Below are 143,777 nucleotides of genomic sequence, written 5' to 3' on the forward strand. Positions count from 1 at the left end.
GGGGGGAAAGCTTGTTTTCAAAGTGAAAACAGAACTTTTATAACTTAAAGGGAAGCAGAACAGCAGGGGTACCTTTTCTCTGTCTGTATGGTTTGAAAATCCACCCCCAGATGTTAGGATTCATTGCCTCTCTCTCTCTCTCTCTCTCTTTCTGTCTCTCCTCTCTCTGTCTGTCTCTCTCTGTCTCTCCTCTCTCTGTTTCTCTCTCCTCTCTCTCTCCTCTCTCTCTCTCTGTCTCTCCTGTCTCTGTCTGTCTGTCTGTCTCCTCTCCCTTTCTCTGTCTCTCCTCTCTCTTTCCCCTCTCCCTCTCTGTCTCTGTCTCTCTCTCCTCTCTCTCTCTGTCTCTCTCTCTCTCTCTCTCCCTCTCACTCTCTCCTCTCTCTTTCTCTGTCTTCCTCATCTTCACCTAACAGAACAGAATAACAGAGTTGGAAGGGACCTTGGAGGTCCTCTAGTCCAACCCCCTGCACAAGCAGGAGATCCTAATCCATTCCAGAGAAAAGACTGTCCAGTCTCTTCTTATAAACCTCCAGTGGTGGAGCCCCAACCTTCCACTGATTATCTGTTCACAGTGTCAAGAACATTTCTCCTTAGTTCTAGGTTGCTTCTCTCTTGCTATGTTTCCATCCATTGCTTCTTTTCTTTCTTTCTTTCTTTCTTTCTTTCTTTCTTTCTTTCTTTCTTTCTTTCTTTCTTTCCTTTCTTTCTTCCTCTTTATGTTTACCTTCACTTACATACCATAAGTTCCATGTCTGGAGAAAATGTGCTTTATTTGTTTTCTCCTCCCTTCCAATCACACTAACACAAATGAGGAGCCTTTTAACTGATCAGAAACCAGTTAGAAAAATGCATTTATTGTTCCTGTTTAATCCATTTATGCAAAATCTCTCTCTTTCTCTCTTTCTATTATCTATCTATCTATCTATCTATCTATCTATCTATCTATCTATTATCTTTCTATCTACAGTATTTATCAATCTCTCTATCTCTCTATCTATGGTATCTCTCTCTCTCATTTCTCTCTCTTTCTCTCTCTCTCTACCTACTTACCTACCTATGTACCTACCTACCTATAGTATCTATCTATATCTATATCTATCTTTCTATCTATCTATCTATCTATCTATCTATCTATCTATCTATCTATTTATTCTCTCTATTATCTATTATCTATCTATCATCTATATCTATCATTCTATTATCTATCATTCTATTATCTATCTAATATCTATCTATCTACAGTATCTATCTATCATTCTCTCTCTCATATCTCTTTCTCTCTCTATTATCTATCTATGTACAGTCTCTCTCCCTCTGTCTCTCTCTCTCTCTTCCTTGATTTGTTTAGTGACCGAAGTTACAACAGTACTGAAATAAATGACATATGACTGGTTTCCCACTTATGACCATTGCAGCGTCCGTATTGGCAACTGGCATGTACAGGTGAAACTCGAAAAATTAGAATATTGTGCAAAAGTTCATTTATTTCAGTAATGCAACTTAAAAGGTGAAACTAATATATGAGATAGACTCATTACATGCAAAGCGAGATAGTTCAAGCCTTGATTTGTCATAATTTTGATGATTATGGCTTACAGCTCATGAAAACCCCAAATTCACAATCTCAGAAAATTAGAATATTGTGAAAAGGTTCAATATTCTAGGCTCAAAGTGTCCCCACTCTAATCAGCTAATTAAGCCATAACACCTGCAAAGGGTTCCTGAGCCTTTAAATGGTCTCTCAGTCTGGTTCAGTAGGAATCACAATCATGGGAAAGCTTGCTGACCTGACAGTTGTGCAGAAAACCATCACTGACACCCTCCATAAGGAGGGAAAGCCTCAAAAGGTAATTGCAAAAGAAGTTGGATGTTCCCAAAGTACTGTATCAAAGCACATTAATAGAAAGTTATGTGGAAGGGAAAAGTGTGGAAGAAAAAGGTGCATAAGCTGCAGGGATGACCGCAGCCTGGAGAGGATTGTCAGGAAAAGGCCATTCAAAAGTGTTGGGGACTTGCACAAGGAGTGGACTGAGGCTGGTGTCAGTGCATCAAGAGCCACCACACAGAGACAGATCCGGGACATGGGCTTCAAATGTCGTATTCCTCTTGTCAAGCCGCTCCTGAACAACAACCGCATCAGAAGCGTCTTACCTGGGCTAAAGACAAAAAGAACTGGTCTGTTGCTCAGTGGTCCAAAGTCCTCTTTTCTGATGAGAGCAACTTTTGCATCTCATTTGGAAACCAAGGACCCAGAGTCTGGAGGAAGAATGGAGAGGCACACACTGCAAGATGCTTGAAGTCCAGTGTGAAGTTTCCACAGTCTGTGTTGATTTGGGGGAGCCGTGTCATCTGCTGGTGTTGGTCCACTGTGCTTCATTAAGTCCAAGGTCAACGCAGGAGATTTTGGAGCACCTCAGGCTTCCTTCCGCAGATGAGCTTTATGGGGATTTCATTTTCCAGCAGGACTTGGCACCTGCCCACACTGCCAAAAGTCCCAAAACCTGGTTCAATGACCATGGGATTACTGTGCTTGATTGGCCAGCAAACTCGCCTGACCTGAACCCCATAGAGAATCTGTGGGGCATTGCCAAGAGAAAGATGAGAGACATGAGACCGAACAATGAAGAAGAGCTGAAGGCCGCTATTGAAGCATCCTGGTCTTCCATAACACCTCAGCAGTGCCACAGGCTAATAGCATCCATGCCACGCCGCATTGAGGCAGTAATTGATGCAAAAGGGGCCCAAACCAAGTACTGAGTACATATGCATACTTATACTTTTCAGAGGTCCGATATTGTTCTATGTACAATCCTTGTTTTATTGATTTCATGTAATATTCTAATTTTCTGAGATTGTGAATTTGGGGTTTTCATGAGCTGTAAGCCATAATCACCAAAGTTATGACAAATCAAGGCTTGAACTATCTCACTTTACATGTAATGAGTCTATCTCATATATTAGTTTCATCTTTTAAGTTGCATTACTGAAATAAATGAACTTTTGCACGATATTCTAATTTTTTGAGTTTCACCTGTATTTATGATGCTTGCAGTGTCCTGGGGTGTCACATGATCCCCATCCGTAACCTTCCCGGCCAGCTTCCGCTGAGCCAAGTTAATGGGGAAAGCTGGATTTGCTTAACAACTGTGGCAAAAAAAAAAAAAAAAGACTGTACAATGAGGCACAAATCGCTTAATAACAACTTTGTTTAGCAACAGAAATGTTGGGCTCGGTTGTGGCCATATGTCGAGGACTACGTCCATGGGAAGGCAATGCAAGGGGGTTTGAAAAGAACATTTTTTTCCGAGCATCCCAGTCTAAAATAGGTTACGTTGCAGGGCTGAAGGTCTGGCAAGACATAAAAAACATTTTCATCGAACAAAATTCTACAGACAGAAAAATTATACCAAACCCTGGCAATCCACTTCATCTCTATTTCCTTTGGGAGAAAACTCTAAGGATATCTTTTTAGAACTGTCAAAACTCACAAGTCCGTAATAAATTATTCTTTTTCATTACCCAATTTATTAAGTAGGCTGTTTGGGATAATGGCAGGAAAAAAAATCCCGTTTTAATTTCCGCTGTATTTTGCACAAGCTGGTTAGCCAGCATCTCTTTTTGTACAATGGTGGGCAGCCTTCGGGTCCCCCCCAAATTCCAAAGTTAATGACAGCTGGTCCTCGACGTAGAACCAAAATTTCCGTTGCAAAGCGAAACAGTCGCCAAGTGAGTTTTGCCCCGTTTCGTGACTTTTCTTGCCACCTTTGTTAAGCGAACCACTGCAGTTGTTACGTTAGGAACTCGGTTATTAAGTGAATCTGGCTTTTCACACTGATGATTGTTGCAGCATCTCCTATGGCCGTGATGGCAAACTGATGGCATGCGTGCCACAGGTCAGGGGTGAAATCCAGCAGGTTCTGACAGGTTCTGGAGAACTGGTAGCGGAAATTTTGAGTAATTCGGAGAACCGACAAATACCACCTGTGGCTGGCCCCAGATTGGGGTGGGAATGGAGATTTTGCAGTCTCCTTCCCCTGCCATGCTCACCACGGCCACCAAGCCACGCCCACAGAAGCGGTAGTAAAAAAATTTGGATTTCACCACTGCCACAGGTGGCACACAGAGCCATATCTGTGGGCACACGAGCTGTTGCCTTAGCTCAGCTCCAGTGCACATGCGTGCGCCAGCCGGCTGATTTTTGGCTATCTCTGCCCACGCCGCCCCTTCCCTCCCAGGGGTCTCCACACAGCCCATTTTGGATGTCAGGTAAGTATAGGGTTCGCGTGGAGGCTCTGGGAAGCAGTTTTCACCCTCTGGAAAGCCTCTGGAGCCTGGGGAGGGTGAAAAACGGGCCTACCAAAAGTCTGGAAATGGGCCGTTTCTGGCCTCCGGAGGCTTCAGGGAGGCCTGCTAGGCCCAAAATGGGGGAGGATGCGCGCATACGCAGGGTGCGTAAGGGGGGGCATTGAACCGTCAGTGTGGGCACGCGCTATCGCTTTTGGCACCTGAGGGAAAAAAGGTTCGCCAACAGTGTCCTATGGTCACGTGATCGAAATTCAGATGCTTGGCAAGTGACTTGCATTTATGATGGTTGCCATGTCCTGGGGTCATGTGATCCTCTTTTGCGACCTTCCGACAAGCAAAGTCAACGGGGAAGCCAGATTCACTTAACAAGCATGTTATTAACTTATTTATTTATTTATTTATTATTTATTATTCATATTTCTATGCCGCCCACTCTCTGAGGACTCTGGGCGGATTACACCAAAGATAGTATACTAAATAGCCTATTGCCCCCAACAATCTGGGTCCTCATTTTACCCACCTCGGAAGGATGGAAGGCTGAGTCAACCTTGAGCCGGTGAGATTTGATCCGCTAATCTGCTGAACTAGCTGCAGTACTGCACTCTAACTACTGCGCCACCTCGGCTCATTTCACAACTGCAGTGACTTCACAACCGCTGGGTGTCACTTAACAACAGTGGCAAGGAAGGTCGTAAAAATGGGGCAAAACCCGCTTAACGAATGTCGTTCTTAAGTGGTCATAAAACAGGGACCACCTGTAGTGAGCTCCAAGTCAACATCCAACTATCTTTGCAGGTGAAACCAGAGCAGGTTCTACCTTTCATCCACCTGGTAGGAACCTCACCCAAGATCACCCCAAAGGTGCTTTTTCAAGAGGCTACTTGCTTTTTCTTTGAAGACGTTTCGCTTCTCATCCAAGAAGCTTCCTCAGCTCTGACTTAGATGGTGAGGAATGGAAGGATTTATATTCCTTGCAGACAGCTGGTCATTTGCATCCTTTTAGAGGGTCGTTGAGGCCACTTGGAGGTTTATCTGTGTCCTCAGGGTCACCTGAGTGGTGCAAATGGGCATGGAGCCCTCTTGGGACTGCTGAAAAGTCTGTGTTGTAGACTAGAGATAGATGATGTCATATCCCTCCCCCTCTGTTGAGAGGGGGCTGTTCAATTTTGACATCGATGGCCTCTTTGACCCCTCTTTCAAACGGTCAAAATGTGGACTCTGCAGTCTTCAAAAGAGTGGCCTTTGTCTTTTAAATGCAGATGGAAGTCTTGAATCTATTCCTGATGGGTTTGTTCTCCTAGGTTGCGCCATGCGTTTATGAAGTGGTTGTTTTGTTTCCCCAATGTACATATCTGCCCATGGCTCACTGCATTGCACTGCATATACCATACCATTTCTTGGATGAGAGGCGAAACGTCTTCAAAGGAACAACCAGAAAGTCTAGTTGCCTCTTGAAAAAGCACCTTTGGGACAACCATGACCTGGATGACTGAGAATCTCCCTAGATCCAAGATGGCGAATCTATGACACATGTGCCACCTGTGGCACGCGGAGCCATATTGGTGGGCATGCGAGCTCAGCTCCAGCCAGCTGATTTTCGGGTCTTCCGGGCCCACCAGAATTTGGGAAACAGGCTGTGGAGTCTGGGAAGAGTGAGAAATGGGCCTACCAAGCTCACCGTGCCATTGCATGTCAAAAGCGGGGGGAGCATGTGGGGGGGTCGCGTGCGCATGCACAGTGGATGGGGCGCATAGAATTATGGGTGTGGGCACGGATGCGCGCGACCTCCCTGTGCTCCCCCCACCCCCCCGCTTTTGGCACACGATGGCAAAAAGGTTAGCCATCACTGCCCTAGATGCTAAGCCTAGATCAATATTTTCTTGAGAGAAAGCCAGGAGTTAACCACCTTTCGCTTCACTCTCCAATCCAGCGATGCTAAAGGGAGTTGATGAATAACAGGCTGGCAAACTACTATTATGTAAAAATTAGCGAGCCGGCGGCCCATGCCATCATCCGGATAAGGGAGACGATGGTTTGATGATGGAGTGCCGAAAAAAGCCTCCCCTCTTGAAAAGAAAATAAAGCGGACCCAGGAAAATAACAAGGTAATTAATCTTTCATTAAGCTAAGGGGATGAAAAAGAATCACTTAAAATCTCTCTTTCTTTCTCGGCTCCACAAGCAGGGAACCCCCTGCTAACATCAAAGGCTCTCCAAGAAATTAGTTAATATGTTGGTGCGGGAACCAGATTGTGGTTTACATAAGGGGTTTCTTCGCCTTCTATTCCTCCTCCTCCTCCTCCTCCTCCTCCTCCTCCTCCTCCTCCTCCTCCTCCTCCTCCTCGTATGAATTTCTTGTCCTCTTGAACAAAGCAACCTCGGGGGAAGAGAGAGAGAGAGAGAGAGAGAGGGAAAAAAAGACAGAACGGAATTGGGACAGGCGAGATGGCAAGAGTAGGAACGGCGGGTTCAGAAGTCAAGGAAGGTTTGACTGGGGTTGTTGGAGGCTGGCTGTCAGAGAAATTTAACAGATTACAGATTAACAGAGTTGGAAGGGATCTGTGGTGGGTTTCAAAATTTTTTACTACCGGTTCTGTGGGCGTGGCTTAGTGGGGCGTGGCTTAGTGGGCGTGGCAGGGGAAGGATACTGTAAAATCTCCATTCCCTCCCCACTCCAGGGGAAGGATACTGTAAAATCTCCATTCCCTCCCCACTCCAGGGGAAGGATACTGTAAAATCTCCATTCCCTCCCCACTCCAGGGGAAGGATACTGTAAAATCTCCATTCCCTCCCCACTCCAGGGGAAGGATACTTTAAAATCTCCATTCCCACCCCACTCCAGGGGAAGAATACTGTAAAATCTCCATTCCCTCCCTACTCCAAGGGACGGATACTGTAAAATCTCCATTCCCTCCCCACTTCAGGAGAAGGATACTGTAAAATCTCCATTCCCTCCCCACTCCAAGGGACGGACACTGTAAAATCTCCATTCCCTCCCCACTCCAGGGGAAGGATACTGTAAAATCTCCATTCCCTCCCCACTCCAGGGGAAGGATACTGTAAAATCTCCATTCCCTCCCCACTCCAGGGGAAGGTTACTGCAAAATCCCCATTTCCTCCCGATCAGCTGGGACTTGGGAGGCAGAGGATAGATGGGGGCGGGGCCAGTCAGAATTTTTACTACCAGTTCTCCAAACTACTCAAAATTTCTGCTAACGGTTCTCCAGAACTGGTCAGAACCTGCTGAAACCCACTGCTGGAAGAGACCTTGGAGGTCATCTAGTCTAACCCCCCTACTCAAGCAGGAGACCCTATACCATTTCTGACAAATGGCAGTCCAATCTTTTCTTGAAAGTCTCAAGTGATGATGCTCCCACAACTTGGATGTTTGGAAAGCCTGCTTGGTGTCAGAATTCAAAACCGGACAGGGTTTCTTTGACCTGGTTATAACAGGTAGTCCTCGACTTAAGAGTCATTCGTTTAGTGACTGTTCGAAGTTACGATGGCACTGAAAAAAAATATGTGACTTAGGACCATTTCTTACCTGTATGTCCCTTGCACCATCCCCAGGATCATGGGATCAAAATTTGGACGCTTGGCAATTGACTCGTATTTATGACGGTTGCAGTTCTCAGGGTCATCCCCGTGGACACATGATCAAAATTTGGAATGGGAGGGGGAGGGGAGAGAGTAAATGGATGGGAAAGAGAATAAATGGATGAGGAAGAGGAAGGGGAAGAAAGGAAAGAGGAAAGGAGAAAGGGAAGGAAAAAGGAAAGGAAAAAAGAAGGGAAGGAGAAGGGGGAGGGGAGAGGAGAGAAGGGGAGGGGAAAGGGAAGGGGGAAGGGAGAGGGGGGAGGGGAGAGCGGAGGGGGAGGGAGGGAGGGAAGGGGAGAGGAAAGGGGAGTGGAAGGGAGGGGAGGGGAGAGTGGAGGAAAGGAAAGGAAAAAAGAAGGGAAGGGGAAGAGGGGAGGGGAGGAGAGGAGAGAGGAGAGGAAAGGGGAGGGGGAGGGGAGAGAGGGAGGAAAGGAGAGGAGAGGAAAGGAGAGGAGAAAGGAAAGGAAAGGAAAGGAAAGGAAAGGAAAGGAAAGGAAAGGAAAGGAAAGGAAAGGAAAGGAAAGGAAAGGAAAGGAAAGGAAAGGAAAGGAAAGGAAAGGAAAGGAAAGGAAAGGAAGGCATTGGGAACCAAGCCACTTCCGTTTATTTAGAAATTTAACTTTCCCTTTCATGAATTGATCATCTTGGGGTAGGCTGGCTTCCTAGCAAGCCAGGATAAAAGTCACACACATCCCCCACCTTCCCTGCCCCCTTTTGCTAATGAGATGATAAAACAGCAGGCATCAAAATCTTAATTACTAGAGGCGACTCACAGCGGGGAGAGAGACAGAGAGAGACCAACATTTCTCCCCCCCCCCCTTTTTTTTTTAAAGCTTGCATGCCTAAATTATAACTTCAGGCTTACGACAGTCCTGCTGAGCTGTCTTCCTTTGATGCTCTTTCTTTTGTCTCCGGGGAAGATCCCGAAAGGGGGAGGGGAAACCAGAGGTGGGGAGACGGACTGGATTTTCAGGTGCAAATTAAAAGCTCACCAAAAGCCCCCCCACTTCAGAAGGGGGGGACTGTCCTGCATTTATCTTGATGCTTTGAATCGCAAAGCAAGCCAATCCTAGTTTAGCCTAGCATCTTATATCATCCTGGTTTGTAGAGTTAGCATCAGAGTCTCCTGAAAAAAAGATGCAGAAAGGCCCTAGAAAAATGTAATCCAATCCCTCGATTAAAAACCACAATCTCTCTTTATTGATGGCCCAAGACCAATGACAGTAAAAGACCAGCATAGAGTCCAAAATCTGCAAAAAGAATGTTTTTTTAAAAAAAAAATGGCAAGAAAACCCTCAAAACCCCTGAAATCTTTCTTAATTTTAATCCTAACTCTTTCATCTTCACTTTCAATTGTTTCAGTGTTGCCTTTTTGATCCTTTAAGAAGCCACCCAGAGTCGCTGTAAGAATGAGACAGGCGGCATATCAATTAAACAAATGCAGAAATAAAACAAACTTTTTGGCAGCGAACAGTTATTAAAGAGTATTGAAAAGTGTAGACACTTTTATACAATGAAATAAAAGTAATAATAAGAGAAGACATGGAATGATTGAATAATGTCAGATCGCAACAGATTGTAATTGTCTATCATTATTAGAAATATATCAGTTGATTGAATGTAATAACTATGATTAATTTTACTAGTTTTATTTCTATTAGTCTGTATAACTGTCTGGTTTGGTTCTGCAACCCAACAAGAGAGACAGAGACTTCAGAGGTTCATTAGAACTGCAGAAAAAACCATGGCTACCAACCTGCCTTCCATGGAGGACCTGTCTACTACACGAGTCAAAAAGAGGGCTGGGAAAATATCTACAGACCCCTCGCATCCTGGACAGAAATTGTTTCAACTCCTACCCTCAAAACGACACTGTAGAGCACTGCACACCAGAACAACTAGACACAAGGACAGTTTTTTCCCGAACGCTAAACAAATAATTCCCTCAACACTGTCAAACTATTCACTAAGTCTGCACTACTATTAATCTTCTCATCGTTCCCATTACCCATCTCCTCCCACTTATGACTGTATAACTGTAACTGTTGCTGGTATCCTTACAATTTATATTGACTGTTTCCCTATGACTATCATTAAGTGTTGTACCTTATGATTCTTGACGAATGTATCTTTTCTTTTTATGTACACTGAAAGCATATGCACCAAAGACAAATTCCTGGTGTGTCCAATCACACTTGGCCAATAAAAAATTCTATTCTATTCTATTCTATTCTATTCTATTCTATTCTATTCTATTCTATTCTATTCTATTCTATTCTATTCTGACACTCAGGTACCATAATGTTCATGCATTTATTTGAAATGTTTGTAAACAAATAAAAAATAAAAAACTTTTTAAAGGATATTGAAGAGGAAGCAGATAGTTTTTAAAAGGTATTGATTAAAAAAAAGGTGATAAAACCAGAAGAAAAAAAAATGGACTGAAACCAGATTTAAAATTCTCTTAAACCTAACAAGGGCTGCTGTTCAGATCCAGCCTTGTGCCTTTGACTCTTCAAAATAAAGATACCAAAAAGTAAGGTTTTGTTTTCAAAGTTGTTTAAACAAAAGCCTTTGTGTTTTACACAACTGTTTTGACAAACGCCCTTCATCGCCCATTATCTCACCCACCGGTTCTAGGCTTAAAAATTCTTGAACATGGGCATAGAAACCAGAGCAAGCAAAGCATCCTCTGCAAAAATTAATTATAGTAATAAAATGATCACAATTTATTCTAGGATTAGATCCGGGGCTAATCTACGAATCCAGCCCTCAAAGTGAAGGACTTGGCAGAAATCCAGCATGATGGATAAATTTATCTCATGTATCCTGTGGGGGGAAAAAAACCCCAGCTGTTTTTTTTTTTTTTTTTTGCACACTCAACCCCTCAAATGTCGCTTCCAGAAAACTGGGTATAATTTTGTAAGCTACCCAGAGCAGTGGTGAAATCCATTTTTTTTTTACTACCAGTTCTGTGGGCGTGGCTTGGTGGGCATGGTGTGGCTTGATGGGTGTGGCAGGGGAAGGATTCTGCAAAATCTCTGTTCCCTCCCCACTCCTGGGGGAAGGATACTGCAAAATCTCCATTCCCACCCCACTTTGGTGCCAGCCAGAGGTGATATTTGCCAGTTCTCCGAACTGCTCAAAATTTCCACTACCGGTTCTCCAGAACCTGTCAGAACCTGCTGGATTTCACCCATGGCCCAGAGTGGCTGCAGCGGTGAGATGGAAAGCATATAAATTTAATAAATAAACATATCAATAAAACTTTTGGCAGCTTAACAGTTTAAGAGGATTGAGGGGCATCCAGATGGCTTTGAAGAGCCATTGATCAAAAGGTTGTGAAAACCAGGACTTTAAAAAATGAGCCTCTGGGGAGCAAATCACCAGAAGCCAGTTTTACAAATCTGACTTCTCCTCAGCTTCTCCCTTGGAGGTTCATTTTTAAACGTGGGTTTTACAACCTTTTCTTCAAGAGAAGCCTGAAGAGAAGGAGAGGGGAAAAAAAGGGGGGAACAGGAAGGAAAGGAAAACAAAGCAAAAGGGAACGTTAAGGAAACCGGAAATGCTGAAAATAAATAAATCAATAAAGCCAAGCTTTGAAAAGTTTATATAAACAGGATAAACCAACACCTGGGAATTGCAAAAATCAGAAAATTGTGCTGTCCAAGAGGGACTACCATCTTATGTTTTTGTAGCTCTCGGCCTGACCCACCTCACAGGGTTGTCGTTGCGGTGGGGGGGAGGAAATAGCAGGAGGAAAAGAGTGTGGAATACATTTGCGTCTTAATTATTTCTAAAAATAATAAAGGTGGGATGCAAATAAACAAACAAACATCCTGAGCTTTTGGAAGGAAAAGCTGTTTCTTTCCTGTCGCCCCCTAAAAACTGCCCCTAAATCTATTCCAAAGAATTTTGGACCGTTACAAGGAATTTTGGAAAAAAAGCAACAAGGGACCAGCCCTTATTTGAAGTGATGGGTGCAGAAAAGCTGACCCTTCCCTTGCAGGGCCCGGCTGCTGTTTCTTAAAAATTAAACATTTAATTTTAAAACTGGAAAAGGAAACAGCAAAGGGACCGGCTGAAGAGAAACCCCTTGAAATAAGCTTCCGGCTAGTTCTGAAGGCAGCAACTGGCTAACAATTGGAAAGCAGATTTGGGGCAGGGGTGAAATCCAGCAGGTTTTGACAGGTTCTGGAGAACAGGTAGCGGAAATGTTGAGCAGTTCGGAGAACTAGCAAATACCACCTCTGGCTGGCCCCAGAGTGGGGTAGGAATGGAGATTTTGCAATATCCTTCCCCCTGGAGTGGTGAGGGAATGGAGATTTTGCAATATCCTTCCCCCTGGAGTGGTGAGGGAATGGAGATTTTGCAATATCCTTCCCCCAGGAGTAGGGAGGGACTGAGGATTTTGCACTATCCTTCCCCTGCCATGCGCACCCAGCCATGCGCATCAATCCACACCAAACCCACCAAGCCATGTCCACATAACCGGTAGTAAAAAAAATTTGGATTTTACCACTGATTTAGGGGACCCAAACTTTCTGCAAAATCCAGGAACAGCAAAGACCAGTATCTGAGTTTCCAAGGTTTCCAGCTTGCAAGAAAGATTTCTGGAGATTTTCTGCCCTCTGCTGGGAGACCCATGGAACTGTCTGGCTGGACAGAAGTGACTTTATGCGTGACTTTATGGCGGTCGTTAAACAGCACAACAGAACTGAGATTATTCAACTATTCAAAATATCCAAAACTAAATTGACAAGGTCAGAAAACCCAGCAAATTATCATAATGGCATTTACCCACCTAGTTATCCTAATTTATGTTGCTTTACCCAGATAATTATAGCATATGGAATAACAGGAGTTGGAAGGGCCTTCGGAGGTCTTCTAGTCCAACCCTCAAGCAGGAGAGATCTTCTACCATTCCAATATATTTTACAGACATTCACAGATCTTTCCCGAGGCTCTTGGGAGAAGGCTGCTTGTGTGCTTGTGGTATGTTTGTGGGGATGAGAAAGCAAGCAGAGTTGGCATTTCAGACTTCTTAAAAGTCTCAAATGATGGAGCATCCACGATTTATCATGATTTATCATATTAACCTATCCCGCTAATTATACTTTATTAATTGTCCAGCTAATTATTATAATTCTATCATTTGACCAACTAGTGCCATTTATCATAATCGGGAGTTATCTACTTAAGTCAATAAAAAAGATAAGACATTTGGGTTTTACAGTTCCCAAACTGTTGGAAATGTAAACAAATACCTGGCACATACCCTGTTTCCCTGAAAATAAGACATCCCTTGATAATAAGCCCAATCGGGCTTTTGAGCGCATGCGCTAAAATAAGCCTCCCTCCGAAAATAAGCCCTGCCTGAAAATATTTAAATGCAGATCTGGAAATCAGGTAAGATGGCAAGAGGAGCCCCATCTTGCTCCATGTGCCCCAAAATAATAAGACCTCCCCGAAAATAAGTGCTTATTTCGGGGTTCAAAAAAATATAAGACAGGGTCTTATTTTTGGGGAAACACGGTATTACCACGTGGTAGACTTGTGTAAAGGAAAGGAAATTTTGGATACAAATGCATATGTCGTTAGAAAAACTGACCAGACAACATATAGAGTTTAAGCCAGAATTATTTTTACTAGGTATTATATCAAATGGTTATATTAAAGGGACAATATACTTAATTTTACACATCTTGACCGTAGCAAGAATTGTGTATGCTCAGTGGAAGAGCGAAAACACCCCTTCGGAGGAGGAGACGATAAGAAAGATAGTAGTCTGTGCGGAAATGGACAGACTAACACTGAGAATAAAAGATAAAGGAGATACAGAATACTATGCTACCTGGAATAGATTCTATCAATGGTTAGAAACACGAGGTAGAAGTTGGAATGCGAAAGAATCAGGTTAGGTGGATATGGAAAGAGACATTATGTAGGTATTAGAATGATAAATTAGCTGACATACTAGAATCATGATGGCGAACCTATGGCACGCGTGTCACAGGTGGCACACGGAGCCATGTCTGTGGGCACGCAAGCCTTGCCCTAGCTCAGCTCCAGCGTGTATGTGCGCACCAGCCACCTGATTTTTGGGCCTTCCGGGCCCACCAGAAGTCAGGAAACAGGCTGTTTCCGGCCCCCAGAGGGCCTCCGGGGCCCTGGGGAAGGCTGTTTTTGCCCTCCCCAGGCTCCTAGAAAGACTCTGGAGCCTAGGGAGGGCGAAAAATGGGCCTTCTGGTCCCACCAGAAGTTGGGAAATGGGCTGTTTCTGGCCTCTGGAGGGCCTCTGGGGGTGGTAGGGAAGGCTGTTTTTGCCCTCTCCAGGCCCAAGAAAGCTTCTGGAGCCTGGGGAGGGCAAAAAACGGGCCCACTGAGCCATCACGTGCCAAAAGCGCGTGGAGCATGTGGGGGTAGGGCGCATTGAATTATGGGTGTGGGCATGCGCACGCGTGACCTCTCCACACTCCCCCCACTTTTGGCACGTGAGGGCAAAAAGGTTAGTCATCACTGTACTAGAGTATGATGGTCAGAAATTACTGTACAGAACAAGCACTGTTTAAAATAGTATATATGTTAGTTTGTTTTTACCTTTGTTTCATGGCAAGTGGAACGCCAGGACAATTGCACTGTATTATTCAATATATTTATCTGTAAACAATAAAAAAAATTAAAAAAATTCTAATTGATACATTAAGGCATGTAAATTGTTTTGTCTTCCCCGGATTATAATGTAGAGATACAGTACCGAATATTTGTGTATTAAGGTACTGCAAAGAAGCAAGGAAGTATGTATGTTTATTGTTGTTTTGTTTTTTGTGTGTTATCTTTTTATGATGTGTTGTTTCTGTTTTTTAACGAAAAATGTAAATAAAAATTATTTAAAAAAAAAATTAAAAAAAAAGACATTTGGGTTTTACAGAAGACTTGATGTAGAACTACCATAACATCAGAACTTGAAATACGAACTTAAGAAAAAAGAACTTAAACCAATTCAAGTGCAGAAAAAAACTACACCAAACAAAAATGACCTCTGGCTTTTGTAACAATGTCACAACACTCTCTAAACAACGCCACTCACTAAATTTACAAAAATAACACCACAAAGGCCAAAATTTGAAGGCAAAATAACACTAAAATAAGCCTAAAACACTCATACAGGTAGCCCTGGACCACTTCGTTTAGTGACCGTTCCAAGTCACAACGGCGCTGGAAAAAAAGGGACTTTTTTCCTCACACTTACGACGTGGTCACGTGAACAAAATTCAGACGCTTGGAAACTGGCATGTACTTATGACGGTTTTCAGCATCCTGGGGTCACGTGACCCCATTTTTGCGACCTTCCGACAAGCAAAGTCAACGGGGAAGCCAAATTCGCTTAACAACGTGTGACTCACTTAACAACCGCAATGATTTGCTTTTTTTTTTTTAATAAAAAGTTTTTTTTTATTTTTTTAGACAAACACACATACAAAAACATACAATGTATTTTCTTTGAACAGAGTATTTGGCAGGTTCACAAATTTAAACAATGTTTAGTCATTTCAATTGAGTTTCATCTATTTTTTTTAAAAAAAAGTCCATTTCAATTAAGTTTAGAGTTTCTATATTACCTTTTTGCCATATTCATTTCTCATCTATGATTCGCTTAACAACTGTGGCAAGATAGGTCATAAAACGGGGCAAAACTCACTTTAAAAGGTCTCACATAGCAAGAAAAAAATATATTTGGGCTCCATTGTGTGAGGGGGTAAGTCGAGGTGTACCTGCAATTAACCTAATAATACAAGCCAAACATCCCTGAAGTATTTTCCACTTAATTCTATCAGTCAGTCAGAATTGAGCTGGAAGGGGCCTTAGAGGTCTTCTAGTCCAACCCCCTGTTCAAGCAGGAACCTGTGCAATTTCTGCACAAAAACCTTCCCTGGAATCCAATGCAGTTTCTTCCTCCTCGCATCCCAAAATTATTAAAAAAAAAAAAAAAAAAGCAACAATTTGTGTAAGCCAAAATGTTACCTACCTTGGTTTATGCAGAAGCCTTCGGGAGTTTTCGGGCTTCTTCGGAAGCTTCCGAGTCTCCGTCCGGAGGGGAGGGGAAAGAGGAGGAGGGAGGAGGAGGAAGCGCGCGAGATGCCGCTCCGCCAATGGGAGCCCAGCGCACTCTTCGAAGCAACGGTCACGAGGGATGCATCGCGCCGTCTCCCTCCGAGAGCGGTGGTGAGAAAAAATAGTTCCCCGCGGGGCCTCCGCTTTAAGAAACCAAGTCGTGTGATGTGGTCCAGAGCGCGGAGTGATCCTTTCGGGTGAGGTGGTTCTTTTTACCGTTGGAGGGAAAAGCCAGCGCCGTTTGAAAATTGTGCTTATTATTCGTTCTTTTTTTTCCTTTTTTTAAATTATTCGAAGCTTTCTTTGGTTAGTGCTTTATTTTCATTGATTTTTATTTTATTAAAAGCCTCCTACGGTATCGCTCTGGTTATTCCTTGGCTGTTTCCTGTTTTTTTTTTTTATTTCCCAATTTTAACTTATTTTATTCTTTATAATATATATATATATATATATATATATATATATATATATATATATATATATATATATATATATATATATATATATATATATATATATATATATATATATATATTTTATAGTAATATAATATATAATATAATATACAATATATATAATATAATATAATATATATATTATATATAATATAATATATAATATAAGTAACATATTCCAGAAAAATATATTTTTCTAATGCTTTTCTCTTATATTTATTTATTTGTCAAGCATGTATAAAATAACAGCTATAAGTATAAACATGATTATGGATATATTTATGAATAATAAATATAATGAAAAGGTTGCTAGACGGTTTTCCCATAAAATAGCGTCAATTAAGCTCGACTTAATTTTTTTAAAAAAGCAAAAATGATGCGTGTTTGCAACCTCTGTGTACAAAAAAAGGGGAAAAAAGGAAAACTTGCAAATGAATAATAATATAGTGTTTTCAAGACTATGTTTCTATTTGTTAAAATAGTCTCATAACAGAAAAAAGTTGGGGGGAGGAACCCTACTATTCAATGAGCAAAGACTTTACAACTCTCCTAAAATATAAAATTCTTGTTTGTTAGTTACTAGTTAGTTACTAACAAGCAAACATACTAACACTGATTGTTATTCTGGTTTACTAACTCATTGGGGTTAACATTGTTAATTGTTTAACAAATTAGTTAATGGGTCATGAATGAGTGAGTTTAATACCTTAGTAATTCTAGTATTTTTAAGACTGTTATTAGTGAACAATAGCCTTTATTTAAAAAAAAAAATGAGCAAACTTTTTTACAATGATGCCTAAAATCTAAAATTCATTAGTTTGTTAGTTACTAACAAACAAACAAACAAACACTTATTGTTATTCTGGTTTACTAACTCATTGGGTTGGTTAACATTGTTAATTATTTAACAATTTAGTTAATGGGTCATGAATGAGTGAGTTTAATACCTTAGTAATTCTAGTTTTTTTAAGACTACTATTGGTGAACAATAGTACAAGCCTTTATTTTTAAAATAAATAAATGAGCAAACTTTTTTACAATGATGCTAAAATCTAAAATTCATTAGTTCGTTAGTTACTAACAAACATACTAACACTGTTATTCTGGTTTACTAACACTTGTTCTCATTGGGGTGGGTTAACTTTAACAATTTAGTTAATGGGTCACGAATCAGTGAGTTTAATAGCTTAGTAATTCTAGTATTTGTAAGACTCTGCTATTGGTGAACAATAGCTTTATTTTTAAATAAATAAATAAATGAGCAAACTTTTTTTACAATGATGCCTAAAATCTAAAATTCATTAGTTCATTGTTTAATTCAACGGGTCACTAATGACTGAGTTAATATTTTAATTATCCTAGTATTTTCTATAGTCTTTATCATGTCATTAATGGCTTAAATGAATCAAACTAGGTTTATTAAATGTATCAAACTAGGTTCATTCAGGATAATCTTAAATTGGGTGTGTATCTGTAAAAAAGAGATGAGAAAAGTGAGAAACTGCCCCTCCAACACACACAAATTATGAATTATTGGGAGGAATGCTGTAAGTGGTAGTTGTTCCCACTTACTGTTGTTGTTCTCTTTGGGGAAGTTAACATTGTTAATTATTTTGTGTATATTTTTGAAAACGGGCTTTGTTTACCTGGACAGTGCAGTGAAGAATGTATTTAAAGTATCTTTGTAAAGATAGGTCTTTCTCCTACTGAGATAATAAGGCTTAACCAAGGGATATATTGTAAGACAAATGAAAAGTATTGTTTAAAAAATAATGAGCTATCCTAGTTGTTTGGGAATGTTGTAGTCCAAAAGGGAAGAATGTTAGTTGGGCGTGGTCCAGTATTTTGCTTTTGTGTGTCTCTGTGTGATCCACATTAGAATTGCAGTATCTGGAATGCAAAAGTCCATGTCGCCATTCAAATACGTCTGTTGCATATTTATTTACTACCCTTTATGGGTGTCTGGATTGATGCCTCCAGATTGGCTCGTACCAAATCGAACATTTGATACAAGTTTAAATATATGCTGTAGATTAAATCCAGTTTGAACAATTGGGAGTCCCTCCTAGCTTCAAAAATCAAGCTTGGAATTTTAGCTTTGCGTAAAACCTACTTTGGATCTTGCTGGCTCAATTCTGAAATCCTGTGGATTAGTTGGGGCTTGCAATTAATAAGGGAACCGTAAGCCAGGATGTGCCTCAAATCCTGGTTTATACAGTACTTCTATGCTAAGAAGGACATCTTTGAGGTCATCTTAGCCTTTTCTAAACATTGGGAAGGTTCCCCTGACATATTGATTAATCTCATTGCTGGGAAAGATGTACTGGAATTGGGTTCAATTTAAAACAGGCTGTATTTTTTTACCCCTGGAAATGTGAAAAAAGAATGAAAACAACACATTTGTCTGCCTTTACAGCTTGTTTAGTGAGACAATGACTGGGAGAGCAAGAGCAAGGTCTCGGGCGAGGGGGCGAGCTCGTGGTCAAGAAGCAACCCTCTCTACAGTGGGGCCAACTCCTGTAAGTTTAAAAAATGAGAAAATTTTAAAAAGGAATGGGGCTACTGGTGCTCCTCTGATCACCGATATCCAAGAAGGCCCAGCTAGCCTGTTCAGTGAAACGATGAGAATTATAATTCTCGTTTTCCGTGACCTCTTCGGTCTGTGATGTTTACCATAATGTTTGTCTTTCCATATTGAGCAGCCCCCTTTTAAATTTACGTTGCCTCCTCTAGGTTACTGCGCCTGGATACAGCCAAATAACTCCCCAGCTGCCTCCAGCGCGGCAAGCTGAAGCAGGAAATGGAGCTCAGGTTGGGCATGGCCAACAAAAAGGACCCCCGGCTGCGAAATCGGAAGGTAGGATTGGTGTAGCTCAAAGACAAGTATCCTCTCCATGTTCCTGGAATCAAACCAAAATTGAATTTGCATTGCTGAAATAGAAATAAGATGGTGGTTCAGCTGTTTATTTGGTCTGCTGCCTTTATGTGGGTTAGATTCCTAGGGCGCTGTATATATTCATCTAGGAGTCTAAACCATCATGCACTGCCTGCTTTGGTAATAAAACAGGAAAGCAGCCAGGCTCAGCACCAAGGATCCCAAATCGTCCTCCTCCTCCTTCCCCCCCCTCCTTCCCCCCCCCTCCCTTCTATCACTGATGACGTTACCAAGTTGGGTAATGAAATCTGCAAGTAGGACACCCGAGACATGGCACAGTCGTCATCCTTCTTAAATCCCACTCCCTTCTAGCACTGATGATGTTACCAAGTTGGGTAATGAAATCTGCAAGTAGGACACCCGAGACATGGCACAGTCGTCATCCTTCTTAAATCCCACTCCCTTCTAGCACTGATGATGTTACCAAGTTGGGTAATGAAATCTGCAAGTAGGACACTCGAGACATGGCACAGTCGTCATCCTTCTTAAATCCCACTCCCTTCTAGCACTGATGATGTTACCAAGTTGGGTAATGAAACATCTGGAAGAAAACCACCAAGCTAAGAGAGTACCAAGGACCCCACAGTTCAGCCCTGAGCTACAAATATTCTCCTCTATCAATCTTAGCACACTTAAAAAAAAACCCCAATCTGATAGGAGTCCCATACCTCTCCTTTCAGTGATGGTAATCTTAGAAATGATTTGTTGATCTCTTTATTAATGCCTCCCTATAAGAAGCAGCGGTAGGAGCTGACCTAACACCATGAAATTGATATGGTGCTTCCTCTCTGGGTTGCTAAGAGGCAAGTCTTGTGATCCAGTTGATCAGGGTTTCTTACTTCTATGTCATCCCCAGTGGGTCATTTTAGATCATCTTTAGCAACAGCAGTCCACTTGTCTGATAGAGTTAGGAGGCAAGTTGTCCAAGAATTAACCACAGATGCAGATTATGACTGATATTTTTTTTCTCCTCTACTTTACAGAATTTAAGATTTCAGCAGGCTTTCAAGAAATGAGCTTGGGAGAACGAGGTGGACGCCGCAGAGACTACCATGACCTTGGTGTAAACACCCGTCACTTAATGGAACATGTCAGAGAATCCAAAACAGGTACTGTACGGGGTTCTTAGGAAAGGTTCCCATGTTTCTCTTGAGTGCCTTTTCTGTCACCCTCGAGGCATTTTATTTCGGGAGAAACACCGTTCCAGCCCCTTCCAGTTGTAGCAACAACCAACAATATGTTAATTCCCCATGAAGAAACACAGGCGTCCCACACTTGGCAGTTGATGTGCTCTTACTGTTGTTGGATTGAACGTATGCCCGTCAGTGGCAGAGCTGTTGAAAATGCTTGTTAAAGAATTGTTGATGGAATTGGGTCTGTGTAGTGGCATGAAAGAAGGACTAGGGATGACATAGCAGGGGGGATGTTTCAACAAATTTTCCAGAGCACCTGAAGCAATACAAGAAGTAACGGATGGAAACTAATCAAGGAGAAGCAGCCCGGAATTAAGGAGAAACTTCTTAACAGTGAGGATAATTAGCAGTGGAACAGCTTGCCTCCAGAAGTTGTGGGTACTCCAACACTGGAGGCTTTTAAGAAGAGCACGGACAGCTATTCGTCTGAAATGGCAGAGGGTGTCCTGCTTGAGCAGAGCTGTGATGACTTGGGGCATGGCACGAAAGCAACACAACCAGAGAACAGTTCTAACTCCCCTTTATTGCTCCAACAGTGCCCCCAAACATTCCCACGTTCACTACAAATCCTGGAGCGAAGCTCTCACATGCACTTTCAGGAGCCTCTGGCTGCAAGAAGTCCAGTAAGCCAGGTTAACCAAGCATTAACCAGGGCCAGCAGTCCAATAAGCCAGGTTAGCTAAACAAACCAGAGCAAGAAGTTCAGCGAAGCAGGCAAACTGGCAAGCCCCACAAGACAGAGTACAGCAATGTCCAGGCGTTGGCAAGCGCACACAAGGCTTCACACATTCAACGCTTGTTCCCTACAAATGCCCCTCCCACTGGCACCTCCTTACATCTCAGTTTCCAGGTGTGCCTTGTGAAAGGGAGGGGGCACTTCTGAGCTCTCCCTGTCTGCAGACCTTGCCTGGACTGACTCTGCCCCTCCCCAGTTTCCTCCAAGGCCAACGGAGCCATCCAGTCAATTGCTGTCAGTTCTTGTTCCAGCTCATCTTCCCCTGCAGATTCAGACTCCGACTTGGGGGGGGGGGTGACAAGGGGTTGGACTAAGAGACCTCCAAGGTCCCTTCCAACTCTGTTATTCTATTCTGTTCTGATAATAACTGGCTGACAGATGGACACCTTTCCACAGGTGTGTCAGGGAATTTAATCCGATTAAGCGCCAACCACTTCCGGCTGACGTCTCGCCCGCAATGGGCTTTGTACCAGTACCACATTGACTACAACCCACAGATGGAAGCCCGGCGTCTTCGGGCAGCCTTGCTATTCCAACATGAGAACTTGATTGGCAAGACCCATGCTTTCGATGGGTCCATTTTGTTCTTACCGAAGAAGTTGGAAAATAAGGTACTGGCGATATTCTGTCATAGTCTGAATAGTTCAGATACAGCCTTGGTTAGAATTATGGAAATTGAGGTTGAGCAATAGAAATAGCCCTTAGACTTATATACTGCTTCACAGTGCTTTCCAGCCCTCTCTAAGCGGGTTTACAGAGTCAGCCTCTGGCCCCCAACAATCTGGGTCCTCATTTTACCCACCTCGGAAGGACGGAAGGCTTCAGCCCTGTCAGGATTGAACTCTTGGCAGTGGGCAGAGTTATGGAAGGAAGGAAGGAAGCGAGGGAGGGAGGACAATAGCAATAGCCCTTAGACTTATATACCGCTTTACAGTGCTTTACAGCCCTCTCTAAGCAGTTTTAAAGAGTCAGCCTCTTGCCCCCAACAATCTGGGTCTCCTCATTTTACCGACCTCAGAAAAATGGAAGGCCGAGTCAACCTTGAGCTGGTCAGGATCGAGCTGCTGGCAGTTGGCAGAGTCAGCCTGCAATACTGCATTTTAGCCACCGTGCATATGGTGGCATTGAGGATGGGCCTTGCAGATAAAATGAGAAGCATTTAGAAATTACGGAGTCTTCTTGTCCATGTCTTGATTCCAGTCAGTTTTCCTAAGGCTTCTGGGGGTTAAAATTATCCCATCCTAAAAATAAACTATTGGAGATTCTCTTAGGTTACAGAGGTGTTAAGCCAGACACGGCAGGGAGAGGTTGTGAAGATCACCATCACTTTAACCAACGAGCTTCCATCGACTTCGCCAACATGCCTACAGTTCTACAACATTATTTTTAGAAGGTTAGCCTTTACTACATAAGCATTTGATGGTGGGTTTTTCTCCTTTTTTCTTTTTTTGGAGAGCTGGGATTACTAGGATCTCTGGATAAGAGAGCCAGGACATATTTTTTTAAAAGGAGTGCATGAGAAGTCAGTTACATTTCTACTAGGCAATTCGTAGAATTCATTTCATGTGGGGAAGGGTCTGCAAACATTTTGGTTTTCACTTTTTTTGAGGGGGAAGAGGCAAGAGCTCAATTTGAGTTGTCTCTGTTGGTTCAAGACAAGCTTTCCTAGTTTTGACCCATTTTCTCTGCTGCTCTCGTTCAGCATCCTGGTTAATTGGAGGGTCTTCGTGATGGGCATGGAGTTTGTTGATCAATCACCTGTAACAGGTAGTTTAGCTCAAATTTGGGCCTGATTTCTCACCCAGCAGGTGAATGATTGCCTCTCATTGTTCAGGAAGTCAGAAATTGTAATTACGGTGATTTCTTAAGAAAAGCCTTGTGGGAGAAGAGAAGAAAATAAAACCATCCAGTGCCCAAAATCAGACTTACTTTTTTCTGCTAAGATCCCTGTGTATAATCTTACTTCTCCATTTCTGCTCTTTCTCAGATTGTTGAAAATAATGAACTTACAGCAGATTGGGCGAAATTACTACAACCCAAGTGACCCGATCAGTATTCCTAAACACAGGTAACAAAACTGGAAATGCCTTTATAGTCACAACTGGGATCAGAATCAATCCATTATTTCTTTTGGAAGCTTCTAGATACATTCTGCCTCTCCTAGCAAAGATTAGCGTTTAGTTCTGCCTTAGTTGTTTATTCTGATGCCTGCAGCATTTTCATATTTAAAAGTCTGGGATTACAAACCCGAGCAAGCTTATTTTCCTTAGTGTGACTTGAAATAATCAATTTTAAGGGCATCAGCCTGATCCGTGGACCTTGGTTTCAAAAGCCAAGCGACCGCCCACATAAAACGGGTTTCTGTATTGGAGTTGCAGATGGGTTGCCTTTACAAAACTTGCTTGCGATGTGAGAGTCGGTTTAAAAGCGAGCAGGCGAATGTCGAGAGTGAACTGTTATTTTTTATTTATTTATTTATTTTTTTTGTGTCTGACAGGCTGATGATTTGGCCCGGCTTCACCACTTCCATTCTGCAGTACGAGACCAGCATCATGCTTTGCACAGACGTGAGCCACAAAGTTCTCCGAAGCGAGACCGTCCTGGATTTTATGTACACCTTGTACGATCAAGTCGGAGAACAGCGGTTCCGAGAAATTTGCACAAAGGAACTCATCGGTGTGATTGTCCTTACCCGGTAAACTCGATTAATTTTGATTTTAATGGTTCAGATCAAAACCTTTTGCTTTCCCAGTTAGTCCCCGATCTATGATCACAATGGGGGGCGGGGGAGGGGGAGATCAACAGTTCCACTACTATGCGAGGTGGTCATTAGGTTTCAGGCAGCAACTGTAGCTGTTAAGTAAATCACACGGTCTTTAAGCAAACCCAGCTTCCCCCGTTGACTCGGCTCATCGGAAGCCAGTTGAGAAGATTATAAATGGCGATTCCCCCCAATCCTGGGAGTCTGCAAGCAGAGTCGCCTAGAAATTAAGATTGAGATTTAAGGTGATTTAAATCTTAAATCCCATCTTTGCCCAGGTATAACAACAAAACGTACCGGGTAGACGATATCGATTGGGAATCAAGTCCTAAAAATTCATTCAAAAAAGCAGACGGGACCGAGATCAGCTTTGTGGATTACTACAAGATGGTACGGAATACCTGAAGTTTTGGTGGGAATGAAAAGTTGGTTGTGTTCATCCCCATCCCCCCCCCCCCCTTTTAAGCCAGCCAGATCCATAATGTAATGCTAAGGCTAGATTTTGATCAGTAAAAGGCATTGATTAGCACATTGATACTTGTAATTCCAAATGGCCTCTGGGGAATTCAATTTGTTCTGCAAGCTTCTTTTTTGATTACCTGTTGCTTGTATAATTGTTGAAATTTAATTGCAAGGCTAAGCCTCCAGCCACCAAAAAAGCACTTTATAAACTATCGGTAGTTGCTCCTCCCCTCTCCAAAAATAATAATCTTGCCATGTGACTTAATTGCAAAGGGGTCCTAGAAAGAGAAAGGGATCTTGATCAATTGGGTATGGATGAAACATAAGAGTCAACTTTGCCAAAGCAGTTTTTCTTTGCAATTTACAAAACATTGCTTTCCCGAAGATATTGCTGTCTCACGAAGCTGCTTCTGCCTAAATAGTTTTAAGACTTGCAAAAGGGAGCCTCTTTCTGCATTCTGCATGTCAGACTTTTTCTGCTTTTTAAAACAGCAATACACCCAAGAAATCACCGACTTGAACCAACCTGTTTTGATTAGCCAGCCAAAGAGGACGAGAGGCCCATCGGGTACCTTGGCAGGACCAGTGATACTCATCCCTGAACTCTGCTATCTTACAGGTCTGATCGTTCGAAAATAGCCTTTCTTCATTTAATCAAAGGAAGGGCTTGCCCTGCTGGAGTTGTGGTTCTCCATTGCTGGAGGTTTTTCAAGAAGAGATATTGAACAATGTCCGGGATGCCATTAAGTGAGCAGGGGGTTGGACTAGAAAACCTCTAAGGTCCCTTCAAGCCCCAGAATTCTATGATTCACCACCTGATTTGGAAACGAGGCCATGTAACATTGAGAATTATCTAAGGCAAATGATCATTATATCTCCAACGACTGGTAGCCTCGACAGTTATAAGAAGGGAGATGTTTTAATTTTTAGATTAATTTGTTTCGGGGGAATATTAAACGAGTTGGGTCTGAGTGTTGGCTTTTATTGATTATATTGTATGGTCTTGCCCCCCCCCCCCCCCCTTGGCTTTGTACTTTTTCCTCTTTGTAGGCCTGACTAATAAGATGCGAAGCGATTTTAACGTAATGAAAGATCTGTCTGTTCACACAAGGCTTGCGCCAGAACAAAGAATGCGTGAAGTTGGACGGCTTATCAATTACATTAATAAGTAGGTTGCCGGAATCTTTTCTTTTTTTTACCCCACCCCCACTCCAAAAAAAAAAAATCTGAAAGGAAGGAATCGGATGGGAAAAGGTGGCATAAACAAGAGCCTGTAACGAATAACTTCCATAAACCGAAAACCGAATCTCGCGCAGAAGAGTTGAACGAGGGCTATGTTTAAGATTTTGGGTCTTCAATTCTGGGAGTTGAAGTCCCCAGGCCGACCATATCCGACACCCCCGATCTACCAGCTCCATTTTTATTATTTTTATTTTTGCAGAGATGACAACGTTCAGAAAGAGCTACGTGATTGGGGGCTAAGCTTTGAATCTAAACTGCTTTCCTTTTCGGGGCGAGTGGTCCAATCTGAAAAAATTCGTCAGGGAGGGAAAATGGTAGGTAACGTTTCCTTCCTCAAGTGGGTTAAATCCTCCCTTTCCCCCCCCCCAAAAAAAATCCAAGCAGGTTAAATTTGCCCGATTAAAAAAAAAAGACGAGAAAAGAGAGACTTGGCCTATTTGTTAAGCGCTGAACTCCAAATGCTTCCTTTCAGTTTGACTACAACCCGCACCTTGCTGACTGGTCCAGGGAAACGAGGGGTGCTCCCCTCACCAGCGTAAAACCCCTGGAAAACTGGCTACTGATCTACACCCACCGGAATTACGACGCCGCTAATATTCTGGTCCAAAACCTTTTCAAAGTCACACCTGCGATGGGCATAAGAATGAACAAAGCCATCATGTAAGTACCATTGTCAAATCCCGGGTTCTTTGCCAGAAGCGGCGGAGGGGCTTCTGAATTTAAAGTTGCCCATTTAAGCCGCGACTCAGTTTCCCCTCTGGGAATTCCCAGCTGAAGCTAGTTCTCAAAAAGGAATGCAGTATTTTGAAGGTGAGGTTTGTAACATTGTCTAGAACAGCCAGGTTAGCAGATAACAAAAGAAAGAAAGAAAAAGATAGATAGATAGATAGATAGATAGATAGATAGATAGATAGATAGATAGATAGATAGATGATAGATAGATAGATTAGAGAGAGAGATTGGATGGATGGATGGCATATAGACAGACATATATGCATACAGGTGGTCCTCAACCTACAATCATTCATTTAATGACCATTTGAAGTTACAGCTGTATTCAAAAAAGCATCTTACAACCAGTCCTTGCACTTACGACCAATGCAGCATCCCCGCAATTACAATCAAAATTCAGGTGCTTGGCAGCTGGCAAGCATTTATGTTGCAGTGTCCCAGGGTTACCTGAGCTCCATTTGAAACCTTTGCAGCTAATATGGAGGGGGGGGAGAGCCGGATTCATTTAGTGACCACAGCAATGGTCATTAAACCATAGCAATGCTGTAAAACAGGGCTTGTCTCCTCACTTAAATGACCACATCACTTAATGACAAGATGTTCTAGTCTCAATTGAGGTCAAAAGTCGAGGATTTACCTGTCTGGCATCCGTTGGCACCAAGCACAGTATTTCTACCGGTGTTACTCAACCCGGACAACTTTTAAGATTTGTGGACTTTCAGCTCCCAGAACTCCCCCGCCAGTCCTCACATCTTCAAGTTATCCAGATTGAGAAATATCAGTTTATACCAGGGGTTATAGCTTTGCTGGTTGAGGAATTCTGGGAGTTGAAGTCCACAAGTCTTAAAGTTGCCAAGGTTGGAGACCCTTGGTTTATACAGTTAGTGGTAAAAGATATGGCCTTTCTTTGTAGGGTTGAAGTTGACGACAGAACAGAGGCGTACCTGAGAACCTTGAAGCAAAAGATTACCTCCGATACTCAGATGGTATGGCCAATGTGATCCCATGAACTGGAATGCCATCATGGTTTGTCTGATCCCTGATTAAATACAGGGAATCTGGAGTTTGTTCTGTTTTAAACCTTCGGGCAAGTGGTTAAAAACTCTCTGGAGCTTTGCCTTTAGGAATAAATGGGGCAGCAACCCTGCCAGATCCCATTTTTCTTATCAGTTGAGATATGCTAGTCGTTCCTGACTCCAGGGGGCAGTGCTCATCTCCGTTTCAAAACCGAAGAGCCAGCGCTGTCCGAAGACATCTCCATGGTCATGTGGCCAGCATGACTCAATGCCAAAGGCACGCGGAATGCTGTTCCCTTCCCACCAAAGGTGGTCCCTATTTTTCTACTGGCATTTTTTACATGCTTTCGAAGTGCTAGGTTGGCAGAAACTGGGACAAGTCACGGGAGCTCACCTCGTTATGCAGCGCTAGGGATTCGAACTGCTGAACTGCCAACCTTTCGATCGACAAGTTCAGCATCTTAGCCACTGAGCCACCATGTCCCTTTTTGTTCTTTACTTAAACGTTAATAGGCTAACATTTTCTAACTGGACCATCTAAATTGCCTTTGAGTGTCCCTGGAAGGATGGAAATATAGGACTGCAAGGGTCATCGAGAGCACCCCAGATTTACTTGTCTTTAACAAGCCCTCCCACCGACAATGTAAAAGGCGAAAGGCCATGCTGGCTTCTCCAGGGTAGCTCTGCTAATGGAGCCTACGATGTGATTCCCAACACGCTATAGAACAGAGCCTCTTGAGGTTTTCAGTAAACCCTGGGTTGGATGCACTGAATGTCTTTCCTTCTTCAAGGTGGTCTGTGTCCTGTCCAGTAACCGTAAAGACAAATACGATGCGATCAAGAAATACCTGTGTACTGATTGTCCCACACCCAGCCAGTGTGTCCTGGCTCGCACCTTGAGCAAGCCGCAAACTGTCATGGCGATAGCCACCAAAATCGCCTTACAGATGAACTGTAAAATGGGGGGAGAACTCTGGAGCGTTGAAATACCAGTAAGTAGCATTTTTTTCCCTCCCCCCTCCTTCCAGGAGTGTTTAGCTTAGCAGCCCTGTAAGAAACCCACATGAGAGTTAAAAGATAACTCAGCTTGTTTTGGGGATGTCTTGTGTTTTGCTCCAGTTCACTGACAATCTGCTTGACTTACGAATCAATCAATATCCCACCTTTATTTTTGCAAGTAACTCAAGGTGGCGAACAGACCTTCCCAACTTCTATTTTCCCCACAACAACAATGCTGTGAGGTGGGTGGGGCTGAGAGAGAGGGAGTGGCCCAAAGTCACCCAGCTGGCTTTCGTACCTAAGGTTTGGGACTGGAACTCCCAGACTCCTGGTGATCGTCCCAAAGTCACCCAGCTGGCTTTCATGCCCAAAGCGGGACTTTCTAGCCTGGTGCCTTAACTACTAGGCCAAAATGGCTCTCTAATGACAATAATTCTCCAATATTCCAGATGAAACAACTCATGATTGTGGGAATTGACTGTTACCATGACATTTCGGCTGGACGGCGATCAGTGGCAGCATTTGTTGCGAGCTTGAATCATGGAATGACCCGGTAGAATTGTTAGACGTTTTCAAGAACTACAAATCTTTTAGGAAAACATATATGTGTTTCACACAACTGCCTATGTTGCCATTCAGGGATTGTTTTGCTGTTTTAGGCAGTTTTCAGGTTACCACCTCATTTAACGACCATTTGAAGTTAAAACGGCCTGAGAAAGGGAGCTTGGCAACCTACAAAGCACTTCCGGCTGTTGCAAAGTATCCTCCCTCCTGCCCTGCTATCACACGGCCCTATTTTGGGCACTGGTTCACATTTATGACCGGTTGCAGCATCCTGTGGTCATTGACTGTGATTCCCAACAGTTTTTGCTGATTTCAGGAGAACCCACAGGAGGTTCTGTGACAATTCGCCACAGCCAGATCTCTGCAGGACAATATCAAGAAAATGGTGGAATAAAGTAGAATCATTAAAGAAAGAATGCAAAAGGAGAGACAGAATGAAATATGAATGACAAATTTAAAACATTTTTTTTTATTTTAAATAATTAAATTGAATTGTTAAATTGTCCCAGGGCGATTTGGCTGTGATGAGTTGGCTGCAGCGAGTTGTCCCATTCCGTGCCAAGTAAACTATGGCATATTGGACTTATGACTAGACGATTCTGACTTAACAACCACATTATTTGCTCAGTAACCACTGTAAAAACAAGTCCAGTCACATAAGTGCTTCACCTTATGGCCAAAATTCCGGTCCCAATTTTGGTTGTAAGTCGGGGACTTCCTGTATTGTCATTGGCAGCAGGGCAGGAAGTCTCTGGGGATCTTGAGCCTTTTTGCCTTCTCTTGGCAGTTGGTATTCGCGCTGTGTGCTTCAAGATCGCGGGCAAGAAATTGTGGATGGACTCAAAGTGTGCCTACAAGGTAAAATAACTGCGACAAAGTGTCAACGCTTGAGAGTTTTACTAAACAAACGGCAGTCCTATATTTGAAACGTGATAATCTTAAAAGAAACTAACTCCTTTGGCATCTAGGGAGGGTTAAAGCTGAGCTCTTCCTTTGGGCAGGGGATCCGATTTAATTCTTGTAAATTGCTGCCCCATCTTTCCTTAGCGGCACTCAGGACATGGTATTCCTACAACGAACACATGCCCACTCGTATCATCGTGTATCGCGATGGTGTTGGTGACGGTCAGTTAAAAACCTTGGTGAACTACGAAATCCCACAATTTTTGGAGTGCTTGAAAACAGTTGGGTCTGACTATCGGTAAGTTGGGGCCTGTCCAAAGTTGTCTGGGAGGAAAAGGGGCTTGGTTGGGTAGACCACCATACTCCAAAGGGCAGTTTGCTTCAACCGCTTCAAGGCGCTTTGTAAATTTGTATGGCTGTAATTCCTTGAAGCAAAAGGATTTCTAGAATAAATGTAATTTGGGGGCAGGGCTATCTGGTATATAAAGCAGCACAAAGCAGGCGCTGTGAATGAAGCAGCCATATCAAGCCTTACTTTTTTTTCAATTTACTGAGTTGCTCACCTGGAAATGACTTTGGGCAACATTAAGGACAGCCAAAGAAATAGAAACAATAATAAAAAAAAATTACACAGAAATCACACTTAAAAATATCATCTGCATATAAATCTTTCTTGGCTACAAAAGTTACTGATGCCAATTCAGTTTATTTGTGATTCTGTATATCATTTTTGGCTTGTTTACAAGGGCAATTTTATGCAGAGATTTCCTTTGAATCGTTGCACATTTTAATTTTCCAAGAATAGCAGAGGATGATCGGTTAAAAGAAGGGAAGCCGCGTTTAATTCCTGTCTGTCTCTTGAGAAATGTTGAGCGCTTTAAGCAAACTAACCCTTCCTATGCTATCTTCTCAAGCCCCAAACTAACAGTGATCGTGGTAAAGAAACGTGTGAACAGCAGATTCTTTGCCGAAATGGAAGGAAAACTACAGAACCCACCACCTGGCACAGTTATTGACTTGGAAGTTACCAGACCAGAGTGGTAAGTCAACTGTTGAGTTCAAGGGAAAAATGTACAGATGCTCAAAAACAGGAAATTGAGAGATTTCTATTCTTGGGGGTGGGTGGGTTTCCAATATCTAAGAAGCTGCCTCAAAGAAGAGAGGGTCGATTTATTCTCCAGATCACCTAAGGGCAGGAAAAAGAAACAACAGATGGAAACTAATCAAGGAGAGAAGCAATCTAGAATTAAGGAGAAATTTCCTAACAAGACAACAGGACAATTAACCAGTGGAACAACTTGCCTCCAGAAGATGTGGCGTTCCATCAATGGAGGTTTTTAAGAAGAGACTGGGCAACCATTTGTCTGAAATGGTATAGGGTCTCCTGCTTGAGCAGGGGTTTGGACTAGAAGATCTCCAAGGTCCCTTCCAACTCTTACTCATTGTGGAAGGAAGGGCTCTTAATTGCCTATTTTCTGTTCTTAAAACCTGACTAGAAGTCTTCTTTCAAAACAACCTTGATTCCTTCTCCTCATACTTACACCAAAGAGCATCAAGATAGGGCAGCCTTGAGTTTCTTTCTCACTCCTTCCTCCCTTCCAGGGTTAGGCTGATGTTCTCCAACAGTTGTTGAATATCTTCTTCAAGCCTTCACAGTACTCCTCTACACCAGATTTCAGTGGAAGCTAACGTTTTTGGTGTGAGATAAGACCAAGCAAATGGAAAAGAAAATATGTGTGTGTGTCTCATAGTTCCTTGTGAGATCCAGGATGCAGAAAGAATGAACACCAGGCTAGAACAGGGTCAGCTCCTCAGAGAAGTTAATGGTCAGTGATGGTCAAGAAATGTAGACACCAAGTGACAAATGTTGACATATGTCACCTGAACAATTTAAAATAATAGGAAGTTTTTTACCTTGAAATCTCCCCAAGGACTTCCCATTAGCCATTGAAGGGACCTGTTCTGAGCGCAGAGTAGGCTGATCCGAGACCATCACTGGATGGGATCTGTGATCTCCAAGAAGATGAAGTTCTCCAAGCTTGAACGTATCTCAAGACGGCTTTGATCTGGTTCTCCCCTAGGTACGATTTCTTCATTGTGAGCCAGTCCGTGAAAAGCGGCACAGTTGCCCCCACCCATTACAACGTAATCTATGACAGCAGTGCGCTGAAGCCTGACTACATGCAGAGGCTAACATATAAGCTGTGTCATATGTACTACAATTGGCCGGTAAGTAGTGGACCTTCCGTGATTACTTAAACCAGTGATGGCTAACCTTTTTCGGACCGAGTGCCCAAAGCACACCCAGACCCCCAAAATGCAATGCATGCATGCCTTTGCACATATGCCCTACCCCCCACCCCAGTGGTGAGTTTCAATTTTTTTTACTACCAGTTCTGTGGGCGTGGCAGGGGAAGGATATTGTAAAATCTCCATTCCCTCCCCATTCCAGGGGAAGGATACTGCAAAATCCCCATTTTCTCCCAATCAGCTGGGACTCGGGAGGCAGAGAATAGATGTGGGTCAGAGGTGGTATTTACCAATTCTCCAAATTACTCAAAATTTCTACCGGTTTTCCAGAACTGGTCAGAACCTGCTGAAACTCACCTCTGCCCCATGCATATGTGTGCACCCCCCCTACACACTCAGACACACACTCGCATGCATAACAGAGACACGACCAGGTGGCCAGTGTGGGAAGTGCATGTGTATGTGTGGTGGAGCTGAACTGGGGCAACGGCTTGCGAGCCCACAGGGCACTGTGTCACCTGTGACACGCCTGCCATAGGTTCACCATCACAGACTTACACCAACACCAGTTGAGCTGTAGCCTTCTTACTAACCTCAACATTCAAGGGAAAAAACCATCTATATCTTATTCCAGTCCTACCTGTGTTGCTCAAAAGCTGAATATTGAACCTGGATAGGGAACGGGTTTTATCTACCTGAATTAACAGGAAAGGGGAGAAAAAATGAATACAGTAGTGGTTTTTAGCCTCAGAAAATTCCCTAAATGTCTGTAAATTGGACTAAGTCAATAAAGTAATACAAAAATGTAATGGCACCAACAACATTGCGGTTGCGTTTAGATATTGTTACGCTCTGCAGCTCAGGAATGCACATACCAACCCTTCCAGTATTGTTGTAGTCGAGTACGCCTCCCATCAAGTTGAAAAGTAGTTTTTGATGATCCCCAACCCATCTACAGATTTCTTATTTTTTATTACCTGTAGCCTCACATCAGTTTTTTTGGGTTTCATTGGGAAATCTTGAGTTATCTCCTAATCCGCTACAGGTGGCCATATTTTAAAATCTCTATTTAGTGTATCTAGATGGTACCTTCTTGCTGGATCTGTCCTTGTTGAATTTCTATTCCACTTTTTTTCTGCTTAACACAAAAGGAGGTGAAATTCCATTCATTTCTAAAGCCATATAGGCCTTTTCCACCACTCTTGAAAGTATATCTAAAAAGTGAATTCCTTCCTGATTCAAAGGCTTCAAGGTTGAGTGTTTGTTGTGTCCCAGAATATGGCTGTTACCTTAACAATGATGCTGATGGGCTGTTTTGTGCCTCTTCCTTTCTCTGCAGGGAGTCATTCGGGTGCCTGCTCCCTGCCAGTATGCCCATAAACTGGCTTTCCTCGTGGGGCAAAGTATCCACAGAGAGCCAAATTTGACCCTTTCGGAGAAACTTTATTATCTGTGAATCTACAAGAGGAGACAGTATAATGCAACAGAAATAGAATATGGAGCAGAGAGAGTTCTTTTGTTAGGAAAAAAAAAACCACACCAAAGAAGTGCCTTAAAACTCAATTGAGTAGTTATTTGGTGCTGTTGTATTACATCAGTGATAACCAAGCCAAGATTATCTTTTTATTATTATCATCATCATCATTTGTATCTGTATGACTTAGTTAAGTTTCTCATCCAGATCAATTTTTACTGGAGCATGTTACTGTTTCATTGCCAAAATAGTGGTTTCGTCAGCAGAGGCTGGGTGTTACGAATAAAGTTGATTTAATGTCAGTAAACCTTGTGTTCGAATCCGTTTTTTAAAGTGTTAGTACTGTAAGATGTTTCGCTCAGGAAATAAGGAAATGGTGAAGTAGAAAAGCTGCCTTCTCACCTTTACTGTGGCAAGAAGAGTCTTAAAATGGGGTAAGACTTGCTCAACAAATTTCTCACTTAGCAACATACATGTGGGGCTCAGTTGGGGTCGTAAGTCGAGGACTATCTGTATTCATTGTATGCAAAAAGTCTTGTTCCTTTTAGCTAAATTGTACCAAGAAAAAAAATATAGATTCAAAGACCCATGAAACAAACTTATCAGGTACTTTAAAATCCTCACTATAATGATTCAAGTGTAAGGAGGAGACTAAAATTAAACCTAGTTTCATAGGTTTAATTTGCACTTCTGTGTTTTCTGCTACTCTTGGTGAAACTATGTTTAGCCAACATGTCTGAATTTGCTTACACATGGCTAATTGGTTAATTCAGGAGCCACACCCTTCTACAAAATATCAAATTTATTTATATAAAATAATTTACACATTAACAACTGTACACATGCACAGTTGCACACGCCCACACAATACTTTTAACCACGAGTTTAGGCCATTATTTTTTTTTCCTTTACATAAATCTAGCACACTATTATTTTACAAGAATTTACATTATATTTCTTTGAAGACACAATGGGGAAAAGCTTTGATCATCCATATTACAAACCTTCCATCAATTATAAAACAAAGGCAGTCTGAAAAGTATGTATAAACAGTAAAAAGAATATACAAATGGTTACAAAAGTCTTAAACAGCCAAATAATCTCTTTTTTCCCCCTTGGCACGTACGCAGTGATTGTGCGATTCCGTCTTTCATCTCCAGTCACAACAAGGGGTCAAAATCCAACTTTTCTAATTTGAGACTTCTGCTGGCAGTGGCCCAGGAATAATACAACATTTTTGTGTATTATTTCCTTCTGCTTCTTTGACTCCAACACACTTCGGAGCTCAACAATACGGAAACCCCAAGCAAAGCCCACCTTAAATCTGCATTTTTGTTTCTGCTGTAATCGTATACTTTTTTTTTTTAAGCGTACTCGAGAAGCTGAACAGCAGCACTTTACGCAGACGATTGAAAATAATAATAACAATGAACCTTTGCACAACATTTTCACACTCCCAGGAATTAATACCAGACACAAATCTGATTCCATCGCCTTTTAAATGATGGCCGTCTCGGTGAGAATGGAACCGTTAATAGGTCAACACAGAGTACATAGAAAGTTTACGCTGTAGAGTTCAGACAGTACAAATAATTGTGCATTTATAAGGCAAACATCAAAGGCTTCTGGCAAACTAGGAGTTTCAAGACCATGTAGGCGTCATGTGAATAAACACGGGGGATCAAAGAACAAAAGAGGGTTTTTAAATAGTTTTTAGGGTTCTTTGTTTTCCACTTTCAGGGAAGGGTTTCACCAAAGTGGAAATAGGAATTTAGGAATGGGGGAAGGGGGGGGAGGGAGAAAGTGGAAATAGGAAACAAAGTCCCTTAGGGTTGGTGCAGGCTTAAATTCCTTAATCCCATCTCTCTTTAAAATGTTTGTTTGGGGGGGGGGAAGCACATGTTAGCTTATCAAAATGCTTTTTTTTTTTTTTTAGCATCACTGCCACGCTGAGTGAGACCAATCCAGACAAGTTTCTGGAGACAACAGAGTGCTCTTAATTAAAAAATATATATAGTGGGTGGGTGGATGGGGTCCTGAAATCCCTAGTTTTGAGCGTTTCTAGATCGGTCTGCATATGGGTATTTTTTTTTGTTTTTGTTTTTTTTTAAAAAAAAAGTCTGATGGTTTTTAGAGGATGTCCAGATGATTGTAAGTTTCATTTCACGGCACCCAGTCTTTTCAGTAGTTTCTTCCCTTTGGAAAGGAGCCCCTTTGTCTTTCTCGAAGACAGCTCCCTGCCTCGCCTGGGACTACCAGAACCCATAGCTGGCAGAGGTGACCCCGAGTGGAGATGGGCTGTGGGGCTTGGTGATCTCCTTGGTGGTGTACCTGTGTTCTCAGGAGGAACCTGATAGGTATATTTGTTAAGTTAACTGAAGGGTTGCAGTCACGGACAACAAGAAAGCTTTTTTTTTTTTTGTCATTCATTAAACCAGGGTTTCTCAATCATGGCCTGTTTAAAGACGGGCGGGACTTCCAAACTCCCAGAATTCTCTGCACCGATCTAAGAGCACTCAAATCTCGACCACAGCTGGCTGGAGAATTCTGGGAATTGAAGTCCGTCCACCCATCTTTAAAAGTGGCCAAAAGTTGACAAACGCTGCATTACACACACACACACACACACACACACACACACACACACACACACCTTTTAGGGGCAGGAATTTTTTCTTCTTTCAAATATGCCACGTGACAGACCCCATCTTCTTTCCCGGAGTGTGTCAAAATTTACGTGGTAAATTGAATTGGGTTGATTTATGTTTAAAGTCCCGGCATAGATAGCTGAAGTCTTCTGCCTATTTTGCAAGAACAAAGCCTCTGCAAAATGACTTTATTTTTAAAGAGGGATCTGGATTTTGCCTGGATTTCCTTTGTTTCTCAAGGAGGGATCTGGGGACTCGCACGTGGCATACGTCTTAAGTCAGCTAACCCATTTCTGGGAAGAATCCTCCAGGGTTATGAAGAATTCAGACTAGCCCTTGCTTCCCTCCATGCTTCTTAATCCACCACCACCCTTCTCCAACCTTTAGCATTCTTGTCAGGACATATTTTGAGAAGATGGCACACTGGTGGAAAGGGAGGGGGGGAAACCCCCAAACAAACCAAATTAAAACGAGCCTTAATCACAATCAAAGAAAGCTCTCCAAGGCCTTTGATTAAACGTTTCTAGGTTGGGTGGCACTCTCCACATACCCAATGGCATTGAAGAGGATAACACCATGAGGAAAAATTGCTTCACCGAGTTGGAAAAAAAAAAACCAAAATGGAGCTGCTAACAACACCCAACTTCTGTCATGTTTACGTCCGTTTGGACATCTCAGTGGGTTCGTTAAGCCAAGGAGGTCCCAAGCTTGCTTTGATCTTCAATCAAGGTCTTGTCTAATTTGGGGGGGGGGAGGGGAAGGGAGAAGCCGAAAGGGGTCCTTTTCTCAGTGCAACCCCAACATACACCTGAAGATACCATCTGTGGAGCGTTTAATGTGTTTGCCCACCGCTATCCTTTCGGCTTATTGCATTGGTCAACCAAGGAGCTGCTGAGATGTTGGGCAGAGGAGCACACTTCCATAAGCGACCTCGTTTGAACTTGGCCATGACCGGATGGACAACCATACACCAGGAGAGCTGCTTTTAAGGCAAATTGATCACCAGGTGCCGAAAGTTAATGTGCTTTCAAAAGAAAGAACTCTTAAATCCTCTCTTCCCACTGCCGGCTGGGTTGTTTAGCACAACCGGGATTACTCAGCAACAAATTTTTGTGTTGTTGTTTTTTCGTTCTCCCCCAATTAGCTAACAATGCAATATGCAGCTTTTCTTTGGGATCGGACACTGGGAACACTCTTTATGCAAACAAGCATTAAGGCCAGTAAGAAATATGTTCCAAATATTCAAACTTTTTCTCCCTCGATGGGTTAAAGCCCTGGATGCAAGATCCCTTCTACATTTCTTTTATAAATCAGAAATTCTCCTTTCTTAACTCGGTGCCTTCTATTGCTGCCGGACTAGCAGTTGGTCCCCTTTGGGGAGATGGGACTTGTAGCAGGGATGGGTTCTAAATTTTTTTACTACTGGTTCTGTGAGCGTGGCTTATTTTGTGGGTGTGGCTTGGAGGTCATGTGACTAGGTGGGCATGGCTAGCTGGTCAGAGTCATTTCTGGAAGGTCCTCGCACTTACGACCAGTCCTTGCACTTACAACCCGACTCATTTGTTTGCTTTTAACACTGATCAGCTGTAGGACGGCCCTTTGAAGCCCCAGAGTTTAAATAGTTTTTTTCCCTCTAGTCATCAGCTGGGACTCAGGAGGCAGCAATAGATTGGGGGTGGGACCAAATCAAAGGTAAGAATAATGTGGGTGGGGGGGGTGGGAGGGCGGGGGGGGAGAACCGGTTCGGTGACGTCATATCGTCACCGCTACCGGCTTGGCCGAACCAGACCGAACCGGGAGGAACCCACCACTGACTTGTAGCCCACACCGTACTTGGAAGGCATCAGATTGGGAAAGGGCAGCCCTCATTTAAAAAGAAAAACCAAAAGAATCTGGAACCAGGGCTAAAGAATTTGGAGACATATTTCTCTTTTTTTTCCGGCACACCTCACGGGAACCAAGATGGCTCGCTTTACAGAAGGCCAGCTTGAGAGGAATCCAAGTTAACTACTGGTATCTTCAGTTGCACCACTTACGTGAAGGCAACGTTGCCTGTTTTTTAAGGTGTGAAATGAACACTCTTCTTCTGTTCCCAAAGCAGATGAGCAAAGAAATAAAAATATATAGATATATATATACGTAAAATATAATAAGAGGAAGGAAAAAAAAAACTGCAAGGATGAGAGAAGACACATGAAACCCTTCAGAAGGGAGCATCGTTCGGCAGCTCAAAACATCGCTTTGAAATTTTGAAGTTTTGGGGTGAAGTTGCCCCCCTCAAAAAAAAAAAACCCAAAAGAAGTGCCTGAAGTTTTACATCCATCCATCCATCCATCCCCAAGTCTACTGTCTTAGGTAATTTCTACATCAGGTCTATAATTTACAGATATAAACTGTTCAAGGTGGGGAACATATATATATACATATATATATATACATACATACATATATATATATATATATATATATATATATATATATATATATATATATATATACATATACATATACATATACATATACATATATATATATATATATTAGCGGCTCCTAAATTAGCATGAAATCGATCACTGATGGAAGGAATAAGTTGGTTTTAGAGCGAGGAGCTGTTTAGGTTTTTTTTGTTTTTTGTCTCCCAGCTTCAGAGCGATCTAAAAACTTGAGTTTCAAAAAATGCGTTTCTTAACATATCTATTCTATATATACATATACATATGTACACAAACACGTTCAAGCCAAACAGAATCTGAAATGGTCGGCAAGGGGAACAAAGCGAAAACAACAGTTTTGTTTTGTTTTATTCTCTCTCTCTCTCTCTTTTTTCTGAATGCTTGCTTACCCTTTTTGCTTTTGTACGCATGGGCGCGTCTTGAGGGTACCGCGAGGGAGCGTCGGATAAATAGACTTCTACATCATCAGGCACTTCTTCAAGAAAATTCGAAGGAATGAGACCCGTCTGGTTGTTAAGTTCCCCCTGAAACATGGAAACAGAGAGGGAAAATTAACGAACAAACAAGCAGCCTCTAGAATAGGGATCAGCAACCTGCGGCTCTGGAGCCGCATGTGGCTCTTTTGCTGTGGCTCCCTGTTGCTGGTTGGCTCCACAATTGATAGGGCTTTTGGTTAGGACAGGTAGAGGAAAAAGGATGCCGCGCTAGGAGGAGACTCTATGGTGGGGGAACGGACTTCCGGTCAGCAGAGGAAAAAGGACGCCGCGCTAGGAGGACACTATGATGGGGGAACCGGACTTCTGGTCGGCTCCAGAACTGAACGGGGGCTTCCGGTTAGGACCTTTGAGTGCTTAAGATTGCCAACCCCTGCTCTAGAACAATGTTTCTCAACCATGGTGACTTCAAGATAGGTGGACTTCCAGAATGGTGGAATTCCTGGTCAACTCTGGCAGCCTTCTGGGAGTTGAAGCCCACCTAACATTCAAGTTCTTGAGCTTAAGAAACACATTGATCTAGGACTCTGGGTCTTGATCATGGCTGGCTGGAGAATTCTGGGAGTTGGAAGTCCACTTATCCTAAAGTTCTCAAGCTTGAGAAACGCTAATCTAGAGCTCTCAATCTCGATCATGACTTGCTGGGGAATTCTGGAAGTCCATCTATTTTAAAGTTCTCAGGGTTAATCTAGAGCTCTCAATCTTGACCATGACCTGCTGGGGAATTCCGAAAGCCCACCTTTCTTAAAGTTCTGAAGGTTAATCTAGAGCTCTCAATCTCGATCATGACCTGCTGGGGAATTCTGGAAGTCCACCTTTCTTAAAGTTCTGAAGGTTGAGAAGCACTGATCTAGAGTTCTCAATCTTGATCATGACCTGCTGGGGAATTCTGAAAGTCCACCTATTTTAAAGTTCTCAAGGTTAATCTAGAGCTCTCAATCTCGATCATGATTTGCTGGGGAATTCCGGAAGCCCACCTTTCTTAAAATTCTGAAGGTTAATCTAGAGCTCTCAATCTCGATCATGAGATTGACCTGCTGGGGAATTCTGGAAATCCACCTTTCTTAAAGTTCTGAAGGTTGAGAAGCATTGAATTAGAACACTCAATCTCAATTATGACCTCCTGAGGAATTCTGGAAGCCCACCTTTCTTAAAGTTCTGAAGGTTAATCTAGAGCTCTCAATCTCATTCATGACCTGCTGGGGAATTCTGGAAGTCCACCTTTCTTAAAGTTCTGAAAGTTGAGAAGCACTGATCTAGAGTTCTCAATCTTGATCATGACCTGCTGGGGAATTCCGAAAGCCCACCTTTCTTAAAGTTCTGAAGGTTAATCTAGAGCTCTCAATCTCGATCATGACCTGCTGGGGAATTCTGGAAGTCCACCTTTCTTAAAGTTCTGAAGGTTGAGAAGCACTGATCTAGAGTTCTCAATCTTGATCATGACCTGCTGGGGAATTCTGAAAGTCCACCTATTTTAAAGTTCTCAAGGTTAATCTAGAGCTCTCAATCTCGATCATGATTTGCTGGGGAATTCCGGAAGCCCACCTTTCTTAAAATTCTGAAGGTTAATCTAGAGCTCTCAATCTCGATCATGAGATTGACCTGCTGGGGAATTCTGGAAATCCACCTTTCTTAAAGTTCTGAAGGTTGAGAAGCATTGAATTAGAATGCTCAATCTCAATTATGACCTCCTGAGGAATTCTGGAAGCCCACCTTTCTTAAAGTTCTGAAGGTTAATCTAGAGCTCTCAATCTCAATCATGACCTGCTGGGGAATTCTGGAAGTCCACCTTTCTTAAAGTTCTGAAAGTTGAGAAGCACTGATCTAGAGTTCTCAATCTTGATCATGACCTGCTGGGGAATTCTGAAAGTCCACCTATTTTAAAGTTCTCAAGGTTAATCTAGAGCTCTCAATCTCGATCATGACTTGCTGGGGAATTCCGGAAGCCCACCTTTCTTAAAGTTCTGAAGGTTGAGAAGCACTGAACTAGAATTCCCAATCTCGATCATGACCTGAGGAATTCTGGAAGCCCACTTTTCTTAAAGTTCTGAAGGTTAATCTAGAGCTCTCAATCTCAATCACGACCTGCTGGGGAATTCTGGAAGTCCACCTATTTTAAAGTTCTCAAGGTTAATCTAGAGCTCTTCAATCTCAATCACAGCTGGCTGGGGACTTCTGGGATTTGAGGTCCGTCTATCTTCAGATTCTCAAGGTTGAGAAACGCTGCTGTAGAAATTCCCCCAATGCATTGATTCCAATTATGGCAAAGTAGACACTGAAAGACGTTGAAAAGTAAAGCAGATTCGTATGCCCCTGGCCAAGAGTTGAAGGACACTAGTTTAAGGGAGTCAAGAAAAACAAAAAAAAAACCCCCTAAAGATCATTCTTGACCCACCATCCTTCTTGGGTGACATCCTTTCTTCAGGTTCCTGGTTGTCAACCCAAAAGGTTTTTCACACCATTAATACAGATCAGGGGAAGAGCATAAATAAAGCACTTACATAATAAAAACCATCTTCATCAATCTCTCCAAAGACAGTAATGATGTCTCCAGTACAAAATGTGAGCTCAGCCTGCAGAAATGATTATAAAACAACAGCATTTTCTCAGGATTTCAAATGCTCTTGCAGTAGTGGCCAAAATTGTGGAAACCTTTTGGGGGGGAAAGTGTATTTTTGATGGCTAATAACACCACTTTTATTTTTTGGAGTTTCAAGATAATCCTATTCCACTGCTGGAATGGCCTGGGAATAGCCCAGACCTTCACCCAGTTGAAAATCTATGGAGCCGACTAAAGAAACTGGTTAGTCAGAAGTGACCCAGCAATAAAACCCAGTTAATAGAAGCCATCCTTCAATCTTGGTTTCACATTAGAACAGCTGCAGAACTCAAAGACTTGGTTCACTCCGTGGGAAGACGTTGTAAGGCCGTCATTCATGCTAAAGGTTACCCAACGAAGTATTAACTGACGTGGTGATCATTTCTGTATATCTCGTTTTTTTCTACGTGTTTCACTTTTCTTCTTTATACTGTAACTGCTATTCTAATAGCAAATCCTTCCTAAAAGTTATGGCGTTACGTTCTTGATTAAATTTTCTTTCCATTGATATATCAGTTTATGGTACTACTCCCCCCAAAAAGCGGTGTTATTAGCTAGTTTTAGAAAATAAACTTTTCCCAAAAGGTTTCCACAATTTGGGCCACTACTCTATTCCAGTGTTTCTCTAATGTTTTGCTCTAAGGACCCCCCTCCCATGTTTAAAAATAAGACTGGACAACCATTTGATTGAGATAGTATAAGGTCTCCTACGCACCTTGAGCAGGGAGTTAGAAGATACAACCATGAGGCTGTCCAAGTAGCCAGTGGTCCAGGAAAAGTTTCTGGACAGACTGAAACCCATGCCATAATTTTGCAACCCACGCAGGGGTGAAATGCTCCCGGATTGGACCGGATCGCCCAATCCGGTAGTGATCTTGGTCGGTGGTTCGGCGATCCGGTACAGATGGTGGAGCGAAACTCCGCCCACCCGCTCGGGTGTCATTACTTCCTGGTTTTAACTAGGAAGTAATGTGTTTTTTTGCGCTTCCGAACCGGTAAGGAAGGTAAGTAGATTTCACCCCTGAACCCACCCATTTTGTCCCCTAATTGGATGCTGTGGCCACTATTCCCATAGTTTTTTAGTTTTTTTTTTTAAATTATTATTACAAAACAAAATGTTTTGGATTTGTGTCCATGATCACAATACCTCCACGTCAACATTAGGAGAGCTTTCTCTTGGGTCGTAGTCGTACAACGCAACCATTCTTCTTGTGGTCGAGCCAGGCGGACGGCTGCTTCTTCGGTTTCTTTCTGTTCCAACCCAAAGAGAGAAAGCAATTGCAACCGCCTTTCAGCGTACAACAAGCCATGCATTTGTAGAGTCCTTTGGTGGTTTGGGGTTGGGTTGTTTTCTTGCTGATGTTTCATTACCCAAATAGGGAACATCATCAATGCTAGAAGGGAGTGGGGTTTGTGGAATGGAGGAGGGGGGGAGGAAGGAAGGGGAGAAGGAGGAGGAGGAAGAGGAAGAAGAGGGAGAGGAAAAGAAAAAGGAAAAGGGAGGAAGATGAGGAAGAGGAAGAGAAAGAAGAAAGGAAGGGGAGGAGGAAGAGGAAAAAGAAAAGAAGGAAGGAAGAGGAGGAAGAGGAAGAGGAAAAGAAGGAAGGGAGATGATGAGGAAGAGAAAGACGGAAGGAAGGGGAGAAGGAGGAAAAGGAAAAGAAGGAAGGAAGAGGAGGAGGAGGAAGAGGAAGAGAAAGAAGGAAGAAAGGGGAGGAGGAGGAGGAAGAGAAAGAGGAGGAAAAGGAAGAGGATGTGGAAAAGGAAAAGAAGGAAGGAAGAGGTGGAGGTGGAAGAGGAGTTGGAAGAGGAAGAGGAAGAGGAAGGAAAGAAGGAAGAAAGGAAGGGGAGGAGGGGGAGGAAGAGGAAGAAGAGGAAGAGGAAAAGGAAAAGGGAGGAAGATGAGGAAGAGAAAGAAGGAAGGAAGGGGAGGAGGAAGAGGAAAAGGAAAAGAAGGAAGAGGAAGAGAAAGAGAAAAAAGGAAAGAAGGGGAGGAGGAGGAAGAAGAAAAGAAAAAGGAAAAGAAGGAAGGAAGATGAGGAAGAGGAAGAGAAAGACAGAAGGGGAGAAGGAGGAAAAGGAAATGAAGGAAGGAAGAGGAGGAGGAAGAGGAAGAGAAAGAAGGAAGGAAGGGGAGGAGGAGGAGGAAGAGAAAGAGGAGGAAAAGGAAGAGGATGAGGAAAAGGAAAAGAAGGAAGGAAGATGAGGAGGAAGAGGAAGAGAAGGAAGGAAGGAAGAGGTGGAGGAGGAAGAGGAAGAAGAAAAGAAAAAGGAAGGAAAGAAGGAAGGAAGGAAGGAAGAAAGGAAGAGACGGAGGAGCAGGAGGAGGAAGAGGAGGAGGAGGAAAACTGTATGGTCCTTGATGCTCTCTGAGCTTGGTGATTTCCTTACAGACATTTCATTACCCAACTAGGCAACATCATACTGTTAGAAGGGAGTGGAGTTTGTGGAAGGGAGGAGGAGGAGGAAGAAAAGGAGGAAAGGAAGAAAGAAGGGAGGAAAGGAGGAAGAGAGGAAGGAGGAGCAGTAATAGCAGTAGCGCTCTCTTGAGTTTGGTTGGTGGCTTGCAGGCATTTCATTACCCAACTCGATAATATCCTCAGGGCTAGAAGGGAGTGAGGTTTGAGGAGGGGGGAGGAGCAGGAGGAGGACTGTTTGGTCCTTGGTGCTCTCTGAGCTTGGTTGTTTCCTTGCAGACGTTTCGTGACCCAACTAGGCAACATCATGTGCTAAGAGGGAGAGGGGTTTGCTCTCCGTTTATATACCAGTGGTTCGCTCTATCAGCGTTGGTGGGAGTGTTGTATGGACGTTGTTTATTGCTTTATTGTTGATCTGGTATTACAGAGCAACCCACTTGTCTACGTTCTTAAGTGCTTTCAATGTGTTGTGGGAACGCAAACCGAGAGGAGTCCTGATCTCAAACATGGAGAACATTTCCCAACTGTGAAAGTAACTGTCCAAAGCAGAAGTCTTCAAACTTGGCAGCTTTAAGACTTGTGGACTTCAACTTCCAGAATTCCCCAGCCAGCTATGCTGGCTGGAGAATTCTGGGAGTTGAAGTTCACAAGTCTTAAAAGTTGCCAAGTTTGAAGACCTCTGGTCCAAAGGAATGGCGGTCAAGCATGTTCCACAGGCCAATACTTACCAAGTTTCTCGATTGGGGTATTCAGAGGGAGGAACCCTTGCTTCAGGAGATGGTCCATCATTTCCTGATCGTCCGCTTGGATTTCAGAAACCATGTTGCAAGGAATAAGGCCCAGTCTCGCACAAGTTTCCCCCCGATAAAACCCATCGGCATCTTTGTCCCCGTAAACCTTGGTGGTAGAAAAGAGACGACACGGAAAAGGATCAAGGGATCACCGGTTAGAATTCGCAAAGCTTTTAAGAGCGGTTTAGCTATCATCTGTCATGTACGTCCTCGACTTAAACGACCAAACTGTGCCCAACATTTCTGTTGCTAAGCAAGACGGTCGAGTGAGCGTTGCCCCATTTTACGACCTTTGTTGCCACAGTTATGTGAATCAGACAAGACAAGGAATAATGGATGGAAACTGATCAAGGAGAGATTCAACCTGGAAATAAGGAGGAATTTTCTGACAGTGAGAACCATCAATTGATGGAACAGAAATTGCCTTCGGAGGTTGTGGGAGCTTCATCACTGGAGGCTTTCAAGAGAGACTGGACAGCCATCTGTCTGAAATGGTGTAGGGTCTCCTGCTTGGGTGGGGGGTTGGACTAGATGACCTACAAGGTCCCTTCCAACTCTGTTATTCTGAATCTATCTAAGATGATCAAAGGCCTGGAGACTAAAACATACGATGAACGGTTGCAGGAACTGGGCATGGCTAGTCTAATGAAGAGAAGGACCAGGGGAGACAAGATAGCAATGTCCCAATATTTGAGGGGCTGCCACAGAGAGGAGGAAGGGGGTCAAGCTATTTTCCAAGGCACCCGAAGGCTGGACAAGGAATAATGGATGGAGACTGAACAAGGAGAGATTCAACCTGGAAATAAGGAGAAATTTTCTGACAGTGAGAGCAATCAACCGATGGAACAGAAGTTGCCTTCAGAAGTTGTGGGAGCTTCATCCCTGGAGGCTTTCAAGATGAGACTGGACTGCCATTTGTCAGAGATGGTGTAGGGTCTCCTACTTGGGCAGGGGGTTGGACTAGATGCCCTATAAGGTTCTTTCCAACTCTGTTAATCTGTAAATAAACCCTACCTTGATAATTTGTCCTTCTTTAAAGGGAAGTTCTTCGGTTGCATCAGGGTTTGGAGACATGGTCAGTGGGTCATAATCAAAGAGGGCGACAAATATGCGTGTGGTCATCTCTTCTGCTCCAGGATCAGTTTCTGATTCTTCGTAGATCTCTGGGGACAGGCGGTCACGACTACTGTAGCCATCTGGAAAAGCAGAAAGATTGGATCCGAAAATTGGTTATACGGAGGTTAAGCGCCATTAGGAGTACAGTAGTCCTCAACTTACAACCAGTTGGGCCATTTGTTAACCAGTTGTTAAGTGAATCGCCCGGTTGTTAAACGAATCTGGCTTCCCCGCTGACTTTGCTCATCAGAAGGTCGCGAAAGCGGATCGCGTGACCCCGGGACACTGCAACTGTCATAAATATGAGTCAGTTGCCAAGTGTCTGAATTTTGATCATGTGACCACGGGGAGGCTGCAACGGTCATAAGTATGAAAAATAGTCCTAAGTCACTTTTTCTCAGTGCTGTTATAACTTTGAACGGTGACTAAACGAACTGCTGTAACTTAGCAACCGTATGTTTAGTGACTCAAGTTAGGTCCTCATACTTACGACTGTTGTAACATCTGTACCCTCAGGTGATCATAATTTAGGCACTTGGCAATTGGTGTGCATTTATGAACAGTCGTTTAGAACAATGTTCCTCAAACTCAGCAGCTTAAAGATGTGTGGATTTCAACTCCCAGAATCCCCCAGCCGATGTCCTTTCTTCCCCCTAAACTAGTGTTACAATACAATATATACCGCGGACTGCCACTAGATGGCACTGCAGAATTGCATGTGGATTTGGATCGTAGCTTGTTCTTTGGTTGAAGTTGTATTAAAACAGCATTATCCAGCCTGCTAATGGCACAGTTCCAAGTGATCAGATGTCCTGGCCAGCACTGCCCCAATCATAGATACTATACATACCCTGTTTCCCCGACAATACGACATTCTCTGATAATAAGCCCAATCGGGCTTTTGAGCGCATGCACTAAAATAAGCCCTTCCCAAAAATAAGCCCTCCCCGAAAAGAAGCCCTCCCTGAAAATAATTAAACGCATGCACAGCTGGTCCCCGCCATTTTCTCTGGTTAGGGAGACAGAGCTGGAAATCAGGTAAGACGGCAAGAGGAGCCCCGTCTTGCTCCACGCGCCCCAAAATAATAAGACCTCCTCAAAAATAAGGCCAAGTGCTTATTTCAGGGTTCAAAAAAAATATAAGACAGGGTCTTATTTTCGGGGAAACACGGTATATATTTCGGAAGGAAGGAAGGAAGGAAGGAAGGAAGGAAGATAGGAAGATGAGAATGAAGGGAGGGAGGGATTGTTTGAAGTTATGATGGCACAGAAAAAAGTAACCTAATCCCAGGAGGCTGCAACTATTGTAAATGTGAGCTGGTGGCCAAGTGCCGGGATTGTGATCATGTGACAGTGGGGAATGATCACTTTCCAGGCACTTGGCCACCAGTTCACATTTACAATAGTTGCAGCCTCCTGGGATTATATGATCGCCATTTGAGACCTTCCCAGCTGCTTCCAATGAGCGAAGTCAATGGGGAAGCCTGCAGGAAATGTGGCAAGTCGCATACACATGCTATCTTGCTTAACAACCAAGGCGATTCACTTAATGACTGCGGCCCAAAAAAGTCATAAAATCAGGGGGAAGTCCTATGATGCCTACTTAACCTCCACACTGTTTAATGACCAATTTTTCGGTCCCAATTGTGGTCGTAAGTCAAGGAAGACCACCAAGATGTCTCTTGTTTTCCTTTAAAACCTCACATCCATTCATCCTGTATTCAGGCCTATTTGCAACATTCGGTCCTTTCGTTTTAACAAGATGTGAATAAAATTTGTCACTCATCTGCACCAGCCATATTCCATGCTGGACTCTCCTTCTACGGAACTGTTAAAAATAAGGTGGCTATTTAAATCATATGGGCACACACACACAAAAAAGGTGTGAATTGTGTGAAGTTTGAACTATTTAAAGTCATTTCTAATTATGAGACTTTGCACAAGGGAGAAGTGTCAGCTGACCCTCAATGTAAGCAAGGGTGAACAAAGTCGATGTGCCTGCTCAAATTGTGTAACCATATGCAGAAAGTTGGACCGTAAGAAAGGCTGAGCGCCAAAGAATGGAGGCCCTTGAATTCTGGTGCTGGAGAAGACTCCTGCGAGTCCCTTGGACTGCAAGGCGATCAAACCGGTCAGTCCTAGAGGAGATCAACCCTGACTGCTCTTTAGAAGGCCAGATCCTGAAGAGGAAACTCAAATACTTTGGCCACCTAATGAGAAGGAAGGACTCCCTGGAGAAGAACCTAATGCTGGGAACGATTGAGAGCAAAAGAAGAAGGGGACAGCAGAGAATGAGGTGGCTGGATGGAGTCACTGGAGCAGTCGGCCATGAGCTTAAATGGACTCCAGAGGATGGTAAAGGACAGGAAGGCCTGGAGGAACATTGTCCATGGAGTTGCGATGGGTCGGAAATGACTTTGCAACTAACAACAACGATCGATGGATGGACAGACGGATGGATGGACGGACAGACAGACAGACAGATCCAAGAGACTCCTGCGAGTCCCTTGGACTGCAAGGTGATCAAACCGGTCAGTCCTAGAGGAGATCAACCCTGACTCCTCTTTAGAAGGCCAGATCCTGAAGAGGAAACTCAAATACTTTGGCCACCTAATGAGAAGGAAGGACTCCCTGGAGAGGGGCCTAATGCTGGGAACGATGGAGGGCAAAAGAAGAAGGGGACGACAGAGAACAAGGTGGCTGGATGGAATCACTGAAGCAGTCAGCGTGAGATATAGGACAGAACATACTGCTTCCGCTATCACCTTTCAGCCGCTTTCGTGACAAACTATTTTTTAAAAAAATTCTTTTGTCGGTAAAATATAAATTCAACACAAAAACTAGTTTGTCGTGAAAGCGACTGCCTGTGAAGGTTCCTGGATTGGGGCTGAAAGGTGAAAGTGGAAGCAGTATCCTCCATCCCATAGTTGGATAGACCAGTTGCTCTGATAAAAAACACTTAATCTCTCCCCTGGTATAGCCGACAAAGCAAGGAGAGTCCATGGCTTAGAGGTTAAGGCATCTACCTAATATGCAAGTAGCTTGGATTCGAATCCCAGAAAGGGTATGGCTAGCTAACAAGAGCTAAATAGCTTGAAATAGATCTATACTAAAGGTAAAGGTTCCCCTCGCACATATGTGCTAGTCGTTCCCGACTCTAGGGGGCGGTGCTCATCTCCGTTTCAAAGCCGAAGAGCCAGCGCTTTCCAAAGACATCTCCGTGGTCATGTGGCCGGCATGACTGAATGCCAAAGGCGCACAGAACGCTGTTCCCTTCCCAACAAAGGCGGTCCCTATTTTTCTACTTGCATTTTTTACCTGCTTTCGAACTGCTAGGTTGGCAGAAGCTGGGACAAGTCACGGGAGCTCCCCCCGTTACGTGGTGCTAGGGGTTCGAACCGCTGAACTGCTGACCTTTCGATCAATAAGCTCAGTGTCTTAGCCACTGAGCCACTGCGTCCCTTAGATCTACTCTAGCCTCCCTTTATTTCTTTGTTGGTAAAACATTAATTCAACACAAAAATTAGTTTGTGCAAAGGCTCCTGGATTGGGGCTGAAAGGCGAAAGCGGACGCAGTAAGCTCCATTGTCAGCACATCAAGATGCATTTATCCTAGTGCTGACATAAGAAGGAGAACGCAGGCGTTTGCAATGGGACAGTTGCTTTTCACCTACTTATTTCCTCTGGAGATAATGTCCCCTAGGAGATGGATGGGAGGGGGGAAATTCTTTGAATTGGAGCAGTAGATTAGGGGTGAATGATTGGGAAGATGGCCAATGAATGCAGAGGAGTGGGGGAAGGAAGAGGAGGGGTTTTGGGTCAGCAGGTCAGTGCCGGCTGCAACGCATCAGTGTAAAAAGTGCTGTGCTTAATAAAATGGAAATTTGTTTTATAAAAGACTTTGTTTGCGATGCAATTTATTTGAAGACAGCCAGAAAACTTGACATCCATCCCATATTTGGATAGACCAGGTTGTCCTGATAGACCGGTTTCACCAGAAAAAACACTTGTTCCCTTCCATTGCATCAAAGCAGGTCTTCAAAATCAACCTTCTTCTCCTAAACTCAATAACCCTCCCCCTCCCCAACCAACCACATAGATGGATCACCATCAACTCACCCATAGAAGGGGCCTGGATGGGCCTTGACCTTTGAGGACCCGAAGTGCCATGAGATGATCTTCGATCTGGATGCTCCCCTCGATCCGGCCGCCTGGATGACATGGGCTTACTTAAGAGCTGAAGGTCCACACCAACCGAAAATAAAAGAGGAGGGGAGGGGGGGAGAGAAAGATGTTTAAAAGCTACCCAACTGCCCTGTAGAAGGTGTGAAAGGCAACAAGGGAGAGAATACACAATAATTTGCATGGAAGAAAATCAAACGAATCGTTCTCCGAAAACGTATGTTTCTAAAGGCAACTAAACTTTTCTTTTTTAACTGAAAGGTTAGCTGAAAAAAAAAAGGAAGGAAGGAAGGAAGGAAGGAAGGAAGGAAGGAAGGAAGGAAGGAAGAAGAAGAAAGAAAGAAAGAAAGAAAGAAAGAAAGAAAGAAAGAAAGAAAGAAAGAAAGAAAGAAAGAAAGAAAGAAAGAAAGAAAGAAAGAAAGAAAAAGGGGGAAGAGGGAACAGATGCCATTAAACCTGAGAAAGAAAATCAGAGAGAGAGAGAGAGAGAGAGAGAGAGAGAGAGAGAGAGAGAGAGAGAGAGAGAGAGAGAAAGAAAGGGAGACAGACGGACGGAGAGACAGAAAAATTGCCATCCAGACATGGCACATATTTGGCAGACAACAGTCACACATTCAAACCAAAAAAAAAAAAAAAAAGGAGAATTAAAACTTTTCTTTTGCCTTTGTGGTTGCGTCTTTTGGCCTCCTCTTTGCTGAGAATGTGGCTGTTCCTCGGAACTACGAAATCTGGATGTGCTGGTAGGTTTATCGGCTTTTTGGAGAGTTTAGCCTGTCCTATTTGCAGTATATTTGCCATCCTTTGCCTACAACGTCTTTCCTCTCTCTTTTACTTTAGCTGCCACCTTCCCAACTTTTAAAAAAATTGTTAAAGAAGCTTTCCAAATTCTCTTGAACGACTTTCAGGAGAATGCTTTTGCAAATAACCAACCATCGGCAGGGTGGAAACACATCAATTTGATCGATGGGCAATTTTGAAAACAGAAGAAGAAAGCATTCCACTGAGAAGGACACGGATTCAGAATAATGGACTGCTGGATCTCCTTATCACGCCGAGTGGAATATTTGGAACATCTCTAGTTTGCTACACCGGGAGCAAACCACGATCTGGATCAACTGGAGAGAATCGCATTCCTTAAGTAAGACACAACACCCATCTATGTCTCAAAGGCTCACCGTCTTTCCGTCGCCTAAAAAAGAGGCTAAAATCTGGGGAGTGGATGATGGGTCTTCCTTGCATGCTGAGAGAGTTAAGAGTTTGCAACTTCAAAGGCAAGAAGAGATGGTTTCTGATTTTTGTTCAAATGAAAAAAGAAACAAGCAAGAGTGGAAAAAAATCAAGCAGGGATAGAAAGAAGCTAGGACACCCCAAGGATTGGCGAGAATGTTCATCCTTGAAAATGTGGAATGAGGTTAAAAATAAACTCAACTAAAAAAAAAAAAAGATAAAACGATTGAAAGCAGACATGGAACGGAAGGAGGGAAGGGATAGAAATACATTCATTGTTTGGCTGTGTGTGTTTTGTTGTGGTTGCTGAAAGTGTGCATCACATTATACATGATATATCTATTCTACTGAGCGAGCTCAAAATCGAGAGCACAAATATAAAGAAGGGAAAACAAGAGAAAGAAAATCAAAGAGCAACCCCAAATGTCAGGACGATGGCAGTTCAGCTAACCCTTAATTAAAACATTGTTTCAGTTGTCCTTTTAAAGAAAACAGAGGGGGAAAAGACAGGTGTTTAAAATGTTTTTTATTTAGATATTTATTTGTGGCCTGTGGGGAACAATGAAATCATAAATGGCCCAACAAGCAACTGAATCTCATTTTATTTTATTTTTTTTATTTTTAAAGCAAGACACAAAATCAAAAAAGAAAGAAAGAAAACGAAACCAAAGGGGGGGGGGGAAGTTTTAAGGAAGCCGATGAAGCAACGCAGATTAAGATGGGAAGCTAATTATTGAGAGGTGGAGAAGAAGGAAAAAAAAATGGGAAAAAGAAAAAGAAAGAAAGAAAAAGAGTCACGTGCATATGGGGGGTGGGGGAGAGACGAACTCAAAACGGAAAGAGAGAAATAAAGATTTTGATTCGAAAATAAAGGAAGCAATTGGGCAGGCAAGATGTTAGAAGGAAGTTCGGATTGTAACACACCGGTGGGGCTTCGGACTTTCGGGAGGGATGTTTTGAAAGCGGAAGAGAAGTGAGTCTCGTTTCGTTCTCTATCGAGGGGCTACTCCAACCTCCCTCAGCATCTTCATGGACCAAATGTCCTGCTCTACAGCATCCCTGATGTTCAGGCTTCCTCTTGTAACAAGCTGGAAGGTCCTCCTGGTTTGGAGAGTCCACAAAGAGCTGGATGGGGTCTCCAAAGTCTTCTTCAACGCTACTCTGCCGGACTAAAGTTTTCCGACGGGCCAAGAGCGGCCGTAAAGACGAGGAAGAGCTGTCCTCATCCTGACTGCAGGTAGGGGACATACGGGCAGCCAAGGTCTCATGCGCCAGAGGGAAATTAAACCGTGATTCTTCTTCTTCGCTGCCACAGTCCAAACCACTATCTGGGCTTCGGGTGGAAGGCCTGCTGGGTCTACAACCCCGTTCTTTGGTGTCCTCCAAACTCCGTGACTTGGTGGCGGGGTGCCAGAAGGTAGGATGCTCTTGACAGGAGGCCTTGGTCGATCTACCCTCTCTAGCTAGGGCCTGGTGGGGCCTCCGTAATCCCTGCTTGTGGAAACGTTCGGAGTGATCGCCCTCCTCTTCCGCCACTTCGGGGATACTGAACAGTTTTTTACGGTGGCGGGCAAAATTGGGAGACTCCTGGAAAGCTGTTTCGGTGGTTTTATGCTGATAGCATTCCTTTAAGAGTCACCGAGAATGAATGAAGAAAGAAAGAAAGAAAGAAAGAAAGAAAGAAAGAAAGAAAGAAAGAAAGGAAAGAAAGAAAGAAAAGAAAAGAAAGAAAGAAAGAAAGAGAGTGAGTGAGAGAGAGAGAGAGAGAGAGGAGAGAGAGAGAGAGAGAGAGAAAAGAAAGAAAGAAAGAAAGGAAGGAAGGAAGGAAAGAAGGAAGGAAGGAAGAAGGAAGAAGGAAGGAAGGAAGGAAGGAAGGAAAGAAAGAGAAAGAAAGAAAGAAAGAAAGAAAGAAAGAAAGAAAGAAAGAAAGAAGAAGAAGAAAAGGCAGGCAAGGAGAACAAACAGTGTGCAATTTTTAAAAAGAGAGAGGGAAGTGAAGGAAAGAGAGAGGAAAGAGAAGAATTGGGAAGGGAAGGGAAGAATGGGGAACAGAAGGGAAGGGATACATGGGGAAGGGATACATGGGGAAGAGATGAATGGGGAACAAGGGAAGGGGAAGAATGGGGAAGGGAAGGGAAGGGGAGGGGGAGGGAAGGGAAGGAGAGGAAAGGAAAGGAAAGGAAAGAGGGAGGGGGGAATAGAGGGAAGGGAAGGAAAGGGAAGGGAAGGGAAGGGAAGGGAAGGAAAGGAAAGGAAAGGAAAGGAAAGGAAAGGAAAGGAAAGGAAAGGAAAGGAAAGGAAAGGAAAGGAAAGGAAAGGAAAGAAGGAAAGGAAAGGAAAGAAGGAAAGGAAAGGGAAAGGAAAGGAAAGGAAAGGAAAGGAAAGGAAAGAGGGAGGGAGGGAGGAGTAGAGGGAAGGAAGGGAAGGAAAGAAGGAAAGGAAAGGAAAGGAAAGGAAAGGAAAAGGAAAGGAGAAAGGAAAGGAAAGGAAAGGAAAGGAAAGGAAAGGAGGAAAGAAGGAAAGGAAAGAAGGAAAGGAAAAAGGGGGGGAAACAAAGACAGAATTAGTTGTACAGCAATGGTGAGCTTGAAAGCATGCGGCTCTTATTCAAGGGAAGAACTATGTCATGCTTTGAATGGGAATCTGTGAAAATAAAACAGATGATTAGAACAGCTGTCCTAGCGTGGTCTATTGGGCGAGATGTCAACTTTAGCAGGCATGTTTACTGCAGTCAAGAGAAGAACCTGACCAGGCATACAGAAGACGAGTGGTTGACCCTACATAGACAAAAATCTCATCTCAGAATTGGCTACTGCTGGAGTCTAACTCTTCTCTCTCAATGTCAGTACCCTGTCTTTATTCAGTACAACATCTCTTCACTATTGATTAAAAGAACAAGGGTTGGTGGGCATGGCAGGGGAAGGTTACTACAAAATCCCCATTCCCTCCCCACTCCTGGGAGAAGGATATTGCAAAATCCCCATTCCCACCCCACTCGGGGGCCAGCCAGAAGTGGTATTTGCCGGTTCTCCGAACTACTCAAAATTTCCGCTGCCGGTTCTCCAGAACCTGTCAGGACCTGCTGGATTTCACCCCTGTCTTAGACCCATGATGGCGAACCTATGGCACACGTGCCACAGCTGACACCCGGAGCTCTTTCGGCGGGTACACGAGCCGTCGCCCAGCTCAGCTCCACCACGCATGTGAGCAAGCCTCCTGCCGGCCAGCTGATTTTCAGGATGCATGGGAGCGGCGCATGCAGGCGATGCACGCGTATGCGTGGGGGTTGCGCGCGCATGCGCAGGGTGGGAGCATAGAGGAATGTGGCGCACCTCCCGCCCCCATGGCTGAAGTTCTGACTGAAGAAGCTTCTTGGATTGAGAAGCGAGATGTCTTCAAGGAAAAACCAAGCAAGTCCAGTTGCCTCTTGAAAAAAAAAGCACCTTTGGGGACATTGTTTCTTTTTTACCTTCAGGGTGTTATGCGAGGTTACGCTAACTCGTCTCCGCCCGCCATCTTCCAGCTGCATCTCTGAGTATAAGTCTTCTTCATCTTCTTCCATAATGTCTGACAAATCAGAGCCTCGGCTGCTTTCCGTGTGATATTCCTCCCCATGGCTATAGTGGGGCTGAGAGAGAGGAGAGAGAGAAAGGGAACAGAGAACAGAGAATCGTAAGGTCTACTAATCCAATTCTCTGCTCAAGGCAGGTGTTCTGCCCCAGCTCCGGATCCCCGAGGATATTGACACACACCAACGGTCCTTATCAAATTTATTAAGTAGCAAGAATAAACCAAAGTCCGGCAAAGGTTGGCAACCAGCCCAGAAAACAAGATAAGATACTCACTCTTCAAAAATGCTCTGTAATAATTACACGTTGTTTCCAGCAAGAAATTAATAACTGCGTGCGACTTAAATAGGCTAAGGGAGTGGCCAATTATCCTCCAACCTTACTCTCGAGGAGACCTCCTCCTCCTCCTGAGTAGCCACTCCTGCCTTTTGGCAGCCCTGCGTGCCCGAGCATTGAGGAGAGGCTCCTCCACTTCGCTCTCTCCACTTGAAGGAGCCTCTGGAGGTTCTGAAGGCCCTGGCTGAGTCTCTGCCTCTGGCCCCACATCCTCTTCAGCCTCCTCGCTGTCCGACACGAGCGCCGGCTGCGCAGGCTGCTGGCGCGATACCACACCAGCCTCCTTGTCATTGGGATCAGCCACGATCCGCGCAGGCTGCTGGCGGGCCACAACAGCAGGAGACCTTATATGTTTTCTTGCCTAATCTGTACTTATACCAGGGATGGTTTTGCCCTAACGTTCAGGCGAACTGGTATTTCCGACCATCAGCTGTGCCACGCAATTTATATTCGCTAGAAAGCAGGAAATCGAGGGGGGGGGGGAAAGAGCACAGCTGTTCCCCTCCCTTGCTGTTCTACTTACCTTTGCAGACTCAGAAAAGGCTTCTTAATCCTCCTTTTTCAGCACTGCGCGGTAGTGCCTGTGGTGCGCATGCATGCGACGAGCACGTTTTGCCACACCGCATATGCATGCACGAAGCAAACCGGTAGCAAAGCAAACCGGTAGCAGGCTTCAGAGCATTTCACCCCTGACTTATATCTTTGGTTTTTCTTGCCTAAATCTAAAACTTTTCTTTTCTCCACATGGAAATTCATTTTGTGGGATAGGGCCCATTGTTCAAGTTTGTCGAGATCTTTTTTGCTAAACCTTCTCCCTCTTTTTTGAAAACAGATTAAAGAGGAAAGAGATGGTGAACCTCCATAAGCATCTTTCTTATGAATTTTATGCTTTTATTCTCCTGTCCCATCGCCAAGGAGATAGATGTCCATTACCTGTTTCCCGAGTTCAGAGCCCTTCAAAAAGTCGTCCACCGAAGCACCTCTTCGTTTGACTCTGGGCGAGTCGTAGCCATCTTCTTCCTCATCCGAGTTGGCGTACTGCAACGCGTTGCTCCTTTCTGGAAATACGGTCCTCCTCTCCATCTATGGGGTTTCAGAAGAGAGAATGTAGAATTAGAATTTAGAAATTAGAATTATTTATTTATTGGCCAAGTGTGATTGGACACACAAAGAATTTGTCTTTGGTGCATATGCTCTTCGTGTACATAAAAAGAAAAGATAGATTCATCAAGAATCATAAGGTGCAACACTTAATGCTAGTCATAGGGTACAAATAAGCAATCAAATCATACTAGGAAACAATCAATATATATAGTAAGGATAGAGCAACAAGTTAACAGTCATACAGTCATAAGTGGGAGGAGATGAGTGATAGGAACGATGAGAAGATTAATAGTAGTAGTAATACAGACTTAGTGAATAGTTTGACAGTGTTGAGGGAATTATTTGTGTAGCAGAGTGATGGTGTTCGGGAAAAACCTGTCCTTGTGTCTAGTTGTTCTGGTGTGCAGTGCTCTATAGCCTCGTTTTGAGGGTAGGAGTTGAAACAGTTTATGTCCAGGATGCGAGGGGTCTGTAGATATTTTCACAGCCCTCTTTTTGACTCGTGCAGTATACAGGTCCTCAATGGAAGGCAGGTTGGTAGCCATGGTTTTTTCTGCAGTTCTAAAATGGAATGTCAAAGGGGTAGAGGTAGCACCTGCAGCTTTCTAAAGAGAAGTTTGGGGTCAAATGGTGATGCTAGGTTAAGATAGTTGGATTCATGTTTTCTACCTCTGGGGTGAATTTAGGAGGTCATGCATATTTAAACGAGGTTTTATATTCTGTTAAGCCACCTTGAGTCGCCATGTGCAAATAGGCGGCAATATAAATTCAATAAATAAATAAATAAATAAAATAAATATGCATGAGTGATAGATGACATTAAGTATGAATATTCATAATTAGCAAGCCTTCAGTTATAGCTAGTCCTCGACGTACAACAGTTTGTTTAGTGACCGTTCAAAATTTGCAACAGCAGTGAAAAATGTGACTTATTTTTCACAGTTATGACCTTGGCACCTTCCCCATAATTATGGGGTCAGAATTCAGACGCTCGGCAACTGGCTCGTATTTATGACGGTTGCTGTGGTCCCAAGGTCACGTGATCCCATCTTGTGACCTTCTCACAAGCCAAGTCGATGGGGAAGGCCAGGTTCACTTAAGAACCGGGTGACTCACTTATCAACCACAGTGATTTTTCACTTAACAGCTGTGGCCAGAAAAGTTGTTAGTTTTATTTGTATTAGAATGCATGGCACCCAGCTGCCACACTATTCACACATTGATATGTTTGTTAAAAAATAATAAAAAAAAAACCTTGAAAAAAAGAAAGAAAAGAAAATTCATTTAACCCCAGGTTTTCACTTCGGATCGATATTATTCAGAGACACATCTTAATCATTGAAGGATAAGAGTTTGACCTTTCCCTTGATTTTGATAGATCTGTATTTACGGGCTTCATTAAGTGATAATGAAGAAGCAAATGTTGGGAGAAATTAAAAGGTTAAGGACGAGAGAGATCAGAAAATATTTTGTCTCGTTTCACGGGGAAATCCATCACGGCTCGAATCTTTACCGTTACTCAAAGTTAAGATAACAGTTTTGTTTTTTTGTAGAAAAAATTTTTTGTAGAAAATTTTTAAAAATTTTTTGTTGAAAACTGCATTTTTGTGGAAATGCAGTTGTTCGTTCTGGAAGGAGCCTGCAGGAGTTCTGCAGGAGCCTGAGTGGCGTAGGAGGCTAATGCCTCCTAAGGCAGCATTTAACATCCAGCTGTCTGCAATTAAAGTAAGATCGAATCTTGCCAGGCTCAAGGTTGACTCAGCCTTCCATCCTTTCTAAGGTGGCTAAACTGAGGACCCAGTTTGTGGGGGCAGTAAGCTGACTTTGTATAAATATACAAAAGGATGAAGGCTATTGCTGAGCACATTGTAAGCCGCCCTGAGTCTCCGGAGAAGGGCGGCATATAAATCAAATTTTAAAAAAAAGGTCAATTTTGGCAAAGAAAAACCTCTGTTATGTTCTTGAGATGCTTCTTCAGCTAGATGATACAGGTAGTATGCATGAATACATGTATGAGTTGCATTGCCATAGCACTTTTAATCATAGCAGTGGTGGATTTCAAAATTTTTTACTACCGGTTCTGTGGGTGTGGCTTGGTGGGCATGGCATGGCTTGGTGGGCGTGGCAGTGGAAAGATACTGTAAAATCTCCATTCCCACCCCACTCCAGGGGAAGGATACTGTAAACTCTCCATTTGCTCCCGATCAGCTGGGACTTGGGAGGCAGAGAATAGATAGAATTTTTACTACCGGTTCTCCGAACTACTCAAAATTTCCGCTACCGGTTCTCCAGAACTGGTCAGAACCAGCTGAAACCCACCTCTGATACCCAGAATTGAGGACTTCAATGTTCCCCCAATTAGCACCAGTTCCTTCTATGCTAATTCCTAACCCTTCCAGTTCCTCCAAAAGCCCCTTTTCCCCTCCCCCTCAAAATCCTGGCTTGTCAGTGGAGGCACACTGACCCTTGAAAACTATTCCCAGCGAACGAAACCCAACCCCAACCAGACTCAGAAGTTGTCTTGCGGTTGTCTGAAGCGGCAACTCTGCTTACCCTGTTACTTTCGGCTGCCACCCGCTGAGCCGCCTCTCGTGCCATGGCCTTGGCGACCGTGTTAGGGACAGGGGTGCCCTGCGGCTGCGGGAGGATCCGGTTGGGAGATGGCGAACGGCGCCCGTGAAGCGGGCTGTGGAAGTTGGGAGGTTCCAGAGTGTGTCCGTGGATGGGAGAGTTCGCGTGGGTCTGTTCCCAGGAGTCGTCCCTTTTCCCGTGGGGACACAAATGTTCCTCTTTGGTATCTGGGACACTGGCACTTGATAATGGCTTAGATTTGGAAGTTGGCGGAGGGTGGGGAGGCACCAGTAAGTCAGGTGGGATGGGAGCGCTCGACGAGTCCATGGACTCCCCTTGGGCAGACTGTGTCCGGACAAGGACTTCTCTGGCATCCAGGCTCTGGATTTTGGCTAATGCCACGGTGCTGTTCTCTGCAGTTGGAAACATCACTTCAGCCACCTGAATGCAGGGATACAGATGCAAATACGTTAGGGACGATCGAGGAGAATGTTTGTAGCTCGGGGTCGAAATAAGCTTGGTCCTTGCGCCTCTCTGAGTTTGGGGGTTTTATGACCCAACTAGGTAATAGCATCAGTGCTAGAAGGGAGGAGGAGGAGGAGGAGGAGGAGGAGGAGGAGGAGGAGGAGAACCGTGGGGTCTTTAGTGCTCTCTGAGCTTGGTTGTTTTTTTGCAGACATTTTATGACCCAATTAGGTAATTGTCAGACTTCGATGCTATCTCAAAATAAATGAATTTCCAAACTGCCAATCTTTAAGGAAATCTTCTCTTTATTTGAGCACAGCAACCGGATCATGACTCGATGCGGACAAGACTGACCTTTTGCCCCCCAATCCCTCCCTTTCCGATCCCCAATTATCTGCTTCTCATTAGCTATCTTCCAAGTCACTCTACTGACTTCTTGTCTCGTCATTTCACAAGAATCTCCCCCCTCCCTTCATTTCCACGACGACCCAGCTTCAAAGGGATTTAGCAGGCAAAAGTTCAGGGCTTATCTCTCTCCTCTCTATGCCAGCGGTGAGACGCTGACAGTAATATCATCAGTGCTAGAAGGGAGGAGAAGGAGGAGGAGGACTGTGGGGTCTTTGGCGCTCTCTGAGGTTGGTGGTTTTCTTCCAGATGTTTTATGACCCAACTAGGTAATATCATCAGTGCTAGAAGGGAGGAGGAGGAGGAGGAGGAGGAGGAGGAGGAGGAGGAGGAGGAGGACCGGCTCCCCTGCGGCCCGTTTTTGCTCCCAGGAGGCTGCAGGGAGGCCTACTAAGCCGAAAAGGGGGCATGTGCGGGGTGTTCACATGCGTATTGGATTATGGGTGCGAGCGCGCTTTTGGCACACAACAACAAAAAGGTTAGCCATCTCTGGGCTAAGCAGTGAACATGAGAGACAGAGCTCAGGTGATGAACAAGGACCAACCCCCTCCTGATCCTGGAGCACGGAGAGTGGAGAGAAGGTGAGAACAGCGTAGACTGACCCATCTACTTGGGAGGAGAGCACCCCGCCCCTCTTCACAAGGCACACCTGGGGACTGAGAGGTGTCTTTAGGAGACACTGTGGGGAGAGTCATTTGTCAGGAACAAACACTGAATTCATGGAGTGTTGAATGCCATTGCCGACGTTTGAACTTTCCTGGATTCCTTGCATTCTTTCTGGATTTCTGGATTACTTGCCTTGCCCTTTCGCTTCCTGGACTCCTTGATATGCCCTGCTCAGGGGTGGGTTTCAACCATTGCTACTGGTTCGCTCATGGGTGCGCACTCGCTTGCACGCGCAGCGCACCGCTTCTGCGGATGCGCAGAAGTGTCCGAGCAGGTGGGCGGAGTCTCCTACCGCCACTACCGGTTCGCTTGATCTGGGGCGAACCGGGTAGCGACCCACCACTGGCCCTGCTGGATTTCTTTGCAGCCGTGGTGCTCACAGCATTGTGCTGGACTACTTGCAGCCAGAGGCTGCTGGAGGTCTGTGCGTGTGTTTGTCATCACTTTGTTCTGGGACTTGCCAGAAACGTGGGAGGGTTTGGGGAAATTTGGAGCAATAAAGGGGCGGTTTAACACTGCCAGCTGCCTGTGTTATCTCTGTGCTGTGCCCCAGATCATCACATGGGGATCCCAATGTGTCACTCATTTGATATATAGACCAAGGTACCTTTAATTTAATTTAATTTAATTTATCAAATTTCTATGCCGCCCAACTCCCAAGGGACTCTGGGAGGCTTACACCTTACCAAGGTAAGTGCTCCTAGTGTAGTGGCCTAGAGGTGGAGCTCTTGCCTCACAATCAGGAGTGTTAGGATATGGTTTGAGCCTAACAAGTTGTCCAGGCAATATATGTGTTCTGTGACTTTAATATGAATATGTATTGTGTGACTTTAAAGTTTTACTGCTGATTCATTGTAATGCTGAGTTATGCTGTAATTAGATAATCACTGGTTGTGAACGTATTTAAGAAAGGTACTGTAACGTATTCAGTTGATGATAAGCTACCATAGTGTGTGGAGTTGCTATCATTGTGCTATCATCATTGGATGGATCTGCTACCATCGTGGTTTGTGAACCAGAATGAACTTGTTATTCTAACCAACTACTGTTTGTGTGGTAAGAAGAGTTTTTGTATCACTGGACTGATTTAACTGGCAAAGACTTGGATTGATTTAAAGACTATGAGATTGTTTTTTCACTATAAAGTAAACTTTTGATAAACCAGTTTGCACATCTCTTATTCACTGCTCTCAGCAACGTTTCTCTGTGCTCTACACTCTGCTGGTTGGTAACACAACAACAATATCCTTAACAAGGAGGTTGTGAGTTCAATCCTAGGCAGATGTAGGGTCTCCTGCTTGGGCAGGGGGTTGGACTAGAAGACCTGCAAGGTCCCTTCCAACTTGATTAATCTGGCCTATTTTTATGATGATGCTGAACATCTGCCCCTTTAGCAAATTTGGCTGTCGTCCTTAGATTTTTTTTTTTAAAAAAACCAACAATGTAAGGTTTCTCTAAGTACAGACCTACCCTTTGACTTTTTGCATAAATACCATAGCCAGTCACATTGGCTCCGTTGGAGGTCCCCGTGGCGGAGAGGACTGGTGGCTTCCAAGAAACCAGGATTATTCCAGGAGTTGGACCAGCTTGAATTCGAACGTCTTGAGGTGGAGCTGGCGGACCTGGAATTGAAAAAGAAATATCTTTTTTTAAAAAATGTTTTATTAATACATTTTTGTTAATAAACATAAAAAACTCAATAGAAATATCTTCTTGTTTTTCTTCCTATTGCTCACAAGTCAAATTCTTGGGGGTCCATCTAAGTCTACTAGGTCTTTACCTTGAGTTTACAGTAGATCACTTCCTCTTCTAAATGCCTGGATTGATAGAAATTCTCTAATATCTTATGGTCTCCTCCAGTGGTGGGATTCAAACTTTTTTACTACTGGTTCTGTGGGCGTGGCTGGATGGGCGTGGCAGGGGAAGGATACTGCAAAATCCCCACTCCTGGGGGAAGGATATTGCAAAATCTCCATTCCCACCCCACTCGGGGGCCAGCCAGAGGTGATATTTGCCGGTTCTCCGAACTATTCACAATTTCGGCTACCGGTTCTCCAGAACCTGCTGAATACCACCTGTGGTACCTCTTCCTCCTGCTCCTCTCCTCCTCCTTCTTCTCTTGCCCCTCTCTTGCCCCCCTCTGACTCCCCTCCTCCTGCTCCCCTCCTGCTTCTCTCTTCATCCTCCTGCTCCCCTTTTCCTCCTCTTCCTCCTTCTGCTCTCCTCCTGCCCCTGCTCCCCTCCTCCTCCTCCTCCTCCTCCTCTTCCTCCTCCCTCCCTCCTCTTCCCTGACAAACCAAACACTTGGTGGTACAAATGCATCTATTAAGTCTTTACCTTGACCTCACTGCTTCTTCTCCTAAACCTTTGGATTCATCCCTGCATTCTACCAACTCTAATAAAGGTAAAGGTAAAAGTTCCCCTCGCACCTATGTGCTAGTCGTTCCCGACTCTAGGGGGCGGTGCTCATCTCCGTTTCAAAGCCGAAGAGCCAGCGCTGTCTGAAGATGTCTCCGTGGTCATGTGGCCGGCATGACTCAATGCCAAAGGCGCACGGAACGCTGTTCCCTTCCCACCAAAGGTGGTCCCTATTTTTCTACTTGCATTTTTTACCTGCTTTCGAACTGCTAGGTTGGCAGAAGCTGGGACAGGTAACGGGAGCTCACCCCCTTACGCGGCACTAGGGATTCAAACCGCTGAACTGCCAACCTTTCGATCGACAAGCTCAGCGTCTTAGCCACTGAGCCACCGTGTTCCTGAAACCAACTCTAATACACCATTGTAAAAACTACACTACACTTACCCCGTAACATCTTGGACCAATCAGCTAACAGCCTTCAGACAAACCACTAAAACCACTAAAACCTCTAAGCAAGCCCGATATGTGATGAGAATGCATCTGGTCATTTCTCCTTTGGCTTTGAAAGAACTCAGCCAGAATTTTCCCTCCCATCCACTGAACAAACAAAGCTCCGTTTTAAGTTAAATAATTGTGGGATGGCCTTCCCCAGAGAGCCCCTGCATTCACAAATACATTATCCATTCCTGTAGTAGCCTTGATCTACTGTGAAGGATCCTAGTCCTTTGGAAACGTTTTTGAAATGCTTGCATTGTGAGCGCTCCTTTGCTCCTTAAATAACCCCCCCTCCCATCCGGAAATAGAAGTGCACTAGATGGAAGGATCTCCTAAAAATAACTACGCAACTATTAAGGAGATGTATATTTCATGAGTTCTCTCAAGGTTTGGCAACCTCGTGGCTGAACGGAGCAAGCGGTGGGAACTTTCATAGAGAAGAACATCCCAACTCAGGGGTGAAATGCTCCTGGTTCAGAATGGATCGCCCGATCCGGTAGCGATGGTGGCGGGTGGTTCGGAGAACCGGTAGCAAAAATCCCTGCCCATCCCCCATGCCCAGCTGAGCCGCGCAATCAGCAGAGGCTTTTTTTTTAATTTTTAAAAGCATTTTTTCTACAACCTCTTTGGCCAAAAAAAAATGCTTTTAAAAGAAAAAAAAGCTCTGACAATCAGCTGGGATTGTTAGAGGCTTTTAAAAGCATTTTTTTCTACAACCTCTTCGGCCGAAGAGATTGTAGGAAGAAATGCTTTTAAAAAGCTCTGATGATCCCAGCTGACTTGCCTGATCATCAGAGGCTTTTAAAAGCATTTTTTTACAACCTCTTCAACTGATTGGTTATTTTCTTGCAGACTGTTAGGATATGGTTTGAGTCTAAAAAGTTGTCCAGGCAATATATGTGTTCTGTGACTTTAATATGAATATGTATTGTGTGACTTTAAAGTTTTACTGCTGAGTCATTGTAATGCTGAGTCATGCTGTAATTAGATAATCACTAGTTGTAAACGTATTTAAGAAAGGTACTGTAAAGTATTCAGTTGATGATAAGCTACCATTGTGTGAGGAGTTGCTACCATTGTGCTATCATCGTTGGATGGATCTGCTACCATCATGGTTTGTGAACCAGAGTGAACTTGCTATTCTAACCAACTACTGTTTATGTGGTAAGAAGAGTTTTTGTATCACTGGACTGATTTAACTGGCAAAGACTTGGATTGATTTAAAGACTATGAGATTGTTTTTTCACTATAAAGTAAACTTTTGATAAACCAGTTTGCACATCTCTTATTCATTGCTCTCAGCAACGTTTCTCTGTGCTCTACACTCTGCTGGTTGGTAACACAACAACAATATCCTTAACAATTACCCAACTAGGTAATATCTTCAGTGGAGGAGGACGAGGAGGACGAGGACGAGGAGGACAAGGACAACAACTGTGGGGTCTTTGTGAGACTCAAGGCCTACCTGCTGGTCTTCGGTGGTGCTCTCTGAGGTTGGTTGCTTTCTTGCAGATGTTTCATTACCCAACTATGTAATACCATCAGTGCTAGAAGGGAGGAGGAGGAGGAGGAGGAGGGGTCTTTGTGAGACTCAAGGCCTACCTGCTGGCAAGGTCGCAAATTCTACGAAAGCTTCCTTTTTCTCGCGTTGCTCCAAAGGCAGCTGCCAGGGCATCTGATGGGGCTTGGCCAAAACTTTAACCTTGTAGGCCATGTTGGGTTTCAAGTTAAAAAACTGATACTTGTAGGTGGCAGCCCGGACAATGTCGAATTCCTCTTCGTTGAGGAAGATGACGTGACTGTAGTTGCTGTTCGTGGGGAGCCAGTTGATCTCCGCCGAAATCTGGGTGACACTGTCGACCTTAAGGTGCGAAGGTGCCACGATGACATCTTTCCCGACCAACAAGGTGCACTGCAGTTCGTCGGAATTCCCCCGGCTGGTGACGCTTTGAACAGATATCTGATAAGTGCAAGTCGCGATGTTCAATTTTTCTATGAGAGCTTTTGTTTTGCTCCCCAAGGGGACGTTCATGCGTACTTCCTTGTCTACCAAGACGTTGTAGCTATGGATGGTTCCCCATCCAGGTGGCACGACTGGAGATTCCCAGCCCACAATGACACTTTTGGCTAATTGTTTGATAAGGGTTATTTTCCTAGGGTAAGGCACAATGTTTTCTCCAATTTCGTCAATGTTCACATCCAGAGTTCCTGCACCATTGTTGAGGACGCCGGCGTTTAACTGGGCCGGTAAACTGGTATCCTGGAGACCTTCTCCTTCGACCAGGTGACTACTGTGATTGAGGACATTCTGTTCTGGCTCGCCGCCCAACCCGCTGGATAAACGAGACTCATCCTGCACAAAATCCACAAAGTTGGATGGAACCAGGCCTCTCTGTCCATCTAGAAGTTCACCTTGGGGGAGAAAAGAGATATGAGAAAAGGAAGACATGTACCAGTCGTGTTCCCAGAACATGTCCATCCCCTCTCCCAGTTAAGAGTCAACTACTAATTGTTTGATAAGGGTACTTTTGTGAGCCGCAGTGGTGCAGTGGTTAAGAGTGCAGTACTCCAGGCTACTTCTGCTGACTGCTGGCTGCCTGCAGTTCAAATCTCACCAGGCTCAAGGTTGACTCAGCCTTCCATCCTTCCGAGGTGGGCCACTTAGAGAGGGGCTGTAAAAGCACTGTGAAGTGTTCTATAAGTCCAAGGGCTATTGCTTCTCCTTTTCTCCTTCCTTCCTCCCTCCCTCCCTCCTTCCCTCCCTTCCATGGTGCGCAGTGGTTAGAATGCAGCATTGCAGGCTAATTCTGCCATTGCCAGGAGTTCGGTCCTGACTGGCTCAAGGTTGACTCAGCCTCCATCCTTCCAAAGTGGGTTAAATGAGGACCCAGATTGTTGGGGATAATAGGCTGATTCTGAAAATCACTTAGAGAAGGGCTGTAAAAGCACTGTGAAGCAGTATATAAGTCTAAGTGCTATTGCTCTTCCTTTTCTCTCTCTCCTTCCTTCCTTCCTTCCTTCCTTCCTTCCTTCCTTCCTTCCTTCCATCCATCCATCCATCCATCCATCCATCCATGGTGGTTCGAAGGCAGCATTGCAGCCTAATTCTGCTGGCTGCCAGGAGTTCAATCCTGACCAACTCAAGGTTGACTCAGCCTTCCATCCTTCCGAGGTGGATAAAATGAGGACCCAGATTGTTGGGAGCAAGAGGCTGACTCTGTAAATCGCTTAGAAAGCGGTATATAAGTCTAAGTGCTATTGCTACTGCAGGGTTCTCCAACGTTGGCAACTTTAAGAGCTTCAATGAAATCTTGAGAGAGTATTAGTTATTTAAAGCAGGGGTCTCCAACCTTGGCAACTTTAAGACTTGTGGACTTCAATTCCCAGAGTTCCTCAGCCAGCTTTGCTTAGTCTTAAAGTTGCCAACGTTGGAGATCCCCGACTTAAAGTGTTGCTGGTGATAGAAATCAGGGGTGCTTCTTATCAAAATATTAGAGTAGAACCTAGAATTATCGGGCTGGAAGGGATCTTGGAAGTCTTCTAAATCCAATCCCTGCTGAAGGCAGGAAACTTAGACCTTCCCCGTCAAAGGGTTGTCCAGTCTATTTTTGAAAACCTCCAGCAATGGAGTGCCCACAACTCCAGAAGGCAAGCTATTCCATGGATTAATTGTTCTTAAGTGTCTGAAAACTTCTCCTTACTTCTAGTTTTGTTCTCTCTTTCATGGGTCTTCCACCTCTAACTTCTAGTCCTACCCTCTGGTGTCCTACAGAATAAGTGAACCCCCTCTTCTCTATGAGAACCCCTCAAGTCCTGGAAGACTGCTGTCAAGTCACCCCTCCCCTAGTCCTTCTCTTTTTAGACTTGAGATAGACTCAACCATTCATCGCATAAACTAAGTGACGTGCTTAAGATGAGCGGCCACCAAGTTTCTATGTATCTCAAGGGCGGTGCTAGGTCAATAAAAGAAAAATATTTAAATCAAGGGACTGCTAGGGCTCCCCCCATCTCCCACAAACCTTCAAAAAAGCCATCTTCATCCATATCTCCGTACACATAGAGATATTTTCCAGCGGTGAGAGGAAGTTCTGCCTCGGGGTTTTCATTTGGCCCGTCAAATGGGTTGTAACTGAAGGAAAACACAAGATTGTGATTCGTCTTCAGAATCTTTCATAAGGAGGTAAAGACAATGGTGGGATTCAGCCGGTTCGGATCAGTTTGGGTGAACCAGTAGTTAAATTGCCCCACTCCTCCCTTCCCCTCCCTTCCCCTTCCAGGAGTCCCCATGCTCCCCATATTTGGCTCCCAGGTAAGTTTAGGGAGGCCTACTAGGCCAAAATGGGGCGCAGGTGTGTGTGTGTGTGTACGGCACGCCCCCCCCCCCCGTTTTCGCTCCCAGGAGGCTTCAGGGAGGCCTCCTAGGCCCAAAACGGGGTGCATGTGGGGGTGGGGCAGGGCTTGTTAAATTTGTTGAATCCCACCACTGGGTAAAGGTAAAAATTTCTCCTGTCCAGTCATGTCAGGGGGCAGTGCTCAGCTCTGTTTCTTGGCCAGGGGAGGCAGCGTTATCTGAAGATAATTTCCGTGGTCATGTGGCCAACATGACTATACAACAAAGGCACACAGAACACTTTTACCTCCCCACCGAAGTGCTACCTTCTTTATCTATTTGCATTTGCATGTTCTTGAACTGCTCGATGGGCAGGAGCTGGGGCAAGTAATGGGAGCTCGCCCTATCGCGCAGAGCTTGGGTCTCGAACTGGTCTGTCAGCTGACAAGCTCAGCATCAAGTATAAAACTTTGGCAGCTACGTGCCTCTCCGTTTCAACTTTCAAATCAAGCATTTAAAACTGGCACAAATTTAAGGTTGAAAGTGTTTATTGGACAAGGCCGTATTACCTGTATCGGGCAATGCAAAGGTGGACTTTCCCCGAATATCTCTGCTTTGAGGTATTAGAATTCCGTTCGTTCTCCATCTGCAACAAGAACATGAACAAGATATTAAGCAGGATGAGTTGTCCACCTACACACATCAACTTACACAAAATGGGATTCCTCTTAACATCAAAGAAAAGGGGGGAAAAGCCACCAAACCGTGTCTCAGGAGAGATTAAGCATGCGTGAAGACCATCTTATATATTTAGGAAAGTAATAATTTCAAAGACAGACACAGAGAAATTAAACACAGTAGCCCATGCAGAGGTGCTAATAAGGAATAGAAATATGCTAAAACCACTTTAGATTGAACTGAAAAGGGAAACAACAGGAGAGAGGGGAAGGAGTAGAGAGAGGAAGGGAGAGGAGAGGAGAGGAAAGGAGAGGAGAGGAGAGAAGAAAGAAGAAAGGGAAAAAGAGAGGAAGAAGAGAGAGGGGAAAGAGGAGTAGAGGAGAAGGTTAGAAGGGGGGAAGAAGAGAGGAGTGGGGGAAGAGAAGGGGAAGTAGGAAAGAGAAGGAGAGGAAGAACGAAGGAAGTAGGAGGAGAAACAGGAAGGAAGAGAAGGAGAGGAGAAGAAGAAAGTTGGAGTAAAGGTAAAGGGTAAAAGAGCAGCCCCGAAAAAGTAAAAATGAAAAATGAAAGTTAAAAGAATGAAAAATGATGGAAATGACTGTACATGTAAATGTGTTTATGAAAAATAAAAATAAAAACTTTATAAATAATTTTTTTTTAAAAAGAAATGTGCTAAAACAAAATGCACTGGCCATAAATTGGTGACTTTTCTTCTGAATCATTCTTCTAAGCTTTTAAGATGGATGAGATGGACAATAGGCATTCAGAGCCTGGAGAATTATTATTTTTTTCCTAGCAAAGAGAATTGCTAGATGTTGCAATGTAAGAGACTCGCCCCATCCATTTAGCTTATAACTGACACAACTTTTTTTTTTTGTTTTAAGTTTTTTATTTTGTTTTATAGATAAGTATCCATGCGTGAACAGTGTGGCACCTGCGTGTCATACAATCTAATACAAATAAAACTAGTAAAATTAATCATAGTTATTACATTCAACCAACTTATATGTTTCTAATAATCATGCATATTAGGTTACAGTCTGTCATTATTCAATTATTCCATGTTTTCTCTTGTTATGGCTTTTATTTTATTATATAAAAGTGTATACACTAATATTTCCCCTTTCTCTTATTTCTGTCTCTTATTCTTATTTTAACCATGTCACCCTTTTATTAAAAGAGGTTTTCTTTCTATCCTACCTAACTTCTAATCATGTCACCTACCTAAAACAAAAAGGAAAGAGAAAGAGACAGAAAAGCAAATCAGAACAACAACAACAAAAAAGAAATCATCTATCCATCATCTCTTGACCGCTTCAATACTTTAATTGCTAGGCTTTTTTTGACTTGCCTCCCATATTCCTCTCTCGGATCTTTATCTCTGTCTGCATCTACTTCTTGGCTATTCAATCTAAGTATTGACACAACCCTTATGGGCAACTAATTTTGGAAGTGGAAAGCCACTTTGAGGAATGAGAGATAATCCTGTTTCCGCACATTTCCTCACTAATTCGGTCACGGAACGAACCGTCAACTGGATGGAGGCTTTTTTTTTTTTAATTTGATTTATATGCCGCCCTTCTCCGGAGACTCAGGGCAGCTTACAATGCGTTAAGCAATAGCCTTCATTCTTTTGTATATTTATACAAAGTCAGCTTATTGCCCCCACAACTGGGTCCTCAATTTACCTACCTTAGAAAGGATGGAAGGCTGAGTCAACCTTGAGCCTTGGCGAGATTCAAACCTGCAGTAATTGCAGGCAGCTGGTCTTAAGAACAGGGTGCTTTAGACCACTGTACTACCAAGGCTCTTTTTGTTGCTGATTCATCAGCCATTCTGAGAAGTACTGCTTGAATCTTCTGTGTGTGAAAGTTTCATGAACATTCATCAACAGAGACACAGATTACATTAAATTAAGGTATTAAGCACTATTTACTGCTTGTAAGGTCCTTGGTGCTCTCTGAGCTTGGTGGCTTTCCTGCAGACGTTTCATCACCAAACTAGGTAACATCATCAGTGCTAGAAGGGAAGGGTTTGGTCTCTGTTTATGTACAAGCAATGAATAATACCCAATCAATCAAGGAACTACTAGCTTAGACTAACAAACTGTAAACAGCAGCCTAATTAAGGAACCACCAAAATCACTCCCATCAACACTGACAGGGCAAGGTTCTTATATAAAGCAAACCCCACTCCCTTCTAGCACTGATGATGTTACCTAGTTGGATAATGAGATTTCTGCAAGAAAACGACCAGTCTCCAAGAGCACCACAGACCACAGTCTTCTTCCTCCTCCTCCTCCTCCTCCTCTCAATCCCCACCCCCTTCTAGCACTGATGATGTTACCTACTTCGATAATGAAACATCTGCAAGGAAACCACCAAGCTCAGAGGTCACTAAGGACCCCACAGTTCAACCCTGAGCTACCCATATTCTCTTCTATCCGTTTACTGTCTCTATTATCGTTCATTTTCAGCAAAGCCACTTGCTTGCAGTCAAGGAAGGTATATCGTCTACGTACGCCTGATTCAAATCTGCATCTTGGGATGCCAGAACGCGAGCGGACGAGGAAAGCTGGTTTGATGGAGAGTTGTTCTGGTTTGTCACCAGACAGCTGCAGGGGATGTGTATACTCAGAGATCACAAACTGGCCTCGGGAGGGACTTTCATGATCTGCATGGAAAAAAGCAACCACACAACTGAATGTCACACTAGTTATCCTGCAGCAAGTGCAGCTGAACAGGCAATCACAATAACGAATGTAGGAACGACCTTGGGAGATTCTGAAATAACAGACACCATCTTTCTCATTGCATGCAATGAGAAAGTTCGCCTTTATGTATTTATTATAGAAATCAACTGGATTAATCCAGAATTGGGCAACATCCAAATTGAATAAAACTTCCAAAAAACAAAACAAAACAAAGTATAGTTCAAATTAATGTCTCCTCCTCTTCCTCTTCCTCCCTCCTCCCCTCCCTCCTCCTCTTCTTCTCTGCAAACCCCACTCCCTTCCAACACTATTTTTTGTTGTTGTTGTTGTCTTTTAATGATCCTGTAATCCCTTGCATCGGGGTGAAGTCGGGGCAACTGAATGGAGCTGAGTGTTTACTGGCCAGATACCCTTCCTGTTGCCAATGCAGAGTTCGCAGCTGATATTTACTCATCGTGCCCGGAGAGAGAAATATCTGCTGCTACCAGGGATCGAACTCACAAGCCTCCTGATTGTGAGGCAAGAGCTCCACCTCTACCGTGTTTCCCCAAAAATAAGACCCTGTCTTAAATTTTTTTTAACCCCAAAATAAGCGATTGGCCTTATTTTTTGGGAGATCTTATTATTTTGGGGCACGTGAAGCAAGATGGGACTCTACTTGCCATCTTACCTGATTTCCATCTCTGGAAAATGACAGGGACTGACTGCGCTTGTGTTTAAATATTTTTTGGGAGGGCTTATTTTCGGGGGGGTGTCATTTTTTCATCTCTTGAGAATACGATCCTAAATATAACCCAATGCCATCAAAAGTTAAGATAAAAATACTCAACATTCCTGGGGGAGAGCAAGGTGCGATATAAAAGCAAGAACAAGCAATACAGAACTCAGAAGTGGCCATGCAAAAAATCCGGATGACTGGTAAGCAAATTCCAAGCAAACAGCTCAACGAACAAACCACTCACAAAGAAAGAAGAAGACTTCATCAAAACAAAGCTACGTGAAAAGAAAAGGCTTCCGGTGTGATAGACTTAATTTAAAGGTCTCCAAGCACATATTAACCGCTGGCACTTAAAAGAGCATTTATGCAAGGCGAGTCATATTGGTATCGATCCGTCAGTTATGAGCTCCACTAGATCCTTGAGTAAATGCATCTTGCTGCCCTCCGTATTTAATTACAGTGATTGCACAGGTTAAAATAATGCTGATGCTCCCAAGCTCCATTCTCAGTAGCTTCTGAGTTTTCATTTGTACAGCTTGTAACCCAATCTGCCTTTGCTTTTGATTAGGGGATGACTGGAGGCTAAAATATACGAAGAACGGTTGCAGGAACTGGGCCTGGCTAGTCTAGTGAAGGAAGGACCAGGGGAGACAGGATAGCAGTCTTCCTATATTTGAGGGGCTGCCACAGAGAGGAAGGGGTCAAGCTATTTTCCAAAGCACCTGAAGGCCAGACAAGGAATAATGGATGGAAACTGAACAAGGAGAGATTCAACCTGGAAATAAGGAGAAATTTTCTGACAGTGAGAGCAATCAATCGATGGAACAGAAGCTGCCTTCAGAAGTTGTGGGAGCTTCATCACTGGAAGCTTTCAAGAAGAGACTGGACAGCCATCTCTCAGAAATGGTGTAGAGTCTGCTTGGGCGGGGGGTTGGACTAGATGACCTTCAAGGTCCCTTCCAACTCTGTCTGTTAATCTGTCTGTTCTGTTAATGTTTGTTCCTTGGATTGGCACAAACACCAAAACAAACTACCATATTTTTCGGAGTATAAAACGCAACTTTTTCCCCAAAAAAAGAGGGTGAAAATCTGGGTGTGTCTTATACTCCGAATGTAGCCCCACCCAGCCTTTCAAATGGAGATTTCAGAGGCTGAAAAAAGCCTCCGAAATGAAGCTTAAAAAAAAAAGCCTCCAAAACGGAGGTTCAGAAAAAAAAGCCTCTGAAACGGAGCTTCAGAAAAAGATCCTCCAAAACGAAACTTCAGAAAAAAAGCCTCCGAAACAGGTTTCAGAGGCTGAAAAAGCAAGGTACAGAGCTGACAACCAACGAACCTGTTGCTAAAATTCACCTCTGGGAGCAGCTGATTGGGAGAGCATCTTATACTCTGGTGAGTCTTATAGTCCGAAAAATATGGTATATGCTTGTTTTGAATTTAATTTAATTTAATTTAATTTAATTTAATTTAATTTAATTTAATTTAATTTAATTATTTAATTTAATTTAATTTAATTTAATTTAATTTAATTTAATTTAATTTAATTTAATTTAATTTAATTTAATTTAATTTAATTTAATTTAATTTAATAATTTAATTTAATTTAATTTAATTTAATTTAATTTAATTAATTCAATTTAAATGCCGCCCCTCTCCGAAGACTCAGGGCGGCTCACAATACATTTTAAAAAATCATTATAAAAAACATTTAAAAATTAAAAACATTAAAAACATTAAAAACTCATTCACGCCATTCATGGCCGGATCTCGCCAGATCACAAGAGCAAGATCAACAGCCCCAGGCCTGCTGGAAAAGCCAGGTCTTCACCGATTTTCGGAAGGCCAATAGGGTGGGGATGGTCCGGACCTCAGGAGGTAACTGGTTCCAAAGAGATGGGGCAGCCACAGAGAAGGCCCTCCCCCGCGGGCCCGCCAGCCGGCATTGTTTAGAGGAGACCAACTCTGTGGGATCTTACTGGTCGCTGGGAGCTATGCGGTAGAAGGCGGTCTCGAAGATACTCTGGCCCTGAGCCATGTAGGGCTTTAAAGGTAATAACCAATACCTTGAATTGTGACCGGAGACCAATAGGGAGCCAGTGCAGCTCACGGAGAATTGGTGTAATGTGGGTGTACCTAGGTGCACCCACAACAGCTCGCGCGGTTGCGTTCTGGACCAACTGTAGTCTCCGAACACTTTTCAAGGGTAGCCCCATGTAGAGCGCATTGCAATAATCTAACCGTGAGGTGACAAGGGCATGAGTGACTGTGAGGAGAGCCTCCTGATCCAAGTAGGGTTGCAATTGGTGCACCAGGCGAAGCTGTGCAAAGGTCCCCCTAGCTACAGCTGCCAGATGTTGCTCTAATCTTAGCTGTGACTCTAGAAGGACACCCAAATTGCGAGCCCGTTCTGAGGGGTACAATTTCTCCCCCCCCCAGAACCAAGGATGGACAATCAACATAGTCTTTAGGAGGCAATACCCAAAGCCATTCGGTCTTATCTGGGTTAAGTCTGTGCCTGAGTTGAAGCCAATCAACATATCCAGATACGCAATTCAGAATTTTAAACCAGCGTTCCTCGACCTTTGGTGACTTTAAGATAGGTGAACTTCAACTTCCAGAATTCCCCAACCAGCCTGCTGTTTAGTTGTTTGTTTAGACTGAATTTGGCATGTTTGTTCACCTTATCATGTCTCCCCAAGGATCAGGGATAGGCAGATGGTATGGAAAGTCTTGTTGCGGCATGTAAGCTGTTCCAACTAAGGCTGCCTTTTGCAACTGACTGATTATCAATGCCAATAGTGTTCAAGTGGTTATTATGATGAGTGAAAGTTTAACAACTCAAGTCCTAGCCAACTATTATTGAGGTAGCATCTAAGAATATAGGCATTTCCAAGCAAGATGGTTATTACAATGATTGTTTTTATTATGTCTTAAAACTAACATGTCAAGGATACTTAGAATTGTAGGATAAGCAGAACGGGAATGATGGGTGGATTGGAAAAAGCTGGTTTAAACATTTATCCAGGTAAACAATAAAGGTTCCCCTCACACATATGTGCTACTCGTTCCCGACTCTAGGGGGCGGTGCTCATCTCTGTTTCAAAGCCAAAGAGCCAGAGCTGTCCGAAGACGTCTCCATGGTCATGTGGCCGGCATGACTCAATGCCAAAGGCGCACGGAACGCTGTTCCCTTCCCACCAAAGGTGGTCCCTATTTTTCTACTTGCATTTTTTACCTGCTTTCGAACTGCTAGGTTGGCAGAAGCTGGGACAAGTCACGGGAGCTCACCCCGTTACGAGGCACTAGGGATTTGAACTCCTGAACTGCCAACCTTTCGATCAACAAGCTCAGCACCTTAGCCACTGAGCCACCACATCCCTTTTCCTTTAAATAAACAATATCTCCATGCAATTCAATTTTAACTTACTATTTTTCTTACTGTAACTCGCTAAGTTGCCTAGAAACAACCTTTCCTCTAGTCTAAAAGACCACATTTAAAAGAACTGTAACTATCAAACTGTCAGAAGTACTCTGAGTCATTAAAATAAGCCAGGCAACCATAGCTATTCAATTTCGATATGACTCTTAAAAATGATTTTAGACATATGACATGGTTTTCTTTTCCGAAAACTCTTGTTCCTCTCTGTTACATGAATGCTAATAGTTCTGTTTTTAGTTCCACAGCCTGTCACTTCCTTACATCAAGCAGAGATCAACCTGAAGAGAAGTTCTGTAACCTGAATTCCATCCGGGTTTTCCAGGAGAAGAGAAAAATGGGTTTCCCAGCCGGATAAAATTGATTTAATTTGGTGTCTACAAGTCACAACAGAGCAGAGTTTACAAAACATTCTAGAGGTTACTTGACAGGCAATTTTAGAAATTTGAAGCCAATTACACAGTTGAGAACTTACGTTTCTCCATTTCCTTGGAGACAAGCTTGGAGAAGATATACTGCCGATGACCACACCTTACTTTTCACCTTTGTTTCAGCACGGGTGAACAAATGACTGATGTACAAAACATTGATTGTGTTTATCCTCTCACAATGCCAGCTGGGGTGCCCCCAGAGGCGTTCTTGCCAATAAAAATTATGTTGGATCTGCCTGACGTTTTCTTCTGCCACAAGGTATTCTCCTTTTTTTTTTTTTAATTAAAAGGACCTTTAGAAAACATTTAGAAGGATCATTCCTCCTGGGATCAGATGACCTGAGGTAAAGGTATGTGGGAATGACCACGTGACAGATGAAGAACAGAGATGCTGCCTAGGAACAATCAGATAAGGCAGTGATGGTGAACCTTTTCGGCATCAAGTGCCCAAACTGGAATGCACGCACTGGAGACCCGGAAACTCAAAGACCTCAAAGACATGTGCACACCGGCCAAAAGCTCTTTGGGTTTCTGGGGCTCTGGCACGCATGAAGATCAGCTGGCTGGCACACATGTGCGTGCCGGAAACCAGAAGAATAATGTAATGGCACACATGCCCACAGAGAGGGTTCTGCATGTCACCTCTGGCAATCGTGCCATAGGTTCGCCATCAGGGAGATAAGGGATTGCTTAGCCCACAGATGGATAATGGGCAAGGTAAGAGGCTCAGAAGGGACCCTCCCTAGTTTCTTGGGCTGTAAAGAAATGGCTGAAATGGCTGGTGGGAGAGACTTTGAGAGATGGGGAGAAGAGATGCTGCCTAGGGGATGAACAGATAAGAGACAGCGTAGCCCAGAGCAACATAACAGGTGGAGATAGATGCTTAGAAGGAACTCTCCCTAGTTTCTCAATCTGTAAAGCAAGTGGCTATAATGGCATGTGGGAAAGACCTTGGAAGACAGGGCCAAGAGATGCTGCCAGGGGGATAGGTCAGATAAGAGATCGCTTAGCCCTCAACTGCAAAATGGATGGAGGAAGAGGCTTAGAAGGGACCCTCCCTAGTTTCTCAAGCTGTAAAGCATACAGCTATAATGGTATCTGGGAAAGACCCTGGAAGACAGGGCCAAGAGATGCTGCCAAGGGGATGATCAGATAATAATCTTACACTTAACACCAAAAAAACTAAAGAACTTATAAATGGTGAGGAGGGTGGGTAGTTTTAAATTTCTGGACATTTATATCTCGAAGGACCTCTCATGGACTATGAATGCTAACAAGCTTGTGAAGAAGGCACAGAAGAGGTTGTACTTCCTGAGAATGCTCAGAAGATAAATCTATCTCAGCATCTCCTTCTGTCCTACTATCACAGCACCATTGAAAGTGTCCTGACATATGACATTCTTGCATGGTATGGGAGCAGCTCTGTAGCGGACAAAAAAGCTCTACAGAGAATCATTAAAACTGCCCAGAATATCATCGGACTCCAGCTACCAGCCCTGGATGACATCTTTGCATCTCGCTGTTTGAGGAAGTTGCATAACATTCTCAGAGACTCTTCCCATCCTGCTTACAATCTTTTTCGACTGTTGCCTTCTGGCAGAAGATACAGAACAATTAAAACTTGGACCACATGTTTTCTGAATAGTTTTTATCCCAGAGCTATAATTGCACTCAACAATGAACTAAAGGGCCACCATCGGCGAGCTGTTGGACAGTATTACTTGGTCTGTTGTGTGGATGTTGGGTGGTTTAGGGGTGGGGAATTGTGGTGGGTGGGAGTGTGTTTGGGGATTGTTATGTGTGTTGGACCTGGTCTTTGGGTGTTCAGTGAATTTCGTTGCATGGGTATACTGTGTATACACGTACAATGACAATAAAGTTGTTGTTGTTGTTGTTGTTGTTGTTGTTGTTATTATTATTATTATTATTATTATTATTATTATTATTATTATTATTATTATTTATTGGTTAATCTTTAGTGAGATTCACAGCCTTTGAGGCTGGTTAATAGCTCAGCAGCTCGAGTCCTAACCAAGAACCTAGGAACTGTTAAGGTATCGTCGGAGGATGTAAGCTGTTCCGAGTAAGGTGGTTTTTTGTAGAGTCAAAATGTTCAAGTCCGGCAAATTTAGAATTTCTAAATAGCGGGGTAGCCCTTTGGGTATTGCTCCAAGGGCTCCAATTACAATCGGGACAACACACGATTTCTTTTTCCACAGTCGCTCAACTTCAATTTGTAAGTTCCGGTACTTTGTGATTTTTTCTTGCTGCTTATCTTCAATTCGTGCATCACCAGGTATTGCAATGTCAATGAACCATACTTTTTTCTTTTCAACTATTGTTATGTCAGGTGTGTTGTGGACCAAGTGCCTGTCAGTCTGAATCCTAAAGTCCCACAAGATCTTGAGTTTCTCATTCTCTAAAACTTTCTCAACCTGATGTTCCCAGTGGTTTTTGCTCTATTATTATTATTATTATTATTATTATTATTATTATTATTATTATTATTATTATTATTATTATTATTATTATTATGAGACAGCATAGCTCACAACTGCAGAAAGGGTGGAGAAAGAAACCCAGGAGGGATCCTCCCTAGATGCTCAGGCTGTAAAGGAGACAGTGGTAGGCTTGTACTTTCAGACTTCTAAGATTATATCAACATAGCCTTACAATAAAGTAGAATTAGCTCATTTAGTCGTGTTTCTTGTCTGATCTGCCTGGTAAGGTTGACCCCTCCTCTCTTCCTTCTTACCTTGACCCAAAGAGGCGGCAATTCCGTTCATCAATTGGGCTAAAGTTTTGCTAGGAGAACCCGGGAGAGCCGAGGAAGCCAACAGGTTAGTACCTAGAAGATCAAACTTCCCAGTTTGTTGTCGAAACTTTTCCAGTTCCTTGGACAGGAGGTTGAACTGCTCACTCTGCGTCCGACATTTCTCTTCGAGCTCGCAAACTTTGGCCTGGGCAAACAGAGAGGAGAAAAGAACTGCAAGACTTGTCAAAGGGCAAAGGTACATCGAGATAGCAAAGGAGCGCTACGTTTCCCAACCTCAGCCCTAAAAAATTGGCAATTTCCTATCCAAATACTTTCCCAGGAAAGATGCATACCAGGGATCAACAACCTGCAGCTCTGGAGCTGCATGTGGCTCTTTCATCCCTCTGCTGCAGCTCCCTGTCACCGGTCAGCGTCATTGTGTGGTTGAGACCTCTGGACCCCTTATTTTCTTTGTGTCTCTATCTAGGACTAAATTGTTTTCTTGTTGTGGCCCACCAGTGGCCTGCGCAGATCGTGGCTGATCCCGACGACGAGGAGGCTGGTGTGGTGTCACGCCAGCCTCCTGCACAACCGGCGCTCGCGTTGGACAGTGAGGAGGCTGAAGAGGATGTGATGCCAGAGGCAGACACTCAGCCAGGGCCTTCAGAACCTCCAGAGGCTCCTTCCAGTGGAGAGAGCGAAGTGGAGGAGCCTCTCCTCAATGCTCGGGCACGCAGGGCTGCCAAAAGGAGGAGGAGGAGGTCTACTCGAGAGTAGGGCTTGAGGATAATTGGCCACTCCCTTAGCCTATTTAAGTCGCACGGAGCTAGTGCTTTCTTGCTAGAAACAACGTCTCATTACTACAGAGCATCTTGGAGAGCGAGCGACTTCTCAAATCTGGTTTTCTGGGCTAGTTGCCAACCTTTGTCGGACTTTGGTCTTAATAACTTTGATAAGGACCCTTTGCACAGGAAGCCTGCATTCTTGAAAGGAGTTTGGAATTAAACAGTGTTTGTGAAGCTTGGTGTGTGTCACATTCTCTGGGAATCCAAAGCTGGGGCAGAACATTTCTAAAGTTGTTGGTTGAACCACATTTGTGTCAGGCCTGGAAGCCATCTTTTTCGTTGGATCTTCAGGCCTGCCACGTTTACTGCTGTGGGAAACTGGGAGGGGGGAATTGTATGGAGCCAGGGTGATATATAGTCATAATAGCATTCCTTTCTCAGAGAGTCAAGGACATCTTGCCCTGCATCTGGAGGGCTGGAACTGGGAGGCATCTCCAGTTGGGATGGTGCTTTGATTGGACCGTGTGATTGACATGTGGGTGCTGGGCAGGGACTTGAAATTTTCTTTGGGTGGGGAAAACCTGGAAACTTTCAGATTTGGGTTTTCCCAGATGTGCCAATATGACACCTCTAATAAAATGGAACTTTGAGGAACTTCAAGCCTTAGAACCTTATTTCCTTGGGGGAAATTTGGAACCCTGACAATTTGCCTTGAAAAAGACTGCAACTTCCATACAACCTCTTCCTCAACAGTGTCCCTCATCTCCATGAAGATCCATGAATTGCAACTATTGTTCCACAGGATCTCAGATGGGACAAAAGTGAAGTGCCAGAAAGAGGCATTACCTGGAAGCTGAAACGGGTCACTGCCATCGTTACATGTGGACTGAATGTGCTAGAAATGGCTGAAAGCATCCTCCATCAATGGTGGGTAAATGGTAGCCCCCAAACCACTCTTGTGCAATTGCTACAAGAGATCAACAGGTCTCCATACCCTTCCATTACCTATCTAGATTAAGCCCTGGCAATTTCAGGAAGTCTCCTAGCAATGTTCTAACCAGGTCTGATGTTCCTAAATGTCTTTCAAGGTTCATCAAAGTCGTCTTACAAGTTGCCAGCTGCTCTATGAAGCCCTACAGCCAAACTCAAGATCCTTCCAGAATCTCTTCTGGCTAGGGTTAGGGTTATGGTTAAGAACCATCTACTGTACATTCAGACAAACATCTACAGTCACGAGAAACTTTCTACTTTGCATGGAGAACAGTTTTGCAGGGCTTTGCCAACCCACACTCTTTGGATTAGTGGCCAACCCGCCAGCAGATGATCTCCAGATGTTATTAGTCACGATGTCAACTCGCAAAGCAACCCTGGCCTGCTCTCAAGTTGCCATAGGCCAAGGGGGATGGGGAACTGGTGAAACTGCACAGCAGCCAAAGACAGATGCACATTCCACACTTATCTCTCTCAAAGCTGTCTCCCAGGGTTACCCACAGCGGCCAGAGGGGAGTGATCTCTACAACCCGTGAAATTGCTCCCTGGGCGAATGTGATTGATAACACACCCTGGGGGGAGGGGGGAAACAGGGTCATAATTGGAGCGTAAATTACGTAGGGTCAGAGCTGGCTTCACTTGACATGAAGCTCCTAATAAATAACTGGATTTCTTTTGAAGTTTGGCTCGAACGTGATTTAATTAGGGCATCCATCGGAACCCTGACACACAGAGCATTTTGGGCCTGGAAGTTTATGGGCTGAAGGATCTCCTGTTCGCTTGGACATCCCACCAAGCCATGCGCCAGTATTCACATCAAGCAATTCGACATGCTTTTTTTTTTTTTGGTAACAAACGTGTTTAGGGTTCCATGCAAAGGCAGGCCCAGGGCATCTGACAAGGGCCCATCTGGTAGAGGTTGGGTAGAAGAAGACCCAGAGAAGGTATTTTTTTCCCCTCCTCCCTCCCTCTCCCCTCCATCTAAAAATACCTGCATACTGTCCAAAGTGATCTTGATGAGAAGCAAAGCAATACACAGAAGAAGGAGAAAAAAAAAACAAACAAAGACACAGGATGGGAAAAAAAAGTTGTGCGTTAAAAGAAAGATTTACAAAAAAGCCAAAACACAGCCAAACAACAGACACATCCTCTAACAAAGCAATACATATATTGAACCTGTCTATGCTCCAGGTCTGAAATTGTTTCAGAGCTTCTGAAATTGTTTGGTCCTTCCTTCCTTCCTTCCTTCCTTCCTTCCTTCCTTCCTTCCTTCCTTCCTTCCTTCCTTCCCCTTTCTTTCTTTCTTTCTTTCTTTCTTTCTTTCTTTCTTTCTTTCTTTCTTTCTTTCTTTCTTTCTTTCTTTCTCTTTCCTTTCTTTCTTCCTTCCTTCCTTCCTTCCTTCCTTTTCAACTTTGGTGCTGCCTATCTGGTTGATAAGCTTGCAAGGCATCTTGGGAACAAGAGTTTGGACAAAATCTGGGAAAGTCTCAAAGGCATAATGTTCCCACCTCCTCACCCAAATGAAGACCCTCCTGTTAACTTCAAACCAAGATTGATGAAAGACGCAGAGAAAACAGCCATGCAAACTTGAGGTTCAACCCGATGGGTAGAAATGACAGCACTCCCATGCACTCCCTTTTGCTAAAAAAAAAAAAATGAAGTTTTCCCACGTGAACAAGGGACGCCATGCCAAGTTCCTAAAGTTGTAGATTGGCAGGCTATCTGAATACCTCAAGAAGCATGTCTCCTTCTAAAAAGGCCAGCCAGATGGATGAGGAGCTATCTGAGAAGGTGGCAGCCATTCCACAAGGAGCCTTGGTAGTACAGTGGTTTAAAGCACCCTGTTATTAACACAGCTGCCTGCAATTGCAGCAGGTTCGAATCTTACCAGGCTCAAGGTTGACTCAGCCTTCCATCCTTTCTAAGGTAGGTGAAATGAGGACCCAGTTTGTGGGGGCAATAAGCTGACTTTGTATAAATATACAAAAGAATGAAGGCTATTGCTTAGCGCATTGTAAGCCGCCCTGAGTCTCCGGAGAAGGGCGGCATATAAATCAAATTAAAAAAAAAAAAAATTAGTAAATCAGCCTTCAAATGAGAGGGGGGAGAGGGGGGGAAGTCCACTTTAAGCAAGAACATCTGGGGAAGGGAGAGGTAGTGGTTCAAAGAAACCAAAATGGTGACCTCAACTGGGAGATCAAAGCTCTCAGACACTTTTTACGTGAGTGACTGGTGAAAAAAAGTTGGGCCATCAATTAGATGTCATGTCTCAAAGGTGCTTTTTCTAAAAGGCAGCTGGACTTTCTTATTGTTTTTTCTTTGAAAACGTTTCACTTCTTGTCCAAAAACAGAATAAAATAGAACAGAATAACAGAGTTGGAAGGGACCTTGGAGGTCTTCTAGTCCAACCCCCTGCTTAGGCAGTAAATCCTGTACCATTTCAGACAAATGGTTGTCCAACATCTTCTTAAAATCTTCCAGTGTTGGAGCATTCAGAACTTCTGGAGGCAAGTTGTTCCACTGATGAATTGTTCTCACTGTCAGGAAATTTCTCCTTAGTTCTAGATTGCTTCTCTCCTTGATTAATTTCCACCCGTTGCTTCTTGTTTTACCCTCAGGAGCTTTGGAGAATAGCTTGACTCCCTCTTCTTTGTGGCAGCCCCTGAGATATTGGGACACTGCTATCATGTCACCCCCTAAGAAGCATCTTCAGCTCTGATGTTCTAAAGAAGCGTCTTGGATGAGAAGCAAAACATTTTGCTATCACTACGTGTTGCATCTAATGTTTTTATGATGAATTTCTTTTTACAATGACTGTGATAATGATCTGTCACTATTGTTGTACGTACATTGAGAGCCTATGCACCGGAGACAAATTTCTTGTATGTCTAATCATACTTGGCCGATAAAGAATTCTAATTCTAATCTGTGAAAGGAAAACCAAGGAAGCCAAGTTGTCTTTTGGAAAAAGGCCCTTTGGGACAAACCATGAGATGGATGGTTGAGAGTCTTTTTTTGAACCCTGAAATAAGCGCTTCGCCTTATTGCCATGCGCTCAAAAGACCGATTGGGCTTATTATCAGGGGATGTCTTATTTTGGGGGAAACAGGGTAGCATAAAAGTAAAAAAAATGATATATCCAGTGTTTTCATTTTAGATGTCAAAAGGGTTTTGTGGCTCCCGGAGTTTTCTTTTCTGTGGGAAATGGGTCCAAATGGCTCTTTGAGTGTTTAAGGTTGCAGACTCCTGTACTAGAACCTTATACTAGGACCGTGATGGTGAACCTATGGCACACATGCCGGAAGAGCCTGTAGTACAGTGGACTAAAGTACTGTTATTAACAGATTAACATTCAGCTGTCTGCAGTTACTGCAAGTTCGAATCTCCCCAGGCTCAAGGTTGACTCAGCCTTCCATCCTTTCTTTTTTTTTTTTTTTTTGAAAAAGTTTTTCAAATACAAGTTTTTCCCCCTTTTCCTCCCTTCTTCCCTAACCCCCCTCACCACCCATCCCCCCCTGTGACTTCTTCTTCACAACAATAAGCTAATTCATAATTAATTACATAATATTTTACCATGCCCTTACTCACTCCTCAAAGTACTGACCCTTAGCATAGTATTCTTATAACTCCGCTTTTCTCCGCTTTTCACAATCTACCCTTTTTCTCCTCCCCCAAACTTATAAAATATTATTATTATTACAACAACATAACCTTTACTTTTATATATATTAATTTAACATTTCAAAGCAGCCTTCTCCAAATTTAACATTTATTCAGTTCTATCCAATTCTTCCACTCCCCAAAATATATGACTTAAAAATCCTTTTTCTTAAACTAATCAATCACTAAACTAGCCTATTTCAACCCAGTTTCCTGCAAGATTACCATGCACTACAATTCTAAATATAATCCACTGCCCACTCTGCTAAAATATACATATGTCTATATATACATTCCATTTTATAAAAAGAGAAAAGACAATAACTTTAAATTTATAATTCATTTAGTATCTTCTTTGATGTCTTTCCACTAGATTGTTAAATCCGTCATCCATAATAGGGTAACATAGCATCCTAGTGCAACAGTTTATTCAAAATCTTCAGTCATCTTCTGCCCCCATCAATAATGAATATCCTCATGTATATATAAAAGTAAAAACAACCACCCGAGTGACATTATAATTATATTCCATATAGTTGTAATTGTGGTTTTCATCAGGATTATAAATCCCCATCATCTTAGTGGGTAACAGCCAGATCTTCTGCATGCCCCAGCATGACTCTCTTGCCTTGTAACTCAAAATAGATATAATATATTTATCGGTAAAAGAAATCCAAAATAGATAGTTCAAATCCAACAATGTAAGGCTCTTTCCACATCCCAAAATCACGGCATTGCAGAGATCTGCCACTTTCCTCAAGATAATATTAAACGATAATTCGCCTCCAATATCTTTTCACATATTCATTTATTTTTTTAAAATCCCTGGCTTCACTGTTGCTTGGTTTAGAAACTACTATTTCTACAAGATCTGTTTCTTTTCTTTTTCTTTTGCGGGTTGCATTTCCATCCAGATTTCCTTCCTACAAGTTGTGTATCAGCTGATCGGTTGTCATTCTGCTTTGTAAATTGATCTTGTTGGTTTTGTTTTATTATCTCATATGTCTTTTCCATCACTTGTATATCAAGGTTGACTCAGCCTTCCATCCTTTCTAAGGTAGGTGAAATGAGGACCCGGTTTGTGGGGGCAATAAGCTGACTTTGTATAAAATATACAGAAGTATGAAGGCTATTGCTTAATGCACTGTAAGCCGCCCTGAGTCTCCAGAGAAGGGCGGCATATAAATTAAAGCCAAAAAAAAAAAAAAAAAAGTGGCACGCAGAGCCATGTTTCCGGGGACACGAACAATCACCCATTGTTCTTTCAGATTCCAGTGCACCAGTCAGCTGGTCTTCATGCATGGGGAGCAGCCACCTGGTGCGCATGCGTGCGCCGGGAAGGTGATCATTCGGTTTCCGTCGTGTGCATGTGCACCGGCCACCTCTTCTGGTTTCTGGTGCACTTGTGCGCACGAAGACCAGCTGGCAGCTGCGCATGTGCATGCCGGAAACTGGAAGATCATGTCCCCGGCACGCACATGCACATCAAGCAGCTGCTGTTCCGTTTTCTGGCACATGCGCTCACTCCCGTTTCGGCACTTGGTGCCGAAAAAGTTCACCAATACAAAACCAGTACTAGGATCTCTTGCTTGGAGCTCCGGACAGGAAAGCTTTTTGTCAACGTTTTCCTGCCTTTTAACACAACGGCCTCTAAGAATCTTCTGGTTTGCAGTTTGCAAGTTGGGAAAAAGCCTTGGTAGCACAGGTGACTAAAGCACTGTTAAGTAACACCAGCTGCCTGCAATTACTGCAAGTTCAAATCTCACCAGGCTCAAGGTTGACTCAGCCTTCCATCCTTCCGAGGTAGGTAAAATGAGGACCCGGATTGTGGGGGCAATAAGCTGACTTTGTATAAAAAAGAACACCGCTTAGGGGGGCCCCGAAAGCCCTACTAAGCAGGTATATACAAAAGTATGAAGGCTATTGCTTAATGCATTGTAAGCCGCCCTGAGTCTCCGGAGAAGGGCGGCATATAAATCGAACAATTAAATAAATAAATAAATAAATAAATAAATAAATAAATAGGCAGGTGCTGGAATTTCACAACCCCATTCAGTGCCACAAACACAAGCTTTGAAACCAGTTTTCAGCGAGTAACATAGGTACTAGCCCGCTAGTACACTTACCATGCTTTTAAAAAAAGGGGAGGGGGGAGAGAAGGGCAGGTGAGGGGGGAAAGCATGCATCAAAAGGAATATATTTCAAGGGCGGGGAGAAAAAATCGATATGGTTGCTGATTTGCAATCTCGACGGGCCAATTAAACCAACACATCTGGGGGGAAATTTAATAGGCTCCCAAGCTGTGTCAGATCGATACGGAAATCACTGAGGAGTGAAACGGCAGGTGAAATCGGAATTGCAAAAAAAAAAAAAAAAAAAAGGAAAAGGATAAAGAAAAGAAAAGTCATTTACCCTAATAAGAGACATCCCTCCTCCCTTTCGGGACTGAACTAATTTCCTTTCTCAAGCACCAAAAATGACTTTTCACTTGTTTTCCTTTCTTTTTAAATCATTGTCAATCAATGTCAATCAATGCGATGGCTCAGTGGCTAAGACACTGAGCTTGTCGATCAGAAAGGTCGGCAGTTCGGCGGTTCGAATCCCTAGCACCATGTAATGAGGTGAGCTCCCGTGACTTGTCCCAGCTTCTGCCAACCTAGCAGTTCGAAAGCAGGTAAAAAATGCAAGTAGAAAAATAGGGACCACCTTTGGTGGGAAGGGAACAGCGTTCCGTGCGCCTTTGGCGTTGAGTCATGCCGGCCACATGACCACGGAGACGTCTTCGGACAGCGCTGGCTCTTCGGCTTTGAAACGGAGATGAGCACCGCCCCCTAGAGTCGGGAATGACTAGCACATATGTGCGAGGGGAACCTTTGTCTTTACCTTTACAATACACTTGGCGGTAACAGTAAAACACAGGAACGTTTTGCCGGTAAAGCTGTATCAAATTATTTTTTAAAACAAAACTACAACACATGGTTGCAGCAGTTCACAATCACAGACGTTGGTTCGAAGCACGTAGAAGCCACCAGAAATAAAACCAGAAGCTAACATTGTTCACCTCTGCTGATTTCCCTGTCTCGCTAGCAACAGGAAGATCCTAAAATTGTCCTGATGGGACAATTTTCCCATCTTCTACACTGAGAAATGTATGCTCTCCGTTCTTTGCAAGATGCGTTTGCAAGCTTCCTCTGCCTTCCATGTTTGAGGCTTGCTTACTCCCTGGGTGCAGGTACTCCCCGACTTACAACAGTTCGTTGAGTGATTGTTCAAAGTTGCAACAGCACTGAAAAATGTGACTGACCGCCAGAGATGGTATTCAGCTGGTTCGGACCACAACAGAGCCCCACGTTTCTGTTGTTAAGCGAGAAGTTTGCACCTCAGGGTGCCGTCGGCCAGATAATGCCGGCTGGTGACCCCCAGGGGGAGAGCCTTCTCTGTGGTGGCACCTACCCTCTGGAAAAATCTACCTCCAGAGATACGAGTGATCCCAGACCTCCGGACTTTTCGTCGGGCCCTTAAAACCTACTTTTTTCAGTTAGCCAGGCTGTCCTGATTTTATGGTTGGTTTTTAAAATTTGATATTGATTTTAATTGAAATGTTTTAAATTATGGGCCAAACTTTATTTAATTATTTTAAATCTATTTTAACTTTTGTGTACAAATGTTTTATTTTGGCTGTTCACTGCCCTGAGTCCGAAAGGAGAAGGGCGGTATAGAAATCTGAAAAAATAAATAAATAAAATAAAATAAATGAGTTTTGTCCTATTTTGCTTGCCGCGTTTGTTCAGTGAATGGCGGCAGTTGTTAAGTGAATCACCCGGTTGTTAAACGAATCTGGCTTCCCCGCTGACTTTGCTCATCAGAAGGTCGCGAAAGGGGATTGCGTGACCCCTCCGGACACTGCGACCGTCATAAATATGAGTCAGCGGCCAAGAGTCTGAATTTCGATCATATGACCTCGGGAATCCTGCAACAGTTGTAAGTTTGAAGTCACTTTTTTCCCCATGCCGTTGTAACTTTGAACAGTCACTAAATAAACTGTTGTATGTCGAGGACTACCTGTACTTTGAAATACAGAGGTTATGTGCATCTCCAAAGAAAATAAAGACTGGGCTTACCTCTAGCAGCTGGATCGCTCCCTCATGTTCTTTCTTTGCCTCAACCTGAGCCTTAAAAAAAAAGAGAAAGAGGAAAAGGCAGAATTATATCTTATTTTGCACTGCAATAAATTTTGTAGAAATGACAACCATCCCAAAGGTGCTGGTTTTTTTTTTTTTCAAGAGGCATAACTGGACTTTCTTTGTTTTTCTTTTGAAGATGTTTCGCTTCTCATCCAAGAAGCTTCTTCAGCTCTGACTGGATGGTGGGGAATGAAAGGATTTATACTCCTTGCAGACAGCTGGTCATTTGCATCCTTTTAGAGGGTCCTTGAGGCCACCTGAGGTTTATCTGTGTCCTCAGGGTCATCTGAGTGGTGCAAATGGTTCCTATAGTCTGCAATTTTTCCTCTGGAAATCCATTCCTACTCCCACATCATTCCAAGCGTGCTCATCCCAAATTGTATAGCTAAAAAATCTGTCGAGATTCTCAGTCATCCAGGTCATGGTTGTCCAAAGGTGCTTTTTTCTCAAGAGGCAACTGGACTTTCTTGTTTTTTCTTTTTGAAGATGTTTCACTTCTCATCCAAGAAGCTTCTTCAGCTCTGACTGGATGGTGGGGAATGGAAGGATTGATGCTCCTTGCAGACAAAGCTGGTCATTTGTATCCTTTTAGAGGGACATTGAGGCCACCTGGAGGTTTACCTGTGTGCTCAGGGTCGCCTGAGTGGTGCAAATGAGTGTGGAGCCTTCTTGGAACTGCTGAAAAGACTGTGTTGCAGACTGAATATAGATGATGTCATATCCCTCCCCCTCTGTTGAGAGAGGGCTGTTTAATTTTGACATAGATGGCCTCTTTGACCTCTTTTTCAAATCAGCGGTCCTCTCTGTCCAGAATGTGGACTTTGCAGTCTTCAAAAGAGTGGCCTTTGTCTTTGAAATGCAGATGGAAGTGTTGAATCTATTCTTGTTGGGTTTGTTCTCCTAGGTTGCGCCATGCGTTTATGAAGTGGTTGTTTTGTTTCCCCAACATACAGATCTACACATAGCTCACCGCATTGTACTCAAACCCATGCAAGTGACCAACCGTCTGCAAGAAGTATAAATCCTTCCATTCCCCACCATCCAGTCAGAGCTGAAGAAGCTTCTTGGATGAGAAGCGAAACGTCTTCAAAGAAAAACTAAAAAGTCCAGTTGCCTCTTGAAAAAAAAAAGGACTTTTGGGACAACCGTGATCTGGAGGACTGAGAATCCCCATAGACAAATGATCATTTGTGGCATCCCAAAAGCCGAGTTTTGAACGCTCTTCCTAATGCTCAGATGAAGAGAGCGATTTTCAGGAATTTGGCAGTCATCATACGTCATAAATATCAAAGAATCTTGGACCGGATTTGTTTTGGCAAAGAGGTTTTTTTAGGAGAATTAACAGATGAAATACGTCCCTTAAACATTCACCTGAGCTCGGAAGTGGGTTGATTTAAAGCAGAGATCTCCAACCTTGGCAACTTTAAGACTTGTGGACTTCAACTCCCAGTCCTCAAGTCTTAAAGTTGCCAAGGTTGGAGATCCCTGATTTAAAGGGGAAAAAAATCAGAAGAAAATTCTACATAATGTTTCTCGTTTGGATATTAACATAATTTTTTTTTTAGGGGAAACCAAACAGAAAAGAAATAACTTCAGCGTCTTTCTCCGTAAAAGAAGTTCTCCAAACACCATCAAATAGATGGTAGTCCTTGACTTACGACCATGTTTAGGACCCTAATTTCCATGGCCACCCAAGGAGGTTATTTTATGACCTGATTTTATGACTTTCTTTTTCTTTCTTTTTTGCCAAAGTTGGGTACTTGGATGCTGTAATGGTCGTAAGTGCAAGGACTGGTTGGAAGTTACTTTTTTCAGGGCCACTGTAACTGAAGGGCTAGGTGGCCAACTGAATGCTCACTAAATGAATCGTTCAAAAGACGAGGACAACCTGTAAATGCATCTGAAAATGAGAACAAAAAACAGAAAGTTTTTTTTCTGAAAGAGAGAAAAACTTTCTGGAAACTGGAGGGCAGGAGGGATTTTTTTTTGGCACAGTTCAATGTGTGTGTGCAGGGGTGGGCTCCTGAGGGTTCGGCAGGGCTCGGGTGATCCTCTAACCAAGGATCGCCAGAGTTCGGTAAATCCCCAAATGGCCCTACCCCGCCATGCCCACCAGGGCCGGATTTAGATGAAAAGAGGCCCTAGGCTATTCCACTTATGAGGCCCTTTCACCTATAGTGAAAGTGTAATTTTAATTTTGCTAACAATTTGAATGTAGGCCCCTCTTGATCTTGAGGCCCTAGGCTGAAGCCTAGTTAGCTATAGGAAAATCCAGCCCTGATGCCCACCCAACCCAACCCCGCCCCTCCCAACCTTCCCCTCCCAGGAATCTCCACACGGTCCGTTCATCATTCCAGGTAAGTGCAGGGGCCACGCAGAGGGTCTGGGAGGGCAAAAAATGGGCCTACTGGACGTTCCAGGAGTCCGGAAACGGCCTCCTGTTTCTGGCCTCCGGAGGGCCTCTGGAGCCTGGGGAGGCCGTTTTCACTCTCCTGGAGGCTCGAGGAAAGCCTTCAGAGCCTGGGGAGGGCACAAAACACCCCCCTCGCTATGGTGCAGGCGGCTGACTAGGCCATGCCCACCGTGGCCACGCCCACCCAGCAACAGGGCAGCGAACCCGTTGCTAAAGGATCTGAAGCCCACCCCTGTTTATATGTGTGTGTGTGTGTGTTTTGGCATATTTCAGGAACCAGAAATGATGTCCCACTAGGTAGCTCAGAAACTCCACCCAAACTCTGGATGAAAGTTTAACCATTCACCCCCATCTCTGCTCTCTACGACCTCAAGACCGGATCCCAGATCTTGGATTACTCGATCCATGTGCCAAACTGTATATTAAACTAGGCAATCAGATCCATAGAGGAGAGAAGTTATAAGTCTGAGGTTTGCAATATGAAATGTCCTTTGCGACGTAATAAGAAACGGCTATCTTATCTCGTCTCACGGATTTCCATAATAATACATCTTTTCGAAATCCGAGCCTTTCATAATGAAAGGAGAAAGACAGAGAGAGAGAGAGAAAGAAAGAGACAGCAATCTTGGGTTCTTGACTCAACATGGTTATCCTTATTGGATCACCTTATCAGTATCCATTTCCTCTTGAAGGACATTATGAAGGTTCTGTCTGGTTATGGGAGCTGGCTATGAAGAACTGGCTGGGAGAAACGTTTCATATATCCTGTAATTGGATAATTGTTCTGATCACATTGTAGGGAGCAACGAGAAAAGACGGTTATTAAATTTACCGGCCTGCAAGTGGAGAATTTCATAAAGCAGACAGAGAGAAAGAGCTAACACTCTGCAGAAAATTCTCGGCAGCAATTTCTACTCTTCTGTTGGCTACTGGGTTTGTCCAGGGGTGCAATTCAACCAGTTTGTTTATTATTGTTTGTTTGTTTGTTTGTTTGTTTGTTTGTTTGTTTGTCTGTTTATTTGTTTGTTTAAGCAATAGCCTTCATACTTTTGTATATACCTGCTTAGTAGGGTTTTCGGCCCCCCTTAAGTGGTGTTCTATTTTATACAAACTCAGCTTATTGGCCCCAGAAACCGGGTCCTCATTTTACCTACCTCGGAAGGATGGAAGGCTGAGTCAACCTTGAGCCTGGTGAGAATTGAACTCGCAGTAATTGCAGGCAGCTGGCAGCTAAGTGCTACTTTAACAGTAGCAGTTTAGTCTGCTGCACCACCGGGCTCTTCAGTTCAGACCAGTTCTGGCGAACCGGATGCTAATTTTACATCTGGTTCACCGAACTGGCTGGCCCAATCCACCCCTCCCCTCCCCTCTTCTCCCCGGAGATTCCATGCAGCCCGTTTTGGATGCCAGGTAAGCGCAGGGCCTGCACAAAGTCTCTGGAAGGACAAAAAATGGGCATCCCGGAAGTTCCGGAAACGTGCCCATTTCCAGCCTCCAGAGGGCCTCTGAAGCCTGGAGGATGCCGTTTTCAACCTCCCGGAGGCTCGAAGAAAGCCTCCAGAGCCCAGGGAGGGCAAAAACACACCCATACCCACCATGATGCAGGAGGCAAAGTAGGCCCCGCCCACCACGCCCACGGGTTGCTACAATTTTTGAATCCCACCTCTGGGTCCGCCCGCCCCTTCTCTTACCTTTTGCAACAGTTCAATTTCCTTCTGTTTTGAGTTGAGAATAGCCAAGGCCTGTTCATGCTCTAGTTCCAGCTGTTGCCGCCGTTCAGCAGCCTCTCTCATATGCTGGGGAGAGGAAGGAAGACAACCACCGCGGATGAAGCTAGCAAGCCCGTAGGGAGTCCTTGACTCACAAGCAGAATTTCCGTCGCTAAGCAAGAATGGTTGTTAAGGGTTCGAGCCAGGGGTGAAATGCTCCTGGTTCGGACCGAATCGCTCAATCCGGTAGCGATGGCGGAGGGTGGTTCGGAGAACCGGTAACAAAAATCTCTGCCCCCTCCCCCCTCCCATGCCCAGCTGAGCCGCGCAATCATCAGAGGCTATTTTTTTTTTTAGTTTTAAAAGCATTTTTTCTACAACCTCTTTGTCCGAAAAAATGCTTTTAAAAGTAAAAAAAAAAAAAAAAGCCTCTGATGATCGTGCGGCTCAGCTGGGATCGTCAGAGGTTTTTAAAAGCATTTTTTCTACAACCTCTTCGGCTGAAGAGGTTATAGAAAAAAAAAAATGCCTTTAAAAGCCTCTGGCGATCCTAGCTGAGTTGCCTGATCGTCAGAGGCTTCTAAAAGCATTTTTTTCTGCAATCTCTTAAGCCTCTATGATCGCACAGCTCAGCTGGGCATGGGCAGGGAGGTGGGGCAGGCATTTTTGCTACCGGTTCTCCGAACCACCCGCCTCCATCGCTACGAACCGGGAGCATTTTACCCTTGATGTGACCCCAGGACACTGCAACCATCATAAATATATAAGTCAAAGTCAAAGTTTCTTCTATCTAGTTGTGTCCGACTTTAGGGGATGGTGCTCGGCCCTGTTTCTTGGCTGACTAAGCCAGCATTGCCCAAACACCCTTTTCATGGTGATGTGGCTATACACCAAGGCACATGAAACACTGTTACCTTCCCACCACAGTGGTACCTATTCGCCTACTCACGTTCACATGCTTTCGAACAGCTAGGTGAGCAGGAGCTGGAGCAAGGAACAGGAGCTCACCCCATCACATGACGCTCAAACCCTTTCCAGCTGACAAGCACAGTGTCTTTAACCACCGAGCCATCATGCCCCCTCATTAAGTACACATGGTTGACAAATGCCCGAATTTTGATCACACAATTGTGAGAAGGCTGCAATGGTTTGAAGTGCAAGGAGGATGGGTCGCTTTTTTTCCCCAGTGTCATTGTAACTTTAACTGGTCATTAATTGAATGGTTGTTATGTCGAGGACTCAGGGGTGAAATGCTCCCGGTTCGGACTGGATCGCCCAATCCGGTAGCGATAAAGGCGGGTGGTTCGGAGAACCGGTAGCAAAAATCCCTGCCCCACCCCCATTGCCCAGCTGAGCCGCGCAATCATCACAGGCTTTTTTTTTATTTTTAAAAGTGTTTTTTCTACAACCTCTTCGACCAAAAAAACCGCTTTTAAAAGTAAAAAAAAAAAAAAGCCTCTGATGATTCCGTGGCTCAGCTGGGATCATCAGAGGCTTTTAAAAGCATTTTTTCTACAACCTCTTCAGTCGAAGAGGTTGTAGAAAAAATGCTTTTAAAAGTAAAAAAAAAAAGCCTCTGATGATCACGCGGCTCAGCTGGGATCATCAGAGGCTTTTAAAAGCATTTTTTCTACAACCTCTTCAGTCGAAGAGGTTGTAGAAAAAATGCTTTTAAAAGTAAAAAAAAAAAAGCCTCTGATGATCACGCGGCTCAGCTGGGATCATCAGAGGCTTTTACAAGCATTTTTTCTACAACCTCTTTGGCCAAAAAAAAAAACGCTTTTAAAAGTAAAAAGAAAAGCCTCTGATGATTCCGTGGCTCAGCTGGGATCATCAGAGGCTTTTAAAAGCATTTTTTCTACAACCTCTTCAGCCGAAGAGGTTATAGAAAAAATGTTTTTAAAAGGAAAAAAAGCCTCTGCCGATCAGGCAAGTCAACTGGGATCGTCAGAGTTTTTTTTAAAAAAAAGCCTCTGCCGATCAGGCAAGTCAGCTGGGATTGTCAGAGGCTTTAAAAGTATCTTTTTTACAACCTCTTCAGCAGAAGAGGTTGTAGAAAAAATGATTTTAAAAGTAAAAAAAAAAAAAAAGTTGGCCACGCCCACTCAGTCTTATTACCCCCTCCCCACCAAGCCACACCCATAGAACCAGTAGTAACAAATTTTACATTTCACCACCACTGCGAGGACTGCCTGTATTTCCTTCTACGAGGTTCCAAAGTTTTTGGTAGCAAGATCAACCCTACCTTTAGGACTTGCTCTAAGTTCTCCAGTTTGGCTTGGAGCTGGCGTTTTCCCCAGAGAGCCAAATCTCGTTCTTTGGTTACTACAGCAAGGACTTCTCTGAGCTGCTCATCGTTGTTTCACACCTAGAAAGCGAACAGGAAGGGGTGGGGGGAGAAAATGAGGGTAAAAACCACTTTCCATACTCACATTCTTGTCCAGAGGACCTTAAACCATTGTTTCTGAGCGAGATTCTTTGGATTATTTATCCCCCAACTATAGAAGACATGAGAAGTTCTGAAGTTCAACCATTCTAGCAGCTGGAGAGATTTTAATGTGAGGGAGTCACAAAAGACAATGTTATGGAAATTAAGACTCACAAGATTTCCGTGGGTGATCGGATATTGCGCAAGGTTCAGTGCAACACAAGAAACAAAGACTGAACCCCAAAAGATTCTAATGCAGTTACTCTTATCCATACTTTTGATATCTTATGATCGGTTACAGTTCTGACAGCCCACAGCGACAATCCCCTCCCCCCTTTGCTGCTACACCCTACAAGCTTACTAAACTTACCTCTTAAGTAGGACACGGTGTTCTTGCAAACTTATCTAGGTTCCTGCCTAAGTTTCCTGCTGTTATGTCTGTGGTTACCTCTGCTTGGCTAGGTATGATATTTTGCTCATGATGGTGTTTCCTGAACTTCCCAGCTGAGGAAGGTTTGTTATTTCTGTGGTTTCACTTTTTGATCCTAGTACTAAAGAAAGGAGACCCTTCAGAGATCCTCTAGGCTGACCTCAGTATTATATCACTTTTATATCCAATTTCATTATTCTATATTATTCTTCCACATTATTCCAGCAGGTTTTGGTCTTCCATATTAACAACACAACAACAAAGTCAAGGAATTACCATCTCAGGGAAACAATCAAACAGCAAACAGCAACCAAATCAAAGATCCACCAAGAAGACTTCCGCCAACACCGAGAGGGCAAGCCAGTTGTATACAAACAAGAGAGCAAACCCCACTCCCTTCTATCCCTGATGATGTTACCTAGTTGGGTAATAAAATGTCTGTAAACCACCCAGTTCAAAGAGCACCAAGGATGATCTCCTCCTCCTCCTCCTCCTCCTCCTCCTCCTCCTCCTCCTCCTCCTCCTCCTCCTCCTCCTCCTCCTCCTCCTCTCTCGCTTTCCTCTATGCCACAAACCCTCACTCCCTTCTAGCATTGATGATGTTACCTAGTTTGGTAATGCAAGAAAACCACTAAACTCAGAAAGCACCCAGACCCATAAGCCTCCTCTTCCTCTTCCTCCTCCTCCTTCCTTTTCCTCCACTCCACAAGTCCCCTGCCTTCTAGCATTGATGATGTTACCTAGTTTGGTTAATGAAACATCTGCAAGAAAACAACCATCCTCAGAAAGCACCAAGGACCCCACAATCCTCCTCTTCCTCCTCCTCCTCTCTCCCTTTCCACAAACTCTCACTCTCTTCTAGCACTGATGATGTTACTTAGTTTGGTAATGAAACAACCACCAAGGTCGGAGAGCACCAAGATCCTTGGGCCTCCTCCCTCCACCTCCTCCTCCTCCTCTGTTGTGGCCCATCAGAGGCCTGTGCGGATTGTAGCTGATTCTGACAGCGAAGAGATTGGTGTGGTGCTGCGCCAGCAGCCTGTGCAGCTGGCACTTGAGTCAGACAATGAGGAGGCTGGAGAAGATGTGGTGCCAGAGGCAGGGATTCAGCCAGGGCCTTCAGAAGCTCCTTTAAGTGAAGAGGATGAAGAGGAGGAGCCTCTTCTCGATGCACGGGCGCTCAGAGCTGCCAAAAGGCAGGAGTGGCACTTCAGGAGGAGGTCTCCTCGAGAGTAAGTCTTGGGGCTAATTGGCCACTCCCTTAGCCTATTTAAGGAGGAACGCCGACTGAAGCAATTTGTAGGGAACAACTTTAGTTCATTCTCCTTCGGGTCTGGATTCTCTGCAAATTGCTTCTGGGCTTTCTGCCAACCTTCGTAAGATTGTGATTACTGTATCTTTGGAAAGTTTATTAACAGCCTTTGTTTGGAAAAGACTGAGTTATTTTAGTAAATTTAAGTTTTGTACAGACTTTGTGTGTGCTGTGTTCTTTGGAGTCCGTAGGGGCACCAAAGCTGGGGCAGAACATCCTCCTGCTGCTGTCTGCAAACCCCACTCCTTTCTAGCACTGAGGATATTATCTAATTTGGCAATGAAACATCTGCAAGAAAACAACCAAGCTCAGATAGCATCAAGGACCTCACAGTCGTCCTCCTCCTCTTCCCTTCTAGCACTGATGATGTTACCCAGTTGGGTAATGAAACATCTGCAAGAAAACAACCAAGCTCAGAAAGCAGCAAGGACCCAACGAAGGAGAAACGAAAGAAATCCAGATAGACATTGGTCCAAGGATGCTTGATAAGAGCCAAGATGGCGCAGTGGTTAGAGGGGGGTACTGCAGGCTACTTCTGGTGACTGCCGGCTACAGCAGTTTGGCAGTTCATCTCTCACCAGGCTCAAGGTTGACTCAGCCTTCCATCCTTCCAAGGTGGGTAAAATGAGGACCCAGATTGTTGGGGGGCAACAGGCTGACTCTGTAAACCGCTTAGAGACGGCTGTAAAGCACTGTGAAGCAGTATATAAGCCTAAGTGGTATTGCTATCGATATTGCTATTGCTATTGTCCTTCCTTCCTTCCTTCCTTCCTTCCTTCCTTCCTTCCTTCCTTCCTTTCTTCCTTCCTCCCTCCCTCCCTCCCTCCCTCCCTCCCCTCCTCCCTTCTTTGCTTCCTTCCTTCCATAACTCTGCCCACTGCCAATAGTTCAATCTTGACAGGGCTCAAGGTTGACTCAGCCTTCCATCCTTCCGAGCTGGGTAAAATGAGGACTCAGATTGTTGGGGGCAAGAGGCTGACTCCTTCCTTCCTTCCTTCCTTCCTTCCTTCCTTCCTTCCTTCCTTCCTTCCTTCCTTCCTTCCTTCCTTCCTTCCTTCCTCCCTCCCTCCCTCCCTCCTTCCCTCCCTCCTTCCCCTCCTCCCTTCTTTGCTTCCTTCCTTCCATAACTCTGCCCACTGCCAATCTTGACAAGGCTCAAGGTTGACTCAGCCTTCCAGCCTTCCGAGATGGGTAAAATGAGGACCCAGATTGTTGGGGGCAAGAGGCTGACTCCTTCCTTCCTTCCTTCCTTCCTTCCTTCCTTCCTTCCTTCCTTCCTTCCTTCCTTCCTTCCTTCCTTCCTCCCTCCCTCCCTCCCTCCCTCCCTCCCTCCTTCCCCTCCTCCCTTCTTTGCTTCCTTCCTTCCATAACTCTGCCCACTGCCAATCTTGACAAGGCTCAAGGTTGACTCAGCCTTCCAGCCTTCCGAGATGGGTAAAATGAGGACCCAGATTGTTGGGAGCCAGAGGCTGACTCTGTAAACTGCTTAGAGAGGGCTGGAAAGCACTGTGAAGTCTAAGTGGTATTGCTATTGTTATAGCCCCAGTATTTGGCTCTGGCAGTGACATTCGGTGGTGAAAGATGAGCCTGGCAGCACGTGGGCATCCCAGAATTAAATTCACCAACCAAGAAGAAGAGAACGATGCAACGTGACGTCACCCTTCCAAAACGTCAGGAAAACTTGGTTGCAGCCTTAAGCCATTTCGAAGAAATTTGCCTCTGATTTTAAGGGGCAGCCCCTTCTCTCCTCTCGCAAATGCCCTCGATGTACGGTAATACCTTGGGCGATACGCTTGCATATTGGAAGCTCAAAGGATCCTTTCCATCCCCGACATTTTTCAGTTCATTTTCCTGCAAGGAAAGCAAAGAGGGATTCAAGCATTGCAGTGGTATTTCGTTCAAATGTTGCCGTTGGATTGGATGGTGCTGGGATGAGATGGAAAATGTCACGTATAGAAATTGAGGGTTTTATTCATTTATTTATTTGTATCCCACCTTTATTATTTTTACCAATGACTCAAGGTGACGTACATATCCAACATGCTTTCCTCCTCCTGTTTCCCCCATAACAACAACCCTGTGAGGTGGGCTGGACTGGCTCCAAAGTCACCCAGCCAGGTTTCAAGCTAAAGCAGGATGACAACTCCCCGTCTCCTGGTGATTGGCACAGATTCACCCAGTTGGTTTTCATGGCTAAGGCAGAACTAGAACTTCCCGTTTCCTGATGATCGGCCCAAAGGCACCCAGCTGGTTTTCAAAACTAAGACAGGACTAGAACTCCCAGTCTCCTAGTGATTGGCTAAAAGTCACCCAGCCTGCTTTCATGCCTAAAATGAGACTTGAATCCACTGCCTCCTGGTTTCATGGCTAAGTGGGACTAGACTAGAACTCACCGTCTCCTAGTGATTGGCCCAAAATCATCCAGCTGGCTTTCATGGCTAAGGCGGGACTGGAACTCCCAGTCTCCTAGTGATTGGCCCAAAGTCACCTAGCCAGTTTTCAAGACTAATGCAGGACTAGAACTCACCGTCTCCTAGTGATTGGCCCAAAGTCACCCAGCCCGCTTTCATGCCTAAAACAAGACTTGAATCCACTGCCTCCTGGTTTCATGGCTAAGTGGGATTAGACTAGGACTCACGGTCTCCTGGTCATTGGCCCCAAAGCAGTGGTGAAATGTAAAACTTGTTACTACCGGTTCTGTGGGCATGGCTTGGTGTGTGTGTGGGGGGTTAATGTGACTGAGTGGGCGTGGCCAACTTTTTTTTTTTTTTTACTTTTAAAACCATTTTTTGTACAACCTCTTCAGCAGAAGGGGTTGTAAAAAAATGCTTTTAAAAGGCTCTGACGATCAGGCAACTCAGCTGAGATCGTCAGAGGCTTTTAAAAGCATTTTTTCTACAACTCTTGGGCTGAAGAGGTTGTAGAAAAAATGCTTTTAAAAGCCTCTGATGATCCCAGCTGAGCCGCGCGATCATCAGAGGCTTTTTTTTTTTAATTTTTAAAAGCATTTTTTTTGGCCGAAGAGGTTGTAGAAAAAATGCTTTTAAAAGCCCCTGACGATCCCAGCTGAGCCGCGCAATCATCAGAGGCTTTTTTTAAAAATTTTTAAAAGCATTTTTTTCGGCCGAAGAGATTGTAGAAAAAAATGCTTTTAAAAATTAAAAAAAAAAGCCTCTGATGATTGTGCGGCTCAGCTGGGCATGGGGAGGGGGGGTGGCAGGGATTTTTGCTACCGGTTCTCCGAACTACCCGCCTCCATCGCTACCGGATTGGGTGATCCGGTCATTTCACCCCTGCCCCAAAATGATTCCTTTAACAAGCGCAACAATTTGCTCAATGGCCGTGGCAAAAGGCACGACTCGCTTAAGCTGCCTTGCTTAGAAATTCTGATTCCAACTGTGGGTCCTAAGTCGAGGACTCTGTCTGTACAAAAAAATCTCAGACAGAATCTCCCCAGAATCACATGTTGCCTTCCACATCTTCTCTGCGATATGTATCTTTAATAAAGCATCTGTGAGATATGGCAATTCATCAAAAATGTAATCTCTTCCCCTCTCCCTCCCTCCTTTCCTGTTTCTGCCTTGCAGCGCTGCTGCTTAATGAGAAATCGGTCCATTGAACTGTTACAACTAGCTAATAACCTGTGATCTCCAACAGGAAGAATGCAAAATAAAAAAAAAACCCAAAAAACAAAAGAAAACAAACAAAAAAAAAAACCACTGCAGGATAGAACAAATGTTTTTTAGGGGGGAAAAATGAAATTATTATTATTATTATTATTATTATTATTATTATTATTATTATTATTATTATTATTATTATTATTATTTATTGGTTAATCTTTAGTGAGATTCACAGCCTTTGAGGCTGGTTAATAGCTCAGCAGCTCGAGTCCTAACCAAGAACCTAGGAACTGTTAAGGTATCGTCGGAGGATGTAAGCTGTTCCGAGTAAGGTGGTTTTTTGTAGAGTCAAAATGTTCAAGTCCGGCAAATTTAGAATTTCTAAATAGCGGGGTAGCCCTTTGGGTATTGCTCCGAGGGCTCCAATTACAATCGGGACAACACACGATTTCTTTTTCCACAGTTGCTCAACTTCAATTTGTAAGTCCCGGTACTTTGTGATTTTTTCTTGCTGCTTATCTTCAATTCGTGCATCACCAGGTATTGCAATGTCAATGAACCATACTTTTTTCTTTTCAACTATTGTTATGTCAGGTGTGTTGTGGACCAAGTGCCTGTCAGTCTGAATCCTAAAGTCCCACAAGATCTTGACTTTCTCATTCTCTAAAACTTTCTCAACCTGATGTTCCCAGTGGTTTTTGCTGTACTCAAATCCAAACTTCTGGCACAATTTCCAGTGAATGATTTTAGCAACACGGTCATGGCGTTGTAGGTAGTCAGTTTGTGAAATTTTGCTGCACCCACTGATCAGGTGGTCAACTGTCTCCTCTTTTTCATTGCAGAGGCGGCATTTGCTGTTGGTGGTAACTATTATTATTATTATTATTATTATTATTATTATTATTATTATTATTATTATTATTATTTTATTTCTATACCGCCCTTCTTCCGAAGGACTCAGGGCAGTGTACATCCTATTTAAAAACACAAGACAAAACATCAATTTAAAATTTAAAATTATTAAATAAATTTGGCTCCATTTAAAACCCCAGAAATTTAAAATAACCCAATTTAAAATTATCATGTCGATAGCTAGGCCTGGCGGAACAACAGGGTCTTCAAGTTGCCTTTTTAAGCGAGTTATGTGTCTTTGTGAGGGGGGGGGAAGCCAAGCCAGCAGCTCTTCCAAGACTGGAAAATAAATGCAATTTAAAAGAACAATCTTTCAGGGCCATCGTAAGCCAAAAAAGAAAAAAAAGAAAAGAAATTCAATGCAAGAAGAAAGAAAAAGTCGGTAAAATTTAACCCACTGTTATTTCCGAAGCAAGATTCTGTATCTCCTGGAGCAGGTGTCAGCAACCTACGGCTCCAGAGCTGTGTGTGGCTCTTTCATCCCTCTGCTGTGGCTCCCTATTGGCTGAACCCACCACTGGCTGGCCCCACCCTTCACCATCCCCTTCCAGTCACTCCTCGCCTGGTCTGAGAGAGAGGAGAGACAGAGAAAGAGACACAGAGAGAGAGAGAGATACCTGTTTCCCACAGGAAACACCGGGAGTCACAAAACCTGGGTAGGCGTGGCTGGGGGAGGTCATGTGACTGGGTGGGAGTGAGTGACATCGTGTTGGCCACGCCCACCCAGGTTTTGTGGCTCCCGGTGTTTTCTTTTCTGTGGGAAATGGGTCCAAATGGCTCTTTGAGTGTTTAAGGATGCAGACCCCTCACCTGGAGTGAGGCATCTCTTTTTTAAATGTTTTATTCAGTTCACACATCCGTCCTCTTTGCTGTATTTTGTTTCCTACCCTGTTTCCCCGAAAATAAGACATCCCCTGATAATAAGCCCAATCGGGCTTTTAAGCGCATGCGCTAAAATAAGCCCTCCCCGAAAATATTTAAACACATGCACAGCCAGTTCCCGCCATTTCCTCTGGTTTCCTCCATGCACCCCAAAATAATAAGACCTCCCCCAAAATAAGACCAAGCGCTTATTTCGGGGTTCAAAAAAATATAAGACAGGGTCTTATTTTCAGGGAAACACGGTAGTTGAAAACACAGAAAAACGAGCCAAAAAACTGAGGCCAAAGGGGAGGGGGAAAGTTATGTAAATGCCAGAGACCTTAAAATATCTGGAGGGGTGGAGCCCAACTCAATGAAGAACGAAGGCAGCATTGGGTTGAAGTCGAATCACACCAGAATGTGCAGAAGTCTTGAGAGTTGAACCAAAGAACACTGTGTGGTGTACTTTCCTTTCCCCTTCCCTCTCTGAATAATTTGCCACTGTGGGGGGTCCTTGGTGCCCTCTGAGCTTGGTGGTTTTCTTGCAGATGTTTCATCCGTGCATTGGTGGTGTTATCTAGTTGGGTAATGAAACATCTGCAAACAAATAACCAAGCTCAGAGGGCACCGAGGACCCCACAATCCTCCTCCTCCTCCTCCACCACCACCACAAACCTCAGTCCCTTCTAAAACTGAGGATGTTATCTAGTTGGGTAATGAAACTTCTCCAAAAAACCAACCAAGCTCAGAGAGCACTAAGAACCAGGGGTGAAATCCAGCAGATTCTGACAGGTTCTGGAGAACCGGTAGCGGAAATTTTGAGTAGTTCAGAGAACCGGCAAATACCACCTCTGGCTGGCCCCCGAGTGGGGTGGGAATAGAGATTTTGCAGTATCCTTCCCCCAGGAGTGGGGACGGAATGGGGATTTTGCAGTATCATTCCCCTGCCATGGCCACCAAGCCACACCCACCAAGCCACGCCCTCAGAACCAGTAGTAAAAAAATTTGAATTTCACCACTGCTAAGGACCCCACAATCCTCATCGCCCTTCTCTTCCTCCTTCTCTCCTTCTCAAATCTCACTCCCTTCAAGCACTGATGATATTATCTAGTTGGGTAGTTAAATGTCTGCAAATCTCCAACCAAACTCAGAGAGCACCAAGGACTCCACAATCCTCCTCCTCCTCCTCCTCCTCTCTGCATATCCCACTCCCTTCTAGCACTGATGTTACCTAGTCAGGCAATGAAATATCTGCAAGCAAACAACCAAGTTGAAAGAGCGCTAAGTACCTCACCATGCAACCCTCAGCTACAAATATTCTCTTTTATTGCTAATTTGCCCCTGTCTATTGCTGTTGATTTCTGCCAACCTAGCAGTTCAAAAACACGTAAAAATGCAAGTAGAGAAATAGGGAACACCTTTGGTGGGAAGGGAACAGCGTTCCGTGCGCCTTTGGCATTGAGTTATGCCAGCCACATGACCACGGAGACGTCTTTGGAGAGCGCTGGCTCTTCAGCTTTGAAACGGAGATGAGCACTGCCCCCTGGAGTCGGGAACGACTAGCACATATGTGCGAAGGGAACCTTTATTGTTACCTTTAATGCTGTTGAGGGTTTGTTGACTTCCCTTCCTTCTCTCTAGTCTTGGAGTTTCTTTATCCTCTCCATCCAGCTTCTAAACGAGGCCCAAACCTCTTTAGCTTTTTCTAAGATCTTCTGTTGAGTTGGTTCACCAGCTCTTCCAAAGGAATCTGATCAGATCTCTTAAATTTCTCTTTTAAATAGCGGCGATGGCATACCTGGACTTGGGGGAACCTTGCAAAATGTGGTGCCAGCCAGGCCATCAAAAGACAAGGAACCAGTGACATCCAGAAAGTGCCAGCTGTTTAAAAGCCAAGGGAGGGTTCAGCTCAACCATCTAACCGGTTTTATTTCCTCCACCCCCCACTTATGTATGATGGCTGAGAAGCCATCTGCATTTTAAATAGCTCCGTTCCACAATTAGATTTTTTTTCTTTCTTTTTAAAGATGCAAATTAAAACATGTCCTAATAAAAAAGCATCAACACGGCAGCCGATTGGAGTTTGTTCTTTAATGATAGCCTGAGAACACAGCATTTGATATGCAAAGGGTAAAAATAGCCGCGAAGGAAATAAACAAACTGCCTATCTGAGATTCAGAGCCACCGGGCTCTTGGAACAGCAAGACTTTCCTGCAATCAGACTTCCTGGCAGGAAGCGCTGCGGTTAAAGTGCCATCAAACAGTCCAGCAGGTGGACCCCTTCAAGGCTATCTAGGATACGCATTGAGAGACCGATCCAAGGGACTAACTAACCAGCATACCGTTTCTGAGAGCATCTATCCAGATGTGTTTCGGATGCTCATGAATCCAGACAGAATAAACATCCGTTTCCATTTCATCACCCCGTGATAACTTCCATCATTTAAACTATGCCTTCCTTCCATCAGCCTCCATCCTTAGTTAGTTGTCTTCTTCTTCTTCTTCTTCTTCTTCTTCTTCTTCTTCTTCTTCTTCTTCTTCTTCTTCTTCTTCTTCTTCTTCTTCTTCTTCTTCTTCTTCTCTCCTCCTCTTCTTCTTTTACAGCTGCTTCTGCTTCTCTCCTCTTCTCTTCCTCCTCCTCCTCCTCTTCCTCTTCCTCTACTGCTGCTGTTTCTGCTTCTTCTGCTTCTCCTCTCCTCCTCTTCTTCCTATCTCCTCTTCTTCTTCCTCTCCCTCCTCCTCCTCCTCCTCTTCTTCTTCTCTGCTGCTTCTGCTTCTTCTGCTTCTCCTCTCCTCCTCCTCCTCCTCCTTCTTCCATATCTGTCATTGGACGTTGGCAATCATGTTGGCGATCCTATTTTTATCAACAGCACCACGAAAAAATCCTGTTGAGTTTTGTCCAAACCGGTCCCTTAGATTTTGAAGCCATGATGTTCTTCTTCTGCCTGGACCTCGTTTTCTTGTTAGTTTCTTAGTTAGGATGTTCCTTTAGTTACGATGGGTGATACATAATTGTATTTCTTAGGGAAATACCAAGAGCCTTGGTAGTACAGTGGTTTAATGCACCCTGTTATTAAGACCAGCTGCCTGCAATTTCTGCAGGTTCGAATCTTACCAGGCTCAAGGTTGACTCAGCCTTCCATCCTTTCTAAGGTAGGTAAAATGAGGACCCAGTTTGTGGGGGCAATAAGCTGACTTTGTATAAAATATACAAAAGTATGAAGGCTATTGCTTAACACATTGTAAGCTGCCCTGAGTCTCCGGAGAAGGGCGGCATATAAATCAAATTAAAAAAAAAAAATCAACATCCTTCATGGGGAAAGCCAGTCAGGTCTAGTGGTTAAGACATCAGGCTAAAAACCAGGAGTCTGGGAGTTCTACTCCCGCCTCAATCTTGAAACCCAGCTAGATGACTTTGGACCAATCACCTGGAGATAATGAGTTCTACTCCTTCCTTAGGTGTGAAAGAGTGGCTTTGGGCCAATCACCAGGAGACGGTGAGTTCTAATCCCACCTTAGGCATGAAAGCCAGCAGGGAGAGTTTGCAGCAATCATCTGGAGGTGGTAAGTTCTAGTGCTTTCTTAGGTGTGAAAGATGGTTGAGTGACTTTGGGCCAATCACCAGGAGACGGTGAGTTCTAGTCTAGTGAGTGCTATTCTCCAAAACACGTGAGAGCAGGACAAGAAGCAACGGGTGGAAACTCATCAAGGAGAGAAGCAATTTAGAACTAAGGAGAAATTTCCTGACAGTGAGAACAATTAATCCGTGGAACGACTTGCCTCCAGAAGTTGTGAATGCTCCAACACCGGAAGTTTTTAAGAAGATGTTGGATAACCATTTGTCTGAAATGGTATAGGTTCTCCTGCTTGAGCAAGAGGTTGGACTAGAAGACCTCCAAGGTCCCTTCCAATTCTATTCTATTCTATTCTATTCTATTCTATTCTATTCTATTCTATTCTATTCTATTCTATTCTATTCTATTCTATTCTATTCTATTCCATTCCATTCCATTCCTGCTTTAGACATGAAACCTAGTTACTAAATTAATCCTTTCCCTGGTTTCCTGCATCGAAGGCATAAATTAGCCAGATATTCCTACCTGCAGTATCACGTCTAAAAATGGACAATTCCATACAGATGTCCCTTTGCCTTCTCATTAAACTTCCCAAAGAATCTGGGGATTTCAAGGGCCAAAGACTGAATTAAATATGTCAGGTTAGATGCCATCAATCTGGTTCCCTTCAGTTACCCTGGGCTGCAGTTGTATCCCAGGGGATTCCTTCCACTGCTAATCCAATCTATTTAATGAAACTGATTAAGAGGAGAGTAAGTGGGAAGCTGACAGCAATCCAAAATGAAAAATTGGTTTTACCTATGTAAACTTAGTTGTTCTTCAGCCCTAGGTTCTGTGAAATCTCATTCATAAGTTCTTGGGCCCTTTTTCTGCTGACAAACTGCAACTCTGTGTTGCTTCCTGGGAGACCCAGATAGCTATTTCTGCCTCTTAAGGCGTCCTCAGTGGGCCACACCCACTTCCCAATTATCCTCCCTGTAAAGGCATAATGTATCTTTTTTCTTTTTTCATAGGCTTTTATGTGCATATTCTCTCTAGCCAGGTTTTACCTATGTAAACTTAGTTGTTCTTCAGCCCTAGGTTCTGTGAAATCTCATTCACAAGTTCTTGGGCCCTTTTTCTGCTGACAAACTGCAACTCTGTGTTGCTTCCTGGGAGACCCAGATAGCTATTTCTGCCTCTTAAGGCGTCCTCAGTGGGCCACACCCACTTCCCAATTATCCTCCCTGTAAAGGCATAATGTATCTTTTTTCTTTTTTCATAGGCTTTTATGTGCATATTCTCTCTAGCCAGGTTTTACCTATGTAAACTTAGTTGTTCTTCAGCCCTAGGTTCTGTGAAATCTCATTCACAAGTTCTTGGGCCCTTTTTCTGCTGACAAACTGCAACTCTGTGTTGCTTCCTGGGAGACCCAGATAGCTATTTCTGCCTCTTAAGGCGTCCTCAGTGGGCCACACCCACTTCCCAATTATCCTCCCTGTAAAGGCATAATGTATCTTTTTTCTTTTTTCATAGGCTTTTATGTGCATATTCTCTCTAGCCAGGTTTTACCTATGTAAACTTAGTTGTTCTTCAGCCCTAGGTTCTGTGAAATCTCATTCACAAGTTCTTGGGCCCTTTTTCTGCTGACAAACTGCAACTCTGTGTTGCTTCCTGGGAGACCCAGATAGCTATTTCTGCCTCTTAAGGCGTCCTCAGTGGGCCACACCCACTTCCCAATTATCCTCCCTGTAAAGGCATAATGTATCTTTTTTCTTTTTTCATAGGCTTTTATGTGCATATTCTCTCTAGCCAGGTTTACATAGGTAAAATATATATATACTTCTAATGGGAAGGGAGTGGGCTCTTTCTTATCCACAGAACTACATCCCCGAAGGGAAGTCTATAAAACACACAGAAGAGTTATATTACCACAAATGTATCTCTTGGTGTTTTTTTTAAATCAACTTCCCTGATATTTCCATAACTTTCTACCTTGCAACAAAGAAACAATCTCAGCTTGAAAAATTAATCACGTCAAATTAATATTACTGTGTTTCCCCAAAAATAAGACCCTGTTTTATATTTTTTTTGTACCCCGAAATACGCGCTTGGCCTTATTTTCAGGGAGGTCTTATTATTTTGGGGCATGTAGAGCAAGACTGGGCTCCTCTAGCTGTCTTGCCTGATTTCCAGCTCTGTCTCCCTAACCCTAACCAGAGGAAATGGCGGGGACCGGCTGCACATGCTGTTAAATATTTTTTGGGAGGGCTTACTTTCTGGGGTGGGGCTTATTTTAATGCATGTGCTCAAAAGCCTGATTGGGCTTATTATCCGGGGAGGTCTTATTTTCGGGAAAACATGGTAATAACAGATTAATATTCACTAAGTCTGCATTACCGTTACTATTAATCTTCTCATCGTTCCTATCACCCATCTCCTCCCACTTATGACTGAATGACTGTAACTTTGTTGCTTGTATCCTTATGATTTATATTGATTGTTTCCTAGTGTGATTTGATTGCTTATTTGTACCCTATGACTATCATTAAGTGTTGTACCTTATGATTCTTGACGAATTGTCTTTTTATGCAAACTGAGAGCATATGCACCAAAGACAAATTCCTTGTATGTCCAATCACACTTGGCCAATAAAGAATTCCATTCCATTCCATTCCATTCCATTCTCCTATCCTATCCTATCCTATCCTATCCTATCCTATCCTATCCATTCCATTCCATTCCATTCCATTCCATTCCATTCCATTCCATTCCATTCCATTCTATTCATTGACTATACTTATTATTGAGAAAGTCCTTTAAGTTTTACACACTTGAAACCGGGTTAACTTATGAGTTGATATTAATTAGATAGCATGCAGAAGGCACACATTTTATATTTTTAATTTAGAGTAGAGTAGGAAGCAGTCTTTTCAAATCCCTTCTTCTCTGCAGGAATTAAAATAGGGGAAATCCCTAAAAGACGGTAAACTGACCTTTTCTTTCTATTTCATAATACATTTGCCCAATAAAGGCGGCAAAATTATAGCAAATGATAAGGAAATACATAAAGGTGGACGTCTACTCTTCTATCCAAAGGCAAGCTTGTTGGTCAACTTCCTTCTTTTTATCTGATCATTGTTCTAAAGATATTCAGCCACTCCCAACTTTTGATAGTGCTGGACATTACAGTAGAGAACTAGAATCTTATGTCAACCCAAAATTGTTGGGGTGCTAGATGGGGGGAAAATGCATTTTTATAGAAAAATGTTAACTGAAGCTCATGTCCCTCTTGCTTTGTAATCTTCTACAAGGAGATGTTTCCTATAGACATCAAGAAATCTGGGGGAGAATGAAATTTAAGCTTTTGTGAGACCAGATGAAGCAGACACCCATACAAGATTGTGTTGGTGTTGGTGTTGGTGTTGGTGTTGGAGGAGGAGGAGGAGGAGGAGGAGGAGGAGGAAAAGAAGAAGAAGAAGAAGAAGAAGAAGAAGAAGAAGAAGAAGAAGAAGAAGAAGAAGAAGAAGAAGAAGAAGAAGAAGAAGAAGAAGAAGAAGAAGAAGAAAATGACAACTAACTAAGAATGGAGGCTAATGGAGGGAAGGCATAGCTAAATGATGGAAGTTACCACAGGGTGTGATGAAACATGATTGTCAAAGTCTAATGACAGATATGGAAGGAGGAGAAGGAGAAGGAGAAGGAGAAGGAGAAGGAGAAGGAGAAGGAGAAGGAGAAGGAGGAGAAGGAGAAGGAGAAGGAGAAGGAGAAGGGGAAGGAGAAGGAGAAGGAGAAGGAGAAGGAGAAGGAGAAGGAGAAGGAGAAGGAGAAGGAGAAGGAGAAGGAGAAGGAGAAGGAGAAGGAGAAGGAGAAGAAGGAGAAGAAAATGACAACTAACTAAGAATGGAGGCTAATGGAGGGAAGGCATAGCTAAATGATGGAAGTTACCACAGGGTGTGATGAAACATGATTGTCAAAGTCTAATGACAGATATGGAAGGAGGAGAAGGAGAAGGAGAAGGAGAAGGAGGAGAAGGAGGAGAAGGAGAAGGAGAAGGAGAAGGAGGAGAAGGAGAAGGAGAAGGAGAAGGAGAAGGAGAAGGAGAAGGAGAAGGAGAAGGAGAAGGAGAAGGAGAAGGAGAAGGAGAAGGAGAAGAAGACGACAAATAACTAAGAATGGAGGCTAATGGAGGGAAGGCATAGCTAAATGATGGAAGTTACCACAGCAGAGGGTCCAAAGAGCCGCATGTGGCTCCAGAGCTGCAGATTGCTGACCCCTGCTCTAGGGGTTGCTTCCAGCTACTAAAAGACACAAGTACGCAACTTGTCTTTCACGAAGCCAGCTGAATTTGTCACCTTGGATTGGGGGTGTGGTCGGAGAAGAAGACTTGATAAGTTGGACACCCCCCACCCAACTTGAGAGAACATTCAATGGCCTCCCTACGTGGCATTTGTGTTGCTACGTTAATTATCGCACAGCTAAGGATTAAATCTTAGAGCTTGGCCTTTACTTAATGAGCAAGCTGTGAGGATCCGGATTCATATTTTATTAATCAAAGATGTTTTAAAACATCGTGACAGAGATATATTTAACAAATGCATGCGCGGCATGGCGTAGGGACCATTGCTTTTCTTTCAATAGTTTCTTTTCAACACAAAGATGATCTTGAACTTTGTTAAGCTAACACAGCAAAAAAGAAAGGTTCTACATTTAGGCAAGGAAAACCAAAGACACAGGTACAGTATAGTGTAACTCAATAGAGTTAAAGAGCCTTGATAGTACAGTGGTTTAATGCACCCTGTTATTAACACAGCTGCCTGCAATTTCTGCTGGTTCGAATCTCTCCAAGGCTCAAGGTTGACTCAGCCTTCCATCCTTTCTAAGGTAGGTGAAATGAGGACCCAGTTTGTGGGGGCAATAAGCTGACTTTGTATAAAATATACAAAAGTATGAAGGCTATTGCTTAACGCATTGTAAGCCACCCTGAGTCTCCGGAGAAGGGCGGCATATAAATCAAATTAAAAAAAAAAAAAGTGGTAACTGTGAGAGGGATCTTGGAGTCCTAGTGGACAACCATTTAAATAGGAGCCAGCCGTGTGCAGCAGCTGCCAAAAAAGCCAACACAGTTCTAGGCTGCATCAACAGAGGGATAGAATCAAGATCTCATGAGGTATTAATACCACTTTATAAGGCCTTGGTAAGGCCACACTTGGAATATTGCATTCAGTTTTGATCACCACAGTGTAAAAAAGATGTGGAGACTTTAGAAAGAGTGCAGAGAAGAGCAACAAAGATGATTAGGAGACTGGAGGCTAAAACATATGAAGAACGGTTGCAGAAATTGGGTATGTCTAGTTTGATGAAGAGAAGGACTAAGGGAGACATGATAGCAGGGTTCCAATATCTCAGGGGCTGCCACAAAGAAGGAGTCAAGCTATTCTCCAAAGTACCTGAGGATAGAACAAGAAGCAATGGGTGGAAACTGATCAAGGAGAGATTCAACCTAGAACTAAGGAGAAATTTCCTGGCAGTTAGAACCATTAATCAGTGGAACAATTTGCCTCCAGAAGTTGTGAATGCTCCAACACTGGAAGTTTTGAAGAAGATGTTGGATAACCCTTTGTCTGAAGTGGTGTAGGGTTTCCTGCCTAAGCAGGGGGTTGGACTAGAAGACCTCCAAGGTCCCTTCCAACTCTGTTATTCTGTTAACCATTCTCTCCTCAGCCATATTCTTGAGCTTGAATCCCTGCCTGATACGGACGCACCGTAAGGAAGGAACACAACAATTAATGTATTATAGTTTATCCCCAAGTGAGATTCACAGCATTTTCTTTCTTAATCAGAGCCTCTCCTGAATCTGCATTAAACTGGTTACATTTTCTGTGCTTGAGACAAGTTTGTGTAGAGCTTAAAGCAACAGGCTAGGAACTGGGTGGCTGTGAGTTCTAGTCCACTTTGAGGCACAGAGCTAGCTGGGCGAGGGTCCGGTCCTTCTCTCTGAGCCCTAAGAAAGAGATGGCAAGGGCAAACCGCTTCCCACCCCCAAAAAACCTTTCCAAAAATTTGCAGTCTCTAAGAATCAGACATGATTGAATTGACCACTTTGATTAAAGAATGATTAAAGAAAATAACACCTCTGAAATTGGTGCTTGATGTGGAAAAGAATGAAACTCTGACTTTGGGTTTTACTGATAAGAACTGATAGATCTTTATAGAAATGGTTGGTTCATTTTATTATGCAAATGCAAAAAAGTTGTGATTTGATGTTAATGCCTTATTTTACCGAGTCAAAAAGAGGGCTGTGAAAATATCTACCTACCCCTCACATCCTGGACATAAATTGTTTCAACTCCTACCCTCAAAACGACGCTATAGGGCACTGCACACCAGAACAACTAGACACAAGAACAGTTTTTTCCCGAACGCCATCACTCTGCTAAACAACTAATTCCTACAACACTGTCAAATTAACTACTAAGAGAGTATTACTATTCTTCTCATCCTTACTAATACCTATCTTTTCCCAGTTATGGCTATATCCATGCTGCTTGTATCTTTACAACTTATATTGTTTTTATTGTTTCCTAGTATGATTTGATTGCTTAGTATCCTATGACTATCACTGTGTTATATCTTATGATTCTTGATGAATATATTTTATTTTTTCTTTATGCACACTGAGAGCATATGCACCAAAGACAAATTCCTTATGTGTCCAATCACACTTGGCCAATAAAGAATTCTACTACCTACCTACAGTACCTATCGATATACTGTAGATAGATAATCTATCTATTGTAACAGAGAGTCAGAAGTCAATGCTTCCTTTCCTTCTTTCCTTTCCTTTCCTTTCCTTCCCTATCTCTCTTCCCTATCTTTCCTTCTTTCCTTTCCTTTCCTTTCCTTTCCTTTCTTTTCCTTTCCTTTCCTTTCCTTTCCTTTCCTTCTTTCCTCATTTCTCTTTCCCCCCCACTCTTTTCTACTTACTTAGTATTTTGTATTTTATAATGCTTTATAACTCGGTTGAATAGAAGAAAAGAAAGAACATGTCAACCGTTCCTCAAAACAAGTGGATGAGTCTGGCTTATTCCCATTAGCTGTGTCAATGTGCCAACAGACAAAGCAATTGCTTGTTGAATTTAGGGGACCACATAGGAGACCCTGTTTCTGAGCTGGTCTACCACCATAATAAAAAGCATTCTACTTTTTTTTATTCCCAGGCCAAGCAATTATGCAAAACCGAAGAAGAGGACATGGTTGAAAGACGGCAAAGAATGCCTCGCCAAGGGGCCCAAGAGGAAAGCAATAAATGGAAAACAAAAAAGACTGACCTGCTGAGATATCCTCCTGAAAAGTGAGCAAGGAGCAACCTCTGAGAGACGTTGGTGGGACTGACCCAAGACAAATCAAGAAAGAAAGGCGCCGGAAAGTACTGGAATCCTTAAACGGCGGCTTTAAACAGTGGCTACGAAAATCGTATCTGGTCCTTGGGACTTGGCTTCTCTGAAAGCAATCCACTCAGCTGCCCACATGGCTTCCCCCTATATAAATAGCCCCTTCCCCCCCCACCCCCACAAGGGTCAGACCTCCTGCTCTGGTGTGGGGTGCCTGCTGTTAATTTTAAATTAATCTCCCTGCCTGGTTGGGGTTGACCTTTCCGATAAGTGCCTGGAAACAGCATATTAGTCGCCTGGGGGGCCTGAGGAGAGAGCTAGGGCATGGAGAGAGAAAAAACACACACATTCGCACCAGCACGTAAACACACACACACACACACACCTTTGCAAAAGTCGAAGCTTTTAAGCTCTGTTGCAGCCTTTGGTAGAGGTGAGGTTTATTTATTATTTATTTTATTTGTTTTAATTTGTATACCGCCCTTCTCCAGCAGGACTCAGGGCGATGAACAGCCAGAATAAAACAGAACATACAAAATTTAAAAACAGTTTAAAAATAATTAAATATTTTTGACCGCAATTTAAAACAACCCAATTAAAATCTATTAAATTTAACCAAAAACTGTGGGATCAAGCCAGCCCGGCTAGTTGAAATAAATAAGTTTTCAGGGCCCGACGAAAAGTCCGGAGGTCTGGTATTGTACGTATCTCTGGGGGGAGGTTGTTCCAGAGGGCAGGCGCCGCCACAGAGAAGGCTCTCCTCCTGGGGGTCGCCAGCCGACACTGTCTGGCAGACGGCACCCTGAGGAGGCCCTCTCTGTGCGAGCGTACTGGCCGGTGGGAGGCTATTGGTGGCAGAAGGCGATCTCGTAGATACCCCGGCCCTAAGCCATGGAGCGCTTTAAAGGTGGTCACCAACACCTTGAAGCGCACCCGGAAGACCACCGGGAGCCAGTGCAGCTCGCGCAGGAGAGGTGTCACATGGAAGCGCCCTGTCGCTCCCATAATCCCCTGTGCGGCCGCATTCTGGACCAGCTGGAGCCTCCGGGTGCACCCCAGGGGGAGCCCAATGTAGAGAGCATTGCAGTAGTCCAGGCGGGAGGTGACGAGTGCCTGAGTGACTGTGCAGTTACCTTGTCATTCATAACATGGCTTGTGATGTCTCAAGGAATTGGGGTGACGGTGGTTTGGGAATTCTCGGGTCAATTCTCAGGTATTAAATTCTTGAATACAGCTCATCTGTCTGGAACCTGTACTGCATATCGGACATAAATACAATCGAGAGAGTCCAGAGTTATTTTATGAGAAGAGTCCTTCATTCCTCTACCCGCAATAAAATACCTGATGCCACCAGACTCCAAATTTTGGGCTTGGACAACTTAGAACTACGCCGACTTTAGTCTGACCTAAGCATAGTACATAAAATTATCTGCCACAATGTCCTTCCTGTCAATGACTACTTCAGTTTCAACCACAACAATACACGAGTAAATAAGAGATACAAACTCAAGGTAAACCGCTCCAAACTCGATTGCAGAAAATACGACTTCAGCAACAGAGTGCTCAATGCCTGGAATGCACTACCTGACTCTGTAGTTTCTTCTCCAAATCCCCAAAACTTTAACCTTAAACTGTCTACTGTTAACCTAACCCCATTCCTAAAAGGTCTGTAAGGGGCATGCATAAGTGCACCAGCGTGCCTTCCGTCCCTGTCCTAATATTCCTTTTCACTTACTCTTTTCATGTATTCAAATTATGTTTATACTTTTACCTGTTATCTTATATATGCTTGACAAATAGATAAAATAAATAAAAAAAACATTGTTTCTTTGCAATGCCTAAAATTCAGTTCGGTCTCGTCCAGTAGAGGACTCGAGGCTAAAAGATACAATGAATGGACGTAGGAACTGGATATGCTAGTTTAGTGAAAAGAAGGACAAAGGATACCACTTTGGAAAAATACTAAATTGAAAATGAATACAACAATAGAGAGAGAATGGAGAGGGAGAGAGGAGAGGAGAGAGGAAGGGGAAAGAGAGGGAAAGAAGAAAGGGAAAAGGAGAGGAAGAACGAGAGGGGAAACAAGAGTTAGAAGGGAGGAAGAAGGGAGGTGTGGGGGGGAAAGGAAGGGGAAGTAGAGAAGGAGAAGGGGAGGAGGAAAGAAGAAAGTAGAAGAGTAGATGGAAGAAAGGAGGGAAAGGAAAGAGAGGAGAGGGAGAAGAAGGATTGTTGTGAAACAAGGGAGATGAAATGTTAGAAGAGCAACCCCGACTATACTTAAATTGTTTAGGATGAAGATCGTATTAGTATGAAAGTTAAAAGAAAATATGTATGTACATTTAAGATACGTTTATCAGAGAGAAAAAAATAAAGAAACTTTTTCAAAAAAAGAAGAAGGACTAGGGTTGAGATGATAGCAGTCTTCCAATATTTTTATTTATTTATTTATTTGATTTAAATGCTGCCTTTCTCCAGAGACTCAGGGCAGCTTACAATGCGTTAAGCAATAGCCTTCATACTTTTGTATATTTTATACAAAGTCAGTTTATTGCCCCCACAATCCAGGTCCTCATTTTACCTACCTTAGAAAGGATGGAAGGCTGAGTCAACCTTCAGCCTGGTGAGATTTGAACTTGCAGTAATTGCAGGCAGCAGATGTAAGTGGATGTTAATAACAGTGCTTTAGTCTGCTGCGCCACCAGGGCTCTGTATATTTGAGGGGCTGTCACAGAGAAGAGGAGGTCAACCTATTCTCCAAAGCATTTGAAGGCAGAACAAGAAACAATGGATGGAAGCAACCTAGAACTAAGGATATATTTCCTAGCAGTGAGAACAGTTAATCAGGGGAACAACTTGCCTCCAGAAGTTCAGTGCTCCAACACTGGAGGTTTTTAAGAAGAAACTAGACAGCTACTTTTCTGGAATGGCATAGGGGTCTCCTGCTTGAGCAGTGAGGTTGGACTAGAAGACCTCCAAGGTCCCTTCCAGTTATATTGTTACTGTAACTTATCAAATATTGTCACATGGGCTGTGCAAAGGACCAACCCTTCCATTCTATCTTTATTCACAGTTGCACACGTTTCCTTTTAAATATGGTCAAATATTGTACATGCTTTCTGTCTCTTTATACCCACAAGGGGCAAAGGATCTATTGACAAGAAAGAGGCAAAGATGTGTAAAGTAAACATGTGTATCAATAGTAGAATTATATTAGAAATTTAAAAAAAGGGTGATTAGATAATGGAAGAAAATATTTTAATGTACGCACGTGTATTAATAGTGGAATTACACTTTATATTATAGACTTATGTATTCATGATTGTGATTGGTACTAGGAGCGTACATCGAGACAATGAATAATGAAAGATTGAAGGATGAAATTTTGATATCAATTGATGTGAAGAGTTAACTAAGGGAAGAGGAAAAAAACACGTCTTTGAATATTATAGTGATATTAGAAGGGAAAAAGAAACAAAACAAAACAAAATAGAGTAAGAAATGAGAGGGGAATAATAGTGTGTTTATGTGTGTGTGTTTATTTATATTTTTTGCTGATAAAGAAATAAAGGAAGACTAGTATAGATCTATTTCAAGCTATTTAGCTCTCATCAGCTAGCCATACCCTTATTTGGATTCGAACTTGGGCTGTCTGCATGTTAGGCAGTTGTATTAACCTCTGAGCCACAAGTTCTCTTCCCTTCATCAGTTTGAGCCAGGGGAGAGATTATCACAGCCAACCAACCCGCTTACAACAACAAAGCCAGCACTCCACACCTCCCCACCAGTATTTATAGAGAGACGGCATCTCCGATCACGCTTTGCTTGCACAAGCACGAAGCCGAAGACACCAGCCTGAAGATGACGAGTGGGACCTCGTCGAAACATCGCCACGGGTTCAAAAAAATATAAAACAGGATCTTATTTTCGGGGAAACACGAAGACATGTATAGACATGTGAAGGTATATGAAGGAACAAAAGAAAGGTTTAGAACTGAAGGGGGATAGTAAAAGAATATGAGTATATAATATGAAACAACAAAAATGAAATGTAATAATTAGGAGTAATAATATTGTGTTCATTGTACTGAAATGTATGGTACCCAAATATCACACTATTCACAAATTGATATGTGTAAATAATAAAAAATTAAAAATTAAAAAAAAAGAAAAGAAAGAGGCACACCTCTAAAGAAGTGGCTTTTGGTTAGACAAAACTGTGTGTTTTTTTTGAAACTGTATTTATTTGGCTGTTCCACAAATCTGCAGAGATTCAGTGAAATGACTCAATAAATCCATTAAATTCCTAAGTTCAGTGTCTCTTGAACTTTTTATTTTTATTAATTAATTATATTTATATAACTTTGTGGGGGGTTTGCCAAGAAAAGCCATTGGCAGGTTGCCAAAGACATCAAAGGTTGGTGATCAGGCTGATGGACTGGTTATGAAGAATTTTGTTTTGGACTAAGCTGGGAATGAATTAATTCTCAGCTGTTCTAATAAAATAAGTTTGTTGAGGACTGAATTGTGTTTGGTAATCACTACTTGGGCCTCGGTCACAATATGCGCTGCTTTTCTTTCTATCATTGGCAATTCTAATCAAAGGAAGGAGAGTCGTTGATGGTGTCACAGACACGATGTTCCCCAAGGTTTGGGGATTACCAATATGGCTAAAGGTCTGGAGATAAGGAAGAAACTTTTGTTTTGACAGTGAGAACAAATACTCTGTGGAACAGCTTGCTTCTGGAAGTTGTGGCTGCTCCATCACTGGAAGTTTTCAAGAAGAGACGTTAGACAGCCATTTGTCCAGAATGGTATAGGGCCATGATGGCGAACCTATGGCACACGTGGCACAAGTGGCACACGTAGCCGTATCGGTGGGCACGTGAGCTCAACTCCAGCGCACATGCGTGTGCTCACCAATTGAATGGGCCATTTCCTGCCTCCTAGAAAGGCTCTGGAGCCTGGGGAGGGCAAAAACAGCCTTCCCCATCCCCCCCGGAGGCGCATAGAATTATGGATGTGGGCAAATGCCCCTCCCCCCACTCCTGGCACATGATGGCAAAAAGGTTAGCTATCATTGGTATAGGGTCTCCTGCCTAAGCAGGGGGTTGGACTAGAAGACCTCCACGTTCCCTTCCAACCAGTGGTGGGATTCAGCCAGTTCGCACCACTTTGGGAGAACCGGTTGTTAACTTTCTGAGCAGTTTGGCAAATGGGTTCTTGGAAGAAATCATTAGGGCAGAGAACCGGTTGTTAAATTACTTGAATCCCACCACTGCTTCCAACCCTATGATTCTATGTTCTATTGCAAATCTCAGAACGAGTGGATGGGGAATCTCCACTCTGGAGACTCGGCAAATACATATGTTCATTTTGAGGCATATAATCCAAAGAAAACCTGGGATGATTTTGGGTGAATCCAACTAATTAAACTACTAAATCAGTTTTATTAGTTTCTCAGAGAGAGGGGGAACTTGACAAGGCGACTAACACTATGTTTGCAAGGACATGTGGTACCTTCATCAACATGGACGGCTTCAACATGAAATTTGCCATTGGTTAATTGTGTCTTAAGGGGCTTCAGCACCATGGAGAGCAACAGCTTCGTCTTGCAAACAAATGTTTTAAGATTGTGTTTTGTGTTTTATTTATTTATTTTATTTATTTTGTCAAGCATGTATAAGATAACAGATATAAGTATAAACATGATTATGAATACAGGATATGGAGACGAATAAATGGGGACAGTAGGATAGGGATGGTAGGCACGTTGGTGCACTTATGCATGCCTCTTACACACCTCTTAGGAATGGGGTGAGGTCAACAGTAGACAGTCTAAGGTTAAAGTTTTGGGGGTTTGGGGAAGAAACCACAGAGTCAGGTAGTGCGTTCCAGGCATTGACCACTCTGTGGCGGAAGTCATATTTTCTGCAATCGAGTTTGGAGCGGTTTACTATGAGTTTGGATCTATTATTTGTCCGTATATTATTGCGGTTGAAGCTGAAGTAGTCATTGACAGGCAGGATATTGTAGCAGATAATTTTGTGTACTATGCATAGGTATGACCGAAGGCGGAGTAGTTCTAACTTGTCCAAGCCCAAAATTTCAAGTCTGGTGGCATAAGATATTCCGTTGTGAGCGGAGGAGTGGAGGACTCTTCTCGTGAAATATCTCTGGACTTGCTCAATTGTATTAATGTCCGATATACAGTGTGGGTTCCAGACAGATGAGCTGTATTCGAGAATTGGTCTAGCAAAGGTTTTTTATGCCCTAGTTTGCAGTTCAAGATTATGATTTGTTTTGGAGTTTGCTTTTTTTTTGAGAACCTTTGCAATAACGGATATCATTAATATAGAGAAGAAAAGAAGAAGGCATGACTCTGTGCCTTCGTCTTCCAAGTGCACTAAAAGACAAGGACTGGTAAGACGAATGAATGAGAGAGAGAGAGAGAGGCACATGCTTGACGGAGCAAACAACCAACATTTAAAACCTGCCAGAGTTTAATTTTAACAGCACATTACAAGCCAAGTGGAGCTGTGTATTTTCAGCCACATCCGTGTGATAAAAAAGATCAGACCAAACTGGGATGAGGAACAGAAAAGAGACAATCGAAAGGACGAAGAGTATGGTAGCTCTCTCTCTCTCTCTCTTTTTAAAGGACAATCACAAGACAATGCAACTTTTTCTCCAGGCCAGGGGTGTCAAACTCGATTTCATTGAGGGCCGCATCAGAGTTGTGTTTGACTTCAGGGGGCCGGGGTGGGCATGGCCAGGGTGGGAATGGCCAGCTTGATGTCACTTGTGTTGGGGGTGCAGGTGTGGGCCAAGCACTCTGCCAGGGAAAATGGGCTCCCGACCTCCATTTTTGGCTGTGACAGCTTCCTGTAACCAGTGGTGAAATTCTACTGGTTCACACCGGTTTGGGCGAACCAGCAATGCTAAAAGCTACCAGTTGGTGCGAACAGGTATTTCCGACAATCAGCTGTGCCATGCGATTTATATTTGCTAGACAGCAGGAAATCCTGCTTTCTAGCCGTTCCCCCCACTTGCTGTTCTACTTACCTTGATAAGCCTCCTTTTTCTGCACGAAGTGCGCGTTTGATATGCACTGTGCATGCACGCGCCTGCAGTGTGAATTTGGCACATATTGCACATGTGCGAGCAGCAAACCAGTGGCAAACTGTGGAGGATTTCACCACTGTCTGTAACCCTCTGCCAGCGAAAACGGAGCTCGGGAGGGCCGTCAGCAGCCCCCCCCCCCCGAGCTCCATTTTCTCTGGCAGAGGCACTACAGGTGAATCTTTTGCTGTTTCCAGGGCAGCCCCTTGGGCAAGACCTAAGTACCCCGCGGGCAATGGTGAAATCCAAATTTTTTTACTACTGGTTCTGTGGGCGTGGCTTGGTGAGCATGGTGTGACTTGGTGGGCTTGGCTTGGTGGGTATGGCAGGGGAAGGATACTGCAAAATCCCGATTCTCTCCCCACTCCTGGGGGAAGGATACTGCAAAATCCCCATTCCCACCCCACTCCAGGGGAAGAATACTGCAAAATCCCCATTCCCTCCCCACTCCTGGGGGAAGGATATTACAAAATCTCCATTCCCACCCCACTCTGGGACCAGCCAGAGGTGGTATTTGCCAGTTCTCTAAACTACTCAAAATTTCCGCTACCTGTTCTCCAGAACCTGTCAGAACCTGCTGGATTTCACCCCTGCCTACAGGCCAGATCTGGCTCCTGGGCCTTGAGTTTGATTTTTGTTTCTAAGTTTGGGAGAGAACTTATAACATCCTCTTTTCTTTCCACCCTGGAAAATGTCAGCTCCTCCTAAATGGATCTGAAATTGAATTGGAGAGAACACGGCGTTAGATACCCCTTCCTCCACCCCCCTCCCCCTCTGCATCTCTCTTATGTAATCGCTGAGCACTGCTCTATTTCATGGAGATTCCTGCTACCGTTTATCTGCTCAAGAAGATTTATCTCCCTTTGGGGAGTTCTGGATCTCATTACTGAAAAGCTCTCATTTCGTAAGACGTAGGAGACCAGCAAGAATGGCAAAAGATCTAGCTGTTTGGAAGAGAACATGGTTGCTTAGGGGGTTGCGGGAGAAATCTGGTCCCAGATATGGAAGGAGGAGGAGCTTTGATCATGCTGCTGTGGACACCATCTTGTCTTTCTTGCCTAGACTCTGAAGACCACGCTGCCCATAAGGATGAAGGCACAAAGATTTCCCAGCTGTTTTGGGAAGAAACAGGAAGAAGAAGGAAAGAATAGGAAAACTTCAGGCAGATTTGGCCACTGTTTCTCAGCATGATCTTCTTTATGAAATAGTTTTACTTTCAGATTTCCCAATTCTTTCTAGCATTACAGTGGCTATAGGGATGGATGATAGATCAATGGGTGTATGGATGACCAAATGGATATACGTATGTAAGTAGGTATGTATGCATGGATAGGTAGGTAGGTAGGTAGGTAGGTAGGTAGGTAGGTAGGTAGATAGATAGATAGATAGATAGATAGATAGATAGATAGATAGATAGATAGATAGATGTAGATAGAATGGATGGACAATAGATAGATGATAGATAATATAGTTGATAGCTGATTGGTAGGTGGGTAGGTAGGTATAGATGATTAGATAGATAGATGATAGATAGATAGATAGATAGATAGAGAGAGAGAGAGAGAGAGAGAGGGAGAGGGAGAGAGAGGGAGAGAGAATGGACAATCGATGGATATTAGATGATAGATTGATAATATAGATAGATACCGGTAGGTAGGTAGGTAGGTAGGTAGGTAGGTAGGTAGGTAGGTAGGTAGGTAGATAGAATGGATGGACAATAGATAGATGATAGATAATATAGTTGATAGATGATTGGTAGGTGGGTAGGTAGGTAGGTATAGATGATTAGATAGATAGATAGATAGATAGATAGATAGATAGATAGATAGATAGATAGACAGACAGACAGACAGATAGGATAATCAATGGATATTAGATGATAGATTGATAATATAGATAGATACCGGTAAGTAGGTAGGTAGGTAGATAGATAGAGATGGATGGAGACAGACAGATAGACATTCTAGATAGATACTGTAAATAGATAGGAATGATCAAAGTGGATCCACAACAGAGTTCCTGAAAAGTTGGCATCTCTTCCTGCCTCTTGAACATGTTTAAGGACATGGGCATTTTGACATACTATGACCCCCAGTTGGTTGTATCTACAGTTGATGCCTACAAGGGAACTTGTAGTTGGTGAACTAGACAGAACGTTCACTCAAAATGAAGTTTTGCATGTTGGTTTTTCTTCAAGCCAATTGCGTCAACACTTTGATGGATGATGTCGTGACATCAAGGCATTTGTCAACTCTTAGCCAATGTTTAAATTTAAGCATTTTTTTTTTATTGTTGCAAGCTGGATAAAGAGGCAGAGATGCCTTTCTTCCCTGCTGTGCTGCAGTATCATCAATCTTGCAGAGCCATTGCCTATAAGATCCTGAAATAGAAGGACTAGAGAACAGCCAGTCAAGGAAGATGAGATCACTCTCCTGTATATATATCCCTTTTGTGGTTGATTTAGGAATCCGGCCAAAATTCAGATTTGCTGGTTGGTGAAGAACAGCTGATAGAAACTGCCAGATTACTGGTGTTGCTGGTTCCTCTAGTTCCGTAATGGCGAACCTATGGCACGCGTGCCAGAGGTGGCACGCAGCGCCCTCTCTGTGGGCATGTGAGCCGTCACCCCAGCTCAGCTCTGCCGCACATGCGTATGCGCCTCCCACCAGCCAACTGGCCTTCGGGTCTCTGCCGCGCAAGCACAGGGGGCACATGTGGGCGGCCACATGTGCATGTGGGCAGGGCCCATGTGTGTGGGGGCATGCATGGGGGAGCATGGGGAGCCGTGTGTGCATGTGCAGGGGGCATGCGCGGGGGCCATGTGTGCATTGCATTTTGGGGGTTCGGGTACTCACGCTCGCATTCGCACAAGTGCGCTTTGGGTCCTTGGTCCGGATAAGGTTAACCATCACTGCTCTAGTTAGTTTTGTCCTCCTCTTCTTAGACCTGTAGGGATGCTGATTTATTTATCAAATTTATTTGCTGCCCATCTGGTGGTTTCAGGCTGGGGTGGTGGGGTGTCTCCAACTGTGCCATCTTTGAGACTTGTGGAATTCAACTCCCAAAATTCCTCAGCCAGCCGCATTCTGGCTGAGGAATTCTGGGAGTTGAAATCCACAAAGTTGCCAAGGTTTCGCCCTTCTAAACAAGCCAAAATAGAAGCAAAATCCTCTTTCTAAAGGGATCATTTTGATGTTCTCCATCACAGAATTTCACATCTCAGCTGTTGTGGCCCGCCAGTGGCTAGCAGAGCTGGTGGGAGACTCGGACAGTGAGGAGGTCGGGGAGGAACATGGGCCAGTCCTGGAGGCTCTGATGAGGGCTCTGTGTCGGAGGCAGAGAGAGGGCCAGGGCCATCCGACAGTTGTCAGCTGCCTTCGGAGTCGGACATCAGTGGGGCAGAAGAACAGCTGGAGCCTGTTTGTTCTGTCCCCGTCTCTCACACACACACAAACAGACAGCCAGGGGGTTAAATAAACTGGCAGACAACCAATTCTTCCGATAAGATGCTTGGCAGCAACCCAGTAGCTGCTTGCCAAGAACTTTTACTCAATAAACAAAATACCCACAGTCAAGAATTGTCCAGTTCGTAAAATAAATCCAAGGCCGATAATGTTGTTTCCAAAGATGCAATGTGACTCGATAGTAGTTAGTTTTGTCCATCACAGAGTCTGAATGGCCACCTCACCCCCTTTTATATCCTGTGGGGTGTGGTCCAGTGACTCAGCCTAATCTCTGGCACGCCTTTTCTTCTGTCGCGCGCGCTTATCTCTGCGACGCTGCCGAGGATCCAGCCAAGACTCATTACCCTCATCACTGTCCACCTGTGGCTGCGTGGACGTGCTTGGCCCCGGCCCTATCTCTTGCCCTTCGGTGGACACCGAAGGCATTGCCAGAGAGGAGGGTCCTGGAGAGGGAGGCCTTGCCAACCCTTCTCCTTCACTCTCGGAGTCCTCTCCTGCCGATGACACAGGCTCAGGTAATGGAGCCACAACACTGTTCCCAATGTGCACATGCGCAGAGCTGCCAGGAGAAGGGAACACCTAAGGAACAAGGGCTGATTCAGGAATAAAGGCACAAGTGGACGGTGAATGACCCCTCCCATAGGGAATAAAGAGGAGCGAAAGGGACGGGGCGTTTGCAGGAGACAATTAGTTCAATTCATGAGGTTGAAGATCTGTTCCTGACTTCTTGCCAAGGAATTGCTGCTACAGAGTGGCGTTTGGAAGATATTATGTATTTATTATTTATTTATTTAACACATATTTATATGCCGCCCTTCTCCCAAGGGACTCAGGGCGGCGAACACAAGCCCCAAAACATACAATGATAAAAGAAGAATCTAATTCAAACCAATTAAAATCAAAATAATAAATAATAATAAGATATTGGCCTGGCAGCTTTCCAAGCCTGATAAAGGTCTGTAGTTGTGAAATCTCATGAAAGACTGTTTGCCGCGACTTTGCTGGAGAGGAATTTCCTTTTAACCTAAATAAAAGAGGTTTTATCGGGACGAGGAGTTTGTTTCGTGCTCTTGGGAGGCCTTAGGTCAGAACATCAGCCTGCTAAGACACTAGTAGCAATCTTCGCCAAAAACGAGACAAGACCTTCCCCCAAAGAGAAGCCGTTAATTTCTGTCAAAAACTGTAAATCTTTATATTTGGAGGTGGGGGAGCGTTACTCAGCTCAATGAAACCTTACGGATATAGCAATAGCAATAGCCCTTAGATTTATATACCGCTTCACAGCATTTTCCAGCCCCCTCTAAGCAGTTTGCAGTGTCAGCCTCTTGCCCCCAACAATCTGGGTCCTCACTTTACCAACCTTGGAAGGATGGGAGGCTGAGTCAAACTGGTGGCAGTGGGCAGAGTTTGCCTGCAATATTGCATTTTAATCACTGCATACCATGGATGGGAGGGAGGGAGGGAAAAAGGAAGAGCAATAGCCCTTAGACTTATATACCGCTTCACAAAGCTTCACAGCCCTCTCTAAGCAGTTTAGAGAGTCAGCCTCTTGCCCCCAACAATCTGGGTCTCCTCATTTTACCCACCTCGGAAGGATGGAAGGCTGAGTCAACCTTGAGCCAGTCAGGATTGAACTCTTGGCAGTGGGCAGAGTTATGGAAGGAAGGAAGGAAGGAAGGAAGGAAGGAAGGAAGGAAGGAAGGAAGGAAGGAAGGAAGGAAGGAAGGAGAAAAGGAAGAGCAATAGCATTTAGACTTATATACCACTTCACAGTACTTTCCAGCCCTCTCTAAGCAGTTTACAGAGTCAGCCTCTTGCCCCCAACAATCTGGGTCTCCTCATTTTACCCACCTCGGAAGGACGGAAGGCTGAGTCAACCTTGAGCCTGGTGAGATTCGATCTGCCAAAGTGGTGGCAGCCAGCAGTCAGCAGAAGTAGCCTGCAGTACTGCACTCTAACCACTGCGCCACCGAGGCTCATTGGGGGTGTTTTTTTGAAACCCTATCAGTTTTGGAAGCCATTTTTTTTCTTTTTAGCTTCCTAACTGCCACATATTTTAGCCTGGAAAATTGGGAGGGTTTTTTTTTTGTTGTTGTTGGAGCGCTTTGAAGATTAGCCATAACAACATTCCTTACTCTGGGAGTCAAGGACATTTGCCTGCAGCTGGATGGGAATGACTGGGGATTGTCTCCAGTTGAGTCTGAAGAATGGATTGGACCATGTGATGGACATGTGAGTGCTGGGCAGGGACTTGGACTTTCCTTTGGGTGGGGAAAGCCTGGAAGCTCTCAGATTCGGGTTTTCCCAAATGTGCCAACACGACATCTCTAATAAAGTGGAAATTATTTATTTATTTATTTATTTATTTATTTATTTATTTATTGGTTCGATTTATATGCTGCCCTTTTCCGGAGACTCAGGGCGATTTACAATGCGTTAAGCAATAGCCTTCATACTTTTGTATATACCTGCTTAGTAGGGCTTTTGGGTCCCCCCTAAGCGGTGTTCTATTTTATACAAAGTCAGCTTATTGCCCCCACAATCCGGGTCCTCATTTTACCTGCCTTGAAAGGATGGAAGGCTGAGTCAACCCTGAGCCTGGTAAGATTTGAACTTGCAGTAATTGCAGGCAGCTGGTGTTACTTAACTGTGCTTTAGTCTGCTGCACCACGGAGGCTCTTTGAGGAATTTATTTCATTGGGGGTTTTTTTTTTGGGAACCCTGTCAGTTTGGAAGCCATTTTTTTCTTTTTAGCTTCCTAACTGCCACATATAAGATGCCTCACAACGATAACAACAAAAAGACCTTCTGATAAATGGAACGGACAAAAGAGCAGGGCCACGCTCTCATTCAAGGTTTCCCGTTTCCATGGAGGACCATGGGTTGACTTGACAATCTAGTGGCCTTCAGTTTATTGGAGAAAGGACAAGTTCTCTCAACAGTGGGAAATTGTCTTTTGAAAAGAGGGAGGCGAAGGCCTTGGGCAATGAGCTCTTTCTTTTCCACTCGTCAGTTTCTCGATGCAGAGATAGGGATGAAAATGATAGCTATGAAAAAAGCGGGAAAGAAAGAGAAGAGAGAGACATGGGTCTCTCTCTTCCTCCTTCTAATTTCTTTCATTCATTCATTCATTCATTCATTCATTCATTCATTCATTTCCTGCCTTTATTCTTTTTATAAATAATTCAAGGTGGCGAATGTAATCCAACACATCTTCATCCTTGGAAGTCTTGGACAATCAATTAAATATGAGCCAACAGTCTGCGGTGGCAGCCAAAAAAGCCAATGCAATCCTAAATTGCGTTAACAGAGGGAATCAATCAAGATCAAGGGAGGTACTAATGCCACTCTATAAAGCCTTAGTAAGACCACACCTAGAGTCCTGCATCCAGTTTTGGTCACCACACTATAAAAAAATGTTGGAACTCTAGAAAGAGTGCAGAGAAGGGCAACCAGGATGATGAGGGGACTGGAGGATAAAACATACGATGAACGGTTGCAGGAACTGGGCATGGCTTGTCAAGTGAAGAGAAGGACCAGGGGAGACAGGATAGCATCTTCCAATATTTGAGGGGCTGCCACAGAGAGGAGGGGGCCAAGCTATTTTCCAAAGCACCTGAAGGCCAGACTGGGAATAATGGATGGAAACTGATCAAGGAGAAAAAACCTGGAAATAAAGAGGAATTTTCTGACAGTGAGAACAATCAACCGATGGAACAGAAGTTGCCTTCAGAAGTTGTGGCAGCTTCATCACTGGAGGCTTTTAAGAAGAGACTGGACTGCCATCTGTCAGAAATGGTGTAGGGTCTCCTGCTTGGGCAGGGGGTTGGACTAGATGACCTACAAGGTCCCTTCCAACTCTGTTAATCTGTTATCTGTAACTACTGCCTGAATCTCCTATCTTTTCTTCTCACCTGTTTGGTTGCTACAAAGACACCCCCATTCTTCTAGTACTTAAATGCCAAAATACAGTTCACACTGACTATCTCTGTTGACCTTTTTTTTGAGATCTAGAAAGAGAGTCCTACTTTCTATCAGATCTTATATTTTATTTGTACAAATAAATCTCTTGCGAAACTCTTTATCAGTCTCCTCTTCCCAGAATAGAAGCTTCAAGGCTGGGAAAAAAAAATGGGGAAGCAAAGAAGATTCAAAATTTGCCTATTCCAGCATCAGCTCACAGGCTAATGATTAAAAAAAAAAAAATCAATGTTCTCATTTCCTGCTGTGCAGGCAACATTAACACTGCAATCTGGTTACCTGCTGTAATCACAGCCAAACTCAATTACACTCCTTAAGCAAACAACACAGCAGAAAGGCCACGAAATAACAAAATTTAATTCCACCACTTCTGTCCCTCTGAATTTGGAACTCGCAGGTCCGGATCCAAATGGGGAAATAGCCATTTAGAACTTGCCTTTCAAAAATTAAATTACTCCCAGGACTTGAGATCAATAAATAGGTCACGTAAGACTTCATCCTTTCAAGGAACTATCAAGAAAACAACACACTTCACTGACAGTGACAGGGCAAGCCACTTGTCTATAAACAGAGAGCAAAACCCTATTCCCTTCCAACACTGATGATGTTGCCTAGTTGGGTCATGAGATGTCTGCAAAAAAACAATCAATCTCAGAGAACAATAAGGAACTCGATATCACATCAGCTGGCACGGTCATACTCCACTCAGTATCAAGGATGCAGCTGTAGAGGTAGTCAACAGTATTAAGTATCTGGGGGATGCAGATAACTAACAATCTGAAGTGGTATTTCCATATGTCATCCTTAGTGGAGCATGCAAACCAGCGCCTGCATTTCCTGCGTCGGGTGAGGAGAGCACATCTTTCTCCTTCTACCCTGGCCACATTTTACAGAGGCATGATTGAGAGCATTTTAACAAACTGCATCACTATCTGGTTTGGTGGCAGCAGTACCTCAGATAGAAAGTCCATACAGAGAGTGGTGAGGACAGCGGAGAAGATTATAGAAAGCTTGCTTCCCATTATTCAGGATGTTGCTTATAAGCGCTGTGTGCTTAGAGCTCAAAGCATCGTTAGACGCCCCACACACCCACTTTATGATCTGTTTCTGTTGCTCCCCTCTGGGAGGAGGTTTCAAAGTATTTCTAGCAGGACTACCAGATTCTGTAATGGCTTTGTTCCCTAGGCCATCTGTCTGGTAAACTCGCAAGATTCATTTTTCTCACCATGTACATGTATACATCTGAACTAGACTGTGTCGTTTCTCTGTGTCATATAATATACCATGTTTCCCCCAAAATAAGACCCTGCCTTATAGTTTTTTGAACCCTGAATTAAGCGCTTGGCCTTGTTTTTGGGGAGGTCTTATTATTTTGGGGCACATGGAGGAAACCAGAGGAAATGGCTGTGCACGCATTTAAATATTTTTGGGGAGGGCTTATTTTTGGGGGGCTTATTTTATTGCATGCGCTCAAAAGCCCGATTGGGCTTATTATCAGGGGATGTCTTATTTTAGGGGAAACAGGGTATATGTGGGTATATGCATAATTTTGTATTTCATTTATTTATTTATTTATTTATTTATTTATTTATTTATTTATTTATCTTGTCTTGTTTATGTTTATATTAGAGGCGGTGACCTTTTGAAAGCTGTATGCAACGTAATTTCGTTTTAATGTATGCCAATTAGTGTACAGTCAAAGGGACAGTAAAGTTATTCTAAGTCGTATCATAGAAAAGAGACTGCCTGAGTCACCACTAAGTTTGGAAATTTTAGGATGGAGTGCCCTGGGGGCAGTGGTGGGATTCATCCGGTTTAGGCTGGTTCAGGAGAACCGGTAGTTAAATTTCTGGCTGGCCCAGCCTCTCCCCTTCCAGAAGTCCTCACCCACCCCATTTTGGCTCCCAGGTAAGTGCAGGGAGGCCTCCTAGACCCAAAACGGGGCGCGGGGAGGTGTGGCACCCCCCCGTGGCCCGTTTTCACTCCCAGGAGGCTTCAGGGAGACCTCCTAGGCCCAAAACTGGGCATGTGTGTGGGGGTGCAGCATGGTCACCCCATGACCCGTTTTTGCTCCCAGGAGGCTGCAGGGAGGCATAGTAGGCCCAAAATGGGCCACGGGGGCGTGTGGCGTGTCCCCCCCGCGGCCCATTTTTCCTCCCAGGGGAGTGCAGGAGGCCGAGTGTTGCCTATCACACACCCTGGCCATGCCCACCCTGGCCACGCCCACCCAGCTGGTCATTAGGGCAGAGAACCGGTTGTTAAATTATTTGAATCCCACCACTGCCTGGGGAAGTGGGTCTGATGTATCCCATCCTTCCAGCTTGTTCAGCTCCCCTTTTTTGCACAGATGGGTAACTTAAGGAAGCTGCAGAGATGTCATCAGATACACACACACAAAAAAAAGCTTTCAGAGGAAGAGCTTCAGGTGTTGAGGCAATCCATCAAGAAAGAGCCTCAACCTGTTGGGGAATTTGGCTCCACTCCCAAAATTCATTTTTTGGCAGCTAAATATAAGTTTATTGGATCCACGTGGTAGGGAATATATATCCGCCCGACTGCTCATACGTGGATTCCGTATAAAACAACGTCGTGCGTAGGAAAAGGGTCTGGTTGTATGCGATCCCGGAAGATTGGAAGAAATCAGACTTGTTGATAATTATATTATATTTATCAGCGGAATATAAATTTGGTATAAAATGATTTGTCGTCAATGCGACTGTTTGAGGGCTCCTGGATTGGAGTTGAAAGGCGAAAGGGAAGCAGGATGCTCCCTCCCACATGTTGGGGTAGACCAGGTGCCTCGATAGAAAAACACTTAATATATATTACACACACACCCATACACACAAACACACACACACACACACACACACACATATACGCTGTTCCCTTCCCACCAAAGGTGGTTCCTATTTTTCTACTTGCATTTTTTTTTATTGAAAAAGTTTTATTAGAGAAAAAACACAATTTTTCCACAACTCTCCCACCCAACCCCCCTCCCACTCCCCGACTTCCCAGAGCAGAACACAAGGTATTTCAGTTAACTTTTAACAATAAACTAAATTGTTTAACTATCCATTAAACTAACACCCTCTAAAAAAAAATTCTTAAACCCCCCCCCCCCCCATAGATAAAATCTACTTGCATTTTTTACGTGCTTTCGAACTGCTAGATTGACAGAAGCTGGGACAAGGAACGGGAGCTCACCCCATTACACAGCACTAGGGATTCGAACAGCAGAACTGCCGACTTTTCGATCGAAAAGCTCAGCGTCTTAGCCACTGAGCCACCGCATCCCTTTTAGTTAGGGAAAACCAGGCCATTGATTTTGAATGACACGCAGAAATTTGGCTTCCAGGAAACTGATGCCAGCAGTATCCTTCCGTTTCAAAGTTTGTCACTGTCAACGCGGCCCAAGTACAGACGTCTATTAAATGCAACCAACGAGAACTACAAACACAGACAATGTGAGAAATAACCAACCGCTTCATACACTATTTACCCTACCACAGCTGTTTCCTGGTAAACGGACTTCAACTCCCACAATTCCATAGCCAACATGGTCATGGATGAGAATTCTGGGAGTTGGAAGTCCACATTCCCTGGAAGTGGCCACGATTGAGAAATACTGTAAAAACATGTGAGAATCACCTTTGGGAGAACCAGGAAAGTAATATCAGTCAGATAAGGGATAACGTAGCCCACAGCTGCCTAGTGGGTGGAGATAAAAAGAGGCTCAGAACAGATTTTCCCTAAGTTATTGCTTGTAAAGATGATGGTGTGAGAATTGCAAGATTCTGTTAATGTAGCCTTACAATAAAATAGAATTAGCTCAACTGGTCTTGTTTTCTGTCTTGTCTACCTGGAAGGATGGGCAAAACACGCACTTCATATGTTCTCCTCTCCAGAATTAAAGCTAAGTAAAGTTGGAGCATAAGGAAGGCTGAGCGCCAAAGAATTGAGGCCCTTGAACTCTGGTGCTGGAGAAGACTCCTGCGAGTCTCTTGGACTGCAAGGTGATCAAATCGGTCAGTCCTAGAGGAGATCAACCCTGGATGCTCTTTGGAAGGCCAGATCCTGAAGAGGAAACTCAAATACTTTGGCCACCTAATGAGAAGGAAGGACTCCCTGGAGAAGAGCCTAATGTTGGGAAAAATTGAGGGCAAAAGAAGAAGGGGACGGCAGAGAACGAGGTGGCTGGATGGAGTCACTGAAGCAGTCGGCATGAGCTTAAATGGACTTCAGAGGATGGTAGAGGCCAGGAAGGCCTGGAGGAATGTTGTCCATGAGGTCACAATGGATCGGACACAACTTCACAACTAACAACAACAACAACGACCTATAGATAGATAGATAGATAGATAGATAGATAGATAGATAGATAGATAGATAGATAGATATAGATAGATCAATCCAAGGGACTCCTGCGAGTCCCTTGGACTGCAAGGCGATCCAACCGGTCAGTCTTAGAGGAAATCAACCCTGACTGCTCTTTAGAAGGTCAGATCCTGAAGAGGAAACTCAAATACTTTGACCACCTAATGAGAAGGAAGGACTCACTGGAGAAGAGCCTAATGCTGGGAATGATGGAGGGCAAAAGAAGAAGGGGACGGCAGAGAACAAGGGGGCTGGATGGAGTCACCGAAGCAGTCAGTGTGAGCTTAAATGGTCTCTGGGGGATGGTAGAGGACAGGAAGGCCTGGAGGAACATTGTCCATGGAGTCGCGATGGGTCGGAAATGAGTTTGCAACTAATAACAACAATAAATAGATCAATCGATCGATCCAGGGGACTCCTGCAAGTCCCTTGGACTGCAAGGTGATCAAACTGGTCAGTCCTAGAGGAGATCAACCCTGACTGCTCTTTAGAAGGCCAGATCCTGAAGATGAAACTCAAATACTTTGGCCACCTAATGAGAAAGAAGGACTCACTGGAGAAGAGCCAAATGCTGGGAACGATTGAGGGCAAAAGAAGAAGGGGACGGCAGAGAACGAGGTGGCTGGATTGAGTTACTGAAGCAGTCGGCATGGTCTCCGGGAGATGGTAGAGGACAGGAAGGCCTGGAGGAACGTTGTCCATGGGGTTGTGATGGGTCGGGCACGAATTCGCAACTAACAACAATAAACAACAAATTTGGTAAAAACCGAATTAGTCTCGATTTTATTAAATCTCAGGTCTGCAACATCATTTGCTCGCAGAATGTTTCCCCTTGATCTGTCCCCGTCCCCACACACACACAACACAGCCAGCCGAGGGTTAAGGAAACACTTTGGAACGCACCCAGTTCTTATCTCCCTCTTGGCAGCGATAGACACACCGTCTGCCAAGGGACTTTATTTTCACAAACAGACAGATAAGATACGAACGTTCAAGAAAGTCCAAACAGAAATAATATTCCTCCCAGCAGTTCTGGACGAGGCTTTAGTGACTGTCCAAGGTTTACTTTGTTCGTCACAAGGATCCTTTGACCACTACCCTCTATTATATAGTCTCTGAGGTGTGGTCCAGTGACTCAGTTCTAATCCCTAGCACGCCTCCTAAGCTGCTGCAAACGTTTATCACGCCTTCGGAGGCGTGCGTCCAGGAATGATGTTTCATTATCACTTTGATTCGAATCAGCTGTCTCCTCTCCCTCGACCGGCACTTGAGACAATGCCAGAGGGGAGGGGCCTGGAGAGGGAGGCCTGGCTGACTCCTCTTCCTCATGCTCGGAGCTTTCTTCCTCCGATGGGACAGGCTCAGAGGGCGGGGCCACAACACTATCCCCCACCGCAGGGCCCTTCCCCCGGGTCTGACAGTCGGGATGGGGTCGGGACGGGAACTGTTCGTGGAAAGCCCGCACCAGGTCAGGGGCCTGAACGGCAGACGCGTCCACCCAGGTGAAATCCTCGGGCCCGTACCCCTTCCAGGCGATGAGGTATTGGAAGCGCCCCTTCAGCCAACGGGAGTCCCGGATACTGTCCACCTCGTACGTCGAGGCCTCGTCCTCGTCGGCTGCGGCTGGGGGGGCAGGCGTCGGTGGGCGGCGGAGATGGCTCGCGGGGGCCTCAGGGACCAGGAGGGACCGATGAAAAACAGGGTGGATCCGCATGGAGCGGGGTAGAGTCAACCGGTAGGCCACCGGATTGATGACCGCCTCGATAGGGAAGGGACCGATAAAGCGTTGGGCCAGTTTCCTCACCGGCCGGTCCGTGGGGAGGTGTTTTGTGGACAACCACACCCGATCTCCTACTTCCAGCGGTGGCGTTGCCCGGCGGGCGCGATCGGCAAACTGTTTATAATCCTCTTTCGCCCGGATCAGCTGCCGCCGCACCAGTTGCTGCACCGCCTGCCGCTCCGAGAGGAAGTCCCGGGTCTCGGGAACAGGGGAGTCCATGATGGTCAATGGGAAAAGCCGTGGATGATATCCGACGTTGGCATGGAACGGGGTCATCTGGGTGGAGGTGTGTTGGGAGTTATTAAAGGCGAACTCTGCCAAGGGAAGGTACTCGGCCCAGTTGTCCTGCTGCTGGTTGACAAAACAGCGGAGGTACTGCTCCAGTATGCCGATGACCTTCTCCGTGCCCCCGTCAGTCTCCGGATGGTGCGACGACGACAGGCACACCTGCACCTCCAGCGCGGCCATCAGGCTTTTCCAGAAGTGGGCCGTGAACTGGGCCCCGCGGTCCGAAACCACCCGGTCCGGCAGGCCGTGGAGGCGGAAGATATGTTGCAGGAACAGGCGAGCCGTGGTGTGGGCCGAGGGCAGGCCGCGGCACGGGATGAAATGTGCCATCTTTGTGAGCGCATCCACCACCACGAGGACGGTCGTGTACGTAGCGGACAGGGGCAGGTCTGTCAGGAAGTCCATGGAGATGGCTCCCCACGGTCTCTCTGGTGTCGGCAGCGGCTGGAGGAGTCCGGGAGGGGGGCCGGATGCGGCTTTGGCCTGTTGGCACGTCACACAGGACGTCACGTAGGCGTGCACGTCGTGCCGTACCCGAGGCCACCAAAAAGTCCATGTCACCAGGTTCAAAGTCTTAAAGAAGCCGAAGTGCCCCGCCGCGGGGTTGTCATGACACTGGTTCATGACGAGGGCTCGGAGCGGACTCGTGGGCACGTACAGCCGACCCCGATGTCTGAGCAAGCCCTCCTCCACGGTCCATGGGGACGCGGGGCCGACGTCCGCTCTCCGCTGCTGCGACCAGTCGTCCCGTCACTGCACTTCCAGCACCTGAGCCCGCAGGTCCACCGGTTCCTGGACCACGGCCAAGGAGTCCGCTGGCAGCACCGTCCGGGGGGGAAGGGAGTCCTTGGGGCAAAAGTATTCCGGCTTACAGGATAGCGCGTCTGCCCTCTGGTTGAGGTTGCTCGGAATGTAGGTGACGTGGAAGTTGAACCGGGTGAAAAACAACGACCACCGGATCTGCCGCTGGTTCAACTTCCGTGCCGTGGTGAGGTGCTCCAGGTTCCGATGGTCCGTCCGCACCTCCACCTGGTGTCGGGCCCCCTCGAGGTGATGTCGCCAAGCCTCGAACGCGGCCTTGATGGCCAGCAACTCCTTTTCCCAGATGGTGTAGTTGCGCTCGGAAGGGTTGAGTTTCCGGGAGTAGTATGCGCAGGGAAAAAGAGTGCCGCCATCCACCGGAGCCTGTAGCAGCACCGCCCCAATCGCCACGTTGGACGCGTCCGTCTCCACCACGAACGGACGGTGTGGATTGGGGTGCCTCAGGACTGGCTCCGTGAGGAAGGCCTGCTTGAGGACCTCGAAGGCCTGCTGCTGCGGGGGCCCCCACTGGAACGGGACCTTCTTTCGAAGGAGCTGGGTCAACGGCAAGGTCAGGGTAGCGAAGCCCAGGATGAAGGTCCGATAGTAATTGGCGAATCCCAACAGACGCTGGACGTCCTTCACCCGACGCGGGGGTTCCCAACTGCGCAAGGCCTCCACCTTGTGCGGGTCCATCGCGATGCCCTCGGGGGTGATGATGTGCCCGAGGAACTCTATGGAAGTCTGGAAGAAGTAGCATTTCTCCAACTTCGCATAGAGCTGGTGCTCCCGCAGGCGCTGCAGGACCTGGCGGACATGCTGGAGGTGACTTTCCGGGGTCCGGGAATAGATCAAAATGTCATCCAAGTAGATCACCACGAACCAATCCAGCATGTCCCGGAACACATCGTTCATCAAGTGCTGGAAGACCGCGGGGGCGTTGGTCAACCCGAACGGCATGACGGTATACTCGAAGTGTCCGTACCGCGTGCCGAACGCCGTCTTCCACTCGTCCCCCTCTCTCACGCGCACCAGGTTGTAAGCCCCTCGGAGATCGAGCTTAGTGAAGATCGAGGCCTCCCGCAACCTCTCCATCAGCTCCGGGATCAGTGGCAGGGGGTAGCGATTTCGCACTGTGATGGCATTCAAGCGCCGGTAGTCGCAACACAGGCGCAAGTCCCCCGTCTTCTTTTTAACGAAGAGGACCGGGGCCGAGAGCGGGGAGGTCGAAGGCCGGATGAACCCACGGGCCAGGTTCTTTTCCAGAAAGTCCCGTAAGGCGGCCAGCTCGGGCTCCGACATGGAGTACAGGCGTCCCGATGGCAGGGGCGCGTTGGGCATTAGGTCCACCGCACAGTCGTAGGGTCGGTGCGGGGGCAAGCGGTCCGCCTCCTTCTCGCTGAACACGTCGGCGAAGGGCGTCAGCTCCGGAGGCAAGGAGACGTTTGGGGCAGAGACGTCCTGGCCGGCGCAGGTGTGGCGAAGGTGGTCGACACACTGCAGGCTCGGGAACAAGATGGCGTATCTCGACCACGCCACCTGAGGGTCGTGCGCCCGAAGCCAGGCCATCCCCAGGACCAAGGGAAAGTGTAGATCCGCCGTTACGTAAAACTGGATCCCCTCCTCGTGGTTTCCAATGGCGAGGCGCAAGGGCTGGGTAGCGGTTTTGATGGGCCCCGCCACGAGTTCCCGCCCATCTATAGTTTCAACCCTCAACGGAGGGTCCACTGGAACCAAGGGGACTTTGTAATGGGCCACAAAGGCCTGGTCCATAAAGTTCGTGGTGGCCCCCGAGTCCACCAGCGCGTGCGCTTGGAGCCCCTCCGACCGGTTAGCCAACAACACCCGGGTGTTCAAAATCAGGTGCCGAGGGGGCTCACAGTCCACAGCCGCCGACTCCGGCAGGGCATGGTCACGTGCCTGACCCAGAGTTTCCCCTAGGCCAGGCCTGGCCCGTTTCCCGGCTGGTCACGCCGAGACTCCGGAACAGGCTTGAGCGGTCCACTCCGCTTCCGGGGACACGAGGCGGCAAAATGTCCCGCCTCGCCGCAATAGAGGCACAACCCCCCTTGACGTCTCCGCATCCGCTCCTGGGCCGTCAGTTGAGGTCTGGCTGCTCCGAGCTCCATGGGCTCCTCAGCCGTCGCCACAAAACGCTGTGCGGTCCGGAGCGCTGTCGGTGCGAAACGCGGGGGTGCCGACGCTGTCGATGGTTCCGGAAGAGCCCGACGGGGCCGTCGCCGTTGCAGGCGGGCGTCGATGCGCAGGCATTGGGTCACCAGCGCGTCGAGGGTCGGTGGCGCCTCCACACGAACCAGCTCGTCCTGCATCTCGTCGGAAAGGCCGTCCTGGAAGGCGTCCATCAGCGCCACCTCATTCCAAGCCGAATCCTGGCCTAGCAGTCGGAACTCTGCAATATAGTCCTGCAGGGGGCGCTTGCCTTGGCGGAGGTCCTTGATGCGCCTCGCTGCCGTCTGCACCCGGAGGGGATCCTCAAACATGGTGCGCAGGTGTTGTAAAAAGCCCTGAAAGTCCAGGAGCAAGGGGCTATCTTGCAACAACAGGGGCGTGGCCCATCGGGCGGCAGTGCCAGAGAGGGAGCTGATAACAAATGCCACCCGAGCCCGGTCATCCGGAAAATCCTCCGGCCTCATCGCCATAAACAGTTGGCATTGTCCCAAGAAGGCCGGAAACATCTCCTGCTGCCCAGAAAACCTATCTGGCACGTTCACTGGGCATCTCGGACGGGGAGGGGGAGGAGGTGGAGCTGCAGGAGCATTTCCCAAAGCAAGTTGGGCAGTTAGCTGTGCTACTTGCTGTTGCAGAAGCTGATTGGCCTCCAGCATCTGCTGTATCTGCTGCTGCAGCTGTTGGTCCATCGTGGGTTAACGATGGAGTATGGGGTGACGAACAAGATGATCTGTCCCCGTCCCCACACACACACAACACAGCCAGCCGAGGGTTAAGGAAACACTTTGGAACGCACCCAGTTCTTATCTCCCTCTTGGCAGCGATAGACACACCGTCTGCCAAGGGACTTTATTTTCACAAACAGACAGATAAGATACGAACGTTCAAGAAAGTCCAAACAGAAATAATATTCCTCCCAGCAGTTCCGGACGAGGCTTTAGTGACTGTCCAAGGTTTACTTTGTTCGTCACAAGGATCCTTTGACCACTACCCTCTATTATATAGTCTCTGGGGTGTGGTCCAGTGACTCAGTTCTAATCCCTAGCACGCCTCCTAAGCTGCTGCAAACGTTTATCACGCCTTCGGAGGCGTGCGTCCAGGAATGATGTTTCATTATCACTTTGATTCGAATCAGCTGTCTCCTCTCCCTCGACCGGCACTTGAGACAATGCCAGAGGGGAGGGGCCTGGAAAGGGAGGCCTGGCTGACTCCTCTTCCTCATGCTCGGAGCTTTCTTCCTCCGATGGGACAGGCTCAGAGGGCGGGGCCACAACACCCCTCTCTTTACTAATGTCTCTTGCCAAGGCTCTTAATGAAGATCTGACATGGTATATTTGGCTTAAGCTTGTCAAAGGATTGCATCGGGCGATCACACCAATTTGCTTAGAAGGAAAATGGGGGCATCAACTCAGTTGATATAGACGGATGCCATCATTCAAAGGTCCATCATGTATTTGATGGGGCCTGATGAAGAAGTTTGACTGGTGGGGGAATACAGCAATTTACAGACCTTAAATCCAGACTAGACCCCATCAATACTACAATGCTACTCTTAGTGTAAGGTTACAGTAACGGAATCTGGAAAGCCTGAAAACACTCCTCCCTCCCCCAGTTTTTATGTTCCAGAGAATGAGGGTCACATTGGAGATGCTTTCTCCATCCTCATTCCTGCTTTGGACTCAAATGTCTCCTGTCTCTGTCTGTCTGTCTATCTATTGTCTCCATCCATCTCTCTATTTTCTCTTTATCTATCTGCATTTCTCTCTCTCTCAGCTGTCTCTATCAATCTCCATCCATATCTATCTTATCTCTAACCATATGTATCTTCTATTATCCTATCATCCACCCATCCATCCATCGATCCCTCCATCCATATCTATCTATCTATCTATCTATCTATCTATCTATCTATCTATCTATCTATCCATCCATCCATCCATCTATAATCTCCAGCCATTTCTCTTTCTCTATCTCCTTATCTATCTCCATCCATTTCTTTCTCTCATTTCTCCATCAGGCTCCATCCATATCTATCTTATCTCCATCCATACGTATCTTCTATTATCCTATAATCCATCCATCCATCCATATCTATCATCTATCTATCTATCTATCTATCTATCTATCTATCTATCTATCTATCTATCTATCCATCCACCTATAATCTCCAGCCATTTCTCTTTCTCTATCTCCTTATCTATCTCCATCCATTTCTTTCTCTCATTTCTCCATCAGTCTCCATCCATATCTATCTTATCTCCATTCATATGTATCTTCTATCATCCTATCATCCATCCAGCCAGCCAGCCAGCCATCCAACCCCCCCCCCTCTCATCTATCACCTGATTTAAGAACTGTCCATCTCCCCCACAGAGGAACTCTGGATGGTGTACAATAAAATTATTAAAAGAATAAAAACACGCCTTCCCTGGCTGAATGAGTGGGATAGGCTGAAGTAATGGGACAATGACAGTTCCATAAGATAACGTATCAGACTGTGGTCCAGGCTGTAGCTCTTCCTCCTGTCTCCCAAGGTTATCCTCACAGCCCACTGCAGAAAACTCTCCGCCTCAACTCTCCTGCCATAAATCCAGATGCCTCCTATTCAGCTGTGTAATTTTATGGCGATGTGTTTTCCAAGACTTCCAGAAACAGCGTTGCTCAAAAAGGCTCGCTGCCTGCTTAAACATCTTCTCACACAAAGTTCCGATTCTGTGTTCGGAAAACCCGGCGGAAAAAAAGCATGTGTAAACATTAAGGGAAAAAAAAAAACCACGTTTGCAGGTTGCTCATGTTGTAGATTCCCTTAAAAACACTCAACTGAATGGACCAAATATTTACCGGAGGTGCTAAAGCAAACACACAACACATCTGCTCCTCTTCACAATTTCACGGAAGCCAACGACAGCCTTCCACAAACACGGGGCTTCAAACGCGCACGTCAACCCTGAAATGTGATGGAGGATTTTGTTGTTTTTTGCTGGAGCGTTCTTGTTTAAGGTTTTTAATATTATTCAAAGACAAACAGGTGAAACTACCTGTTTGTCTACTATTTCTCTACTATCTCAGTGGGTTCGGAGCTAACTTTCTGCTAGATCCTATGGAAAGGAGCTGCACGTTCCTATTTCCTAGGGCAGTGATGGTGAATCTTTTCGGCACCGAGTGCCCGAACCGGAACTTGTGTGCTTGTACGTATGCGTGCGCACCAGAGTGCCAGAAACCCAAAGACCAGGTGGCCGGTGCACATGCATGCAGGCGCACTGGCCAGATGGTCTTCGGGTATCTGGCGCTCCAGTGCACGTGAAGACCAGGCGCATGCGCACGCCGGAAACCGGAAGAGCATCTGGCAACGGTGCACGTGCCCACAGAGAGGGCTCTGCATGCCACCTGTGGCACGCCACCACGGTCCTAGGGACTGACACAGAAAAGGCCCTGCTTTGTGTGTGCAGCTGGTGGGACCCACAATAGGAAAGTCTCTAGTCCTCAAGAGATATCCATAGGGGTCGTGCAAGGCAGGACAGCTGTAGAGCAGAGCACGGGAGGAGAAGAAGGAGAAGAAGAACCATAGCAACCGTAGAAAAATTACGTGATGATCTCTAGAGTCAGTTTGGTCCACTGATTAAGGCACCAGGCTAGAAAGTGGGAGATTGTGAGTTCTAGTCCTACTTTAGCCATGAAAAACGGCTGGGTGGCTATGGATCAATCATCAGAAGACGGTGAGTTCTAGTCCCTCCTTAGGCATGAAAGCTGGCTGGGTGACTTTGGGTCAATTACCAGGAGACAGTGAGTTCTAGTTCTGTCTTAAGGCATGAAAGCTAGCTGGGTGACTATAGGTCAATCACCAGGAGATGGTGAGTTCTAGTTCCGACTTAGACATGAAAGCTGCCTGGGTGACTTTGGGCCAATTACCAGGAGACAGTGAGTTCTAGTTCTGTCTTAAGGCATGAAAGCTAGCTGGGTGACTATAGGTCAAAGCTAGCTGGGTGACTTTGGGCCAATTACCAGGAAACGGTGAGTTCTAGTTCCATCTTCAGGCATGAAAGCTAGCTGGGTGATTTTGGGCCAATCACCAGGAGACAGTGAGTTCTAATTCTGCCTTGGGCCTGAAAGCAGGTGGAGTGACTTCGGGCCAACCACCAGGAGAAAAGTGAGTTCTAGTTCCACCGTCAGGTCTAAAAGCTAGCTGAGTGATTGTGGGCCAATCACCAGGGAGACGGTGAGTTCTAGTCCAGCTTTAGCATCAAAAGCCAGCCAGGTGACTCTGAGCCAGTCCCTCTCTTTCAGCCCAGCCCAATCCACCTTACAAAGGTGTTGTCATCGTGCGGAAAATAAAGAGAAAGAGTGTTGCGTACATTTGCCGCCTCGAGCCGTTTGCAAAATAGCAAAGGCGGGAAACGAACGAATGAATTTAACAAAATAATTAGCCAAATGACCCCAGCCCCCACCGCCCAAAAGCTCCCTCCAAGGCACTCCAGCGAAGTGACCCTTGCCTTCTTCTTTCCCAATTTTTTTTTATGGATATCGATTGCAATCTCCTCTCCCACTCCGGCCAATTTCCCTTCCATTTAGGCTTCCGTGCATTTACCCAACAGCTGTCACCCAACACGGTAAATTCTACAGTTGCCTAGTAACTACCAGGTAAGAGAGCCTTCGCAGGCTGCATGCTTAACGGCCAAGGATAAAGAAGAGGTTTGCTGGCAGTGTCCGTCTGGCAGTGTCCCTTTGCACACAGAAATCCAGCTGCTCTGCAGGAGGGGCGAATATCTGTGGCTCAGGTGTAGGACGAGGGCGAAGAGACTTTAGAGCAGAGGCTGCAACCTTATACCTATATAGAGCCTGAGTGGCATAGGAGGCTAATGCCTCCTACTAAGGCAGCATTTAACATCCAGCTGCCTGCAATTACTGCAAGTTCAATTCTCACCAGGCTCAAGGTCGACTCAGCCTTCCATCCTTTCTAAGGTGGGTAAAATGAGGACCCGGTTTGTGGGGGCAATAAGCTGACTTTGTATAAAATATACAAAAGTATGAAGGCTATTGCTTAACGCATTGTAAGCCGCCCTGAGTCTCCGGAGAAGGGCAGCATATAAAAATAAATAAATAATTAATTAAAAAATACACTCAAAGAGCCATTTCAACTTTGCTGTTTCCCACAGAAAAGAAAACACCGGGAGCCACAAAACCATTCTCATGCCTGACTATTTCTTGAGCGGCCACAAAACTAGCATAGGTAGTTGATTTAAACGTTCTGTTTTCTTCTGAAACTTTTCTTTTCTTGCATTTATCCATGGTTGGCCTACTGGGGGGTTGAAAAGCTCAATAAATAATGTGCCAGTAGGTGTTGCACATTGGTGGTTGTGACGCATAGTTTGAGTGACAGGGAGCTGCAGCAGAGGGGTGAAAGAGCCACATGCGGCTCCAGGGCCGCAGGTTGCTGACTCCTGCTTTAGAGGTTCTCAGCCATCCAGGTCATGGTTGCCCCAGATTTATAATCAGTAAATTTGTTACTACCGGTTCTGTGGGCATGGCTGGGGGGGGGTAATGTGACTGGGTGGGCGTGGCCAACTTTTTTTTTTTTTTTACTTTTAAAAGCATTTTTTCTACAACCTTAAGAGGTTGCAGAAAAAAATGCTTTTAAAAGCCTCTGACGATCAGGCAACTCAGCTGGGATCGTCAGAGGCTTTTAAAGGTATTTTTTTTTCTACAACCTTTTCGGCCGAAGAGGTTGTAGAAAAAATGCTTTTAAAAGCCTCTGACGATCAGGCAACTCAGCTGGGATCGTCAGAGGCTTTTAAAGGTATTTTTTTTTTCTACAACCTTTTCGGCCGAAGAGGTTGTAGAAAAAATGCTTTTAAAAGCCTCTGACGATCCCAGCTGAGCCGCGCGATCATCAGAGGGTTTTTTTTTTTACTTTTAAAAGCATTTTTTCGGCCGAAGAGGTTATAGAAAAAAAGAAGAAGCCTCTGATGATCACGCGGCTCAGCTGGGCATTGGGTGGGGGGGCACAGGGATTTTTCTATTGGTTCTCTGAACCACCTGCCGCCATCGCTACCGGATTGGGTGATCCGTTCCAAACTTGGAGCATTTCACCCCTGGTCCTTACATCAAATATTGTCTTTCATCTTTTATCTCCAAGATCATCAAGGAGGTCTGGAAACCAAACCAACAAACCCAATACAAAACGTGGATGACTTACCAAAAACCCGCAACGGTGATTCACTCGTTTTAGGCTGATGACATTAGACCAAAACACCCAGATTCTTTCTTCTAGAAAAAGGATTTGCTCCAATGTTTTCTGTGTCGCTGCAGGTTGTCTGGATGGCAACTCATTTCCAACCTGAAAACGAGAAAGATGGTCATTATTTGTACTCTTTTTTTTTTTTTTTTGGAACGATTTTGGTGATTGTTCGCCGTTCTTTTTTTTAAGGATGAAAACGAGAAGAACAGGGAAGAAAAAAAATTGTGGGATGGCAATTCTCGATTGCCTTTGACACTGTAGTTTAAAAAAATATCCCAAATTCCTGGAATGGAAGGGAAGGGAAGGGAAGGGAGGAGAGGAGAGGAGAGGAGAGGAGAGGAGAGGAGAGGAGAGGAGAGGAGAAGAGAAGAGAAGAGAAGAGAAGAGAAGAGAAGAGAAGAGAAGAGAAGAGAAGGGAATGGAAGGGAAGGGAAGGGAAGAAGAGAAGAGAGGGGAGGGGAGGAGAGGAGAGGAGAAGAGAAGAGGGAGAAGGAGAAGGAAAGAAGGAAGGAGAATAGAATAAGGAATGGAATGGAATGGAATGGAATGGAATGGAATGGAATAGAATAGAATAGAATAGAATAGAATAGAATA

At 44.5% G+C, this 143,777-nt stretch overlaps 2 protein-coding genes across 2 annotated transcripts; one reads left to right on the forward strand and one right to left on the reverse strand.

The window, feature by feature from the left end:
• The first annotated feature begins 18,897 nt into the window (after nt 1-18,897).
• PIWIL1 (piwi like RNA-mediated gene silencing 1) lies at nt 18,898-33,720 on the forward strand. Its single transcript, XM_070950355.1, has 20 exons — nt 18,898-18,990; nt 19,205-19,328; nt 20,390-20,515; nt 21,732-21,946; nt 22,607-22,728; nt 23,323-23,403; nt 23,833-24,030; nt 24,375-24,486; nt 25,051-25,177; nt 25,609-25,726; nt 26,000-26,114; nt 26,273-26,460; nt 27,446-27,518; nt 28,340-28,540; nt 28,997-29,100; nt 29,899-29,969; nt 30,159-30,312; nt 30,929-31,054; nt 32,096-32,243; nt 33,604-33,720. The coding sequence occupies exons 1-20, from the start codon at nt 18,904-18,906 to the stop codon at nt 33,718-33,720; spliced, it is 2,607 nt and encodes an 868-aa protein (XP_070806456.1). The 5' UTR covers nt 18,898-18,903.
• A 4,725-nt stretch (nt 33,721-38,445) lies between these two features.
• Nucleotides 38,446-98,449, reverse strand: RIMBP2 (RIMS binding protein 2). The gene is made up of 21 exons (XM_070950278.1): nt 98,384-98,449; nt 94,680-94,802; nt 92,417-92,521; nt 88,250-88,300; nt 78,694-78,898; nt 71,165-71,316; nt 68,535-68,611; nt 67,655-67,764; nt 65,238-66,047; nt 62,252-62,403; nt 59,228-59,686; nt 56,504-56,653; nt 55,135-55,293; nt 52,590-53,291; nt 50,376-50,493; nt 46,155-46,336; nt 45,078-45,246; nt 43,080-43,183; nt 41,835-41,906; nt 39,229-39,363; nt 38,446-38,472 (listed from the first exon to the last, which is right to left on the reverse strand). The coding sequence occupies exons 3-21, from the start codon at nt 92,516-92,518 to the stop codon at nt 38,446-38,448; spliced, it is 3,936 nt and encodes a 1,311-aa protein (XP_070806379.1). The 5' UTR covers nt 92,519-92,521; nt 94,680-94,802; nt 98,384-98,449.
• Nucleotides 98,450-143,777: the final 45,328 nt, after the last annotated feature.

This window comes from Pituophis catenifer, unplaced genomic scaffold (genome assembly GCF_029215685.1).
Source record: "Pituophis catenifer annectens isolate HBS135680 unplaced genomic scaffold, rPitCat1.0.hap2 SCAF_10, whole genome shotgun sequence".
Taxonomy (NCBI): Eukaryota; Metazoa; Chordata; class Lepidosauria; order Squamata; family Colubridae; genus Pituophis; species Pituophis catenifer.

What these genes read in the sequence shown, in the direction of transcription:
- RIMBP2 (XM_070950278.1), bottom strand. Translation starts at nt 92,518, where the DNA reads ATGAGAGAGGCTGCTGAACGGCGGCAACAGCTGGAACTAGAGCATGAA. An exon ending in GATGCAGATTTGAATCAGGC is followed by an intron (nt 68,612 to 71,164) that starts GTACGTAGACGA and finishes TTCTTGTTGCAG; the next exon opens with ATGGAGAACGAACGGAATTC. An exon ending in AAGAAGGACAAATTATCAAG is followed by an intron (nt 45,247 to 46,154) that starts GTAGGGTTTATT and finishes TCTACCACCAAG; the next exon opens with GTTTACGGGGACAAAGATGC.
- PIWIL1 (XM_070950355.1), top strand. Translation starts at nt 18,904, where the DNA reads ATGACTGGGAGAGCAAGAGCAAGGTCTCGGGCGAGGGGGCGAGCTCGT. An exon ending in CCCGGCTGCGAAATCGGAAG is followed by an intron (nt 19,329 to 20,389) that starts GTAGGATTGGTG and finishes TCTACTTTACAG; the next exon opens with AATTTAAGATTTCAGCAGGC. An exon ending in ATATGTACTACAATTGGCCG is followed by an intron (nt 32,244 to 33,603) that starts GTAAGTAGTGGA and finishes CTTTCTCTGCAG; the next exon opens with GGAGTCATTCGGGTGCCTGC.